This window comes from Tasmannia lanceolata, unplaced genomic scaffold (assembly GCF_043159265.1).
Source record: "Tasmannia lanceolata isolate RefF3 unplaced genomic scaffold, GAP_Taslan_0.1 ptg000003l, whole genome shotgun sequence".
NCBI classification, from domain to species: domain Eukaryota; kingdom Viridiplantae; phylum Streptophyta; class Magnoliopsida; order Canellales; family Winteraceae; genus Tasmannia; species Tasmannia lanceolata.
The window spans coordinates 7,634,068-7,754,729 of NW_027518680.1; the positions used below are offsets into that span (position 1 = coordinate 7,634,068).

The 120,662-nt window shown below is 37.7% G+C and overlaps 3 protein-coding genes, 1 long non-coding RNA gene and 2 pseudogenes across 5 annotated transcripts; 4 read left to right on the top strand and 2 right to left on the bottom strand.

The window, feature by feature from the left end:
• Positions 1-19,346: 19,346 nt before the first annotated feature.
• Positions 19,347-33,676, top strand: LOC143849896 (linoleate 13S-lipoxygenase 2-1, chloroplastic-like). The gene is made up of 10 exons (XM_077359191.1): positions 19,347-19,713; positions 22,102-22,376; positions 23,448-23,685; positions 28,183-28,500; positions 28,586-28,671; positions 29,801-29,911; positions 30,123-30,424; positions 31,367-31,633; positions 32,507-32,848; positions 33,152-33,676. Exons 1-10 carry the CDS (start codon positions 19,362-19,364, stop codon positions 33,567-33,569), a joined length of 2,709 nt encoding a protein of 902 aa, XP_077215306.1. The 5' UTR covers positions 19,347-19,361; the 3' UTR covers positions 33,570-33,676.
• An 8,951-nt stretch (positions 33,677-42,627) lies between these two features.
• On the top strand, positions 42,628-44,948 carry LOC143849911 (uncharacterized). The gene is made up of 3 exons (XR_013235905.1): positions 42,628-42,807; positions 44,556-44,691; positions 44,840-44,948. It is a non-coding gene; the product is annotated as an uncharacterized LOC143849911 (long non-coding RNA).
• A 266-nt stretch (positions 44,949-45,214) lies between these two features.
• Positions 45,215-49,030, top strand: LOC143849904 (phosphoinositide phospholipase C 2-like; annotated as a pseudogene). The gene is made up of 4 exons (XR_013235902.1): positions 45,215-45,250; positions 47,889-48,041; positions 48,135-48,221; positions 48,694-49,030. The product of XR_013235902.1 is annotated as a phosphoinositide phospholipase C 2-like (transcript).
• A 7,529-nt stretch (positions 49,031-56,559) lies between these two features.
• Positions 56,560-72,601, top strand: LOC143849917 (linoleate 13S-lipoxygenase 2-1, chloroplastic-like). The gene is made up of 10 exons (XM_077359218.1): positions 56,560-57,047; positions 63,041-63,315; positions 64,778-65,015; positions 66,096-66,413; positions 66,510-66,595; positions 68,714-68,824; positions 69,040-69,341; positions 70,256-70,522; positions 71,354-71,695; positions 72,008-72,601. Exons 1-10 carry the CDS (start codon positions 56,696-56,698, stop codon positions 72,423-72,425), a joined length of 2,709 nt encoding a protein of 902 aa, XP_077215333.1. The 5' UTR covers positions 56,560-56,695; the 3' UTR covers positions 72,426-72,601.
• A 5,862-nt stretch (positions 72,602-78,463) lies between these two features.
• LOC143849926 (O-fucosyltransferase 20-like) lies at positions 78,464-83,792 on the bottom strand. Its single transcript, XM_077359232.1, has 6 exons — positions 83,083-83,792; positions 81,373-81,541; positions 81,001-81,090; positions 79,920-80,203; positions 79,521-79,779; positions 78,464-79,121 (listed from the first exon to the last, which is right to left on the bottom strand). Exons 1-6 carry the CDS (start codon positions 83,670-83,672, stop codon positions 78,879-78,881), a joined length of 1,635 nt encoding a protein of 544 aa, XP_077215347.1. The 5' UTR covers positions 83,673-83,792; the 3' UTR covers positions 78,464-78,878.
• Positions 83,793-96,172: 12,380 nt separating this feature from the next.
• On the bottom strand, positions 96,173-107,237 carry LOC143864611 (beta-glucosidase 12-like; annotated as a pseudogene).
• Between the last annotated feature and the right edge of the window lie 13,425 nt (positions 107,238-120,662).

The window sequence follows — 120,662 nt, forward strand, 5'->3', positions numbered from 1 at the left end:
AGCCTCAGTAGTTGTACTAACATGAAAAGGTTAGCAATGTAAGGTATTCACTTTTTGAGTGTAGAATGAGACCTTTGAAGCAAAGAATGATCAATAGTATCAAGGTTTTTATTTAGTGCTAAATACCAAAGTTGGTTCTATTCGTATGACTTATTTTGGCTATTTGAACCCATATTGTACTGTGGATCCGGAGAGAATCTCTCTCTCAACTGTACATACGACTTTCATCTCCAGGCAAATGGTTGCAACTCCTCAGTTTAGATTGCAGGCTGGAACTTGTTATCATGGGGGTGACCACCTAATTGATACCAACGAGTACAATCTCCTTGTGCCTCAGGACCCATGATAGCAACAAAGAATGCGCTAAAGAAAAGAACAAATTGTGTCTAAATGCCTCAAAAGAAAATTCAAGACGGGACATCAATCTTCTAAAAATCAATCTTCAACAGTTCAAACCCAGTTGAACCATGGTTCCATTAAAACTAATTTTAAAATAAAAACGACAAGTTTAAGATAACTTTTTCCCACCTCAACCCTCTTTTAAGTATGGAGAAGATGGAAACAGAGTTAAAACGTTTGGTACTTCCCTTTTTTATTTCGAATATTCTACTTAGGGAATGCTTTGTTGACCTGGAAAACTATTCCATGGAATATTAGTGGAGCAAATAGTGAGAGATTGGTGGAGAGAGAAAGAAACTTGAGAGGATGTGGCTGAGGGGGACATGAAAAGCCCCTCAAAAACAGGGGAAAAACTCAAACTTGAAATACGGTGTTTGGGATTTTGAAGGTCATGTGAATTCTTGCTAACTCTCCTTAACGTACAGTGAGAGACTTTGACTTCGAATGTGGGGGACATCTAGTCTGTCTTCAACTTTCGTGAACTTTGATGAGAACTTTGAGTGAATTAAACTTTTAGGAACTTGCCAGTGCCACTAACCGTCCATTTTTGGAGTTCTCCAAAAAAGACGCACACGACTCATAATATGCCCAATTCCTCAAATCCGCTAAAAGTCGTGTAAATCCATTGCAACTAACCCCCCAAACTAGCCGTTTGAAGCAACTTTTGAGGGGGTATTTTCAGGTTTTTCAAAAATAAAAAATACATTTTATAAAGGGGGAACCGGACTAGCGGGCCGCCCAACCAAGCCCGGCACAGCCCGCTGCTTTGTGCCGTGCCGGCACTGTACGCGTCACTGTAGCTATCCGTGCTGTGCCGCCGGCCACCTTCATGTGCATCTTGCTAGCACTCTTTATTAATAATGACTAACCAAATAGAAGAGGGAGGATTCGGCTAAAGGTGGTTGAATGATATTATAGACGACTTTATGACTTAGCCCTTGACAACTATTTAAGTAAATAAATATCTAAAAATTGGTGATCCATCAATGCAAGGGCACTCGTTAAGGAGCATTTAAAGCACCTATTTTCATGCACTCCACGCATATATCCTCAAACACCCCACGCATATATCCTCAAACACATTTATTACTGGAGCAACGTTTGTAGTCGAGATTTTATTTCCACAATTACAATTTCAACAAAAGAGGCTTGGTTTTGGTTTTTACAAAAATACCTCCACCATGACAAAATAATAAGAATACCCTTATCTCATAAAAGATAACGAAAATATCCCTACTTAAATCTCATGAAAAATGACAAAAATACTTATATCTCATAGAAAGTGTTAAATACACCTATCTCTTCGAAAAAAAAAAAAACTCATATATCATGAAAAATAAAAAGACCCTATCTCATAGAAAATGATCAAAGTACCACTCACTCATGAAAAATGACCAATACACTTATATCTTATAGAAAATAATAAAAAAGACCTATCTAATGCAAGACAATTTACATGGTGGACGACTCTGCACTTACGTGCAACCCGAAAAAATACTGGTGGCCGCATTTTTTTGGTGATCCAACCATTCATTTTCTTGGGCCCGGATTTTATTCTCTAATTTAGATCTAATTTTATTCTCTAATAAAATCTTCTCCATAGAATGATCATAACCCTTTGATTTGAGAAGGTTTAAAATGGACACCGCAATATAAAAAAAAACTACATAGATCGAGGTTAGGATTGAAAAATATTTTCTGGGCACACCCCCAACAAATGAAAAAAATACGTGTGCCGACATTGTTTGGGTGGGTGATCCAACCATTCATTTGTTGGGCCCTAATGTAGATAATGTGGGCCCGTAAAATCTTCTCCATAGAATGATCTTAACCCTTTGATTTGAGGAAGTTTAAAATGGACACCACAATAAAAAAAAATGCATAGATTGGAAGGATAGGATCATCGATCCTATGAACAAAATACACTATCTCATAAAAATGACAAAATACACTATCTCATGAAAATGACAAAAATAAACTTATCTGATATAAAATAATAAAATATTTCAATCTCATGGAAAATGGGTTAAGGTACTTTGGCTATTATCTTTTATGACATAGGGGTATTCTTGTTGTTTTCTCGTAATAGAAATGAAATTGTGGGAAACGGTTCTCTAATAATAAATGTGTTTTGAGGATAAAAGTGTGGGTACATGAAAATAGGTGCTTTAAATGCTCCTTAACGAGTGCCCCTTTCTTTAGTTGCATTCAATTAATTTAAACTGAGGTGCTCAATTCATTCAGCATTTTAATTTCTCCACCTCGATCTCTCTCGCTCTCTCAATTTCGGGGAGAATGGGGGTGTAGCATTGGGGTTTGTTCTGTCTTATGGTTGTTCTAACTTCTATCCACTGATATATTAGAAAAATCTTTTGATACATTTTGCAAATATAATTTTTGGAAGTACCATGTCTATCTAGCGTCCATCGCAGATGGTCTGTTGCATGTCAGACCAGCCACACAGGCTCACTTTACAACAACTTTTGTCTTCATTCATGAGGTGGCTCATCTGACATGCAACAGACCATCTGCGATGGATGCTAGCGTCCGCATGTTAGACCAGCCACACGAGCTCACTTTACAATCCCACAAGCATACAAGGCTACAAAGTAATAACAGAAATAAACCTGGCATTCCATAACTAGAATATCAAAGTCTCAAGTAATGTGGACTCCACATAGTCAAATCAAATATCAATTCTTCCCTGAACCACAATAAATAAGTATAGACGTAGTCTTACACATTTGTTTACCAATACTCACTGTCTGAAACAAAAGCAAATAAGCAAAATAAAATCTCCAAGCTCCTACGCTTATGAAACTAAGCTTTTTCTTCCTCGTTCACCTCATGAGCATCAAACTCTGAAAATGTTAATATAACCACAGTCAGTTGAAAAGCTCAGTACATAATAACGCACTACAAAAGTTCGGTCAAAACATGCTATATAAAGAGAATCAATGGTAAACAAAGATGGCAAAAATTTCACTTGATATGACTAATACAAATACAATAACTGGGAGACAAAGCTTACAAAGTCATGTTTCAAAGTGTTACATCAAAGAGGGTCTCATTAAGAGAAGTCACAAAGTCTTAAGAGATCACTGAAAGCAATCAGAAAAGTACAAAACCACCCAAAGGTTATCGACTTAGCCCCAAAAGCATGTTATTTTACCCGACTGCCTGCCGTTCGAAACTAGTTTTTAAGTTCATATACATGTCGACAGGGTCAGTGAATAGTACCAACTGACGGGACCCAAAAGCAAACATATAACTCCCATTGGTGCAGGCCCTTATAGTTCACATATAAACCTAAGCCTCCACAAAAGGCGTCTGCTTATACAAAATGTCCAAAGATACATACAAAGTTCCAAAGATTGTAGTTCACAATGGTGCCATAAGATTTCCAGAATAGTTGGGTATACAATGATCAAAAGGTTCGTATATCAAAAGGGTCACATATTCATTGCAAAAGTCATAGGTTATCAATGAGTACAAAATCAATAGATTGTGTTTAATGAAGGATAAGCATGGAAACCCAAATCAAAGGCTAAGGTTATCATAGGTTTCACATATTTAAAGAGAATAGAGAGTTACAAATCAAAAAAGCATATCATTCAATGGCGAATCATATAACTAAAGAAGTACGAAATTACGTACCTTTATAATGAAAACTTTTCCTTTTCTTAATCACCTTAGCTACCTACAATCAAGAGTATAAATATTCTCCATGAGTTTCATCATTAATTTCGCTCATATCAGGCATATATATCCTTCCACTGACACAAGACACTCTTTGGTGCTTAATCGGAAAAGAATCAATAAACTGTCATATGGTTCTTTTTAGTATTTTGAAATTATCATCTTTATAAAGTTTTTAAAACCTTTTAAAACTATTTTTAACAGAAAGAACGTGTTTCCAGCATGTCCGTAGAGTACAAGAGCGTCGAAAATGGACAAGAACGAAGAAGTTATGAATTTCCGAAGTTTAAACTACAGGGGGAAAAACTGCTATGCCGGATGTCCTGAAACTTTGCCGGACGCCCGAAAAATTTTTGTTTGCCCAACTACATACAGTCGGACGACCGCCATTTTTGCCAGTCGACCGCCCCTGCTCGGACCCAGTTTTCCTCGAAACGCGATTTTCACCCTTTTTTATACTAAAACGGCCATAACTCATTCATTTGAACTCTAAATGACGCGTGGTACAATCCGTTAGACTCATATCGACGAGAGGAATCCATAAAACCCAATTTCACTCTCTGAAATCCTTAAATCTAATTACTACATTTAATCTAAGCTTTTAGGGCATAACCCAAACCTATATTCTTAGAGTTCCAAAACTCAACTCTTAGTTTCTTAGGGATCCATAGATTCATTTCTAAATTCTTATACAATTCATTACACCAAACCTAATAACCTAAATCATAATAATAAGTCTCATTAGATCCTAGTTTTAGGATTCTTAACATGCCAAATCTTATGTAGAACATAGATCTTACCTTGATTCGCATTTTCTCCTTTCAAATCGTGCTCTTCCTCTCTTTCTCTACGTAAATATTTTCTTAGGGTTGCAAAACGGTTTAGGGTTTCTTAATAGCTATACAATTCTCCTTAAAAGGTTATTTATAGGCTTTTCTAAAGAGCCCTAATTCTAATTTTACTCATCACCTAATTCTAATTTTACTCTTGATGATAAAAATACCCTTGGTTCACATGGGGGACGAATTTTAAAAGGGAAGGCAAATTCGGATATTTACACATGCTTGTCGAAAGTAACTTTCGTAGGTGCTTTCCTAAAAGTCAAGTCCTGTGTTGACCTGAAATCCCATTCATTTAATAAGTGGTTACAAAAATTAATGGCTATACTCTTCTTGAAAACCCTTAGAGAATGTCATTGGCTCAAATAGCTACAGTTATCAAGTTATGGTGGATGTGGCAAGAATGGAGTGGACTCCAAATCAACGATCCGGATATCACTCTTCACATGTGTACGCATGGTTCTGAGTCACTTGCCACATGTTTATGCTACTATACGTTTGTGTGGCATACAATTGGGATTGGGGCCAAGCTACCCTTTTTTGTGCTGGACTTCTAAGTTTGGCACCTAATTTTTGTTAATTGAACTAATCTTTTTCGTATAATAGAAGTTGATACCAGTATGTAAAACCATAAACATTAAAATATCCCAATTATTTCAAAGTTCTCGCATTTTTTCGACATAGATATGATTTTTTTAGAATTAAACCATATTTTTCTAAATTAAAACATGATTTTGACTAATAATTAATCAATTTCTCATTTTTTGGAGAAATTCATAGCTACAAAAAAAAAAAACACATTCCCTGTTAACATTTTTCCTGAATTCTTTTGATCAATTTTCAAATTGTGTCCAAACTTTTCCTTGCTGATTTATCCGGAATCCGAAGTTTGTAGTTATGCTAGTGACTTTTTGGAAAAACTGCTCAAAAACTAGTATCTTTTTCACTATTTCGTGATTGGTCATGGTTAGTTGGCAGAGAGGGCTGGATTCCCATACTTATGTTTAGGCGTGTCATTCAAAATAAAATGTTTAGGCGCTTCCACCCATGTTGATTTGTCTTATTTCATATATTTTTACTTTGAGGAATGCTAAACACGAGAGTCACCCTTGGATAAATAAGATGAAAGGGCGCCCCCATTGGTCCCCCATTGACTTTCAACCAATGGAGGCGCCCTTTCATCTTATGTTTATGCAAGATGATAGTCAGTGTGATATAGTTCCCAAATAATAGGTGTGGACGCTTAAAATATAGGCATTACTATTCAACGTTTCAGAAGTATCACATGCCTTAATGTACAGATTTTCTTAAAAACAAGGAGAGAGAGAGAGAGAGAGAGAGAGAGAGAGAGAGAGCGAGTAATCCAAGGTGTGGTTACCAATATCCAATTGTATTCCACCACAATTATACCACATGAAAGTCATGTACATATTTTTTTTGGACAGAGAGGAGAGAGAGAATTCTTCTATATAAGGTACAATTGGTTTACCCATTCCTCATATTTCCTAACCCTAACTACACCCAAAATGTTGAAGTCTCAGCTCCACCCATCTCCCCTTGCTCCCTCCCACATCCTCCTGCATAGCTCCTTCACTTCCCATTACTGGACCCCTGCATCTATTTCCCAAATCACCCCAGTCATTTTCCGTCACCGGAGACCAAAATCTGGTAGCATTCGCTGTGAAGCCACGACCAATGATCCCGTACATGGGACCACCACAGCACGGACGACTGTCAGTGTTAACGCCGTTGTCACCATTAAGAAAACCATCGGCGGCTTCCTTACAGACGTAGGGTGGGATCGTGGCCTCGATGATATAAGCGATTTGCTTGGTAAATCTCTTCTTCTCGAGCTTGTCAGCAGCGAGCTTGATCCAAGTAAGTGATTATCAGAACAAAATTTTGGCTCCTTTCCCCTCTTTCCTCAGTATAGTTTTTTTCAGAGATTTTTCATACTATTATTATCATTGAATTTTTGTCAAAATAATTAAAATCTCCTCGGAAAGCCGATCCGCCCGTTCGATTCGTTGATCTCCTAACATGGAGGAATTAAAATCTTACATATATTAGAGCTTGAATAGCCCATCCTGGACGAACACCATATCTGTTAGATCAACGCTTCGGAGAATCCCTTTCCATTCAAGGGCTAGGATAATCCAAATGAGATGGGACCAACCCCAGCAGTTCGGGCTCATGGTTGCCTATTGGGTCAATGGAAAGGATCACGTACAAGTGGAAAATGTTGGGTCCAGGGCCTGATCATTAGGAAAAAGAACTACCAGTGACCGTTGGATAAGAATTTTTGAACTGGTTGGGAAATAAATATGTAGGAAAAATCTAAGCAAGAAATGAAAGGTTATGGATAGGTTCTCTACCAAAATAAGGGAGAGTAAGGCCATGTTTGGATTGCTGGATTTCTTTGGAAAAGTTCGTAAAAGAAAAACTTTTCCAGAGTTTCTTGCTTTTTTATTGTTTGATTACCTATGAAAATTAAAGAAGTAACTTTAACCGCATCAGTTCAAGTTTTATTTTGAAGAGACCTTCAATTTATAATGATAACCCTCTAAATAAGTCATAACCATATCAGTTCCCTCTAAATTGTGGAAATGAAATAATTTATCCAGGAAGAAATTTTTCACAAGAAATATTTTTCTTGCAATTCAAAAAGATCCTACTCGAAAAATCACTGAATTACAAGGTGGTCTAAGCTATTTTTTAATTGAATACAGCAACGTTGCATAGAAATCAGCCGATAGCTTTACTACTTGTCATAAAAATATAGGCTACTGATATTGACACTAGCATGTTTTAATCACTGCACAAACTCAGCCTGTCTATTCTTTTTCAATTGGCTTATTAAAGCTTTTTAGAAAATTTAATAACCTTTTGACAGCTGTTCAAATAATAAAAGACAAGATGAGTTAATGCAATTATAAAAAAAAATAGAAATGAGAATATCAGCAGCCAAAATATAGTGTACCATGGGTTTTTCAGGGGCAAAATTATTGGGAGGGGCGCATGCATGGATGCGTCTTGCCTCATTAGTCAGACTATTCCAACCATTGATTTTTTTTATTTTTTATCTTTTAAATTTCTGATATAGAATAAGCTCATTACACAACGATTGACATTTAACGTACTAAAGCATCTCCATTTAACAAAAACGACAAAATCCAATCTAATCTAATCTAATCTAATCTAATCTAACTACTATATAAAGGCAAAACGATGGGTTAATGTCTTCCACCCTTTGCCGAAAATTCGATTTGTATCCCAGTTGTATTATGCATATTCTCTTCAATAACACCTTATGATATTACCTACTTTATTTAGCGTAAAATCATAATCTACATCTATCTACATATATAAAGGTAAAATCTTGGGTTATTTTCTTCCACCCTTTGCCAAAAATTCCATCTATATCCCAGTTGTATTATGCCTATTCTCTTCAATAAGACGTTATGATATTACCTACTTTCTTTAGGGTAAAATCGTAATCTACATACGAAAAGTACCGACACAGGGTACTTGTCTATGATAATTACGGAAAAAAAGTACCAAGAAGAGTTAAAGACATATGACAATGATGAAAGAATTACTTGATATTACGCATGCAGGACACTTGCAAAATATTGACGGATTCCGGACACTTTAAGAGGAACAACAATTATTGAAACCTCTATAGATTGGAGGGCTAGGATCAGCCTATGGAAATGATTTTATGGGCACAACCGATTGATGTTGTGTTCCATCACATAGATGGTTTGGATCAACCTATAACCCTCTATAGATCAGAGGGTTCGGATTAACCTATGAAAATTATTTTTGGGGCACCACCTATGTGGCCCATCTAATGGAAGGTTAGGATCATCCTATGGTATTGACCATACCGTACATTTTAATAAAGTGGGGAGTGCGATCATCAAAATACGGTGAGTAGTGCCATTACAAAATATGGTAGTGAGGACATTATCACTATATATAATTTGAAACCATCGTTGTTACTTGGATGTTCCGACGCGGGTCGGGTTCAACTCGAACCTGACGGGTTCAACCTGAATTTGGGTTGGGTCGGGTTAAGCTTTTTCGCAAATCGGGTTGGGTTGAGTTAGGAAAAATCAACCCGAATTGGAAATCGGGTCGGGTCGGGTTGGGCTGTCGATCAACCCGATCCGACCCGAAACCCGAATTTGGGTTCCATCTGAAGAAGTTCTGTATATGTGTTTTTCTTTTTCAACATTGAAATAATCTCCACAGTCCACAATAGATGGTTTGGATAATGCTATGGTTCGGGCCATACCGTACTTTAATAAAGTGAGGAGTGTGATCATCAAGATATAGTAGTGCAGATAACATTTCCCTTCGTTAATTGTTAGTCCCTGTTTGGTTTGGGTTTTAAGAACCGATTATGAGTTACAAACTGATTATTGGTGACTCACTATTGCTTCTCAAAATCCAAAACAACCCGGCTTGAGCTGAGGTGGTCAACAATTTGTACCATATCTCAGTGACATAGATGCAGTCCAATCTCTGCCAAAGGGGATAAAAAATCGGTCAATGCATTGGCAATGAATGATTGTGAAACTCTATTTTTTGGCAAAACTAAGAAGGTATATTTTATAGTTTATATTTACTTTCTTCTTAATTTGTCATCTTCATATTAACACATCATTTAGTTATTTAGTGACTTGCAAATTTATGTCTCTCATACTTCTTCTTTTTTTCTTCTGAAAATTTTACTTTTATTTATTTATACGCCAATACTTACATTTTCTCTTCGATTTATTTCTTTTTCTTTTATTTATATGCATTCATCTAAGAAATAAGCTCTCAACTTTATTGTAGGTTAATTAATATAAATTTCCTTTGTGAAGTCTTCTTAATCACATTGTCTTAGGGTTTACTTATGCTAAATGTTTGTACCAATTCACATGCCAAATGGTCTTTATCATTAAAAAAATTTCATTTCTGCTTATGGCTATCTCAATGCATAGAGTTCACTTCTGTAGGTTTTACAGCTATTTTTAGGCCATTACTTAATTTGTGGTTATTCTTACGCGAAATGTATTGGTCCAAAAGTCTAAATCCACAATAAAATAACAAACACTTCTAAACTAGAAATATTGAAAGAAAGCAAGAATTGTCTTAGGTTCCAATCCAAGTGCTTGAATTCCTCAGCAAGTCTACTGCCGCTCCTCTGTATCTGAAAATTGTTAAACCACATAATGAGCTAACAGCCCAGCCAGTCGGTTTTCCAAATCCAAGTCAGCTAATAGGAAAACGAAAACATGCTGGTGCGAAAAAGAAGTAACATGCCATAAAATTTAGCCAATGCAGAAATTGATAAGAAGCAAGAAAATCATTTCTACACAAGTTACATACGAAAAATACATTCTTTTACTAAAAACGGTTCCAACCACTCGGTTATGCAGTTTTCCACTTTGAAATCAATGACAAAGAATATATATTTTCAAACACTTGGTCTTGCAGTTTTCCATTTAGAAAACAAATACTTAACAGTCTTCTCTATGGCCAATTTCCAACCTTATTGGCAAGTAGCGTAATCCAAGGTGAACACTCGTTCACAGGACTCACAGGTCCTAAAGCGCAATATCACAATATCAATAGCCAGAGGACTACCTACTGGCCGTTCGAGATCAACCTTACGGGCAAATAAACTCGACCGGTCTACGTGATCACGTCCAGTGTACTCACCCACTGGCAGGTTGGGCACTAGATCCCCACCAGAGATCAACCTTACTAGCGGAATCCATTCCATACCAAGACTGCATAAAAATATAGAGAGAAGCAATTTAATGTTTGCAATACCGTGCCATAAATTTTGTAGACGATGCAAACCATGGGGGCTCCCCCGTTCCAAACCATCGAAACCATATCATATATAAAATGCTTTTCAATAGTGTTTCATGAACTTGAGTTTCCAAAAATCATGTTAGTCACAAAGCTCTTTTCTTTTTTTTGTATAGATAAGGAAGCATGTTAAGACTAAACCATTTCATGGATAATGACAATTCAATCATTTGGAATGACATGCTAAAAGAAAACAGTGAGAAACCTTTTCAAAACAAGTTCCATGTAATGAACTGTAATAAAAGCTTGCAACAAATCTAAGTATATGAAATATACATAATACACTGACATAGGGTAGGATCTCCTACTTTAAGCGTAATCTCCAGAAATTTCCTTTTGAAAGGTTGAGGCCAAGACCCAAGAGTAGATCCTTCTAAACAGCAGAGAGACGAGAAGTAGTGTAAATTCTACAATCCTTTGTCTGCAGACATAACTCTTAGCCCGAGAAATATGGACAAAAGATGGTTACAGATCCTTGAAAACAAATGGGGCAGCGGGTATCTTCAACGCTAGACTCTTGACGTGATCTACTTGGCAACAAAGGGCAACAAATAAAACAGTTGTTCTAGGCTTAACACATGAAGCAAGGGAAAGGATTTTAAGGGACAATTTGATCTTTCAGGGGAGGTTTAGGTAGCTAAGGCATTTGATGGCTCAAACTCTATGCTGGATTTTGCGGAAGAACATGCAATGAAGACCCATAGGACTTCAATCCGAGAAGCAACAACAAAATGAACCCACGACAGCCCATGCACTACCTTTTTTTTTGTGTGTGTTAAAAGAAGCCCAATAGTCAAAGCCAATTCCCACAAGAGAAATAATCTTCACATGATCAACGAACTGCCCTTGATCAAGGAGGCTCACGGTAGAGACTCGACTGAAAAATTAATTAATCATCAAGAATAGGTGATTCCATCAAGATATTCATCTCATATGATTAGGAAGAACTCCCTTCTACATCTAAATTCGAAACTAAAAGAAACAGTACCTCAAGCAATTCTTGGATGAGTTTTATGATCTTCAAAGGAAGTAATCCATTAGCCCTCTAATGAGATGACCACCCCACAACTTCAATCGTTCACGAGCATTTGATGTCTTCAAGAGATCTAGTGTAAACAATGTGAAAATGGATGAATGAATTCTCTCAATGTGTTTCCAAAAGAAAACTCTACCTTCCTAATCTCTCAATACATATATAGAGGAATAGATTTATGTTACAATTGTTAGCCGAATGAGAAAGAATCTTGGCACTCCAAATTGGTAGGTTGTAATTGTATTGCCATGGGTAAATGGGTCAATGAAGGAAACTTGCCTATGACCGACCATTCCAACTTTAATTTCTAGTTATATCAGCCCAAAAATCCTAAATGGAAGTTACTTCCAATAAGGGATAGAGAGGTGAAAGATTACTAAAAAAAATGGAATCTCATCCCACATGAAAATAGTAACATGCCACTCCAATTAGCCTAGAATCTTCTCCTTTCTAATTTGCCCAAATGCCCAATTGATTCTTACTGGAATTAGTCCAATTTGTGGTTCACATGCCCTTTTTATAAGGAAAACATCCAAAAGAAAGTTGACCGACCCACATATAAATAGTAACTTTGCTTTCCCAAACATAGTCTTACTATGTAAATCATGTTCCACTTCTTATATTGGATACAAGTCCAAAGAAAACTAGGCTTCTTATAATAGACCCAGTCTCATTCGATCCCTCCGCAACTATCTGCAATCCAAATTAGAAATCGCCCCTTGATAAAATATAAAATAAAATACCATAGCAATAATTTAGAAATAGGATGTGCTATTTGACTCTAATCTCAACCATCCAAACATCCATATTACTCATCCATTTAACTGATAAAAACACCCCATTTCAAAGATCATAAGCTCAATTGCGATAACAACACTCATTCCAAGCAATTAATCCTAATCTCGATATTGGTAACAACACCCATTAGAGAAATAGAAAAAAAAGGCTATAGTTCAATTTGATATTAACACCCATTTCAAGTAGTTAAAACATATTCAAGCATTGGGGCTGGGTGTTACAGAGGCCATTTTTATTTATTTATTATTATTATATATATATATATATATATATATATATATATATATATATATATATCGGTTATTACATTTTATACCCCGGAACCACTAGAGAACACATTTTATACCTCGGAACCACTAGGGAACCACATTTTATACCCTGGAACCACTAGGGAACCACATCTTATACCCCTAAACCACTAGGGAACCACATGTTATACCCCAGAATCAATAGGGAACCACATGTTATACCTCGGAACCAAAAGGGAACCACATTTTCTACCTCGGAACCACTAGGAAACTACATCTTATACCCCAGAACCACTAGGGGACCACATCTTATACCCCGGAACCACTAGGGAACCACGTTTTATATCCCGGAACCACTAGGGAACCACATTTTCTACCCCGGAACCACTAGGGAATCACATTTTATACCTCGGAACCGCTAGGGAACCACATTTTATACTCCTGAACCACTAGGGAACCACATTTTTTACCTCGGAACCACTAGGGAACCATATCTTATACCCCGGAACCACTAGGGAACCACATTTTATACCCCGAAACTACTAGGGAACCGCATCTTAACCCTGAAACCAATAGGGAACCAAATCTACTGCCTTCTGTCGGAAGTTCGAACGTTTGTTCGGAAGTCCGACTCGGAAGTTCGAACAAACCTTCAGACTTCTGAATGGAACCAGTAATTTGGTTACGTATATTGGCTTCCATTCGGAAGTCTGAAGTTTTGTTCGGACTTCTGACGGAAGCCAGTAGAATAGGGATAATTTCAAGGTTTTTATCTTCAAATTGAGTAATAATTCCAAGGATAATAGGGATATACGTTGTGATCTTAGTGTCGTGCAGGCAACCATAAATTGAAGCTTGGTTTTGATGTTTTAGAATCCAAAAATGCAAAGAAAATGGATTTATCTTGAAAATGGGAAAAGCAACAAAATTCAGTTTTAAGCTCAAAATTTAATTTCTGTGCATTTTGTAATACTGCTTCGATAAGTTTATCATAAATAAACCCTCGTGAATACGAAACCCTGTTGTAAATGGCAACCTTCAAAACCTTTCTATGGAGTTTTTCACAGTAGAAAAGCATCGAGGAAGAAGAAGGTGGTAGATGAGAAGGTAATAAGTGCTAGGGATAGGTGCAAAAAGGTGGAGGGAAAAAAGAGGTAGGAGGGGTATATCTGTCCTAAAAGCCATCTTCTCTAACCTGACGGCATATTTTTTTATAAATTTCAAATCACTACCCTTTATTCACAATTTAGACAAAACTTTGCATTTTTTTAATAATTTTTCCATTTATTTATGTTTAGACTCCCACGTGAACATGTTGGAGAGACTAAGATACTTCTCCAAAAGTCGTGGTATTTAGATGCCATAACTAATCCACATGACGTTTGTGGGGACTACTAGTTCCTCACCATGATGGCCGGATTCCCACGTGTACGTGGAGGAGAAAGTCAGATACGTGACACTTGAGGATAATTTTTGGGGAGTGATCAAGCGACCCCTCTATATCTTAAATCGACCCCTTTTAATGGGAAGCGTTAGGGCGTGTGAGTTGTATTCGGGGTCTTCGGTCTTTCATTAGGAAAATAATTTCGCTCCCTTGTTGTGATAATAACACCCTCATTTTTAAAGATAATAAATGGAGCAAGTCTTTACCTCGGTCTTTAATCTCTCCTTCTCTCTGAACTCCCTCGTTTTGATAATGGCAGTCCCTTGTTTTTAAAGATAATAAATGGAGAAAGTCTACCACAGTCAATAGTCTCTCGCTTTGTACTCTCCCATTTTGATCATGACACTCCCTTGTTTTGATAGTAAAACTCACTCATTTTTAAAGATAATAAATAAAGAAATTCTTTACCACAATCAAACTGTCTCTACCACTTTGCAAGCCCTAGTTTTGATATTGGCACTCGTTTTGATTATGACAACTCATTTTTTTGAAATAATCGATGTAAAGGCCTCTACCATGATCAGTAGTCTCTCTCTTTGCACGCTTTCTTGTTTTGTTAGTGGGCTGTAGTACACTAGTACCGCCCCCTGCCCTTTAGTGAGCTAACCTATTTTGACCCACGTATGCGTCTCCTACATTAGTCTGTTTGGGTGAAGAATCACTATCAGAACATAAGATTTTTTGCTCAACAATATATAAATCAAATATCAAGGGCCTAAGGATGGATAATGTCCGCTCGTTTATCATATAATTTCTCCTTAAAAGTATTTAGAGGGGAGATTTTCCATCACAAAAAATATTTTGCAGATGGTCTGTCGCATGTCAGACCTGCCACCTTGTGAATGGAGACAGGTGCGAATGGTCAATTCGCGAAATGCCCTTAGCCATGGAGGCTGGCAAATCCCTTTATAGGGATATGTCTTTGCCTGTGTAGGGCAAGCGTCGGTCATCAATAGTTTAAAAAGTGAGATATTATTTTTGGTGATGAGACAACCTAGGACACAATCATATTTATTCCTACATAAATTAATACATGAAACACATGGGCAGCTTATCGGGACCACTACAGCTTTTCACGATCACTATTATTTTAATTAGAAAAACTTGTTCACAATATAAGCTGTCCACGTGTCTCGTTAGCAACAAAATCTACTGTGGATAGGATAACGATTCCAACTTGTTTGGATTCTTTTTCATTTTTCTTAGGCATGCAAAATCACTTCTCTTTCTTTCATTTTCTTCCTTTCTTGTCCATAGAGTGAAAGTCAGTCTATGTATTGTACACCCCCATGCCTCGTGGTCCCCACACCATGTGAATTGAACGTACGGTTTTAATTTAAACGTCACATAAACTTGTTGCCGATGGAGGGGAGAAAGAGTAGAATGCACTGTGAATTCGTGATCCCTTATTACTCTACTCACCTACTCCCACTATTCTAAGGCAGGTAAGATATTTTTTACAAGGATTTTTTTCCTCTTATGACTTTTTTGCAGTGGAAAAACTCGTGCTTTATTCTAGGGTTCTGTACAGCCACCATGATCAGGACATATTGGAACCTTTCAGGAAAGGGGGGCCCACATGAGAAACCCAAACAAAGTCTAAATGTGGGCCCTCCTTTTGTTCAATATTGTTCCAAATCATTTAAGCCTTGCTATGGATATACATGCATAAAAATGTAGTCGTGGACGAATACGAATATAAGCTAGCTAGGGGTGCATCTTGAGTTTGGATCAATCCGACCCTGAAGGGCTCGGATAGGTTGGCATTACCTCAGATTGGGTTGGGAAAAGCAACCCGATTTAATTTCTGGTTGGGTTAGGTTTGAGGCCTTGGGAAACCTACCACCCGAACCGGACCCAAGAGTTCTGAATTTTTGGTACTTGTTTTTTGTTCCTCCAACCAAAGTATACCTGGCAGAAAGTGACCAGGACCTGTGGGTCGACTCGGCACGTCAAAACTGGTCCGGGCCGGGTGGACCAGCAGGTGCCCGTCTTAAATTCCTGACGAGAAAGTGGAAAACTGTGCAATAAAAAATTGTTTTTAAACCCAGCCATTAGTCCATGAGGCAATGGCTGGGTTTAAAAACTATTTGTATCTCATGCCACTTGTGCAATGAGGCACATGCTTTGATGATTAAAGATACTAGCTTCTAGAAATTATTTTTATTTTAAATTATTGAAATTCTTACTGTAGGGGGAGTGAAAATATCATTTCCCACCCCCTGCAGTACTTGCACACCCCCTTATAACGTGATTTGACATAAAGTTGGTTGCCCACTTTTCACATCATAAGGGGGTGTGCACGTACTGCAGGGGGTGAAAATATCATCTCCCCTTTTTAGGTTTAAAGATAATGTTATATTCGACCGAGAAGATGACCAGCTCAGGTCAGACAGATCAGTTTGTTATGATTTTTAAATCACCCAGATTATCTGAAAATATAATGGTTAATGTCACGCCCCGAACCCAGAATTCGAGGTAAGGCGCACGTGACAGCTGCCGCATGCCCATAGGGTTGCCCCTACAAGCATGCAAGGCTCCTTTCTATAGATACGATAACCCAAAATGTCCCCCATAGGAACTGTCCAAAACGATGAGGCTCACATGCCTTTTCTTTTGTTATGCAAGCAATATTTCTAACAAGGAATTATTGACCTGTCATTTTCCTTTTGAATAAATAGAAGCTACCTTATTTTCTACTAGTTGAAAAACTATAGGAGGAAACCTACGGAGCTTGAATCTTGAAATGATAGAGCTTCCGAAAAAATCCTACCGATATTCTATTCAAAGCCAATTTTAACTTCAGTGGAGATGTTATTTTCGGTCAATCTTATGGTGCTTTCCAAAATGAGCAGCCTTTTAAAAAGAAGGTTTAAATGGACTTTACTCCATTGATGATAATAGCACCCTTTACCATTTTCAATGTCTCTTGTCTAAACATTATGCTTCAAATTGAAAAAGACACCCACTTCCAAGTAATTATTCTTATACTCGATTTGGTAACGACACTCATTTCTAAGCAAATAAATCCCGAGCTTGATTTTTGGTAATGACACCCATTTCAAGAAGTTAAAACGAGTTCAAGCATTGGGGCTGGGTGTTACAGTTAAAATAGTCTTAAAAATTATATCTATATAGTCAATGGCTCATAATGCCTTCTAGTTTTAATGTCCCATCTGCAAATAAAATAAAGGGTTTTTCCAAAATGAAGTATTTTACTATAGTTCATTTGCAAAAAAATCTCTTATAGTTTGATAATTTACAAATAGAGACATCACATTTGAGTGAATTTTCCAAATCAAGTCATGCCATCAATTTGTGACCAAAATAGCCGAGATTCTTTTTGACTCGTAAAAAGATCACAGTATCCTTATATGTGAAAAGACATAAATATGACCCTCAATGATACGTTTTGAATAAAGGGTGGTGTGGGAAAGATCATTTCTTTATGTGCTAGCATTTTTTGCTTGTGCTAAGCTCCCACCCCATCAAAAGTTGAGGTGTAAAATGGTGGGCCCTACCCAATGCATGGGTTTTAGTTGATTTTGGTGGGACCAACCCTATCAAAACATATACTTGAGCATCTCAGGTATTTTGGTCATTTTACAAGGTAATGCTCGCCCTTTTCAGGTATAAAAGGACATTTTGGTCTTTTTACGAGTAACAAAAATCTAACATGCATGTTTTGGTCACAAATTGATGGCATGAACTGATTTGCAAAATTCACTCAAATGTGATGACTCTATTTGTGAATAGTCAAACTAGAAGCCTGTTTTTGCAAATAAACCAAAGTAGGATCTTAGTCCTCCTATCCTATAGAATTGATTTTTTGGGCACAATCTATTTTCGTTGTGGTCCATCACATGGACACTTTGGACCATCCAATTGTGTGGTTCTAAAAAATAAGGGACCTCAAGGGCTGACACCATATAAAAACACCATCTTATATTTATATTTATGCAAGATGATAATGATTGACTGATTGTGATATAGTTACCAAACAAGAGAAATAGGCGTGGACGCTTAAAGTAATTTAGCAACTTTTTAAAATATAGCCATTACTATTGAACGTTTCAGAAGTATCACATGCCTTGATGTACTGTTCTTCATAAAAAAAAAGAAAAGAGGAGGCTGTGTACTTGTGTGTGTCAGTGTGTGTGAGTGAGAGAGAGAGAGGTTTCAGAAGTAGGGCTGCAACTCGGGTCGGGCGGGTCGGGTTTTGGAAAACCCAACCCTACCCGAGAAATATCTCCGGTCGGGTTTTTTTTCCGGAAAACCCATGATTCCCAAACCCGGCCCTACCCATGATAAATCTCGGGTCGGGTTGGGTTTTTTCACGTTGACCCAATTTTTTAAGGAAAACTCTTGTTTGGCAAGGCAACTCAACTCATAGAAGCAGAAATTACACTCACATTACACTTGAATCAAACAATGTTGTAATCAAACAATGCTATAATTACAATCAATCAATGCTGAATCAAACACTTGAATCAACTCAACTCAACTCATAGAAGCAGAAATTACACTCACATACTATAACAGTGCGTGCGTGGGTTTTCACTTTTAACTTTTAACTAACAAATGAAAAAAAAAAACACACTATAACTTATGTGACTAGGGTCGGGTCGGGCCCCTTCAAACCCGGCTCGACTTGAGATTCATGCGGACTTTTGGATGCCCAACCCGGCTCGACCCGAAACCCGAGAAACCTGAACCCAACCCAGGCTATTTTCGGGTCGGGTCGATGCGGGTCGGGTAAAACCCGGCTCGAGTTGCAGCCCAATTCAGAAGAATCACATGCTTTAATGTACTGATTTTCATTAAAAAAGGTGGGTGAGAGAGAGAGAGAGAGTTGCTTAAAGTAATCCGAGGTGAGGTTAGCAATATCCAATTGTATTCCACCACAATTATACCTCATGAAACTCATGTACATATTTTTTTTTGTAGAAAGAGGAGAGAGAGAATTCTTTTATATAAGGTGAAATTGCACAACCCATTCCTCATATTTCCTAACCCTTACTACACCCAAAATGTTGAAGTCTCAGCTCCACCCATCTCCCCTTGCTCCCTCCCCCATCCTCCTCCATAGCTCCGTCACTTCCCATTACTGGACGCCTGCATCTATTTTCCAAATCACCCCAGTCATTTTCCGTCACCGGAGACCAAAATCTGGTAGCATTCGCTGTGAAGCCACGACCAATGATCCCGTACATGGGACCACCACAGCACGGACGACTGTCAGTGTTAACGCCGTTGTCACCATTAAGAAAACCATCGGCGGCTTCCTTACAGACGTAGGGTGGGATCGTGGCCTCGATGATATAAGCGATTTGCTTGGTAAATCTCTTCTTCTCGAGCTTGTCAGCAGCGAGCTTGATCCAAGTAAGTGATTATCAGAACAAAATTTTGGCTCCTTTCCCCTCTTTCCTCAGTATAGTTTTTTTCAGAGATTTTTCATACTATTATTATCATTGAATTTTTGTCAAAATAATTAAAATCTCCTGGGAAAGCCGATCCGCCCGTTCGATTCGTTGATCTCCTAACATGGAGGAATTAAAATCTTACATATATTAGAGCTTGAATAGCCCATCCTGGACGAACACCATATCTGTTAGATCAACGCTTAGGAGAATCCCTTTCCATTCAAGGGCTAGGATAATCCAAATGAGATGGGACCAACCCCAGCAGTTCGGGCTCATGGTTGCCTATTGGGTCAATGGAAAGGATCACGTACAAGTGGAAAATGTTGGGTCCAGGGCCTGATCATTAGGAAAAAGAACTACCAGTGACCGTTGGATAAGAATTTTTGAACTGGTTGGGAAATAAATATGTAGGAAAAATCTAAGCAAGAAATGAAAGGTTATGGATAGGTTCTCTACCAAAATAAGGGAGAGTAAGGCCATGTTTGGATTGCTGGATTTCTTTGGAAAAGTTCGTAAAAGAAAAACTTTTCCAGAGTTTCTTGCTTTTTTATGAAAATTAAAGAAGTAACTTTAACCGCATCAGTTCAAGTTTTATTTTGAAGAGACCTTCAATTTATAATGATAACCCTCTAAATAAGTCATAACCATATCAGTTCCCTCTAAATTGTGGAAATGAAATAATTTATCCAGGAAGAAATTTTTCACAAGAAATATTTTTCTTGCAATTCAAAAAGATCCTACTCGAAAAATCACTGAATTACAAGGTGGTCTTGCTGATTTCTATGCAACGTTGCATAGAAATCAGCCAAAAACTTATTTAATTTTTCGCTTAGAAACTTTGTTTGGATGGATCTTAGTTCACGGCAAAGCTACAGGAAATGTTACTTTACTACTTGTCATAAAAATATAGGCTACTGATATTGACACTAGCATGTTTTAATCACTGTTCAAACTCAGCTTGTCTATTCTTTTTTAATTGCCTTATTAAAGCTTTTTAGTGAATTTAATAACCTTTTGACAGCTGTTTAAATAATAAAAGACAAGATGAGAATGTGTGAATATCAGCAGCCAAAATATATTGTACCATGATGGGAAGTGATACTTACGCCCCTTTTCATTTCCAGGGACACCTGGCGCCAGTGTATCAATGACTAAAAGGGGGCTCATGTACTTGACGTAAAAAAAAATCCAATGGCCTTGATTGCCACGTACACTGGCGTTGTGTGTCCCTGGTGATCAAAAGGGCGTAAATATCACTTCCCTTTTTTGAGGGGCAAAATTATTGGGAGCGGCGCTCACATGGCTGCGTCGTGCCTCATTAGTCCGACTATTCTAACCTATGATTGTTTTTTTTTTTTTTTAATTTCTGCTGACTTTCTCATGAAAAATCTTCTTAATCTTTGGTAAAACATCTTTCTCATTCAAAAAATAGGGTAAAAGAACAGATGAAGTGTGTGAGGTAGATTATGACAACGTTGTCGTTACCTGTAGTACAGATAGATCTTGAATATGGGTGTACAAATGAAGACAAATAATGGTTTCGTAAATGATGAGATGCAACACATTTTAATGGGAGCGAATGATGCGCTTTTGGTGTCTTCCCAACCACAAACTCCATTCATTCTGGACCATTTGGAGTAGCAAATGTGGGTACCGAGGCTGAATCTTGTACAACCATAACAGTGATGGTTGGATAGCAATTTGTACCAGACTAGCCACCACCCACATAGTTCAAATGAAAACTCAACTCGAAAAGTGAGTCAAATACGAGTCAACTCAGACGAGTGACCATGGGAGGGAATAAAAAAGTAGAAGAGGGGGACATATATACCTAGAATGCCCAAAGAGCCGCATCTTAAGGTGGTCCTTTTGGCCTCAACTCTATAACCAAAGATTTAAGTTCCTGTCAATAATATTTAATGGACCATGGGGATTCCTTCTTGTCAACAACCTTATCAATCGAGGTTTAATTGTCTGCTTCCAGCCAAATGTTAGATAGGCCGATACTTTAGAGTACCTCAGCTCATCCAACATACTTCTAGTCTCTGCCTACAAGTTAGTGCCATTATCATAAAAGTGAGAAAAAGCAAATAAAATCTCACATTTATGGTTTCTTATAAATCCTCCACCACAAAACCAGGATTGCCTTTGGAAGCACCATCCCTGTTCAATTTGAACTCATTCTTCTCAGGCCAAATTATTATTATGGTATTTATGCTTCTAATCATTAAATTGTGCACCCTCTTGCACTATACATAACTATTTGAAAAACATAACTGTTGAACTCCTAATCTGCAATTTGATTTCATGGTCTAGACAAAATTTGTTTTATTTATTTATTTTGAAGGAACTGGATTGGAGAAGAATACAATTAAGGCAGAGGCACATAGGTCAAAGTTGAGTCATTCGAATGATGAGGTGAAATATGAGGCTGATTTCGAGGTTGAGAAGAATTTTGGTGAAATTGGAGGTATTTTTGTAACAAATGAGCACCACAAGGAGATGTACTTTAAAGACATTGTTCTCTCCGGATTTCCCAACGGACCTCTTCATTTTACATGCAATTCATGGGTTCATTCCAAGACCGCTAGTCCAGAGAAGAGGGTCTTCTTTGGTAGCAAGGTCTGCTCTTTCTCTCTCTCTCTCTCTCTCATCACTTAGCATATTTGCAGGAAGAAGCTCTATTTTATTCGAGTTGCAAGTTATTGAAGTATAAATGATAAAAGTTTAACATGGTATCATGGTATCAGAGCAATTGCCTCAGGGCAGGTCTTGGGCTCCAAACCCAACAACTTATAGAGTTGTAAAAAATCCATGAGTACGATGAACCCAAAAAAAAGGGGCTACGCTTGAGGGGGAGTGTTGAAGTATATATAAATGATTGAAGAACACTAACTCTGACAGGTTAAGCTTTAAGAGTAATTGGTTGTTTAACACAGCTGTTCAATAGCACCTACTAAGAAATAAACACCTAAACCTAATTAAAGAAAAAGATTAATAAGAAATTGGTTTTTAATAGCAACCACCAACAAACTTGTAAAGCAATTATTAAAATTGACTAATATCACTACCATGTTTTGAAAATGGGATGAACTCACCCTGTTTTTTAAAAAACAACTGGCTAGTGAGAGTTTTTGGGAATTGTATTAGCATTTGATTACTGGTTAAGTAAAAAAGACAAGGTGAGTTTGGTTATATCAAAACATGGTAGTGGGAATATCAGTAGCCTTAAAATAAAGAGAGCTTAGAGATAAAGGATTTTCTCTATGATCCCAAATGAATTTCCACTGGCAAAAAATGCATTAACTGGCAATATTTTTGGATAAAAATACCACTATCTTTTTAATAGCAACCACCCACGAACTTGTAAAATAATTATTAAATTAATTCAACCGACAAACAATGCACTAATTGGCAATGTTTTCTGGACAAAAATACCCCCATCTTTTTACAAATTAACCAACATATCTCTACTTCAGTGGACATGGCCATTTTATGAACCTGACACAAGGTGTCAAGAACACAAGCTCATGTCTTAGTATCTTTTTCCAAACTTTTCAAGATCTTTTGATGAAATGTTTTACCTGGAAAAACCTTTTACCTAAAGATATGGGTTGAATTTTGAAATACAATTTTTCAACCATTTCAGCAACAGTATTTTTACGTACTTACGTGTATTTGTGTGTGGAACAGTCTTACTTGCCATCACAGACACCAAGTGGTCTGAAGCGGCTGAGGGAGAAGGAATTGGAAACTCTACGAGGCAATGGAGAAGGAGAACGCAAGACCTTTGAGAGGATTTACGATTATGACAGATACAATGATCTAGGAAACCCTGACAAGAGCGATGACCTTTCGAGACCTGTTCTTGGTGGCAAAGACCACCCTTATCCAAGGCGTTGTAGGACAGGGCGGGGAAGATCGAAGAAAGGTTCGATGCCATAAACTTTCCTCTTCCATGCATGCAAACTCAAAAGGATATATGTTCTAAAGAGGAATAATGATCATGTCTTCATTAGAGAAAACCCTTTTTTCCGAATTTTCTCCCATTTTGTTAAGGGTGTCAATTGGTCAGGGTCGGGTTGGGTTGAAGCCAGCCCAGCCCTATAACCCAATCCATGGTACCTCAACACTAACCCAGCCCAACCTGAAGATCAGGTTGATGAGTGTCAACCCTAACCTAACTCTCCTTTAAATCACTCAAACCTGACGCCACCCTTCTGTCCTTGGGTCAGCTCGGTTTAGGTTGGCCAAGGGCAAAATTAGAAAAAAAAAAAAAAAAAACTATATATATATATATATATATATATATATATATATATATATATATATATATATATATATATGAGGAAAATGATTGTGAGCTTGAAGCTCATATAGCTTATATGAGCTTGAGGGCCCAAACACATGTGGGCCCACATTATTAGGATGATCCAAAGCATTCATTTGAAAGGCCCTTACTTAGATAGGGTGTGTACAAAAAATCAGCTCCATAGGATCATCCTAACCCATCCAAAAGTGGAGGGCAAAATGGACAGATACCATTTGCCACAAATCTGCCCATTTTTGCCCTCTGCTTTTGGAGGGGTTAGGATGATCCAATGGAGCTGATTTTTGGTACACACCCTATCTATGATGGGGCCTTGCAAATGAATGGTTTGGATCACCACAAAAAGTGTGGGACCCATGTGTTTGGGCCCTCAAGCTCATATAAGCTATAGGACCTTCAAGCTCACAATCATTTTCCTATATATATATATATATATATATATAGAGAGAGAGAGAGAGAGAGAGAGAGAGAGAGAGAGAAAACAGTTCCTACACATATGTGTAGAGAGTTCTCTACACACTAGCTTAAAATACAGTGCGGGCCCACATTGTTTGGGTGATCCAAGCCATCCATTTTAAAGGCCCTCACATAGATATGGTGTCTACAAAAAATCAGATCCATAGGATCATCCCAACCCTACGATTTGTGGAGGTAAAATGGATGTCTTTAAACCTTCACAAATTAGTCCTTTTTTTCCCTCCACAGTTCGAATGGTTAGGATGATCCTATGGATCTGATTTTTTGTGGACACCCTATCTATGTGAGGACCTTAAAAATGAATGGTTTGGATCACCCAAATAATGTGGCCCCCACTGTATTTTAAGCTAGTGTGTAGATAACTTATCTACACATGTGTGTAGGAACCGTTTTCTCATATATATATATATATATATATATATATATATATATATGAGAAAAGTGTTGGTGTGCTTAAGTGGTTATAACGCCTCTCATTCATTTAAATGTTTGGGTTCCACATACAGGAACCAATGGGAGGCGTTATAACAACTTAAGGGCACAAAAAATGGTGCGCCAACAGTTCTCTCTCTCTCTCTCTCTCTCTCTCTCTATATATATATATATATATATATATATATATATATATATATATATGTTATAACACTTCCCATTCGTTTAAATGTTTGGGTCCCGTTGGGCCCCGCTTAAGCACACCAATGTGGGCCTTATAACAACTTAAGCGCACCAAAAAAGTGGTGCGCCTCACCAACAGTTTTCTCATACATATATATATATATATATATATATATATATATATATATATATATATATATATATATATATGTATGTATATATACTAGTAAAAAAACCCTCTGCAATGCACGGGCCGACAAAGAACTGTACGGACCACATCATAAGTTGATCCAAACCATCCATGTGATGGAACACAACGTAAATAGGCTGGATCCGTAAAATCATTTCCATAGGCTGATCTTAGCCCTCCAATCTATAGAGGTTTCTATAATTGTTGTTCATCTGAAGGTGTCTGGAATTCGTCAATATTTTTAAAGGTGTCTTGAATTCGTAATATCATGTAATTACTACAAACTTTCCATAATTTTGCATATAGAAACGCTGTCAATGTTGACTTTCGTGACACATTTATATTAAAAAAAGTAGGGGGAAAATACTAAAATGACTTGTTGACCCTCACATAGTTAGTTTGGACATACATATGACAAGGGCATTAACTGTAAAAAACCACCATGTTGATGTGTTAAATTAGATGAATTTTGAAATAAATCAAAAAATTATTCTCTTTTCTCTTCTGCTATATATATATATATATATATATATATATATATATACTAGTAAAAAATCTCGTGCGATGCACGGGCCGACAAAGAACTGTACGAACTACATCATAGGTTGATCTAAACCGTCCATGTGATGGAACACAACATAAATAGGTTGTGCTCGTAAAATCATTTCTATAGGCTGATCCTAGCCCTCCAATCTATAGAGGCTTCCATAATTGTTGTTCCTCTAAAGGTGCCTAGAATTCGTCAATATTTTTAAAGGTGTCCAGAATTCGTAATAACATGTAATTACTACGAACTTTCTGTAATTTTGCATATAGAAAGGCTGCCAATGTTGCCTTTCGTGACACATTCATATTAAAAAAAGTAGGGGGAAAACAATAAAATGACTTGTTTACCCTCATATAGTTAGTTTGGACATACATATGGCAAGGGCATTAAACAGTAAAAAACCACCATGTTGATGTGTTAAATTGACAGAATTTTGAAATAAATCAAAAAATTATTCTCTTCTCTTCTATCTATATATATATATATATATATATATATATATATATATATATATATATATATACACACACACACACACACACACACCCACTAGTAAAAGACCCCGTGCGATGCACGGGCCGACAAAGAACTGTACAGACCACATCATAGGTTGATCCAAACCGTCCATGTGATGGAACACAACATAAATAGGTTGTGCCTGTAAAATCATTTCCATAGGATGATCCTAGCCCTCCAATCTATAAAGGTTTCCATAATTGTTGTGCCTCTTAAGGTGCACGGAATTCGTCAATATTTTTTAAGGTGACCGGAATTCGTAATATCATGTAATTACTACAAACTTTTCATAATTTTGCATATAGAAAGGTTGCCAATGTTGACTTTTGTGACACATTCATATTAAAAAAGTAGGGGGCAAATAATAAAATGACTTTTTTACCCTCACATAGTTAGTTTAGACATACATATGGCAAGGGCATTAAACAGTAAAAAACCAACATGTTGATGTGTTAAATTGACAGAATTTTAAAATAAATCAAAAAATTATTCCCTTTTCTCTTCTGCTATATAGATATAGTGGGATCCAGAATATTTTGACAGGTGGCCGAAATCCGTAGTATTATGTACCAAACGCACGCGTTCTGTGTTAAAAAATAATCGGGTTCGTCAATATTTTGAAAGATGTCATGAATCCGTAGTATTATGTAATATGTTCACAAAAATACGTAATATTATGTAACATATGCACCAAATCCGTAATCTTGCAAAGAAAAAAGGCCACCATGTTGACTTTGTGGACAAAATATATAATAAAAAATTGAAAAAGCAGGGTAAAATAGGTATTGTGAAGGGGTATGATTGGAAATATGGAGCTTTAATGGGGGCTTTTGTTAACAAAAGCAAAAAAAAGTGATGTATAATTCTATTAGAATTTTGGAAGAAATTCAAATAAATGTTTCCTTTTATACTCCTTTGTTAACAAAAGCAAAAAAAAGTGATGTGTAATTCTATTAGAATTTTGGAAGAAAATTCAAATAAATGTTTCCTTTTCTACTCCTTTGTCCATTTAAAGCTGATTTTTGGTACACACTCCATCTATGATGCGGCCTTTCAAATGAATGCTTAGGATCAGCCCAACAATGTGGCCCACCCTTGTTTTACACTAACGTTAGCAGCTAAGCTAGCTGCTAACGTTAGCAGGAACCCTTTCCTCTCTCTCTCTCTCTCTCTCTCTCTCTCTCTCTCTATATATATATATATATATATATATATATATATATATATATATATATATATATATATATTTTGGGTTCGAAGTTGCGGTCGGGTCTCAATAAAATTTTGAATTTTGAATTTTACATGTTCTTTTGCATCTCCTAAAGAGATAACCTCTGCCTTCTCTCTCTCTCTTGTAATCTCTTATAACAAGAAATTGTTGTAATATTTTATAAATAGAAAGCATCCCCTCATACCAAGCTCGTGTATCTATCCTTCTTATGATGATGTGCCTCAACACTAACCCAATCCATAATTAAATCGGATTGGCTTTTCCCAACCCAACTCAACAGAAGGCCAACCTAACCCCGGTAGAAATCGGGTTAAACCCATTGTTCGGGTTGGACCCGACCCAAGTTGCGCTCCCACCTTTTGTTTGTCATTTCACAAACATCACTTTACTTTCAGTAAAAGACAAACAAAACGGGTGGAATTTTGGGAGAAGGGGTGGAAATATCATTTCCCAGACGCAAATAGAATGTCCTAAATCTATCTTTGAGAAATTAATGTTGTTTATAGTGTGTGCATGACTCAGATCCTTTATCGGAAAAAAGTGGGTCGACCTATGTGCCAAGAGATGAAGCATTCTCGGAGGTGAAGGATGTGACCTTCTCAGCAAAGACATTGAAATCAGTATTGCATGCTTTAGTTCCTTCCATTGAGACAGCTTTAGTGGATACGAAGCTCGGATTCCCTCTTTTCAAGAACATAGACGACCTCTTTAATGCAGGTCTGACCTTACCACCCCCTAAAAAGGCTGGGTTCTTTCAGCTCCTCCTCCCAAGGCTTGTTAAGGCTATTAAAGATGGTGAAGATGACCTCTTACTCTTTGAGACCCCCAAAATGATTAAAAGTAAGAATAAGATCAATATCTCTCTCAATCGTTTTTTGAATGATACCTCTCTCTTATCCATTTTTTCCTTACTTTTTCTCCATAGGAGACATATTCTCTTGGATTAGAGACGAGGAGTTCGCTCGTCAGACTCTTGCAGGCATCAACCCTATGGCCATTCAATTGGTTACGGTAAGAACATATATTGAAACCTAGAAGCTTACATGCAGAAAAAACCTTTCTAAAATCATGCCAAAAGACCAAGATTTGATGCTTTAAAAATATGCAACAAATAAAATGACGAAAATATAGAAAATAAAAAATAAAATACTTGTTAAGATGACGAAAATATAGAAAATAAAAAATAAAATACTTGTTCAACACCAGGGGCGGAGCTACATGTCGCATAAGGCCCAACTTAATTAGGCCAAAGTCCTTAATAGGCCCAACCCAATTGAGCCTAGCCCCCTTTAAAATTTGAGCTGCCCCCTATGTATAAGCTTGCCCCCCTTATGTGTAAATCCTGGCTTCCCCACTGTTCAACGCCATGCGTTCTCTATCAAATTGGTTACTGTAAGAACATATTACATAGAAGCATGCATGCATGCATGGGATCCTATGTGTGAGGTGTTTAATACAAGGAATTCCTAACTCAGGGGGCACCCTTGCAACAATCAGCTGAAAGGGTACCCCGATTGGCGGCACGTCACCAAAGTGCATTTAATCTTAAACTCAGGGGCATCCTTTCATATAATGCACTTTGGTGACATGCAGCCAATGGGAGCACCCTTTGATCAGCTGATTTTTGCAAGGGTGCCCTTGAGTTTAGCATACCTCGTTTAATATACATAAGTATATTAACGTCGAGGATATTGAAGTATAACTGCTAGCAAAATGGGATTTCGTTTGGGAAATACAGAAAAAATCCGATACATGCGCTGATGTGCGCTGATGTGCAAGACGACAAAGTGAGCTCCCCTCTAATGCAAATTGTTTGACTTTCATCTTTATTTTCAAAACAAAATCCTGTTTTGGAATTGTTTTCCAATGATTAAATAACATCAACACTAACAGCTTAAGCTTTTGGAGTACTTGGTTGCAGCAATTGCCTCATACATATGGCAGGTCCTGAGTTTAAAACCCAACAACTCCATGATATTAAAAATTACCAGCTCAAAAAGCAAAAAGAGAGGCAGTTATGCTGGGATTGAACCTAAGACCTCTAGATTGAGATACAAAGACTAACCATTTGAGCTAAAGGCTCAATTCCCATGTTAATTAAATTGCTTCAATTATGCAATTTAAATTGAAATTTGTGCAGGAATTCCCATTGTCGAGCAAACTCGATCCTGAGATCTATGGCCCACCGGAGTCTGCAATCACGAAAGAAATTATCGAACGAGAAATAAAATCGGTTATGACAGTGGAAGAGGTAAGGAAGAAAACAACATGCTCTTATATAATTATTTTTTTTATCAAAGTTCAGAACACAGAGGGTTCTCTCAGGGGAAGTGGTATGACCACCCACGTTTTTCATCTCATTAGTTCATATACAAATAATAGGGTGATGCTGAGATGGTATTAGATATGTCGAAGAGCTACAGAGAAGGAATCATCTCTCTAACCCCACTTATTTTTTGCAGGCCATAAAGCAGAAAAAGCTGTTCATTCTAGATTATCATGATTTGTTTTTACCACATGTGAACAAAGTAAGAGAGCTAGAAGACACCACACTGTATGGGTCACGCACGCTCTTTTTTCTTTCCCATGAGGACACTCTGATGCCCATTGCGATTGAGCTTACTCGCCCCCCTTCGCCAACCAAACCCCAATGGAAGAGAGTCTTCACTCCTGGCTGGGATGCCACCAACGCCTGGCTCTGGAAGCTCGCTAAGGTTCATGTCTGTGCTCATTGCTCTGGCTATCACCAGCTTATCAGCCACTGGTAAGAATTCACCCTCCTTTCATTTCATTAGCCCTTTTTTTGTTGCCCCCAAGTTAGTAAGAATTCGAAAGATCAGACATTAAATAAGCTTGTATTTCTTTAAGCATTTTGTTGGGTTCGTCGTGAGAAAACATTATATTTCTATTAAAATAATATTGAGATTGTCTATGGCTCTATGCCACCAAAGGATTGATCTCAAAGTTAAATGGTGAAACATCGAAGTTCTTATAAGAATCCACCTACCTTTCGTTTCATTGTTGGAAATCTAAGCTTGACAATTTGACTATCTTGAAACTTGCTACATGCATGGAGCTAGCCATGCACCCATTGAATGTTGATGCATTGGAACTTTGATACTTTAGGACCAACTAAATTGAGACTTGTCACATTGACTTGACTGCATGGGAAATTTACTCTCTTGTGGGTTTATGTTCGTGGGCCTTAGGTTTTGTTTTGGAATTGTGCTAGTCATCTACTTTACTTATGTTTTACATTTGTTAGTGTTTTCGTGGCAGCTTAGGGAAGCTAAATATAGTTAAGAAATGTTAATCTCCATTTTCCCATGTAAGCCTGTTGACTAGTGTAACATCTTAGGCTTCATTCTTTGTGCTTTTGGTCTTAAGAGAACAATTTTATTCTCTTGAGTCACATGCATCTTCTCCTTCCATCTAGTTGGTCTCATTCCAACATTCATTAAGCCTATTTCCCCCCCAAAGTTAGCCGGGATTCAAAAGATCTAAAGTTGAGAAAAATTATGTTTCTCTAGGCATTTTGTTTGATTCGTCATGTTAAAACACTACATTTCTATTAAAAACACTATTGAGATTGACTTTGCCAAAAAAGATTAATCTTTTATAATCAAACTTAACTGGTGAAACATCGAAGTTCTCTCATCACTATGTTTCAAATCTAGCTATAAGAATGTGATCTATGCTTTTGCAGGCTAAGAACACATTGCTGCACAGAGCCTTACGTAATTGCAACAAATCGGCAATTAAGTGTGATGCACCCAATTTATAGACTTTTACACCCCCATCTCCGGTACACAATGGAGATCAATGCACTCGCACGGGATTTTCTCATCAACGCGAATGGAATCATAGAGAGCAGCTTCTCTCCAAGGAAGTACTCCATCGAAATAAGCTCTGACGCCTATGACCAGTTGTGGAGATTCGACACTGAGGCACTACCAGCTGACCTGATTAAAAGGTAATCCCATGTATAATCTTGAGTTGTTGATTGTTCAGTTACATTAGCAGAACTAGTAATTTAACATTAGAGGGGAAATTTTCCTTTATATAATCTCAAAATATGGTATTGCTAAAAGTACAAGATATTTAAAGATTGAAATAAATCAATAATCTTATATAAATAGGACAAACACTAATCCTAATCAAATTATGATGAAAATACCTTAGTATTTTCTTCATTTTCTCCAAACAATTTTTTCTAAACATACAATTTTCATCATACTATTGCTGTGAATATTGCAGACTGATCCATCCACAATTTTCTCCAGCACCTTCCATTTTTTTTTCTAGCGTATTCCATTTTTTCCTGCTTTCATTTTTCTTTTTCCTTCTCCTTCCGTCTTTTCTTCTTCATCTTCCTCTTCATCTTCCTCTTCTTCTTCCTTTTTTTATTCCTTCCTCTTCCTCTATTTTCTAATGGCTCCTCTTCCTTTTCCTCTTCCTTTTTTTGATTCTTCCTCTTCTTCTTCCTCTTCCTCTTCTTCATCTTCTAAGTTGCAGCGCGGTGACGGAGATGGAAAAGAAGAAAAATTTTGAAAAGAAGAAAAAAAGTGAAAAGAAGAAGAGGGCAAAACTTTCTTTTAGGGGCACGTATATTAAATCAAATAATAGTGTCATTCACCTATCATTTCAGATATTCAAAGCAATTCTTTTGTAAATTTACCTAAAATAAATTAATCAAAAAGAAAACTCATTCAAATAGCATACTACTTCAATGAAAAACACCCAAAGCTCGAGGTGGGAATGTATAAAATAAACCACAATCTTTGGAAGTGTTTTCCTTTTCAATATCTTAGCTAACTAAAGCTACTTTCATGTTCCAAAATAATAGGGGCATGGCGGTTGAGGATCCAACGGCCGCCGAAGGCCTAAAATTGACGATTGAGGACTACCCTTATGCCAAGGATGGCCTCCTCATCTGGTCAGCCCTCAAGCAATGGATCACCGACTATGTAACTCACTACTATCCTGATCCAAACGGCGTTTCATCAGACTCTGAACTCCAATCATGGTGGACTGAAATCCGAACTAAAGGCCATGAGGACAAGAAAGACGAACCATGGTGGCCGGTCTTGAAAACCACTGACGATCTAATCCAAATCCTTACAACTATCATTTGGGTTGCTTCCGGCCACCACGCCGCCGTCAACTTCGGCCAATATCAATTTGCAGCGTAATGTGAATCAACCAATTACTCCAAAAGCTTAAGATATTAAAGTTGTTACTTAATCATGGATTTTGGTAGGGCAATGATTAATTAAGGTGCATTGGAAACATAATTTTACACGTTTTGAGAATGTTTTGAAATTTTTACATGTGTTTTAAGACTTTTTCAATGGAAACTTGTGGAAAATTATGTTTCCGATGTAATCATTTATACTTAACACCCGTGTGTAAATGCCATGTGAATCGACCAATTACTCAAAAAGCTTAAGCTGTTAGAGTTGGTGTTATTTAATCATTTATACTTGAACAGGTACTTCCCCAACCGGCCCACGATTGCTCGAAAGAACATGCCAATAGAAGATGAGTCAAGCCAAGAATTCTCACGCTTTCTGGATTGGCCAGAATCTACACTACTAGAGCTTTTGCCTAGCCAAATTCAGGCCACCACAGTGATGGCAATCTTGGACGTGTTATCGAACCATAACCCCGACGAGGAGTATTTAGGAGATGTGCCAGAGCGGGCTTGGGTGGAGGAACCAATTATAAACGCGGCATTCAAACAGTTTAGTGGGAGATTAAAGGAGATTGAAGGGATCATAGATTGGAGGAATGCGGATCCAACTCTGAAAAATAGAAGTGGTGCTGGTGTTGTCCCGTACGAGCTTCTTAAACCCTTCTCTGTACCTGGGGTCACAGGAATGGGTGTTCCTAACAGCATCTCCATTTGAAAGTAGTTCTTATTGCCCCTTGTTTGGTAATCTTTTTCATGTTAAGTCTAGCATGTCCTTTTTTTTTGAAAAGGGCAACAGAATATATATATATATATATATATATATATATATATATGTAAAAACAGAACCGAGGTGGTCCTGAAGGAACAAAGATAATACAAAGATAGCAGTACAATAATTTAAGGAGGTAGATAGTCAAAGCACTCAAACGCGGCCCGAAAGACTCCTTTCTTGGCAAGGGTGTCTGCTTCCGCATTGGCTGATCTCCTGACATGGCGAAAAACTATTGAGGAGCCCTTAGCTCTGTCCTCTATTTCCTCTAAGAGAGGCAAAAATCGCCAAGGGGGAGAAGCGTTACCCGAAAGCCAGCGAATAACATTTAAGGAATCCCCTTTGACGATAATTTTGTCGCACTCTAGACGAGGCATCGAGAGAAGCCCGCTATGAACGGCTCGGACCTCTGCCTCGTTTGAGTCTGCCACTCCGATAGGCCCCGAGTAGGCCTAGAGGACTTCCCCTTTGTGGTTTCTACATAACCCCCCTACTCCTGCCATTTCTAGCATGTCCTTTTTAATAAGATATTAAATGCCAAATAAGACGACTCATGGTAGGAATTAATGTTGCTCTGTTAATTTTGCCTCTGGTTAAGGCTTTCATTAAAATAAACATCGAAAGGTACACAACCGTAGTAGACAGATATTGTAGCCACTTTGGTTAGTTACATCAACTAACTAATAGTGGGCACAACTATGTTTTGATAATTGCACTAATATCTTGTCTTTTAAAAAGGTTATGACAGTTTCTAAAGTGCTCTATGAAGCCAATTAAAAAATAAAAGACAAGCTGAGTTTCTGCGATTATTAAAATATGGTAGTGCCAACATCAATAGCCTTTCAATTATTAGATTGAAGATGACTAAGTCAAATCACAACATTTGGGGTAAATGTCGTGGGAGAAGGGAAGCTACTTACCCCCACGAGAACGGAAAATTGAGGGGAATAACCCCACTGGAACAATCATAACGTTAGGATAGAGGATAGCCAATTATTTAACGCAACTAGAACTATAGAAGACACCCACACCTCTTCATGTCCGCTTACTCATGGGGAAGCTTGGATTTGAAATACACAGGGAGGTAGCGAGCGCAATAAAAAAACAACGGAAATATATATTTCTTATTTTTTTTTATGGCCAGAGGATTATGGCCTAAAATAGGGACAGGTTTTCAGAGGAATTTAGGCTTGAATGTAGGTGGTTGATTGAAATATGTGGGTAGATGGGTTGTCACTTGTCAGTTGAAGGATGGAATTGATGGTCGGTGGTTCCATTGGCTGCAAGGCTAAAGGTTCTATGGTCTGTCAAAACAAGACAACGACTAGGGGTAGTGGCAGCCAAAGGGAAAGTGTAAAACATACCTTGTAAATCGATAGAGGCAAGCAAAATATGGCTGCCTCTTCTCTAAACAAGGAACGGATTGCTTGTTCTTCTACGGTGAGCGGCAACAATGATAAGCAAGCAGCAGATGGCTTGCGAAAGGCGACAACAAGTAGCAGTGGACTTGTTTTCAATGATAACAGCGGGTGGCTATCACGTTGGGACGCAAATAAAGGCAACTAAAATTTTATTCACAATAAGATATCTAAAAACAATTACAATGGATGGCCTTTTATAGATTTTCTATGGCCAACATAAAGAAGAATCCTAAATAAACTCTAACTTCACTATAATTAAGAAATAAAACAAATCCCTAGGATATCTCCTTATTTGGACGATCAACAGTGAAAGCCAAATTTAGTGATAAATCGACTCCCCAAATGGATGAATCGACTCCCCATGTGTCAATTTGGGGAGTCGATTTATCACTCCCCATTTTAGAATCCTAAAGTTTCTCTACTACTTCCTAATTTTACTCAAAGAAAATCCTACCAAAAGTAAAACTCCTAAATTCTCTCACCTCAATCCTCGTAAAAGTAAACCTCTCTAAATACATTCTCACCTTGGACGTCCCAATTAAAGAAAATATCTAAAAATAATTAAAACAAGTCCAAACTAAAATAGGACTCTAGAAGAGTAGTAATCAACGTGGACCATTGATCTAGATGCCATCTTATATCTTCTGATCTGACCTTTGATCAAGGTTCTGACGATCTTGACCGTTGATCTTTGTCATCGGGCGAGATGCACCTGCATCATCCCCCCCACCAGTCAACCACAACAAGGTAGGACAAACCCAAAAATATGCAGATCGTACATTACCTCTGTCCCTGAGAACCCAAGGCCTACTACCTATTCCATCTGCACCTTCAATCCGTTTATTCTAGCCCCTACGTCCAGTGAACTCTGGATACAACCCGAGACAGCAATCATTCTTGGAAGTACTATTGTCCAATTTCCAACCAAAAATTCTCGACTTTTTTGGGATCTTGTGAGTTTTTTCTTGAGCTCCTGGATAGCTGATTATTAGCATCGTGGCCCAACAAGGGTTTGATTTTATGGAAGCTAGTATTGTTGACCTGATAGTCCTTTGGAATTAGAGGAATGCTAGCACTTTCAAGTAAGAATTGTGATGAGATCGTCGCCTCACATGGAACCCCCCCAACACCCACGCGCCCTCTCAAACCTCATCCATAAATCTAGGTTGGTTGAAGTTAAACTTTGATGGTTCTACCGTGGGTAATGTTGCCGGTGGATATCGGAGATGTTCTTAGAGACGAGAAGGGCTCTATCAAGTGGGCCTTCTCTAGGTCGATAAGACAGAAGTGAGGGTGATCCTTCAACGCATTAGATTGATGGTGGATAGTGAGATGGATAATCTTAGACTGATCAAAAATTAAATTGCCCTCTGCCCCCACTTTATTTCTCAAATTAACAAAATGCCTAATGTACCCTCTGCCCTCCTTTATTTCTCAAAGGGAAATGATATTTATAGGGAATTGTTATAAGCAATACCATATTTTGATGATCGCACTCCTCACTTTATTAAAAAGTAAGGTATGGCCCGCACCATAGGATGATCCAAACCTTCCATTAGATGAGCCACAGCCTAAATAGTTTGTGCCCTAAAAATCATTTCCATAGGTTGATCCTAACCCTCCGATCTATAGAAGGTTAGGATCAACTCTCTAATATTCAGTCCCTCTATAGATCAGAGGGTTAGGATCAACCTATGGAAATGAATTTTGTGGCACAACCTATTTAGGCTGTGGCCCATCTAATGGACGGTTTGGATCATCCTATGGTGCGGGCCATACCGTACTTTTTTAGTAATGTGTGGAGTACGATCATCAAAATAGGGTAGGGGTGATATCATTTCCCTTTCTCAAATTAACGATAAACCTAATGTACCCTCTGCCCTCCTTAATTTCTCAAACCCTTTGCCCCATTTTAATTCTCAAAATGGGATCCCGTGCTTGGGAAAAGCACGAGATCTTCTACCGTGACACCGGCGCATAAAACAAAAAAAAAAGAAAAGAAAAGTGGGCGCCTATCTCGACTACACATCAAGATTGCCAAATCGATCGGCCCTTTTCAGATTTTCGCAAAACTCATCAATTTACAAAAACACACCTTGAAAATTCGTTATTTTATGGAAAATTGAAATGACAAGTTTTGTTCTAGTGTTTCTCGTTCTCCACGATGGCACAACTCCACGGACCCCAGTGATTTTGATTCATGTATGCTCATTCCTTAATGTCTCTCTCTCAATCTCTCCCTCTCTTTTTTCAATCTCTATTCGTCTCTCCCTCTCTCTGGGTCTCTCAATCTCATGGTTTCTCTCGACTTAGGGTTTAGGTTTCAATGATTTGCGGCTTGAGATATAAGGTTCTGTTCAATCACTATGCCAAATACGTTAATTTATGAGGAATGGGCTGAGATCGGCTAACCATATTATGGGAAAGACCCTGCAACTCCCAGAGCCATTCTAGCAATCCATGGAGCAGGCGACTACTTTTGTAAAATAGTAATACAAAATGAACAAAGCAAAGCAAAGTACACGTAATTGAAGAAGTGGGCCCCAAATGAGCAAACCAAAATCATCTGTTAGTTAACTTTGGACCCTGAACTGTCCAAGGAAGCCAGGTAGGGTCCAGTCTGGGACAGTTCAGATTGATGAAGTGGGCCCAAAATGTGTGTAACGATTTATGCTCCACCCACTAGAGCATCCCCTTTGGTTCTTTATATTGTTTCGTTGTCTTCTCATGGTGTCTTTGAATGAAGTCTGGGTTTTCTAGTAGACACTTTGGAAACTCTTCCCTTAATTAAGTTGGCAAGTCAATTCATTATTTTAAAGTTTGCGTTATTTAAGCATAGTATAGTGTTTACCTTTTCTTTAGAGGTTTTGCTCGTAAATGAGCATTTAAAGCACCTATTTTCATGTACCCCATGCATATATCCTCAAACACCCCATGCATATATATATATATATATATATATATATATATATATATATATATATATATATATATATATATATATAGAGGAAACTGTTGAGCTCACCAAACTTACGGTGAGCTAGCTTGCCCAATCACATGAGGGCCCACTTTGTTAGGATGATCCAAACCATTCATTTGAAAGTCCCTTACATAGATGGGGGGTGTACCGAAAATCAGCTCCATAGGATCATCCTAACCCCTCCATTTGTGGAGGACAAAAATGGACAGACTCACCCTATCTATGATAAGGCCTTGCAAATGAATGGTTTGGATCACTCCCCAAAATGTGGGACCCATGTGATTGGGCAAGCTAGCTCACCAACAGTTTCCTCATATATATATATATAAGAGAACATTTCCTACACACTTGTGTAGGTAAGTTACCTACACACTACCTTAAAATACATTGGGGGCCCACATTGTTTGGGTGATCCAAACAATTCATTTGAATGGTCCTCACATAGATAGGGTGTTCACAAAAAATCAGATCCATAGGATCATCCTAACCATTCAAACTATGGAGGCTAAAAATGGACTAATTTGTAAAGGTTTATACACGTGCATTTTACCTCCACAAATCGTAGGGTTGGGATGATCCTATGGATCTGATTTTTTGTGGACACTCTATCTATGTGAGGACCATTCAAATGAATTGTTTGGATCACCCAAACAATGTGGGCCCCCACTGTATTTTAAGGTAGTGTGTAGGTAACTTACCTACACAAGTGTGTGGGAAATGTTCTTTGTCTCTGTCTCTCTGTCTCTCTGTCTCTCTCTCTCTCTCTCTCTCTCTCTCTATATATATATATATATATATATATATATATAGAGAGAGAGAGGAAAGTGTCTCTAGTCTCTCCCCTAGATAAGCTTATCTACTCCTCCCTTTAAAAAAACACAGTGGGCCCACGCTGTTTGGATGATCCAAAGCATTCATTTGATAGGTCCTAACATAGATAGGGTGTGCCCAAAAAATCAGCACCAAAGGGTCATCCTAGAACTTCGTTTTGTGGTGCATTGTGGTACCCAGAATGGACGCATATAAACGTCCACATTTATATGCGTCCATTTTGGACACGGTGTGCCCCACAAAATGAAGTTCTAGGATGACCCTTTGGTGCTGATTTTTTGGGCACACCCTATCTATGTTAGGACCTATCAAATGAATGGTTTGGATCATCCAAACAGCGTGGGCCCACTGTGTTTTTTTAAAGGGAGGAGTAGATAAGCTTATCTAGGGGAGAGACTAGAGACACTTTCCTCATATATATATATATATATATATATATATATATATAGAGAGAGAGAGAGAGAGAGAGAGAGAGAGAATGGTTTCTGTACACATGTGTAGATAAGTTATCTACACACTAGCTTAAAATTAGGGCTGCAACTCGAGCCGGGTTTTACCCGACCCGCATCGACCCGACCCGAAAATAGCCTGGGTTGGGTTCAGGTTTCATGGGTTTCGGGTCGAGCCGGGTTGAGCATTCAAAAGCCCGCATGAATCTCGGGTCGAGCCGGGTTTGAAGGGGCCCGACCCGACCCGAGTTACATAAGTACATTTTTTTCTACTTCTATGAGTTGAGTTGATTCAAGTGTGTACATTTTTTTCTATTGTTAGTTAAAAGTTAAAAGTGAAAACCCACGCACCCACTGTTATTGTATGTGATTGTAATTTCTACTTCTATGAGTTGAGTTGATTCAAGTGTTTGATTCAGCATTGTTTGATTGTAATTACAACATTGTTTGATTACAGCATTGTTTGATTCAAGTGTAATGTGAGTGTCATTTCTGCTTCTATGAGTTGAGTTGCCTTGCCAAACAAGAATTTTCCTTAAAAATTTGCGTCAACGTGAAAAAACCCGACCCGACCCGACCCGAGATTTATCATGGGAATCGTGAGTTTTCTGAAAAAAAAACTCGACCCGAGATATTTCTCAGGTAGGGTTGGGTTCTCCAAAACCCGACCCGAGTTGCAGCCCTACTTAAAATACAGTGGAGGCCCACATTGTTTGGGAGATCCAAACCATTCATTTGATTGGCCCTCACATAGATAGGGTGTGCCCAAAAAGTCAGCTCCATAGGATCATCCTAACCCTTCGAACCGTGGAGGCAAAAATGGACAGATTTGTAAAGGTTTATACACGTCCATTTTACCTCCACAAATCGTAGGGTTGGGATGATCCTATGGAGCTGATTTTTTGTGGACACCCTATCTATGTGAGAGCCAATCAAATGAACAGTTTGGATCACCCAAACAATATGCCCTCCACTGTATTTTAAGCTAGTGTGTAGGTAACTTATCTACACTTGTGTGTAGAAACCGTTCTCTCTCTCTCTCTCTCTCTCTCTCTCTATATATATATATATATATATATATATATATATATATATATATATATATATATATATATATATATATATATATATAGAGAGAGAGAGAGAGAGAGAGAGAGAGAGAGAGAGAGATTTGCTAGCGTCCATCACAAAAGGCATTTTGTGGATGGTCTGTTGCACGTAAGAGCAGCCACACAACCCTGAAAATGAGCCGGGAGTGATCAAAGGTGATAAACGCTTGATTGTATTCTTGAATGATTCAATTGATAAGGAGAGATAATGGTACCCCAACTATCCCCAAGGGCTGTCGTGTTTACCATTTTCACCAGTGTTTAAAAACACGGATGTGACGCGGAACGCGGCTAAGAAAAATCCTCGTCGACTAAGCGCAGATACAGCCAAGAATGTGGTTATAACTCGGGAGAGTCAAAGGAGTTTTTAGAGATTGTAGGGCAAAACACGGAATGCGGTGGTGCAATGCAGAATGCAACCAAGAAAAATCCTTGCCGACTCGGGCGAGTTCCTTGGCTTGTCAACGAGTTTTTAAACACTGGTTTTCACCAAGCGAGCTTTTCAGAGAGGCTTTGGGGGGGGGGGGGGATACTTGTGTGAGATGGGATTTATGCTCCGCTCGCCCTCTAATCGGCAGTTTATCCTCTATACACCTACCCCTTCGCCGAAGCTTCTGGCTTTTGATCAAGGCCCGTAGACTCCTTATGTTCACGAGAATGGACAGCTATGAGCTCCTATCTGTCAGATTCGTTAGATCATGATAGAGTCTTCGCGCTCTACTCTGGCGAATAATCCAGTGAGTGTGTTCAGGTAACACTCTTAAAACATAATAGAACCAATCAGTGTCTCATAGCACGGGTGAATAAAAGCACTTACTACAAAAATATGCCTTACTCGAAACTTCAAGTTGTAGTGGAGAAACACCAGATGAATCAATCTTTGATGCTCCAATTTGTTTATCTTCTTGAAGTGTATGTCTTTGAAAGTACTCTAGTTCCTTTTGCATGCTATCGAACTATCCTCCTCTCTTTGAAACAAGAGGCGGTTCCGGTTCTGCCCGTGCTTCAAACAATTTTGTCTTTGTTTGACATTAGCATTTGAATTGCAAATCTTTGCAATTTGGGACATCATTTGCCAATTTGTGTATACATGCAAAGTGCAATAATAGAGTTGACTCACTCAACAATGCCTTATTAAAATTTCAAATCTAATTAAAACATAATATAAACACATAATAATTAACAATATTAATTAATTTACCTAGACTTAGCTTCTTTCAGTTGTGGATTGCCATAGCCAATGACATCAATGTTAGTGATTGCGCCTATAATTTATGCGGTCTATATAAGCCAAAGGATAGAAGTACTTTTATGCCCTCTTGTAATAGTCTACAGTCCATGGCCATATATGGAATTATCCATTTATTTAATATATAATGGAGAAGGAGACGAGTTGTAGGGTTTGTCTTGGAACTCTTTGCCCAGAGACAGTTAGTGTGATGTGGTTTGCTCTCCCTCTCTCCCTTGCGCAACCCAACCCCCCCCCCCCCCCCCCCCCCCCCCCCCACACACACACACACTCTCTCTCTCTCTCTCTCTCTCTCTCTCTCTCTCTCTCTCTTTCTCTCTCTCCAAGCTACTAGTTTGTCAAACGAGTAAACTTCAAGAAATCTTTTCATGTGAAGGAAGGGATACACCCATCCAGTCGATTTTTTATTTATGTTTATATATATAGTCCTTCATATCTCCTATGTGGAGTTTAGGATTTGTTTAAGTTTTTTTTTTCTTTCTGTTTTGGCAAATTACAAATCATCTATGAGTTGTTCATGATCTGATTTGCATTGGATTTCCATGCTTCTAATTTGATTCTTTTACGATTTATAGTTCTTTAGCTCTTGTGATTTAAAATAGTTAGTTTGATTCATGACCTGTTGAGCACTTTATGAGGTGATTTTGAGGTTCTTGTACAGAACATTGTGAAGGTATTCAGTTCCTCCCTTTGGACTTGTTATCATTTTTTACATAATAGTGGTTGTTTCAATTATACTTTAGTGATCTATCAGTGTTGGCCCAAGTGATAGATCTAATTCCATCTGTCAATTTTTATGAAATAAGTGTTCCCTTCACTCTTAGAATTCCATTTCCGCATCTTTGTTGAAGGTAATGGAATGATGGAGAGGTTATACAGGTCTGATATAGAACCCTCTTATGGCAAGGAGATGACTCACTATTCCCAATATCAAATGGGAGTTGGATAACTACCGACCTATTGCTCTCAACGTTAAATATACCAGAAATTAGACATAACAGATGAGGATCTTTGATTCTTAACAGGATTGAACACTTAAGGTATAGAGGGTTCCTGTACAGATTCTCTTCCTCTAGTTGTGGTTGTCTACAACTATATTAGAGGTATGCTGAGCAAGAGAGAAAGTGCAAAGCTTCTCAAAGGAGGTAGTGATGTAAACTCTTGTCTACTTGTTGTATATAGTAGTAACTAGAATTTAATTAGGTTGCACCTAACATTTGTCAACTGCCAGTGACACTATCTACCAGTAATCAATGTCATTGATAAGGTTTAAATTGTTCACATGTGTGTCAATTTCGACGGACCTGTGTCGACATCCATTGGCACCAAAGTCGAAGTCCAGTTCTAAGTTTGATTCCTTGAGGTGCACCCGCATAATAAAAATGCCTCGTATATCACAAAAGTATTAGTACCATTCCATTAATAAGATGAGTTAGTTGAGCAGTAAAAGAAATGGCACACTCATCAATTTTCAAAAAATATTTATTCTTAAAATGATCATTATTGTTTTATGCGTGTCACTAGGTGTTTGATCTTGATAAACCATTATGGATGGTTGTCTTGCTTATGTGATTGTTTCTAAGTGTATGTTTGTACTTATTTTAGTATTTTTTGAGGTTTTATCTTAAATTTCAATAATTTCCATGGACTTCCCTAAGCTTCTATGATTTTTACAAGATTTCCATGGACTTCTATAGGCTTCCACAGAATACTTCCACTTTCGTGGGGACTGAAGTGCATACAAAATCCGAAATTTGGAACTTAGTCATGTATCCATGGATCTGGTTCCACATCCGAGTGTATGATTTTCCTTTTGAAAAATGAAAAGTACTAAAAAGTAGGAAAATTAAATAAAAACAGTACAAATAATGAAATGTTACTATTCTGCAACTACTCAACAGTCAACATCACTTATCCATGTATATAGTGCCAAATCAATGCATTTATGATGTTGCATTAGAAACATAAAAACATAGAAAAAGGAAAAAATGTTAAAGCATTAAAATATACTAGTCTACCATAGTTACATCATTGATGCATGGATTACAATATTATTACAGGTCTACCTCTAAATCTAGAACACATAAAATGCTATATCTCAAAAAGAAAAGAAAAAAGGAAAGGGATGCTTTGTCTGATTTGCCAATTTCTGCTCCAATCAATGTTTTACGGTAGCTTAATCACCTTCAATTGTATTTCTTTGTTTGATTTTGAGAATCAAAGCAAATAAAATTGGGGAAGAATGGCGGGGAAATGAGTTTTTCTTATCTTTGAATCATTAGTTTAATGAAAAATTTAAAGGAAACATGCCATCTTTTCTAATACCTTCAGAAGTTTTAGTTTGTCTTTAGAAGTTGCAGTTCGTCTTTTTTGTAAAATTTGGACAGAAAAATGTATTCTTCTTGCCAATTCGATGTTCGTTGTCTCATAATAAAAATTAGTTTTGCGTAGTGATTATCTAAGGGTTGCAGCGAACTTAATTGGGGTAGACTGGACTGATTTGTGGGTTTAGGATTTTTGGTACTGTTTATGTATTCATAATTGCAGCAAATTCAATGGAAAGTACTTACATGTTTCACTTTTATGGTGCTCATGAGCATATGTTTGAATTTCGACGTTTACTTATTTATTTCTCGAATTAGCTTCGTTGAATTCTCTCTACCTGTATTGTGAAAATTCAATTTGTATTTTGTGAGATCTTATTTATTTCTCAAAGTAGCTTTGTTGAATTCTCTCTCTACCTGTATTGTGAAAATTCAATTTGTATTTTGTGAGATTGTTGATTTTCCAAAGCAATTCCCCTTCTTTTGTTCGATTCCTAGTGATTTGCTTGTATTATATATGCATCACCTTTTTTCTGTTTAAAATCATTTCGATTAATGGATTACTCTAGGACTTTGACTGCTCCGGTGGAACTAATCAAATGTTTGAGGTCCATAAAAGAGGATGCCTTCTCTGCATCTCCGTACCCTGTCGTTATAACTCTGGAAGACCACGTTACTCCAGATCTTCAGGCTAAAGTCGCTGAGGTGAGGATTCATTTTCCTCTTTCTCGACTCTTACCACCCAGTTTCTTTTCAGTTCACCATTTTTATGATTGAACGCTTTTTTTTTGTCTACATGGTCCAAGAAACATTTGGAGATATACTGTTTTACCCGGAGTCAGATTGCTTACAGGAATTTCCTTCTCCAGAACAATTGAAGCATCGGATAATTATTTCAACCAAACCACCGAAAGAGTTCCTTGAGTAAAAAAGTTTTAAGGAAGATGGACCCAAAGTTGGAACTGATCTTGTCAGGTATTTAATATACTTATCCGAAAGGTTCAGTCATGGAGATTTGTTTGTGTGCATATGTGGGTACAAATGTACAATTATAGATTATGATTCCACTTGGCATTTTGGGGTTCATAGTTCAAGCATTTGCTTAAATTTCTGAAGTTCTTGGTGATGATTGCCATTTCTTTTCAGGTTCACCCAAAGGAATTTGCTTAGAGTATACCCAAAGGGTACACGTGTTGACTCCTCGAATTACAACCCACTAATTGGGTGGATGCATGGTGCTCAGATGGTTGCATTTAATATGCAGGTTAGTCTCTCTCCCTGTGTTGCAATTCAAATTTCAACTTCTTTTGGACATATTATGGTAAACCTTTTGCGTAGTCTCCTTGTGTTGCAATTCAAAGTTGAACTTCTTTTGAATATATTATGGTAAACCTTTTGCTTTTACCCCTCTTCAGTTTCATCTGTCACTTCTTGCTGAAATTTTGCTTCACGGCAGCTAAGAGAACTGAAAATACAGTTCAGGTTATATTTCATCTCATTAAGTACTTGTTAGAATATTTTAGCCTCTAGTAGATATTCCATGAGAATGCATTTCTTCTCAAAAAAGATTGGAATGAGTATACAATATGTTAATTCATATTAGCTTCCTTAGTTGCACAAAGTCAGATGGTGCAACTGTTCTAAAAAAGTCAAGAAATCGGATCAGCTAGAAACTGTCTGAATGAATGAAAAAAACTAAACTTTTTGACAGATAGGACGTTTGCATTGCTTGTCATTGCTTTTACATGCATAGTTTTAAATTTTGTACGATTTCGGATGGGACCGAAACCGAAATTTGCTTGAAATCCGAAATTTTGGATTTCCCAAGTTTCGGCCGAAATGTCAGAAATTCAATTTTTTTTTAAAAAAACTAATATTTTTATGAAAATTCTGCCGAAACTTCCGAAATTTTGTAAATGATTAATTAATTATTATTATTATTTACCGAATTTCGGCCTAAATTTCGGTTTCAGTCAAGTCCGAAATTGGGACCGAAACCGAAATTTAAATCCATATTTACATGTATGTTTTGAAGGTTATTAATGACCAGTTAGAACGGCGGCCATCAACTTGCAGCTATTTTAATCATCTTTACATTGATTAATATGTATGTATCATGGGCTACTGTAGTGTATTTAGATTGAAAGTATTCATAATGGGAATTGATTGGAGTGAGCAATATGTTGAAATCCATGTACACAGGAGGGGAACATTTAAACCTGCTTCCAACACGTACCACCACCTCAAGGAATTGGAAGGATATTCTAAAGGTGTGGCTGGATCCAAAATAGTAGATGGTTGGGTAAGTTCTTACTACAAGTACTCCAAAGCTTAGAAGTACAAAGCGGGTGTGGATGTGGGGGCGGAGGTGGGAGCGGGGCTGAGGAAGCGTGGGGGTCTAGAAGAGTCCAAGTTTGGGAGCGCCATGAGAGCGTCTATGTAATATTTTCTTTATATATCTTTCAAAATTCAAGTACATCAAAAAATAATAGTTTCTAACCATTTTCATATATATTTTTCAAATTTTAAGTACATAAAAAAGCAGTAATTTCTAACCATCTTCATTTCCGTGTACTCATTCCTCGTGCCTTCTGAAGATGCACAAACCTTTGTGCTTGCTCCAATGAAGTGCTTTGAAGAGTTGAAGGAGTTTGATGCAAGAAAGTAGGTGATGGTGGGACTTATGGAGTAATAGAAGCAGGCTTGGAGCGTCATGGGAGGTTCATGTCCCTTTGGGGTCGCGCTCCCTGGAAGCTCCTTCCTAAGGAGTGCCGAATCGAGGTTCCGAGGTGGGAGCAGCACCCCGAGGAAAGATTCCTGCTTCTAAGCTCCAAGGTTACGAAGTGTTCTTTCATGTCAACTAGCCTAGCTTAGAGGGTAGCTCTTCTTAATTCCATGAGTGTGCAACTTGAAGGTTTTGACACCATTAGAGACATGTATGCCAATGATGAAGACTTCTGTGAAATTTGGAAGCTTTGTAGACAAGGGAAGCATGATGATTATCTTCTCCTAGATGATTTTCTCTTTTAGGGGATTCGCCTTTGCATTCCAAAATGCACCCTTAGAGAGAATGTTATTAAAGATCTACATTCTGGAGGTTTAGGAGGACATTTTGGAAGAGACAAAACTATTTTTCTAGTGAAAGAGAAATATTTTTGGCCTACCATTTACCGAGATGTGACTCATTATGGGAGGAGGTGCCGAATATGCCAAACATGCAAGGGACCATAGATGGTTTCAACACTTCCCCATGTCATCCTGATTGGCCTGAGTCAACTCTCTTTTACCTTAGCCGCATTCTTGTCCGAGTCCGCATTTTACCCTAGTCAATCAAAACTGCTTGGTCTCTCCTAAGTTACGCCCACATCAACCGTGTACTCGGCCGCATCATGCCGAGTTGAGTAGGATTTGCTTTCGCCGCGTTTTGACCCACATCCGCTTTCTGAAACAATGAATTAGACATCCACGATTCCTTCCTTTCCTTTTTTTTTCAAAAAAGTTAAATAAAAATGATGATTAATAAGAAAAAGATTGTGCCACTTCAAGTTATTTAAACAATTGTTAAAATCGAAAAACAATTTTTGATGATACTTGATGCATTTGGAGTTGTTTCCTGGGTTTTTTTTTTCCTGTGATGAGGTCGGTCATCTCATCTTTTCTTTTTCAATACATTACCTTAACCTTTCATAAAGAAAAAGTCTATAGAAAAAGATTCCATTTGCGTAATATTTGACTGCTTAGATCAAACCCGTGTTGTTTGCATTAGTATCACCATCATAGGTTTAAGCAAAAGTATTTACATTAAAGCTTAGTAATTACAGAACCAAATCATTTACTTCATACATGATTTCTCATAATTTTGCTGGCATCATTAAAGAATCAAGTGGGTCTTTCTGTGACAGGGATTTGGAAGATCACTCTAGTTGATGCATGGAATGTTCAGAGCCAATGGAGGGTGTGGTTATGTAAAAAAACCTGATTTTCTGTTGAAGACTGATTCAAATACTGAGGTCTTTGATCCTCAGAAACATTTTCCTGTGAAGAAAACATTGAGGGTGAATATTTTCCCGCAGAACTGACTTTTTTGAGTCCTGAGTATTTTCTTTTGCATATCCAACTCTGATTTGAGCTCCATTATTACTAAACAGGTGAGAGTATATATGGGAGATGGATGGCATTTGGATTTCCGTCGAACACACTTTGATGCATACTCGCCACCAGACTTCTATGCAAGGGTAAAATGATGAATCTCTAATCTTTTGCTCACACATCGCGCCATGGTTGCTCTTAAGGTTATCTACTGCCATGAGCTGCGCTCGGTTAGTCAAGTACTATTTACTTCAGGAGGACAATGTAGACCACCGATCTCTCACTGAAATTGTAGTCGACTTTTAAACAAAACTGGTTAAGACAAATTAATATGTGCCCATTCTTTACTGATTTATTCTGTCCATTTATTTCTGCGTGTATTGATGTTTCTAACAATCTATAAGCCAAAAGAGTCCTTTTTTTCATTGAAAGAGCGAAAGATTGTCAGTCTCTCATGTACTATACTCATAAGAGCGGCATAGGGCCACCATTAATGTATAGTACTTTTGAAAAACAGAAAGTGTGGGAGAAATATCAATGAACCACACCACAAAAGTTGTGAAAACATGGATAGTGCAAAAATGTAAAGCCTGTATCCACTAATCAATCTGTCTACAGGTCAGGATAGCAGGAGTACCAGATGATACCATAATGAAGAAAACAAGAACTATCGAGGATAACTGGACACCTGTTTGGGATGAGGAGTTTACGTTCCCATTGACTGTTCCAGAACTCGCTTTGCTTCGGATTGAAGTGCATGAGTATGATATGTCTGAGAAGGATGACTTTGCTGGCCAGACTTGTTTGCCTATAACAGAGTTGAGGTCAGGGATCCGAGCTGTGCCTCTTTGTGATCGCAAGGGAGAAAAGCTCAAGTCTGTAAAGCTACTTATGAGGTTTGAATTTGTTTGAGATTGCTCCATACTTGAATTGATGTTCAGATTTTCCTGCAATTATTCATTGTGTTTATTATATTGGCCATATATACCTGGCTTTAGAGCTCTAAATGTTGGATATTTCTACATGAATCTTTTGAATGCATTCTGTATATTATAGTACTCGTTTCTACTAAAGCTTCAGTGATATAAATGTTTTATGTTGCAATCTAAATGTTGTTGTAACGTCTTGTTGCTTTATTTTATGATTAGCACATCATGAAATGGGTCGGACAATCGACAATAAATGGGAAGGGTGTTTGATTGTTGATTTTTAGTCGAGTTTATCTTAAGTGCGGTTGTTTTGTTCATTAACTTTTACAGGCCTTGATCTGAGTAACAAATTTCTCCCATATACAGAAAAATTCTTGAAATAATCTCAGAATCTTTTATGCCAGGTTATTATTTTTTTTTTTTAAATAATTTATGCCTGGTTTCAAACTTTAAAAAAATTCATGAATAATTCAAAATTTCTAGCGTCTTTGAATTACACACACATAAAAATGGTGGTCCTCGCCCCATAAAAATGAGGTGTAAAATGGTGGACCCCATCATATACACGGGTTTAGGTGGAGATGGTACACTCCACTATATCAAAACATGAGGTGTTATATAATTCCATAGAAAATAATATTCAATGAAAAAAAAATCCAAGGTCTAGTAGGTTTATAATTTTTCTTGAAAAGGTAAATATTTATTTTTCAAAATAATTTCCATGAAAAATGAGTTACAAAATGCTGAAAATTTTATATTTGATGGAAACAATTTCAAAAAAAATAATATATATATATATATATATATATATAAGGAAACTGTTAGTGCGCTTAAGCTCACCAAACTTATGGTGAGCTTAAGCGCCCAGTCACATGGGGCCCACTTTGTTAGGATGATCCAAAGCATTCATTTGAAAGTCCCTTACATAGATGGGGGGTGTACCAAAAATCAGCTCCATAGGATCATCATAACCCCTCCATTTGTGAAGGACAAAAATGGACAGACACAAATCTGCCCATTTTTTGTCCTCCACAAATGGAGGGGTTAGGATGATCCTATGGAGCTGATTTTTGGTACACCTCCTATCTATCATAAGGCCTTGCAAATGAATGGTTTGGATCACCACAGAAAAGTGGGCCCCCATGTGATTGGGGAGCTTAAGTGCACCATAAGTTTGGTGCGCTTAAGCTCACCAACAGTTTCCTCTATATATATATATATATATATATATATATATATATATATATATATATATATATATATATATATAATTTTTATTTTTTTTTTCAACAAGGAAATCTCTTTCTAAATAGCCAAGCCTCAGTAGTTGTACTAACATGAAAAGGTTAGCAATGTAAGGTATTCACTTTTTGAGTGTAGAATGAGACCTTTGAAGCAAAGAATGATCAATAGTATCAAGGTTTTTATTTAGTGCTAAATACCAAAGTTGGTTCTATTCGTATGACTTATTTTGGCTATTTGAACCCATATTGTACTGTGGATCCGGAGAGAATCTCTCTCTCAACTGTACATACGACTTTCATCTCCAGGCAAATGGTTGCAACTCCTCAGTTTAGATTGCAGGCTGGAACTTGTTATCATGGGGGTGACCACCTAATTGATACCAACGAGTACAATCTCCTTGTGCCTCAGGACCCATGATAGCAACAAAGAATGCGCTAAAGAAAAGAACAAATTGTGTCTAAATGCCTCAAAAGAAAATTCAAGACGGGACATCAATCTTCTAAAAATCAATCTTCAACAGTTCAAACCCAGTTGAACCATGGTTCCATTAAAACTAATTTTAAAATAAAAACGACAAGTTTAAGATAACTTTTTCCCACCTCAACCCTCTTTTAAGTATGGAGAAGATGGAAACAGAGTTAAAACGTTTGGTACTTCCCTTTTTTATTTCGAATATTCTACTTAGGGAATGCTTTGTTGACCTGGAAAACTATTCCATGGAATATTAGTGGAGCCAATAGTGAGAGATTGGTGGAGAGAGAAAGAAACTTGAGAGGATGTGGCTGAGGGGGACATGAAAAGCCCCTCAAAAACAGGGGAAAAACTCAAACTTGAAATACGGTGTTTGGGATTTTGAAGGTCATGTGAATTCTTGCTAACTCTCCTTAACGTACAGTGAGAGACTTTGACTTCGAATGTGGGGGACATCTAGTCTGTCTTCAACTTTCGTGAACTTTGATGAGAACTTTGAGTGAATTAAACTTTTAGGAACTTGCCAGTGCCACTAACCGTCCATTTTTGGAGTTCTCCAAAAAAGACGCACACGACTCATAATATGCCCAATTCCTCAAATCCGCTAAAAGTCGTGTAAATCCATTGCAACTAACCCCCCAAACTAGCCGTTTGAAGCAACTTTTGAGGGGGTATTTTCAGGTTTTTCAAAAATAAAAAATACATTTTATAAAGGGGGAACCGGACTAGCGGGCCGCCCAACCAAGCCCGGCACAGCCCGCTGCTTTGTGCCGTGCCGGCACTGTACGCGTCACTGTAGCTATCCGTGCTGTGCCGTGCTTGCCGGCCACCTTCATGTGCATCTTGCTAGCACTCTTTATTAATAATGACTAACCAAATAGAAGAGGGAGGATTCGGCTAAAGGTGGTTGAATGATATTATAGACGACTTTATGACTTAGCCCTTGACAACTATTTAAGTAAATAAATATCTAAAAATTGGTGATCCATCAATGCAAGGGCACTCGTTAAGGAGCATTTAAAGCACCTATTTTCATGCACTCCACGCATATATCCTCAAACACCCCACGCATATATCCTCAAACACATTTATTACTGGAGCAACGTTTGTAGTCGAGATTTTATTTCCACAATTACAATTTCAACAAAAGAGGCTTGGTTTTGGTTTTTACAAAAATACCTCCACCATGACAAAATAATAAGAATACCCTTATCTCATAAAAGATAACGAAAATATCCCTACTTAAATCTCATGAAAAATGACAAAAATACTTATATCTCATAGAAAGTGTTAAATACACCTATCTCTTCGAAAAAAAAAAAAACTCATATATCATGAAAAATAAAAAGACCCTATCTCATAGAAAATGATCAAAGTACCACTCACTCATGAAAAATGACCAATACACTTATATCTTATAGAAAATAATAAAAAAGACCTATCTAATGCAAGACAATTTACATGGTGGACGACTCTGCACTTACGTGCAACCCGAAAAAATACTGGTGGCCGCATTTTTTTGGTGATCCAACCATTCATTTTCTTGGGCCCGGATTTTATTCTCTAATTTAGATCTAATTTTATTCTCTAATAAAATCTTCTCCATAGAATGATCATAACCCTTTGATTTGAGAAGGTTTAAAATGGACACCGCAATATAAAAAAAAACTACATAGATCGAGGTTAGGATTGAAAAATATTTTCTGGGCACACCCCCAACAAATGAAAAAAATACGTGTGCCGACATTGTTTGGGTGGGTGATCCAACCATTCATTTGTTGGGCCCTAATGTAGATAATGTGGGCCCGTAAAATCTTCTCCATAGAATGATCTTAACCCTTTGATTTGAGGAAGTTTAAAATGGACACCACAATAAAAAAAAATGCATAGATTGGAAGGATAGGATCATCGATCCTATGAACAAAATACACTATCTCATAAAAATGACAAAATACACTATCTCATGAAAATGACAAAAATAAACTTATCTGATATAAAATAATAAAATATTTCAATCTCATGGAAAATGGGTTAAGGTACTTTGGCTATTATCTTTTATGACATAGGGGTATTCTTGTTGTTTTCTCGTAATAGAAATGAAATTGTGGGAAACGGTTCTCTAATAATAAATGTGTTTTGAGGATAAAAGTGTGGGTACATGAAAATAGGTGCTTTAAATGCTCCTTAACGAGTGCCCCTTTCTTTAGTTGCATTCAATTAATTTAAACTGAGGTGCTCAATTCATTCAGCATTTTAATTTCTCCACCTCGATCTCTCTCGCTCTCTCAATTTCGGGGAGAATGGGGGTGTAGCATTGGGGTTTGTTCTGTCTTATGGTTGTTCTAACTTCTATCCACTGATATATTAGAAAAATCTTTTGATACATTTTGCAAATATAATTTTTGGAAGTACCATGTCTATCTAGCGTCCATCGCAGATGGTCTGTTGCATGTCAGACCAGCCACACAGGCTCACTTTACAACAACTTTTGTCTTCATTCATGAGGTGGCTCATCTGACATGCAACAGACCATCTGCGATGGATGCTAGCGTCCGCATGTTAGACCAGCCACACGAGCTCACTTTACAATCCCACAAGCATACAAGGCTACAAAGTAATAACAGAAATAAACCTGGCATTCCATAACTAGAATATCAAAGTCTCAAGTAATGTGGACTCCACATAGTCAAATCAAATATCAATTCTTCCCTGAACCACAATAAATAAGTATAGACGTAGTCTTACACATTTGTTTACCAATACTCACTGTCTGAAACAAAAGCAAATAAGCAAAATAAAATCTCCAAGCTCCTACGCTTATGAAACTAAGCTTTTTCTTCCTCGTTCACCTCATGAGCATCAAACTCTGAAAATGTTAATATAACCACAGTCAGTTGAAAAGCTCAGTACATAATAACGCACTACAAAAGTTCGGTCAAAACATGCTATATAAAGAGAATCAATGGTAAACAAAGATGGCAAAAATTTCACTTGATATGACTAATACAAATACAATAACTGGGAGACAAAGCTTACAAAGTCATGTTTCAAAGTGTTACATCAAAGAGGGTCTCATTAAGAGAAGTCACAAAGTCTTAAGAGATCACTGAAAGCAATCAGAAAAGTACAAAACCACCCAAAGGTTATCGACTTAGCCCCAAAAGCATGTTATTTTACCCGACTGCCTGCCGTTCGAAACTAGTTTTTAAGTTCATATACATGTCGACAGGGTCAGTGAATAGTACCAACTGACGGGACCCAAAAGCAAACATATAACTCCCATTGGTGCAGGCCCTTATAGTTCACATATAAACCTAAGCCTCCACAAAAGGCGTCTGCTTATACAAAATGTCCAAAGATACATACAAAGTTCCAAAGATTGTAGTTCACAATGGTGCCATAAGATTTCCAGAATAGTTGGGTATACAATGATCAAAAGGTTCGTATATCAAAAGGGTCACATATTCATTGCAAAAGTCATAGGTTATCAATGAGTACAAAATCAATAGATTGTGTTTAATGAAGGATAAGCATGGAAACCCAAATCAAAGGCTAAGGTTATCATAGGTTTCACATATTTAAAGAGAATAGAGAGTTACAAATCAAAAAAGCATATCATTCAATGGCGAATCATATAACTAAAGAAGTACGAAATTACGTACCTTTATAATGAAAACTTTTCCTTTTCTTAATCACCTTAGCTACCTACAATCAAGAGTATAAATATTCTCCATGAGTTTCATCATTAATTTCGCTCATATCAGGCATATATATCCTTCCACTGACACAAGACACTCTTTGGTGCTTAATCGGAAAAGAATCAATAAACTGTCATATGGTTCTTTTTAGTATTTTGAAATTATCATCTTTATAAAGTTTTTAAAACCTTTTAAAACTATTTTTAACAGAAAGAACGTGTTTCCAGCATGTCCGTAGAGTATAAGAGCGTCGAAAATGGACAAGAACGAAGAAGTTATGAATTTCCGAAGTTTAAACTACAGGGGGAAAAACTGCTATGCCGGATGTCCTGAAACTTTGCCGGACGACCGCCATTTTTGCCAGTCGACCGCCCCTGCTCGGACCCAGTTTTCCTCGAAACGCGATTTTCACCCTTTTTTATACTAAAACGGCCATAACTCATTCATTTGAACTCTAAATGACGCGTGGTACAATCCGTTAGACTCATATCGACGAGAGGAATCCATAAAACCCAATTTCACTCTCTGAAATCCTTAAATCTAATTACTACATTTAATCTAAGCTTTTAGGGCATAACCCAAACCTATATTCTTAGAGTTCCAAAACTCAACTCTTAGTTTCTTAGGGATCCATAGATTCATTTCTAAATTCTTATACAATTCATTATACCAAACCTAATAACCTAAATCATAATAATAAGTCTCATTAGATCCTAGTTTTAGGATTCTTAACATGCCAAATCTTATGTAGAACATAGATCTTACCTTGATTCGCATTTTCTCCTTTCAAATCGTGCTCTTCCTCTCTTTCTCTACGTAAATATTTTCTTAGGGTTGCAAAACGGTTTAGGGTTTCTTAATAGCTATACAATTCTCCTTAAAAGGTTATTTATAGGCTTTTCTAAAGAGCCCTAATTCTAATTTTACTCATCACCTAATTCTAATTTTACTCTTGATGATAAAAATACCCTTGGTTCACATGGGGGACGAATTTTAAAAGGGAAGGCAAATTCGGATATTTACACATGCTTGTCGAAAGTAACTTTCGTAGGTGCTTTCCTAAAAGTCAAGTCCTGTGTTGACCTGAAATCCCATTCATTTAATAAGTGGTTACAAAAATTAATGGCTATACTCTTCTTGAAAACCCTTAGAGAATGTCATTGGCTCAAATAGCTACAGTTATCAAGTTATGGTGGATGTGGCAAGAATGGAGTGGACTCCAAATCAACGATCCGGATATCACTCTTCACATGTGTACGCATGGTTCTGAGTCACTTGCCACATGTTTATGCTACTATACGTTTGTGTGGCATACAATTGGGATTGGGGCCAAGCTACCCTTTTTTGTGCTGGACTTCTAAGTTTGGCACCTAATTTTTGTTAATTGAACTAATCTTTTTCGCATAATAGAAGTTGATACCAGTATGTAAAACCATAAACATTAAAATATCCCAATTATTTCAAAGTTCTCGCATTTTTTCGACATAGATATGATTTTTTTAGAATTAAACCATATTTTTCTAAATTAAAACATGATTTTGACTAATAATTAATCAATTTCTCATTTTTTGGAGAAATTCATAGCTACAAAAAAAAAAAACACATTCCCTGTTAATTGGCAGAGAGGGCTGGATTTTTGGAAAAACTGCTCAAAAACTAGTTTCTTTTTCACTATTTCGTGATTGGTCATGGTTAGTTGGCAGAGAGGGCTGGATTCCCATACTTATGTTTAGGCGTGTCATTCAAAATAAAATGTTTAGGCGCTTCCACCCATGTTGATTTGTCTTATTTCATATATTTTTACTTTGAGGAATGCTAAACACGAGAGTCACCCTTGGATAAATAAGATGAAAGGGCGCCCCCATTGGTCCCCCATTGACTTTCAACCAATGGAGGCGCCCTTTCATCTTATGTTTATTCAAGATGATAGTCAGTGTGATATAGTTCCCAAATAATAGGTGTGGACGCTTAAAATATAGGCATTACTATTCAACGTTTCAGAAGTATCACATGCCTTAACGTACAGATTTTCTTAAAAACAAGGAGAGAGAGAGAGAGAGAGAGAGAGAGAGAGAGAGAGAGAGAGAGAGAGAGAGAGAGAGAGAGCGAGCAATCCAAGGTGTGGTTACCAATATCCAATTGTATTCCACCACAATTATACCACATGAAAGTCATGTACATATTTTTTTTGGACAGAGAGGAGAGAGAGAATTCTTCTATATAAGGTACAATTGGTTTACCCATTCCTCATATTTCCTAACCCTAACTACACCCAAAATGTTGAAGTCTCAGCTCCACCCATCTCCCCTTGCTCCCTCCCACATCCTCCTGTATAGCTCCGTCACTTCCCATTACTGGACGCCTGCATCTATTTCCCAACTCTCCCCACTCATTTTCCGTAACCGGAGACCAAAATCCGGTAGCATTCGCTGTGAAGCCGTGAGCAATGCTCCCCTAGATGGGACCACCACAGCACGGACGACTGTCAGTGTTAACGCCGTTGTCACCATTAAGAAAACCATCGGCGGCTCCCTTACAGACGTAGGGTGGGATCGTGGCCTCGATGATATAAGCGATTTGCTTGGTAAATCTCTTCTTCTCGAGCTTGTCAGCAGCGAGCTTGATCCAAGTAAGTGATTATCAGAACAAAATTTTGGCTCCTTTCCCCTCTTTCCTCAGTATAGTTTTTTTCAGAGATTTTTCATACTATTATTATCATTGAATTTTTGTCAAAATAATTAAAATCTCCTGGGAAAGCCGATCCGCCCGTTCGATTCGTTGATCTCCTAACATGGAGGAATTAAAATCTTACATATATTAGAGCTTGAATAGCCCATCCTGGACGAACACCATATCTGTTAGATCAACGCTTAGGAGAATCCCTTTCCATTCAAGGGCTAGGATAATCCAAATGAGATGGGACCAACCCCAGCAGTTCGGGCTCATGGTTGCCTATTGGGTCAATGGAAAGGATCACGTACAAGTGGAAAATGTTGGGTCCAGGGCCTGATCATTAGGAAAAGGAACTACCAGTGACCGTTGGATAAGAATTTTTGAACTGGTTGGGAAATAAATATGTAGGAAAAATCTAAGCAAGAAATGAAAGGTTATGGATAGGTTCTCTACCAAAATAAGGGAGAGTAAGGCCATGTTTGGATTGCTGGATTTCTTTGGAAAAGTTCGTAAAAGAAAAACTTTTCCAGAGTTTCTTGCTTTTTTATGAAAATTAAAGAAGTAACTTTAACCGCATCAGTTCAAGTTTTATTTTGAAGAGACCTTCAATTTATAATGATAACCCTCTAAATAAGTCATAACCATATCAGTTCCCTCTAAATTGTGGAAATGAAATAATTTATCCAGGAAGAAATTTTTCACAAGAAATATTTTTCTTGCAATTCAAAAAGATCCTACTCGAAAAATCACTGAATTACAAGGTGGTCTAAGCGATTTTTTAATTGAATACAGCAACGTTGCATAGAAATCAGCCGATAGCTTTGCTACTTGTCATAAAAATATAGGCTACTGATATTGACACTAGCATGTTTTAATCACTGCACAAACTCAGCCTGTCTATTCTTTTTCAATTGGCTTATTAAAGCTTTTTAGAAAATTTAATAACCTTTTGACAGCTGTTCAAATAATAAAAGACAAGATGAGTTAATGCAATTATAAAAAAAAATAGAAATGAGAATATCAGCAGCCAAAATATAGTGTACCATGGGTTTTTCAGGGGCAAAATTATTGGGAGGGGCGCATGCAAGGATGCGTCTTGCCTCATTAGTCAGACTATTCTAACCATTGATTTTTTTTATTTTTTATTTTTTAAATGATATAGAATAAGCTCATTACACAACGATTGACATTTAACGTACTAAAGCATCTCCATTTAACAAAAACGACAAAATCTAATCTAATCTAATCTAATCTAACTACTATATAAAGGCAAAATGATGGGTTAATGTCTTCCACCCTTTGCCGAAAATTCGATTTGTATCCCAGTTGTATTATGCATATTCTCTTCAATAACACCTTATGATATTACCTACTTTATTTAGCGTAAAATCATAATCTACATCTATCTACATATATAAAGGTAAAATCTTGGGTTATTTTCTTCCACCCTTTGCCAAAAATTCCATCTATATCCCAGTTGTATTATGCCTATTCTCTTCAATAAGACGTTATGATATTACCTACTTTCTTTAGGGTAAAATCGTAATCTACATACGAAAAGTACTGACACAGGGTACTTGTCTATGATAATTACGAAAAAAAAGTACCAAGAAGAGGTAAAGACATATGACAATGATGAAAGAATTACTTGATATTACGCATGCAGGACACTTGCAAAATATTGACGGATTCAGGACATTTTAAGAGGAACAACAATTATTGAAACCTCTATAGATTGGAGGGCTAGGATCAGCCTATGGAAATGATTTTATGGGCACAACCGATTGATGTTGTGTTCCATCACATGGATGGTTTGGATCAACCTATAACCCTCTATAGATCAGAGGGTTCGGATCAACCTATGAAAATTATTTTTGGGGCACCACCTATGTGGCCCATCTAATGGAAGGTTAGGATCATCCTATGGTATTGACCATACCATACATTTTAATAAAGTGGGGAGTGCGATCATCAAAATACGGTGAGTAGTGCCATTACAAAATATGGTAGTGAGGACATTAGCACTATATATAATTTGAAACCATCGTTGTTACTTGGATGTTCCCACGCGGGTCGGGTTCAACCCGAACCTGACGGGTTCAACCTGAATTTGGGTTGGGTCGGGTTAAGCTTTTTTGCAAATCGGGTTGGGTTGAGTTAGGAAAAATCAACCCGAATTGGAAATCGGGTCGGGTCGGGTTGGGCTGTCGATCAACCCGATCCGACCCGAAACCCGAATTTCGGTTCCATCTGAAGAAGTTCTGTATATGTGTTTTTCTTTTTCAACATTGAAATAGTCTCCACAGTCCACAATAGATGGTTTGGATAATGCTATGGTTCGGGCCATACCGTACTTTAATAAAGTGAGGAGTGTGATCATCAAGATATAGTAGTGCAGATAACATTTCCCTTCGTTAATTGTTAGTCCCTGTTTGGTTTGGGTTTTAAGAACCGATTATGAGTTACAAACTGATTATTGGTGACTCACTATTGCTTCTCAAAATCCAAAATAACCCGGCTTGAGTTGAGGTGGTCAACAATTTGTACCATATCTCAGTGACATAGATGCAGTCCAATCTCTGCCAAAGGGGATAAAAAATCGGTCAATGCATTGGCAATGAATGATTGTGAAACTCTATTTTTTGGCAAAACTAAGAAGGTATATTTTATAGTTTATATTTACTTTCTTCTTAATTTGTCATCTTCATATTAACACATCATTTAGTTATTTAGTGACTTGCAAATTTATGTCTCTCATACTTCTTCTTTTTTTCTTCTGAAAATTTTACTTTTATTTATTTATACGCCAATACTTACATTTTCTCTTCGATTTATTTCTTTTTCTTTTATTTATTTGCATTCATCTAAGAAATAAGCTCTCAACTTTATTGTAGGTTAATTAATATAAATTTCCTTTGTGAAGTCTTCTTAATCACATTGTCTTAGGGTTTACTTGTGCTAAATGTTTGTACCAATTCACATGCCAAATGGTCTTTATCATTAAAAAAATTTCATTTCTGCTTATGGCTATCTCAATGCATAGAGTTCACTTCTGTAGGTTTTACAGCTATTTTTAGGCCATTACTTAATTTGTGGTTATTCTTACGCGAAATGTATTGCACGTGCATTTTTACTAGTAACCACTAAAACCAAAGTGAATGCAAACATCTAAACACTGAAAATTTCCAAAAAAACAAACCACATATGCACTCACATCCAAAATCCCCCAAAAACGTGAAAAATACCCTACATAAGCTTTTCTCCAAGCATTTCCATGAAACCTAGCTGAGGTCTGCATTAGGATATATATATATATATATATATATATATATATATATATATATATATATATATATGATGCCTGACCGTCAAAATAAAGGGCGGAGAGAGACAAACCCCCTCTTCCTTGATTTTTCATCCAAGGGAAAGCACCGTTTTTTTTACTTTTCCTTGGTTCAAAAACCGGCAGCAGGTTTTGTCTCCTTCCGCCCTTTACATTTTGACGGTTGGGCATCATATAATTTCGAGAGAGAGAGAGAGAGAGACACACAGAGAGAAAGAGAGAGAGAGAGAGAGAGAGAGAGGCAAATTGAGGTTTCGAGATAGAGAGATAAAGACAAACGTTGATTTAGATCAATCAAAAGATTAATTGAATATTTTGCAGCCAGCAAATTGCTGTTATTATTATTATTATTATTATTTACAAAAGTGGCATACGGGAGCATCATTTTAAATTTCGAACCGAAATCCAACCGAAACTGAAATTTCACAAAATAAGAAATTTAAGGTTTGCCAAATTTGGGCCAAAATTTCTTAAATATCGAGAAATTGAATATATTCCAAATTTCATCCGAAATTTCGGATATATTAAAATATTACTTTCTTTTTTCTATTACTGGATTTTGGTTGAAATTTCGGCTAGAACCAAAATTTAAAACCATGTACTGGCGTAGCCAGAAGCGCAAAGAACAAGTCAAGATTGTTCACAATCATCCGCCGATTAGGTAAACCATTGAAGGGACGTTCACCAAATCCTCGAAGAACAAAGTAAAACCAAGAAAAAACATTTTAATCCTTTGATTTTCAGCAAAAATAAAGTCAATCCTACAAACAACCCTTCCACATAGGTTCTATAAAATTACTAACTTCCTATTCCAAATAAAACTCTACCTAAGTCATTGATCTAATCTAATGACGGTAATTAAACCCCTAAAACTCAGACTCCTAAATCTACTATGACTCTCATTCTAAGACGGCTGTTGTCTCCCACAAAAGTGAGTCGCGAAATGGCTTTCCGCAAATGTACCCAGCAAATCCCATACTATATTGATTGGTCTAGAAGAGTGTGAGGTAGATTATGACAACGTTCTCGTTACCTGTAGTATAGAGATATGTTGAATATGGGTGTACAAAGGAAGACAAATAATGGTCCCGTAAATGGATAAGATGCGACAAATTTTAATGGGAACGAATGAAACGCACGAATGAAACGCTTTTGGTGTCTTCCCCACCAAAAACTCCATTCATTGGCTATTATAGTGATATCTATTCCAACTCTTTGTTTATGCGCGTGGTCTGCGCAGCCTTAGCCATTGGCTGGACCATTTGGAGTAGCAGCCGTGGGGACCGAGGCTGAATCTTGTACAACCATGACAGTGATCGTTGGATAGCAATTTGTACCTTTAGACTAAAGCCACCACCCATAGTTCAAATGGAGAGCCACCACCCACGTATATAGTTCAAATGAAAACTCAACTCGAAAAGTGAGTCAGGTACGAGTCAACTCAAACGAGTGACCATGGGAAGGCATCTTCCTATTAATGAATGGATATTTAATAGATATACTAATCTATATTATATTAATTCAACAAGACCCGCGGATCCTAGAGATTAGTGTTATTTTGCTCCTTGGTTCCAATCTTCTAGTAGCATTTTGTACTTTTTTTTATGTCTCACGAGTTCAAAGGAACTCAATTCGTTTTAAAGGCGAGTTCAGTCCTCTCTCTCTCTCTCTCTCTCTCTCTCTCTCTATATATATATATATATATGGACCCACGCATGGAGGTCTGGACAAGTCTACGAATCCGTTTCAGATCTCTCGTTGGCCACAATCTAAATACAATATTTTGCATGAAAAAAATAAAAAAATATTATGTGAAGGAATTTATTATTATGGTATTTTTTCCCCTGGAATTTATCAAAGGTACTCGCGCGAACCTCAAAATTTTATTGATAGATTAAAAAGGTACAAGAGGGGGACATACCACCTTACCTCAAAACCAAAATAAAAAGGAAATTACTTATATCGAATTTCTGGGATGCCCAAAGAGTCACATCTTAAGGTGCTCCTAGCCCTTCTAGGAAGGTCCTTCCACTGCCAGCATGTATGATTCTCTTTAATTTTGTAGACAAAATTAGCTAAAGTGTCAGCAACCTAGTTAGCTTCTCTAAATTAACGTGACACTTTTGGCCTCAACTCTATAACCAAAGATTGAAGTTTCTGCCAATAATATTTAATGGACCATGGGGGATCCTTCTTCTCAACGACCATATTAATCAAGGTTTTAGTTTCTGCTTCCAGCCAAATGTTAGGTTGGCCGAATGCTTTACAATACCTCAGCCCATCCAACATACTTCTAGTCTCTGCCTACAAGTTAGTTTGCCATTCTCATAAAAGTGAGAAAAAGCAAATAAAATCTCACCTTTATGGTTTCTTATAATTCCTTCTCAACCTGATAAATCAGGATTGCCTTTGGAAGCACCATCCGTGTTCAATTTGAATTCATTCTTCTAAGGCCAAATTATTATTATGGTATTTATGCTTCTAATCATTAAATTGTGCTCCCTCTTACACTATGCATATTTGAAAAACAATATACCGTTGCACTCCTTATCTGCAATTTGATATCATGGTCTAGACACAATTCATTTTATTTATTTATTTTGAAGAAACTGGGTTGGAGAAGAATACAATTAAGGCAGAGGCGCATAGGTCAAAGTTGAGTCATTCGAATGACGAGGTGAAATATGAGGCTGATTTCGAGGTTGAGAAGAATTTTGGTGAAGTTGGAGGTATTTTTGTAACAAATGAGCACCACAAGGAGATGTACTTTAAAGACATTGTTCTCTCCGGATTTCCCAACGGACCTCTTCATTTTACATGCAATTCATGGGTTCATTCCAAGACCGCTAGTCCAGAGAAGAGGGTCTTCTTTGGTAACAAGGTCTGCTCTCTCTCTCTCTCATCACTTAGCATATTTGCAGGAAGAAGCTCTATTTTATTCTAGTTGCAGCTTATTGAAGTATAAATGATAAAAGTTTAACATGGTATCCGAGCGATTGCCTCTGGGCAGGTCTCGGGCTCCAAACCCAACAACTTATGGATTTATAAAAAAATCCATGTGCATGATGAACCCAAAGAAGAGGGGCCATGCTTGAGGGGGAGTGTTGAAGTATATCTAAATGATTAAAGAGCACTAACTCTGACAGGTTAAGCTTTAAGAGTAATTGGTTGTTTAACACAGCTGTTCATTCGGGCACCTATCTTTCTCCTTTGAATTGATTGTCGACCCTAAGAATAGAAAAAGGGAAATAAAACCCTTGCACCTACTAAGAAATTATTTACGTAGACAAATAAAAAACCGAAACTAATTAACTAAAAAGATTAATAAGAAATTGGTTTTTAATAGCAACCAGCAACTATTAAAATTGACTAATATCACTACCATGTTTTGAAAATGGGATGAACTCACCTTGTTTTTTTAAAAAAAATTGGCTAGTGAGAGTTTTTGGGGATTGTATTAGCATTTGACTGCTGGTTAAGTAAAAAAGACAAGGTGAGTTTGCTTATATCAAAACATGGTAGTGGAAATATCAGTAGCCTTAAAATAAAGAGAGCTTAGAGATAAATTAAGGATTTTCTCTATGATCCCCAATGAATTTCAATTGGCAAAAAATGCATTAACTTGCAATATTTTTGCATAAAAATACCACTATCTTTATGAGAAAAGTGTTTATGTGCACGTGCGCAGGAACACTCCCTGCGCACAAGGATTGGTTCGTATGGCGGGTCCACCTCTGCGGGGTCTACAAAAAGTGACCATCGGTGGCTTTTTAAGCCACTTGTGCGCAAGCCTGCGCACGCGCAGAAAAACTTTTCTCTTTTTTAGAATTTGAACAATATATCATTATAGCGACCACCGACGAACTTGTAAAATAATTATTAAATTAATGAGAGTTGCGATTCCAATTGTTTTATGGGGTACTATAGATGAAGACTACATATCAATAACTCCCAATGAATTTCAACCGACAAACAATGCACTAATTGGCAATATTTTCTGGACAAAATACCCCCATCTTTTTAGAAATTGACCAACATATCTCTACTTTAGCGAACAGGGCCATTTTATGAACCTGACACAAGGACACAAGGTCATGTCCTAGTATCTTTTTACAAATGAACTACATTATGCCTCTCCCTTTGTCCTCTTCTCTAGCCCCTTAATTTGTAAGGTAAACTGGTAAAGCCGGGTTTTTCTTTTCAAGATATGTTGAATTGTTTATCAAATGTTTTAATTGGGAAAACCTTTTACCCAAAAATATGGGTTGAATTTTGAATACATTTTTTCAACCATCTCAGCAACAGTATTTTTACGTACTTACGTGTATTTGTGTGTGGAACAGTCTTACTTGCCATCACAGACACCAAGTGGTCTGAAGCGGCTAAGGGAGAAGGAATTGGAAACTCTACGAGGTAATGGACAAGGAGAACGCAAGACCTTTGAGAGGATTTATGATTATGACAAATACAATGATCTAGGGAACCCAGACAAGAACGATGACCTTTTGAGACCTGTTCTTGGTGGCAAATACCACCCTTATCCAAGGCGTTGTAGGACAGGGCGACCCAGATCGGAGAAAGGTTTGATGACATAAACCTTCCTCTCTTCCATGCATGCAAACTCACTAGGATTTTCTAAAGAGGAATAATCATGTCTTCAGTAGAGAAAACCAAGGTTTTAAATTTCGGTTCCGGAGGTAATTTCGATCCTCACGGAAACTAAACTTTTAGCCGAAATCCTGAAATCTCAGCCGAAATTCATTAAAGGCGCTCAAAATGTCATTTTTTGAGGCCGAAATTTCGGATTTCAGTAATTTTGGCTGAAATTCTTTAAAGGAATAAAAATTTAATATTTTATCAAAAAATTTGCCAAAATTTCCAAACTTTCCGAAATTTCGACTGAAATTTTGGTAAATTTTGGTTTTATAACGTTTCAGTTTCAGTCCTCACCGAAATTTCGGATTGCCGAAATTTAAAACCTTGGAGAAAACTACCTTTTTTTTTTTCAAGATTTGCACCACCATTTGTTAGGGGTGCAACACAGCCGACGTTGGGTTGGGTTGAGGCCAACCCTATCCCAACCCAAGGTTGCATTGCCTCAACCCTAACCCTGCCCAACCCGAACATCAGGTTGATGAGTGTCAACCCTAACCCAACCCGACTTTAACTCAAACCTAACCTAACCTGTCTAACCTCGGGTCGGGTTCAGGTTTGCCCCGAACAAAATAAGAAAAAAATATACAAAAAATGCAATATTGGGTTCGGAGTTGGTTGGGTTTGGGTCTAAATAAAATCATGATAAAATTATGGGGACAATGTCAGTTCGGGTCAGGTGGTGTTGCCTAGGGCCTCAACCCTAATCCAACCCATAATCAAATCGGGTTAGCTTTTCCCAACCCTAACCAACCCAACTCGACGGAAGGCCAACCCAACTGGAGCAAAAACCGGCTTAAACTTTCGCTCGGGTTGGGGTTGGGGTTGGGCCCTACCTTTTGTTTGTCATTTCGCAAACATGACTTTATTTTAAGGAAATTAAAGACAAAAAAATGGATGGAAATTTTGGTAGGGAGTGGAAATATCATTTTCCTGATGCAAATTAAATCAGATTGTCATACCATGACCTTTGAGAAATTAATGTTGTTTAGTGTGTGCATGACTCAGATCCTTCATCGGAAAAAACTGGTTCGATCTATGTGCCAAGAGATGAAGCATTCTCGGAGGTGAAGAATGTGACCTTCTCAGCAAAGACACTGAAATCCGTGTTGCATGCTTTGGTCCCTTCCATTGGGACAGCTTTAGTGGATACGAAGCTCGGATTCCCTTTTTTCAAGAACATAGACGACCTCTTTAATGTAGGTGTGACCCTCCCACGCCCTAAACAGGCTGGATTCTTTCAGCTCCTCCTCCCAAGGCTTGTTAAGGCTATAATAGATGGTGGGGATGACCTCTTACTCTTTGAGACCCCCAAAATGATTAAAAGTAAGAATAAGATCAATATCTCTCTCTCTCTCTCTCTCAATCTTTTTCTGAATGATACCTCTCTCTTATCCTATTTTCCTTACTTTTTCTCCACAGGAGACATATTCTCTTGGATTAGAGACGAGGAGTTCGCCCGTGAGACTCTTGCAGGGATCAACCCTATGGCCATTCAATTGGTTACGGTAAGAACATATATTGATATGTAGAAGCATACATGCAGAAAAACCTTTCTAAAATCATGCCAAAAGACCAAGATTTGATGCCTAAAAAACATGCAACAAATAAAATGACTAAAATATAGAAAATAAAAATAAAATACTTGTTCAACGCCAGGGACGGAGCTACATGTAACATAAGGGGGGCAGCTGCCCCTGTTGAGTTGGGCCAGAGTTCTTAATAGGCCCAACTCAATTGGGCCCAGCCCCCTTTAAAATTTGAAGCCTGCCCACCTTATGTGTAAATCCTGGCTCCGCCACTGTTCAACGCCATGCGTTCTGTATCAAATTGGTTACGGTAAGAACATTATTAAGCAGAAGCATGCATGCATGCATGGGATCCTATTAGCGAGGTGTTTAATACAAGGAATGCTAAACTCAGTTGGCACCCTTGCAACAATCAGCTGAAATTGTACCCCCATTGGCAGCATGTCACCAAAGTATATTTAATATTAAACTCATGGGCATCCTTTCATATAATGCACTTTGGTGACATGCAGCCAATGGGAGCACCCTTTGATCAGCTGATTTTTTCAAAGGGTGCCTTGAGTTTAGTATACCTTGTTTAATATACAGCATAATTATATTAACGTGGAGGATGTTGAAGTATAAATGATTAAGACGGCTGCTAGCAAAATGGGATTTCGTTTGAAAATAATGACAAAATCCAATGTTATGATCTTAATCTCCTCATCCGGACGCCTTCTAATTCCATTACTAGAAGGAATGATACTCTCTTGACTTTCCATTTCTGAAAACCCTAAATCTTCAAGAGAACAAAGTGAATCCTTAGTAGGATTGAATTGATGTGTTACGATGAAGAAAGTGTTACGATGAAGAAAGGGCCTGTGCTGTGGATCTTATACCACTAGAAACTGCTGACAATTTTTTGTGTAAGCAATGGGAAAGTTTCAGACAAGAAGCCCAGAATTGCCCGTTCACCTTCTTCAAGCTCTCTGGTTCACTTGAGGTAAGTGATTCTCATTCTCCGCTATTTAACCACCCGTTCTTCAAACTTCTATTGGAAGAAGAGAGGTTGCGAGGAGGCTTAACTGGGAGGCTAATCAGGTGGCTGGAATTCGACGAGTGAAAGAAAGGATCGCTGAAAGAATATGCCCTAGTCGATTGGAACGGATTCCAGTGGAGCTCCTCTTCGAGATGCCGGATTTCCTTACCAAGCACATTTTAGAGGAATTGGAGAAGGGTGCGGCTAAATTTAGGCTTAATCTAGTGGGGTTTTCTTATATTCTAATTTGAGGTTTGGTTTTGAGTGGATAATGGATTATGGTCAGTCCTCTTTTTGGGGCTTTTGGTTTGATAGCAAGGTTTGGAAATACTGTTCGTTTTATTTTGGGGTTACATTTTGCTTTGGTTCGCGGTATGGGGTTTTTTTGTTATTGGATTTCTTTTCTTGGGATTCCTTTTGAGGTCAGTTCTAACAAGAGGTAGGGGATTTAGTATGTTCAGAAGTTTGGGTTGTGGATCTTGTCAATAGGCCGGGATTAGATTCGTAGATTATTTCTCTGATTACTTCTATACTTGCTGGTTCTGGGTATCCCCGATCCAGTTTTTGATATTTGTATTGTGGGACTTCTGGTCCCCATTGCTCTTATATCAATGAAACATGTCGCTTTTCAAAAGAAAAAAATCCCATGGTATGATACATGCGCTGATGCGCAAGAAGACAAAGTGACTCCCCACTAAATGCAAATTGTTGGTCAGTTTCACTTTCGTCTTTATTTTCAGGACAAAATCCTGTTTTCAACGTGTTTTTCAAATGATTAAATAACATCAACTAGCCTACCAAGGAAAAACTAACATCAACTCTAGTAGCTTAAGCTTTTGGGGTACTTAGTTGTTTTGCATGGTACTAGAGCTATTGCCTCATATATGGCAGTCCTGAGTTTAAAACCCAACAACTCCTTAATATTAAAAATTACCAGCCCAAAAGGCGAGGTAGTTATGTTGGGATTGAACCTAAGACCTCTAGATTGAGATACACAGACTAACCATTTGAGCTAAAGGCTCAATCCCCATGTTAATTAAATTGCTTCTATTATGCAATATAAATTGAAATTTGTGCAGGAATTCCCATTGTCGAGCAAACTCGATCCTGAGATCTATGGCCCACCGGAGTCTGCAATCACGAAAGAAATTATTGAACGAGAAATAAAATCAGTTATGACAGTGGAAGAGGTAAGGAAGAAAACAACATGCTCTTATATAATTATTATTATTTTATCAAAAATTAAGAACACTCTTGGGTTCTCTCAAGAGAAATGGTATGACCACGCACGTTTTTCATCTCATTAGTTCATATACAAATAATAGGGTGATGCTGAGATGGTATTAGATATGTTGAAAAGCTACAGAGAAGGAATCATCTCTCTAACCCCACTTATTTTTTGCAGGCCATCAAGCAGAAAAAGCTGTTCATTCTAGATTATCATGATTTGTTTTTACCATATGTGAACAAAGTAAGAAAGCTAGAAGACACCACACTGTATGGGTCACGCACACTCTTCTTTCTTTCCCATGAGGACACTCTGATGCCCATTGTGATTGAGCTTACTCGCCCCCCGTCGCCAACACAACCTCAATGGAAGAGAGTCTTTACTCCTGGCTGGGATGCCACCAACTCCTGGCTCTGGAAGCTCGCTAAAGCTCACGTCTCTGCTCATTGCTCTGGCCATCACCAGCTTATCAGCCACTGGTAAGACTTCGCCCTCCTTTCATTTCATTAGGCCTTTTTTTCTTGCCCCCAAGTCAGTAAGAATTCAAAAGATCGAACATTAAATACTTTTGTATTTCTTTAAGCATTTGGTTGGGTTCATCGTGAGAAAACACTATTTCTATTAAAAATATATAGTGAGAGTGAACCAAAGGATTTATCTCAAAGTTAAACGGTGAAACATCGAAGTTCTTGTAAGAATCCACCTACCTTTCATTTCATTGTTTGAAATCTAAGCTTTACCAATTGACTATCTTGAAACTTGCTAAATGCATGTGCGTAGCTGGCCATGCACCCACTGAATGTTGATGCATTGGAACTTCGATACTTTAGGACCGACTAAATTGAGACTTGTCACATTGACTTGACTACATTGGAAATTTACTCTCTTGGGGGTTTATGCTCGTGGGACTAAGGTTTTGTTTTGGAATTGTACAAGTCATCCACTTTATTTATGGTTTATATTTGTTAGTGTGTTAGTGATAGCCTAGGGAAGCTAAATATAGTTAGGAAATGTTAATCCCCATTTTGACATGTAAGCCTGTTGACTAGTGTAACATCTTAGGATTCAATCTTTGTGCTTTTGGTATTAAGAGAACAATTTTACTCTTTGAATCGCATCTTCTCCTTCCATATAGTTGGGTCTCATTATTATGCCTATTTCCCCCCCAAAGTCAGCAAGGATTCAAAAGATCAAAAGTTGAGTAAAATTTTATTTCTCTAAGCATTTTGTTTGATTCGTCATGTTAAAACACTACATTTCTATTAAAAACACTATTGAGATTGACTTTGCCAAAAAAAATTAATCTCTTATAATCAAACTTAACTGGTGAAACATTGAAGTTCTCTCATCACTATGTTTCAAATCTATAAGGATGTGATCTATGTTTTTGCAGGCTAAGAACTCATTGCTGCACAGAGCCTTACGTAATTGCAACAAATCGGCAATTAAGTGTGATGCACCCAATTTATAGACTTTTACACCCCCATCTCCGGTACACAATGGAGATCAATGCACTCGCACGGGGTTATCTCATCAATGCGAACGGAATCATAGAGATCAGCTTCTCTCCAAGTAAGTACTCCATGGAAATATGCTCTGACGGCTATGACCAGTTGTGGAGATTTGACACGGAGGCACTACCAGCAGACCTGATTAAAAGGTAATCCGATCTATAATCTTGAGTTGTTGATTGTTCAGTTACATTAGCAGAACTAATACTGTAATATTAGAAGGGAATTGTTCCTTTATATATTCTCAAAATATGGTATAGATAAAAGTACAAGATATTTAAAGATTGAAATAAATCAATGATCTTATATAAATAGGACAAACTCTAATCCTAATCAAACTATTATGAAAGTATCTTGGTATTTTCTTAATTTTCTCCAAACATACAATTTTCATCATACTATTGGTGTGAATATTGCTTACTAATCCATCCACGTACAATTTTCTCCGGCACCTTCCATTTTTTCTAGTGTATTCCATTTTTTCCTGCTTTCATGTTTTTCTTTTTCTTTCTTCTTCCGTCTTTTCTTCTTCTTCCTCTTCTTCTTCCTTTTTTTATTCCTTCCTCTTCCTCTATTTTTTATTGGCTTCTCTTCCTTTTCCTCTTCTTTTTTTTGATTCCTCCTCTTCTTCTTCCTCTTTCTCTTCTTCATTTTCTATGTTGCAGCGCGGTGATGGAGATGGAAAAGAAGAAAAAAATTGAAAAGAAGAAGAGGGCAAAACTTTCTTTTAGGGGCACGTATATTAAATCAAATAATAGTGTCATTCACCTATCATTTCAGATATTCAAAGAAATTCTTTCATAAATTTCCCTAAAATAAATTAATCAAAAAGAAAACTCATTCAAATAGCATACTACTTCAATGAAAAACACCCAAAGCTCGAGGTGGGAAAGCGTATAAAATAAACCACAATCTTTGGAAGTGTTTTCCTTTTCGATATCTTAGGTAACTAAAGCTACTTTCATGTTCCAAAATAATAGGGGCATGGCGGTTGAGGATCCAACGGCCGCCGAAGGCCTAAAATTGGCGATTGAGGACTACCCTTATGCCAAGGATGGCCTCCTCATCTGGTCAGCCCTCAAGCAATGGATCACCGACTATGTCACTCACTACTATCCTGATCCTAAAGGCGTTTCATCAGATTCTGAACTCCAATCATGGTGGACTGAAATCCGAACAAAAGGCCACGAGGACAAGAAAGACGAACCATGGTGGCCGGTCTTGAAAACCACCGATGATCTAATCCAAATCCTTACAACTATCATTTGGGTTGCTTCCGGCCACCACGCTGCCGTCAACTTTGGCCAATATCAATTTGCAGGGTAATGTGAATCAACCAATTACTCCAAAAGCTTAAGTTATTAAAGTTGTTATTTAATCATGGGTTTTGTTAGAGCAATGGTTAATTAAGATGCATTGGAAACCTAATTTTACATACGTTTTGAGAATGTTTTGAAATTTCATTGGAAACTTGTGTAAAATTATGTTTCAAATGCACCTTAACGAATTGGCAAAACCCTTTAATCATTTATACTTAACGCCTCCGGTGTGCAAATGCCATGTGAATCGACCAATTACTCGAAAAATCTTAAGCTGTCAGAGTTGGTGTTATTTAATCATTTATACTTCAACAGGTACTTCCCCAACCGGCCCACGATTGCTCGAAAGAACATACCAATAGAAGATCAGTCCAGCCAAGAATACGCACGCTTTCTGGACAGGCCAGAATCTACACTACTAGAGCTTTTGCCTAGCCAAATTCAGGCCACCACAGTGATGGCAGTCTTGGACGTGTTATCGAACCATAACCCCGACGAGGAGTATTTAGGAGATGTGCCAGAGCGGGCTTGGGTGGAGGAACCAATTATAAACGCGGCATTCGAACAGTTTAGTGGGAGATTAAAGGAGATTGAAGGGATCATAGATGGGAGGAATGCGGATCCAACTCTGAAAAATAGAAGTGGTGCTGGTATTGTCCCGTACGAGCTTCTTAAACCCTTCTCTGTACCTGGGGTCACAGGAATGGGTGTTCCTAACAGCATCTCCATTTGAAAGTAGTTTTTATTGCCCCTTTTTTGGTAATCTTTTTCATGTTGAGTATAGCATGTCCTTTTTAATAAGATATTAAATGCCAAGTAAGACGACTCATGATAGGATTTAATATTGCTCTGTTAATTTTGCCTCTGGTTAAGGCTTTCATTAAAATAAACATAGAAAGTTCCACTCAATTGCACAACCGTAATAGACAGAGATGGTAGCCACTTTGGTTAGTAACACCAACTAACTAATTGTGGGCACAACTATGTTTTGATAATTGCACTAACTCATCTTGTCTTTTATTATTTAAACAGCTGTAAAAAGGTTATGACAGTTTCTAAAGAGCTCTATGAAGCCAATATAAAAAAAAGACAAGCTAGCTTGTGCAATTATTAAAATATGGTAGTGCCAATATAAATAGCCTTTCAATTATTAGGTTGAAGATGACGAGTCAAATCACAACATTTGGGGTAAATGTCGGGGGAGAGGGGAGGCTACTAACGCCCACGAGAACGGTAGATAGAGGGGAATAACCCAACTGGAACAATCATAATGTTAGGATAAGGGATAACCAAATATTTTACTCCCGATTTAATGCAACTAGAAGAGACCCATACCTCTTCATGGCCCCCCACCAGTCAACCACAACGAGGTAGGACAAACCCAAAAATATGTAGATCCTATCACCCACATTACCTCTGTCCCCGAGAACCTTAGGCCTACTACCTATTCCATCTGCACCTTCAATCCATTTATTCTAGTCCCTACGTCCAGTGAACTCTGGATACAGCCCGAGACACCAATCATTCTTTGAATTACTATTGTCCAATTTCCAACCAGCTATCCTCGCACCCCTATCACAGTCCAATTTCCAACCAAACATTCTAAACTTTTTTGAGATCTTGTTGTGAGTTTTTTCTGTTTGTATTTTCGTGCTCCTAGATAGCTGGTTATTAGCGTCGTGGCCCAATAAGGGTATGATTTTATGGAAGCTAGCATTGTTGGCCTTTATCTGAGTCCTTTAGAATTAGAGGTATGCTAGCACTTCCAAGAATGTAGTTAAAACTTAAAAGTGCATCTTCTTCTTTTTCGAGGGTCATATCTCTAGTCATTTACTGCGCTAAAAGTCCTTCATCACTTCAACTTCTATTCGTCCACTTACATCAGGAAGGAAATTTTCCACAGTAAGAATTGTGATGAGATCGTCAACCTATGGAAATGAATTTTGTGGCACAACCTATTTAGGTCGTGGCCCATCTAATGTACGGTTTGGATCATCCTATGGTGCAGGTATGGTGCGGGCCATACCGTACTTTTTAATAATGTGAGGAGTGCGATCATCAAAATATGGTAATGGTGATATCATTTCCCTCTCTCAAATTAACGATACACCTAATGTACCCTTTGCCCCACTTTATTTCTCAAGTGAACGACATACCAATGTACCCTTTGCCCCACTTTATTTCTCAAAACGGGATCCCGTGCTTGAGAAAAGCACGAGATCTTCTATCGCGACACCTGCGCATAAAAATAAAAAAAAAATCCTTGAAAATTCGTTATTTAATGAAAAATTGAAAACACGAGTTTTGTTCTAGTGTTTCTCGTTCTCCACGATGGCACAACTCCACGGACCCCAGCGATTTTCATTCATGTATGCTCATTCCTTAATGTCTCTGGGTCTCTCAATCTCTCCCTCTCTTTTTCAATCTCTATTCCTCTCTCCCTTTCTCTGGGTCTCTCAATCTCATGCTTTCTCTCAACTTAGGGTTTAGGTTTCTGTGATTTGTGGCTTGGGATATAGGGTTTCGTTCAATCACTGCCAAATACTTTAATTTATGAGGAGTGGGCTGAGATCAGCTAACCATAAAAGACCCTGTAGTGTACAAAATGAACAAACCAAATCATCTGTTAGTTGACTTTGGACCATGAACTGTCCAAGGAAGCCAGGTAGGGTCCAGTCTGGGACAGTTCTGATTGATGAAATGGGCCAAATGTGTGTAATGATTTATGCTCCACTAGAGCATTCCCTTTGCTTCTTTATATTAGTTTGTTGTCTTCTCATGGTGTCTTTGGATGAAGTCTGGGTTTTCTAGTAGACACTTTGGAAACGCTTCCCTTAATTAAGTTGGCAAATCAATTCATTATTTTAAGGATCAATTACCAATGGGGGACAAAAATTAGGTGGAATTATCAACAGGACCCATGCTTTCAGAAATTATCAACGAGTGACAAAAGAGGTCTTGTCATTAAAAGCTGGACAAAAATACCCTTTTCTTAAGCAACAAGTTTTGCTTTTCCACTTTTCCCTCTTCTCTCTTATTTCCCTCTTTTTTTTTACTTTTTCATTTTCAACTTTGGTTTTTTTTACCTTACCAATCATCTTCTTCATCATTTAGCCACCATTGGAGGCGGGAAAACTCGAAAATTTGAAACGTGAGTTCATTCCCATCGCTCTCTCAATATCTAGGTTTTGTTTTTCATTTGATTTAGGGTTTTGCATTTCTCCTTCTCCCTTTCAATGGAGGATGAGGAAGATGAATCGTACGGTAAAAAGATAAAAACATAAAAATGAACGAGTGAAAAAAAAAACAGGAAGTAAAAACGTGTTCATAAGGGACTTGATAAGCCCATTCGGAATTTGGTAACCCCATTTTGATACTGGATAACCCCAACCCCAGAGACTTGAAAACCCCCTTTCCAAAACTCCAGTACCCTTGGGCAATTTTAAGGGTCTTGATAAGCCCATTCGTAAATTTGTAATCCCATTTTGATACTAGATTACCCCAATCCCAAATACTTGAAAACCCCCTTCCAAAACTCTAGTACCCTCGGCCAATTTTCAGGGACTTGATAAGCCCATTCGGAAATTGGTAACCCCATTTTAATACTTGATAACCCCAATCCTAGAGACTTGAAAACTCCCTTCCAAAACTCTAGTACCCTCGGCCAATTTTCAAGGACTTGATAAGCCCATTCAGAAATTGGTAACCCCATTTTTTATACTAGATAACCCCAATCCCAGAGACTTGAAAACCCCCTTCCAAAACTCTAGTACCCTTGGCTAATTTTTAAGGACTTGATCACCCCATTTGAAAATTGGTGACCCCATTTTTTATACTAGATAACCCCAATCCTAGAGACTTGAAAACCCTCTTCCAAAACTCTAGTACCCTCGGCCAATTTTCAAGCACTTGATAAGCCCATTCGAAAATTAGTAACCCTACTTTTGAGAGTTACTAACCCCCTTCCAGAGAGTTGATAAACCCCTTCTGCTACAAAACCCCCTGCCTATAGCAACTCTTCTAATGGCATTATAATTCTGCTCATGATAGAAATAACAAAAGAAATGGATGTTGTTTTCATTAAATGTGCTTCATGTATTACATCCCAATTTGTGTATTACAAAAAAAAAATTTACGTAAATCAAAAAATGTGTAGCCCATTCATGTATTACATCAACTTTTTCTTATACAACCACTTGTCTTCCAAAATAGTGAGTGAAGCCATCCATGCATTATCTCCAGAACTCACCCTAAAAAACAAATTGCTTAAACCCTAAACAAGATAAATCAGAAACAAATGAATGAAAAATAGTGCAAAATCCTAAAAAAAGAAAAACAAAACCTAAATACAAAGAGATAAATGGTAAGAACTCAACATTCAAGTTTTCAAGATTTGCCAGCAACAATGGTGGCTGAACAAGGAGGAAGATGACTAGTAGGATAAAAAATCAAAAATGTGATAATAGAAAAGTAAAAGAAGAGGAAAGAATGAGAAAACAAGGTCAAAACGTGTTGTAAATGCCAAAGGGTATTTTCGTCCAGCTTTTACTGACATGACCTCTTTTGTCCCCCGTTGATAATTTTTGAAAAGCATGGGTCATGTTGATAATTTTGCCTAATGTTTGTCCCCCATTGGTAATTGGTCCTTATTTTAAAGTTTGCGTTATTTAAGAATAGTAAACTAGTATAGAGTTTACTTTTTCTTTAGTTGCATTCCATTAATTTTAACTGAGGTGCTCAATTCATTCAGCATTTTAATTTCTCCTCCTCGATCTCGATCTCTCTCAATTTCGGGGAGAATTGAGGGTTGGGGGGGGGGGGGGGGGGGGGGGGGGGGGGGGGGGGAGGGGTGGGGTAGCATTGGGGTTTGTTCTGTCTTATGGTTGTTCTATCCGGGGGGGTAGCATTGGGGTTTGTTCTGTCTTATGGTTGTTCTATCCACTGATATATTAGAAACTCTTTTGATACATTTTGCAAATATAAATTTTGGAAGCACCATGTCTATCTAGCGTCCATCGCAGATGGTCTGTTGCATGTCAGACCAGCCACTAAGGCTCACTTTACAGCAGCTTTTGTCTTCATTCATGAGGTGGCTCATCTGACATGCAACAGACCATCTGCGATGGACGCTAGCAAATCCCATTTCCTACATATTTAACAAGCACTTCAAGAGTGACTTTCTAAACCCTCAATTCAAGGGCTTGTTTTTCATCTAGACTATACTTATGGCTAGATTGGTTCTTGGCTAATCATGAAATCAGCCTCTTAAGGAGTATGGATTTTGTTTTTTGATTTTCTTAGTTCATATTTCAATCCGATGCTGATGTTTTTCACGTTCTGTAACTTCTGATTTTCTATCAGTAATAACATACTACAACATTCTGTTTCTTGAGTTTTCTTTTGATACCACTTATCCATGTGGGGTCACTGACATGCGCTTGACTTGAAACCTGTTACAAATATGCTGCATTAAGTTAATTTGGATATTTAAATATAACTAGTCAGACAGTGGGATTTGTTATATTTTGGTAAGTTTTTTCCTTCTCGGTGATGAGCCCTAGCAGGCCTTAATGGCTCGACTTGCTTAAACATTTTCCATTACCCAGTCAATAGTAAACAACTAATCCACATTGGCATTTTTTCTTTTTTTTCAGCTTTTATGTTCCTTATTCTTATTCATGATTCTGTCTCAGGGCTTATGATCTTCAAGGTTTTGTGAGACCAAATTGTTCCATCTTCCTTCGACAGTTTGTATCATTTTTTACTTGGGAATTGCTAGTTTATAAAGTTTTATTGACCATTATATAGCAACCTTTGTTTGCAACACATTTTTGAAAAAAACCTTTGTTTATAACAAGTTTTTATATGGTGGCCGACCGACCACCAACAAGGGCAGAGAGAGAGAAAAAAAAACTCCTCCTTGATATTTAATCGAGGTCAAACCCTCTTTTTTTACTTTTACCCTGATAAAAAATCAATGTGGTTGATATTTTCTCTCTCCGCCCTTTACATAAAAATGCCCGCCACCATATATAATTTCTCGTTTATAACAACCTTTGTTTGCCCCCCCCCCCCCCCCCCCCCCCGGACAAATTCCTACCCAGAACCTCGTAGCCACTGGCAAAGCAGGGGCTCTGGCTATCCTAGTGCCACAAGAAATTGACAAAGAGGACCCTATCATCAGGAACCCCAGTGAGAAACAGGCCCACATTACCGTCAGGGTGTGCTTATTGTGCCCACGCAACTGTACTACAGTAATTAGCCATGATCCAGATATCAATGTAAATAGATCCTGCATAGATAGCTGAGCTCAGGATAAGGAATTGGTCCTGTAGCTTAATGGTGGAGGCTTTGTTTATCACCCAGGTTCGATCCCAGCTTACAGCTTACCTACCAAAATAGAGGTACAGCTACAACAACTGATGAACTAACGCAAGTCCTGACCACCATCATTTGGGGGCATGTTAATAGAGAAGTTCATAGACTAAGTTAATCAATTCGCCATTTTTTGTTCTAATTTTGCTACAGACAAGGTTCAACAATTGAACATTTTTGTGCTATAATTTTGCAATGTCAAAAACTATCTAATAGACAACAATTCCAACTTAAGCTAAAATGGTTGGCTTTTATGGAGTTGGTTGAAGGTGATTTTTCTATCTCTACCATCCACACTTAAAAAACCAATATACCCTTTGGGTGTTTTTTCTTCTCAAAAGTCACTACACTAACTTGCAAGTAACCTTCAAGTGCTAGCTAACGTGAACACAAACATCATCAAAATAATCTTTTATTTATACAAGTACACATATTTAAATCGTTCATGGTACATACAAGCAATAGAAAGAATCAAAAAAAAAATATTTGATCTAAAATAATTTTGCATAAAAGAATAATAATAATAATAAAATAAATTTTTTAAAATGGCTAAATAGGCAAAGCGAATTCTGGGTGTTGTGCTCCTACCCACCAAAGCCCAACAAACACTCATACATACACACAAGTACCCACGGATATGTATCTATGTATGTGTGTGTGTACGTACGTACGTGTGTATTTACAAGCAGAGCTGATGCTGAAAATGGCTTTGATGGAGCCTATGTGAGCTTTGCAAGTCTTTTTTCCGGCCAAAATCTCACCGTCCGGCGACCCTAGTAAATCCAATCCGCTGGGGAGGACTTCTGGTTGATTACAAAAAGGGTTTAGTTCTTGTGCTTGAGCCATTGCACATGCATTCTGGGACAGGATAAGCTATGATGTCCCTCCCCGCCTTGCTGGTTCTGATCTCTGGCTGCCCCAATGAGCCTTGGTGAAGCTCTTTTATGATCATGTTGAATTCGGATTCCGGTAGAGAACTGTTTAGAAAGTAAGGGAGCATCTCTCTTTTGTTGGGGGTTATGTGCTTCCTGTGTCCTGCATAAGCTCTGTGGCCCTGTATCAACAATAGCTTTCACTGATCAGAATAAGCTCAAGAGGCATGTCTTTTTATTAAATTTATAGGAAAAGTTGGCAATTTGAGAGAAAAGAAATAAGTAAACAAGATATAGAAGCTCAAACTGAACTGAATGTTGGAGTTAATCAGCTCAGAATTGCGTAGAGTACTTGACCAAGATTTTGAGTTGAAAAAACCAATGTGGCACTCAGATTTTTCAAAATTTTGATCTACTCCAGAACTCCCAATGAGGTTTCCAAGGCACCAAGTTCAAAAGGAAGCCCAGGTTACAATGCAAATTTTTTGAGATCTTGATTGAATGGAATCAAGGATTAAAAGTAGTGAAACCCAAGCAATAAAGATTGTAATGATAATGATCAAGATGAATGATAGCAATACCTGAATGGCATGGCCCATATTGCCCCCATGGGAGGGCATGAAAACATCACTATTTTCCGAAACTATGTAATCAATGGCTGCAAGAAGGGACGCTTTGTTGAAGAATGGCTCCAATTCACCCGGTAATGTCAGGTTCTCCTTGTTGTATAAATAGGGAAATTCTCTGGTAAGAGGTAGTAAGGCTTCCTGTCCGCCAAATGGTTGTCCTCCTGCCCAGTATATCCTTGCATTTTTCGGAGCTCCAAGTGCTTTAAGAAGCCTAAAACAACATTAGATAGATAAGATTGAATTACTTTGCAGGTATGAAGTTCCCTGAAAGAGTTAGGAAACAATATACAATAATTTCCTTTTAAGCAGACAACTATAACTAGCAGATGTAATAACAATTTCGAGACACACCTTGTAACCTCTAATGCATTTAAGGGGCATAAGCCAGCAAGTTTGCGATCGTGGTAAGTCATGTTAGATCTTGCAGTTAGGAGCTCTGGTCGTAACTTCCTATCTTTGTTGATGATCTCATCAAACTCATGGCTCAGCCCAGGTAGACAACCAGTTCTAACCCAAACATCCTTTTCCATTCGTAAATGAATAGCAATGTATGGTCCCTTGCTCTGCATCCTATTTGCGAGCTTGTTCCCAAGCTCCAGAATGGGGGCTGAGAATCTCAAGGCGTGAAATGCCACCTACAACATTCAAAAGATGAAATTAGAACAAGTCTTTGGCTGCACCAAAAAATTTGAGCTCTGTTAAAATATAAAAGATTAAATAATGCATTCTCCAAAAGCTTAAGCTTTTGGAATAACTGGTTGTTTAACATGGTATCAGAGCCGAAGGTCCCAAGTTCAAACCTCTTTGATAGTAAAAAAACCACATGCAATGGCGAAACCCAAAAGAGGGGGCCACATGTGCCACATGTAGGCCAACCCTAGAAAGAGGGGCCACGCGTGAGGGGGAGTGTTAAAATATAAAAGATTAAATAACGCCTTCTCCAACAGCTTAAGATTTTGGAGTAACTGGTTGTTTAACAAGCTCAACAAGCCCAAGTTAGAGCTGACTGAAAACTACTGGATTGAAATTTTCAAGTTTAAAAAGTTATGTAATCTGAATGCTTACATTTTAAGGAAACTCGAATTGACATTTTGACTACTTGATCAGGTTTTCATAAAGCTCAAATTTTGATGTTTAAAAACAGAGTTACTTGGCTGAAATGTTTAAGAGGTGAGTCCACTTTATGAGTGTTTCAAGTAGTTGATAGGTTTCAGAAAGCTGATTTTTGCAAAAACTTTTTCCATTGCATCCTAGGATAATATCCTTCTACTTAACTTTCTAAGCAATTATTCTCAGCAATTACCTATTCCTGAATGGAAAAACGATAATTGAGGTCTTAGGTTCTGAGACTTTAACAAAGCAATAGTCTCGGTGCTACCATTTGAAATAATTGTTTATTACAAAGGACAAAGCAAGCAGGACCAACAATTACCTTGCACCGAAGCTTCTGAAGATCAGAAGAGAGATCCTTTGAAAGCCTGGAATCTAATCCCCGCAAAAGCAATACCCCTTCCTTGTTAAGCTGCAAAAGAGAGTTGGACTACCTCAATGAAACAGTTTTTGGCCAACTGGCATTCTATAGAAAGCATTTCTTCATAGGGGACTACCTCAAGCACCATGTAGAAATGAGTGGAGTATACTAATATTTTTTAAAATATGCATGCATTCAAGAGATGAAGGGATACCACTATCATTTCCCATGGAAACTCGATTAGATGGCTTAGAAACAAGGAACTAGAAACAAGGCAACTACATGACGAGACTCATTAAGATACCAGCTAAAGGAGGATTTCTAGAAGCTTACCCGCCTCAGGTACCTCGCACGTATCCATCGAGCATTCACATGAAGAGGAGTCTGCTTCTCCTCCACTGGTCTTGACATCAGATGTGTAGAAGGAAGAGAGGAAACTACGCGGACGTCGTTTGCTAGAGTTTTCTTGAAATGCTCCAAGTCGAAAATATCCGAGAACTCGCTGTTGAAGAAAAGAACATTAAACATTAATCCCATCGTTAGAAAGTTAGATTCCAGCGTTCTAATTCAATGAGGAATGATATGATTCAACTTTGCAAAACTATTAAAATGAAGAATTGGCCAGTGCATAGAGTAAACGTCAAAAATCAGTGTATAAACGAGCTCTACTGTCCAATCAATCATTGCACATGGACATCAATCTGAACCATCTAGCTGATATGCCAACTTTTGAATTGACTATGTGCCTAAATTGAACCAATCAAATATGATCCGGGCAATCTGATCAATGGATTCATCTATATCAATGGAACTGTGCACTAATTGGAGAATGAAAGTGGTAAAAGATGAAGCCTGAGCACAGATTATGCATAGGATCATGTGATAATAATAATGGGAGACCCATTATTCAACAACTCAGCTCCAAAACATCCTATTCCAGGATTTTCTACTGAAAATGATTATAATGCCCTCATTAAATTGCTTTGTGTCTACCTAATAAATGATGAATTAAGGGCAGTTTTAGGGCTTCCTTGGATCCTACCAAAATGGGTCTTTATTTGCAAAAAAAAAATTATCTTATCGGTAAACGGGACATTAAGGTATCTTTGAAAGCCATTAACTGCATCATTTGTAAAACATTTATAACCATCATTTGCAAATGATCATATTTAACTTCAAAATCAAGTGCATATAAGATTATATGCAAATAATTTGTATAGCCATCCAAAGCGGCACTCAGTCATAGACATGTTGAATTTAATCAAGAGGAAGCTTAAGCTCTGTTCCATTGAAGCTCTGTTGAACAAGCACTAACTTGTTGCAACTGAGGCTAGATGACCACTTTAATCATCATTCTTCAAATATAGAAACTATAATCAATGATGATTTAAAGAAAAACTACAAACAGGTTACAGAAATAAGAACAAATACCAAATAGAATCCAGAGGCTACACATCTTTTTTTACTCATCTATTTATGTTTTTTTTGAAATTTATCCACAGACAAATTTTAAGATGCAGAAATCTTTTTCCTGAAATCTATAAAAGACCTCTCAACAACCCTTAAAAAAACATAATATTTCCGGGGGAAAAAAAGATGAGGAAAAGTTCCATTTCTATGTAAACATCATGATTACTGAATATTCAAAAAGCAGAAAAATCCTTACTGAAGATTCAAAAAGCAAAAGAAATCCTATCTCAAAATTTGTTTTTGTTTTTCCATTTTTACTAACTGTGAGATCCCACATTGGAAAGGGAGGAAAAGTTACTGGGCTATATATGTGGATTCCCTCTCTCCCTGCGGGGAGGGCTACGGCCCAGAACCGGACAGCCGGGGCGTGACACTAACAATGAAATTTATCTTCACGTCTTCAACACGACTACTACATAAAAGAGATAAATCAAAAACAATTTCCTCATGATTTTTATGCAATCCGATGCAGAAATTTCAAAAAAAAAAAAAAAAACAACAACAAAAAGAAAAGACGCTGACGGAAAAAAAATGCATAAATTTGTAGAGAAATTTCCACATTTTTTTAATTACCTCTCATCTCCCCAAATAACATTCACTTGCAAGATCGGAACAACCAAAGCAGCTCCAAGAATTCTCGCAATGACAACAGCATCAACGATCTGATTTCTCTGCTGACTCAGCCCTCCTGAAACCACAACCATCAGAAATTTCTTCTTCTCTCTCGCGACAACCCCGCTCCATCTCTTATACTCTCTGCTAAAACCCAAACACGGCCGATAAGCTAATCCGTCCGGCTTATTCCAAAACTCCGACACCTCGTCGCGGCCGGAAAACTTTTTCCGGCCAGAATCTGCCAGAGAAAGAGCAAGAACAGAATCTCCGATCAATGATGACTGATCTTCGTTAGTTGTGCACGGATATGGAGAGATCGGGAGGATCCGATCGATATTGAAGAGAAATCTTGACATTCCTATGAAGAAGATGATGAAGAGAAAGAAGAAGAAGAACTTAGGGTTTTTAGTGCGGGGGAAGAATTTGTGGCTGTGTTTGGAGGATTTTTTTGGAGAGAGGAGGAGGTTTTGAAGAGAGGAAGAGGAGAGAGAGTGGATTATTTGGGAAGGGACTGAGATGTATGAAAGCTTGTTCTTTTGTTTCGCCATTAGAGGGATTTTTGAAGCTTTTTTTTTTTTTTCTGGTTTTTGTTTTTGGTGCTCTTCTTGTATAGAGAGAGAGAGAGAGAGAGAGAGAGGCGGGGAAAGGGGGGTGTTTATAGTTTATACGGAAATGGTTTGGTGACGCCGGCAACTTAGAAATATGTGTCCGCGTTTTCGAGAGAGGTATTTTGGACGGAATAGAGATAGCAGAGCAGGTAAATGGTATTGGCACCCCTTTTTTTTGGTTGACTATGGGCGCTATGAATTTAATTTTTAAATTTCTGCTTTTGTCAGGTGGAAGTTACCAAAACCGGGACCATTTCTACATTATGAGTTTGAAATGTTTTTCCCTGAGTCGACCTGGCAAAACGTGACCCGGATCGAACCCAAAAACGATTGAGATCAATAACTAAAGCGCTTGTTCCTTGGCGGACTGCCTGTAATTTACAGGTCCGGGTTATGAAATTTGACACGGCTCGTATGGGTCCGGTCAAAACTGATCAGGGCAGGTGGGCCCGCGGGTGTCGGTGGAAACCCAAATGGTTGAGAATTTATATTGTGCAAGCCCTTATGGTCAAGATTTTATATTGTGCATAAAAAATTATTTCCATAGGTTGATCCTAATCTTCTGATCTATAGAGGGTTAGGATCATTCGGTCGCTCTACAGATCGGAGGGTTAGGATCAACTTAGGGAAATAATCTTTGGGGCACAACCTATTTAGGGTGTGGCCCATCTAATGGACGGTTTGGATCATCCTATGGTGCAGTCATCCTGTCGGGCATACCGTACTTTTAATAAAGTGAAGAGTGCGATCATCAAAATAGAGTAGTGCTGAAAACATTTCCCTTTTTAATTTCTGCTTTGGTCAGTGGAAGTGACCAAAACCGTGCCCATTTCTAAATTCTGAGTTTGAACAGTTTTTATGCCGACTTTGAAAAGAGAAGGGGTTAATCTATCTGATGTTGTGTGGTGATTTATATACTGGATTTTGGTGTATTTATATAGAGAAGTTGTTATGTAAAATACTACACTTTAGAGATTATATAAGGGAGAAATTATATGGTGTGTGGTTGAAGGTCCACTATTTTATAAAAATACAATGGGGCCTACTTCATAGGATAATCCAAACTGTTCATTCATTGGGCCACAGCGTAGGTAGGAAGTAGGCCATAAATCTTCTCCATAGGCTAATCCTAAGCCTCTGATGGATAGAGGTTTCTATAATGTACAGTCCCTCTATAGATCAGAGGATTAAGACAACTTATTTATGTTGTGGCCCAACAGATGAACGGTTCCTATAATCCAAAGAAGTGTGGGCCACACTATAATTTTTAGGGAAAATGACCAAATGAAAGGACTTTCTACTGACTATGACATATGAAGAGGGGAGACATGGAAATAACCAATCTATAGTGATGGTGACTGGTTTGCAAGGGTTTAGGACAAAAATACCCTCATTTTTAAAATACCGTCACCTCTCTCTCTCTCTCTCTCTCTCTCTCTCTCTCTCTCTCTCTCATGGGATGATCCCAACCATCAATTAGAGGGTCACAATTCCTCTCTCTTTCTCTCTCATGGGATGATCCCAACAGTCCATTAGAGGGCTCTCTCTCTCTCTCTCTCTCTCTCTCTCTCTCTCTCTCTCTCTCGTGGGATGATCCCAACCGTCCATTAGAGGGCCCCAATGCCCCCCTCTCTCTCATGGGATGATCCCAACCGTCCATTAAAGGGCCACAATGCCCCCCTCTCTCTCATGGGATGATCCCAACCGTCTATTAGAGGGCCACAATTCCTCTCTCTTTCTCTCTCATGGGATGATCCCAACAGTCCATTAGAGGGCCACAATGCCCCTCTCTCTCTCTCTCTCTCTCTCTCTCTCTCTCTCTCTCTCTCTCTCTCTCTCTCTCTCTCTCTCTCTCTCTCTCTCTCTCTCTCTCGTGGGATGATCCCAACCGTCCATTAGAGGGCCCCAATGCCCCCCTCTGTCTCATGGGATGATCCCAACCGTCCATTAAAGGGCCACAATGCCCCCCTCTCTCTCATGGGATGATCCCAACCGTCTATTAGAGGGTCACAATGCCCCTCTCTCTCTCATGGGATGATCCCAACCGTCCATTAGAGGGCCACAATGCCCTCTTTCTCTCATGGGATGATCCCAACCGTCCATTAGAGGGTCACAATGCCCCTCAGGTTCGTGCACCTCTCTCCAGTATCCTCTTATTCTGAGTGAACCTCCTCTCACAGGTTGGTAGTCTCTCCCTTTCAGTTGTTTAAACCCCTATTTTTTTTAGAAATCTATGGTTTAAAGCCTTAAAGTTTGGTTTAAACCCCTAATTTTTCCCAAATTTTTCACAGATTATTGGTTTAAACCTCCAAGTTTGGTTTAGAAATTTAGTTTAGAAAACCCTATATTTTCCCAAATTAGTTGAGAAAACCGTATATTTTGGAAAATCAGTTTAGAAAACTCTATAATTTTCCCAAATCAGTTTAGACTCAAACCAATAAGTTAGGGTTGGTACTCTCTCTCTTTTCAGTTTGGAAAATCAGCAACTAAAACCCTAATTTTTTTATAGAAATCTATGGTTTAAAGCCCTAAAGTTTGGTTATGTTTTTTAGAAATATATGGTTTAAAGTCGTTAAGTTTTGTTTGAACCCCTAATTTCTTAGAATTGTATGGTTTAGAGCCCTAAAGTTTGGTTTAAACCCCTAATTGCTTCCAATTTTTTCACAATTTTTTTTCGACCCACAATTACGGGCAACTTCTTCCCGCCGATGTATTCAAATGATACCGCATCCTTTACAAAGCCGTTGACGTGTAAGATAAAAGAAGCTCTTCGTTCTACCGTTCTTCTGTTTACACAAAATTAAACCATTGTCAAAATAACCAATTGAAAAAAAAATCATTCCAATTAACAAGTAAAGCAGCCATTTTAGAATTATGCACAACTTCAACCACTACTAAATCTCCATAAAACAACATAAACCACTACTAAGACAATTCGGGCCACTTTTAAACACTCTAGACCACTACTAAGTCATGACAAGGAAATATGAACCACTGCTTACCCTATATAAACCACTTATAAATTCTATAAACCACTGTTAAGCCAATATAAACCACTTATAAACACTCTAAACTATTGGTAATCTTAAATAAACAACTTATAAACACTCTAAAACCACTGGTAAGTCTATATAAACCACTTATAAAGACTCTAAACCACTGATAGGGTTATATAAACCACTTATAAACACTATAAACCACTGATAAGCCACTCTAAAACCACTGGTAAGTCTATATAAACCACTTCTTACCCTGTATAAACCATGTATAAACACTCTAAACCACTGATAAGCCTACATAAACCACTTATAAACAGTCTAAACCACTGATAGGCTTATATAAACCACTGTTTACCCTATATAAACCAGTTGTAAAAACTCTAAACCACTGATAAACCTATATAAACCACTTACAAACACTATAAACTACTTCTTACCCTGTATAAACCATGTATAAACACTCTAAACCACTGATAAGCCTACATAAACCACTTATAAACAGTCTAAACCACTGAGAGGCTTATATAAGCCACTGTTTACCCTATATAAACCAGTTGTAAATACTTTAAACCACTGATAAGCTTATATAAACCACTTATAAACACTATAAACTACTTCTTACCCTGTATAAACCAATGATAAACACTCTAAACCACTGATAAGCCTACATAAATCACTTATAAACACTCTAAATCACTGATAGGGTTATATAAACCACTGTTTACCCTATATAAACCAGTTGTAAACACTCTAAACCACTTATAAGCCTATATAAACCACTTATAAACACTATAAACTACTGCTCATCCTGTATAAATCATTTATAAATCCTTATAAACTAATTATAAACACTCTAAACCACTGATAAGCCTTAATAAACCACTAATTACGATTATAAACCACTACGGAGGATTCTTAACCAAATAAGCTATATAAACCACTTATAAACACCCACTTCAGTACCGGTTTATGGTAGTGAAATACTGGTTAAACTTAATAAATTAGTGGTTTACAGAAAAATAACAATGATTATAAAGTGTTTAAAGTAATTTAAATAAGATTAAATAGTGATTGAAGGCTTTCTGCAATGGAAGACAGTAGTTTAACATGGAAAACTTTCATTCAAGTTTATAAACATGCCTTATAATGGAAAGAGAGGGGAGAGGGGTAAAAATACACACCTTTCCATTAAATGGAAGCTTTCTGCAATGGAATGGTGGTTTCTAGTGAAGATTTTTAAGATTTCCAAATCCAATAACGTTTTTTTCCAATATTTGTTGAAAATGGAGGCGTTGTGCAATGCAATGAAGGGTTAGGAAGGCTTTCACATCTAAAAATGAGGTTTTCAGCAATAGAATGGAGCTTTTGGCATCTAACAATGGAGGTTTTTGGGTTTCAAAAATGGAGGTTTTTGGGTTTTTCATACGTACGTTTTTTTGGTAGGTGGGAGGAAGAAGAAGAAGAGGAAAAAATGTGGGTTTTGGGATTTGTTTTTCTCTAAATGTAATCATTTCAAAAAGGTGATTTGATAGGGGGAGAGAGAGAGAGAGAGAGACTCAAGGGCATTTTAGTCATATGCACTCTTGATTGGTGATTTAGAAAACACCCCTCTTGAAATGTCATAGTCAGTAGAAACCCCTTCTATTTGGTCATTTTCCCATTATTATAAAATAATGGACTTCACACGCACACTCCATATAAGGGGGGCGAATGCGCACGGAAGAGGAGGTGAAAATACCATGTCCCTTTCTTTTCTTTATTAGAAAATGAAAATTCTTCCAAAAAGTCTTAGCTTTCCATTGTCCTACAGGAACACGTCAAGAATGATTTTCTCTAGAAAGAAAAGTCTAAAGTCGGATGACAACAACAGATTGATTTACTAAGCTAAAGTCGTGATTTACGTATGACTTAATCTATCTGTCCATTCACTTTGCTATTCATAAAGATTAATTTTTGCATGAAACTAAAACATACGTTTATCAACCCTACAGCATACTTATTACTTATTACCAAGAGTACAAAAGAGTGGTGTATTTATCAAGGGAAATTTATCATAAATAAAAGAGAGAATGACAGCTCTCCGTCGCAGGTTTTCCATGTGAACGGAAACCCCTCCACTACTCTTTTCCGACAGCCTGGTCGAGACCCGCCTCCCAATAATTTCAAACACCCTTTTCTTTTTAATCGCCAGCTGGCGATCCCACTTCCAACGTGGCAGATTCCTCACTCAAACGTGAACCAATGGATGTATAAAGATTTTATATGGTGCGCGCGCGTGAAGTCCAGTATTTTTCAAACAAACAGTAAGTGGGGTCCATCTCATAGGATGGTCCAATAAGGATGATCTATCTATGTTGTGGCCCAACAAATGGCCTATTCTGATTCCGCTGGCTCAGAATTTTCTTTTTTTTCTTCTTTCTGGAATGATAGTAAACCATCTAGACCCTTCATTTGGTAGGCCCATCGTTGAGATGACTAGATATCATAGGAAGATAAATTGTACTTATTGGATGATGAAGGCACATTGCCAGCTTCCAAATGGACAATTAGAAAAAACAAGAAACAAGATGAGATTTGGGTGAGCATGATTCATGCATAATTGAAAGTATTTAATTACGAGAAATAGGGACACTCAGTTTAACATGATTCATGCAAAATGTATCTTGTTTAATAATTTAAATCGAGTGGCCAATAAGAATAGGGAGATAAGTTGTAAAGAAACCCAACGAGGCATTGGCTCTTCGGCATAAAGTCACGGGTTTGCTCCCTGTTAACGAGGGTTCGAATCCCACCCCCGACTTACCTGATACACGTGGTGAGTGGGTCGTTGCGTGTATCCGTAGGGACTAGTCCTACTTCCAAAGGGGGTGGGTACATCCTACGTCATCAGAAAAAAAAAAATTGTAAAGAAACTTACACTTTAATGTATATATGAAAGCTTTCGATAAATTAATATTTTGAAACTTACACTTTAATGTATATATGAAAGCTTTCGATAAATTAATATTTTTCTCAAATAAGATATTTATGATAGCTGTAAATCGTGTTAGAATCCTTGGATTGGCCCCACCATATATTCCACACCGCCTATGGCTTCTAAATAGTACTTCATTCACGCCAGTCTCATCGTCTTCAAAGAAAGGTAGCAGTTGGATGGTTGGACTGATATTCATCGGTCGATAAACTGCGGCCGCTGGGCCCACAAATTTGAATTCATCCACACGCTAACACAAACCCACATTTTGGATGATCAGTATCAGTTAAAATACTATTAACATGGAGACACATGGAGCATGGGATAATCAGGGGAATATTTTATTAACTAATCCACACCCTTTTAAAAGCCGGGCGCGAAATGGGCTTTCCGCGAAAGTGTGGCTAGCAATTCCCCGGTAGAATTAAGACTGCAACTTGGGTAGGTTTTAACCCGCATCGACCTGACCTGAAAATAACATGGGTCTTTGGTAGGGTCGGGTTTTAAATTGGAAAACTTCGCTCAATCTTGGTTAGGGCTGGGTTTAAAGAAAAAACAACACCCGAAACACAACCTGACTCATATGGGTGTATGTGACTTTCTTAAATATCTCTTGCATGATATAGCAAATTATTTTCCAATATATTGATACAATTGTTTTCAGAAAAATAACATTGAGACCGAGAGTATCAGGCGACCTGTAATGAGAATATGCCATGTGTTAAAAAAAATTACTTTTTGATGATTTCCCTTATATTAAAGGCTAGCTCACATCACTTGTGATGTGGCGTGAAATTATTAGTTCGGTCCTTGCTCTCGGTTTCCCTAGCACAACTCTTGTTTTCATTGAGATGATTATGTCTCTTATGTTAAAAATATAGTGTCATTCTCAAATATGTACTTGATGATATAGATTTTAGAGATTTTTGGTGTGAAGATTTGTTTTCTTTTTTCTACAATCTTTAAAATTAGTCACTATTCTACGCTGAAAAAAATGAAAACCCAACCCGACCCGACCTAAGAAACTATCTTGGGTAGGGTCGGGTTTTCGAATCTCGGACTTTCTTGTAAAATATTAGGCTAGACCCAACCTGACCCGACCCAAGATAATTCTCGGGTAGATGGGCTTTACACCCAAAAACTTCTCCATAGGTTGATAGTACATACGTAGATCCTAACCGTTGATTTGTGGAGGTTTCCTTTTTTGAACTTCCTAAGGTTTTTAAATCACACCAAATATATCTGAGGGTTTGGATTATGGAATGAAGACGGTTTTGATCAACAAATGAATAGTTTGGATCATGTTCCAAGTCCAACAAGCTCTTGATCGTCAATCAAGGGAGTCAATAATAAAGAAGGGTGGCCAATATCATAACTAGGGAGTGGAGTATCATTTCCCGGGCTTTAATTGAGCTGTTAGTATCAGATCTTGATTGACGATGATAAATTGGCCCCATTTCATTTCAATACTTGCCAAAAAAAGTCACTCGTTGTTAGGTAATTAAATTGACATTGATGATACTCTCTTACCCTGGAATTTTTTCTTTTGATATTTCACCCGGGAACACGGGAACACTAGAATAGAATCTCCAGCTAGTTGTTTTAGTACCTCTTCACCCCCTCCGTATATCTTTTCCCACTCGTTATATTCTATTTAATGATCCATAAACCGTGATAAAATGAGTTTTTTACTCAAAATGGGCACGTTTGGCAGCGATGACAAAAAAATCATGGAATAATTGTTTACCTAACGTAAGAGAGAAGCAAAGAGGGGTGGGTGCATCTCTCTCTCTCTCTCTCATCCTATTTTAAATCGGTCGGGATTTTTTTCTTTGTTTATAACCCCAGGCTCTCCTCACCACTTTTGACCTTTTTTTCTTTGTTTAGAACCCCCAGGTTCTTCTCAGTACTAGGGGTGCAACTTGGCCACTTGGGTTGGGTTCAACCTGTAAAAAAAAAAAAAAAAAAAAATCAGGTCGGTTTGGGTATCGTTTAGGTTGGGTTCGAGTTGAGTTATCCCATCCCGGGTGGACTTCAGGTCGAGGGCTTGGGCAACCCGACCCGGGTTAAACCTCACATTTTATATCATTTATCTTTTAGTAAAGCTTAAAAACTCGGGTTGGGTCGTTTCATGTTGAGTAAACGGTTCCTCGGGGTCGGGTTAGGGTTGGCCTTAACCCGAACTCGACTCGAGTTGCACCCTTACGAGTCCTTGCCACTCAAGTCCCTCTCAAATCTCTCTCTCTCTCTCTCACACCTTGGATAAACAAATATTCCTTGAATTTTTTTTTCATGTTGCCAAACATGCCCAAAATGAATTAAAAATACGGATGGAAAGAGAAATGATTGAGTAGGATCTTCTTTCTCGTAAAATACAACTCAGTTAAAGCTGGCCATCTGTGTCACGAGAAATTTAAGCAAACCCAAGTCCGATTAATCCACTCATGTTACCATCATTATTTTGTGTTACACCAAATTATTAGGATATATGTCTTGTCTATTCTAGACAAAGCCATGAGAGAATATTAAGATTAGCTAATGAATAATGAGGTTGTGGTTACTTGTGGTGCAGGCCGTGGGTTGAGATGTAACTATCGTAACATTGAAGTGATTAGTTCAATCCTAGCTAAGACCTAACCCACTTACAGAGAAATTATTTTAAAAATGATGCAAAATTGAGGTTTTAGGCTTTTAGCACTTAATTAACTTAGTTTTCAAATTTAAATAGGGCCTCATACAACTACTTCTTTTTATTTGGTACACAAACAATGAATTGAGGTTACAAGTGGCATTTCAAAAAATCCCCAGTCAAAGGAAATAATTAGTGCTCACATCATTTGCTTGGTGCTTACGTATGAAGGTGAAAGTGATGCAAAACCCATTGTTGATTTTCAGGGATATCTATCCATCTTAGGATAGCTATTCCCATGCCGAATAGCCTCAACCCACAAAATGTGAATCACTTGTAACTTCTTTCTCAAATGATCTAATTAGTGGCCCACCAATCAATGGAACCATCACCCTAGAAGTGTGACACTAACTGGTAGGAAGGATGGGATATAATTTCTCGAGTTTTAACAAACAACTTATCATTAGCTTATTAGCAATTATCAATCTTTACTTCTTTTCCAATTTTCCCCAAAATGCCTTCATCAACACCGTACATGTGACACCCCAATCCTATCCATCCATGCAATGAGCCAGACCTCAAAATTTTAAACATCCTAATGTGAAAGAACAATTAGGCCATGTTTGGCTGCCATGAAAAGTTTTCCTTGTGGAATTTTAGTATGTCAAGTGGCAACTGGAAAAAGCCTGAAAAACAAGGAAATGAAAATCTCTAATCAAGAAACCAATTATTTTCCCTGTTTTTTAGCCATTTCTTACCATCTTCTCAATCGTAGGATCTCAAGTCTCTTCATCTCCCATTCTCCCTACCCCTCTCTCAGCACTTGATAAACTAATTTCCATGGGAAAAAAAATTCATGGTTGCCAAATATGGCCTCAGAATCATCTGATTTTTAATCTCTTTTATGTGTGGCCCATCTAGAATGGGGCCCACTAGATGAACAGTCTAAAATGGTGATCTAGTGCTCTGTCCCTCCAACCTGTACAATAAACTCTATAAGTTTGGAGAAGACATGGTTACAACACCAGCAAAGGTGCTGTGAATTGATTTGATAGAAAAGAACCAAAAATGAGAACTTAGGAATGGAATGAGAAGTTGAGATACAAAACAGGAGGGGCCAAGCTAGGGGACAAGAATTCAGGTATGGATATGAAGGCCAAAGGGAAGCATATGCAAAGGTAAGTTGGGAGCTTTGAAATGGAGAAACATAACATGCTACCTTGTCTGTAGCACGTGATCTATGTCTTCCTCTTCCATGTGCATCCTCTTTGACTGCAGCTTTTCCATTAAATCCTCTATCTTTCATGCTCCCAATATCATTTGGGTAGCCCCCATTAATTCAGACCACGACAAACTGAAATGTTGAGGACAACTCCTTGTGCTCAATATCATCCATCCGTTCACACAATATTAAATGGCTGGCATAGCTCCCATTGGATGAACTAATTGGACCCACTACTGAAAGTAGTGGGTCCCATCATTTTTGAACCTTTGGCTCATTGACTGTATCTAGGGGTGCAAATTTGGGTCGGGTCCGGTTGTGATTTTGCTAAATAAATGAATTGAAATTGACCCGAACCCTGGTAAAAGCTCAACCTGAATTCCCAAAAATCGACCCTACTTGCACCCTGTTAGTATCCATGGATCACCACCCTTGTTACGTTTTCTTAGTGAGGTTTCCCAAGGCAAAACTAGCAAAGGTATGATAATGTTATTCGTTCATGAGACCAATTAGACAACACTTTGGGATCCTAAGGCAGCCTCGGCCCTATGCTCTTTACCCCATCCCCATAGGACATCGTATGCATTGTTAAATTTTAAAGTGTATTTTTGGGTAGCTTTTATTTTATTTTTATTTTCAGAAATGTAGTGAGGACAAATATGTATTTTTTGTCCATGGGCATTTTGGTCTTTTGTTGGGCTTTCATAAGATAATGAACTACAAAAATCAACAATTTACGGACAAAATCCCACGGTCTTGTTTTGTTTTGGATTTTAAGAATTGATTTTTGAGTCGAAAACTGATCATTGAACTTAAAATTAAGTGCAATTTTGAATCCAATAATTAATTTGGGCTTAAAATTAATTAATTCTCAAAAACCAAAACAAACATGCCTACGTGTTGTTTCAGTTTGGTATCAAAGCAAGTCACATGTGAAAAATAAATTGAAATTTCCCGATGACAAAGAAGGATAAACTGACCCCCTTTACCGGGTTGTGAAGCCTCTCTCTCTCTCTCTCTCTCTCTCTCTCTCTCTCTCTCTCTCTCTCTCTCTCTCTCTCTCTCTCTCCATGAACCCTTAGTGAGACCCAACAACTGAATAGTTTAGATCTTTGAACAAGGTAGTTAGGCCCCACCTATACTTATTCTCATAACCAGTATTCTCTCTATTTTTTCTTTGGGTGGCTGACAATGAATGGTTTAGATCATTAGAGTAGGTGGACACCATAAAAGGTGTATTGTTTTCTTTTTACAAAAAAAAACAAACAAACAAACTAACTAACTTGAGTCGCTTTGTTGCAACGACCCAGCGTACATAGGCCTGGCCTGAAAAATCATCTCCCTATGATGATCCTAACTCTTTGAGCCATTGGGATTTTTATATAGGGGTGTCGTTGTATTAGATTGAGGGTTAGGGTCATCATATGGAGATGATTTTGGGGGCACAACCTATTTATGTTGAGGCTCAATAAATTAACGGTTTGGATATTCCAACATAGTGACTGCGGTGGATTTTCTAAAGAATGTGTTATATGATGTATGTAGTGTCATATAATAAGGGGGTCTCAGTGTGTATTATGTCCGTTTGTAGGAAACTACAATGAAACTCACCTTGTTTGAAAATCCAAACCATTTGGTTGTGGGGCCCTCATGTTTCTAGACCATGCCCCACAAATCATCTCCATTGGATGATCCTAACCCTCTAATTTGTAGATAAACTATACCATATAGAAATCTCTACAGATCGGAGTGTTAGGATCATCATATGGAGATGGTTTTTGGAGAAAGGCCTATTGACATTGGGGCCTATCATATGAACAGTTTGGATATTAGAATAACTTGTACCACGATGAAATTTCTAATAAATATGCGCTATATGGTGTCTATACATATGTGCGCATATTTTTTAAAAGCGTGGGGTGAACAAAGATCTAAATCATTAGTTGTTAGGCCCAAATGTAAATGCATCGTCCTACTATTGTGACTGAGCATGTGGAGAGTGTGACTGAGCAAACACAGGATCAGACTGATTTCCTTGATGAGATAGATGACCAGCAACTAGCTGGGCTTGTATAGAGACAGAGCAGATCGACAGATTTTACTCTTGAGGCATTGGAGGGTCAGGATGATTCTAGTGAGCAGATGATGGAGATTTGCACAGTGATAGCTTGTAGACAGGAGCTAGAGCATAGTTGTGAGCATGCTCTACTATTTCGGTTTCGGTACCAGTTTCGGACCCTGCCGAAATTGAAATTTCGACCGAAATCCGGTGAAACCAGATAAACATTATTTTGTTCGATATAAAATTTCAGACGAAATTGGTTGAAATTTTGGTAAAATATTAAAATAATTAAAAAAAAACAGGTTTTTTGGGTGAAATTTCGACCGAAATTCTGAAATTTCGGACGAAATAAAATACGTATGAGTGATTTCGGTGGAGATTGGTGTCGATCTCCACGGAAATCCGAAATTTCGATTTCTGTTGAAATTTCATGGTTGTGAGCATGAGAGTACAGCATATGCAAGGAGAAAACATAGTGGGCCAGTTGATTGGATAGAGGATGATTTTGCTCTTGAGATTATAGAGGAACATACTGTTATAGTGGTGATTATCTATCATGACCCATTTCTATAGCTGACAATATCAAGACAAAGAATTGCGATTTGCATGGAGAGCTACAGAACAAATATGAGTAGAGCATATATGGATAGGGACATGCATGATACACCACCACCTATGCTTAGTTGGTGGTGGGCATTACAGGGAAAATGTGAGAAAGGTGATGCCGCAGATAGACCCCAGGCGGAGAGTTTTGCTATGTATTTGATCCCGACACTAACATCACATATTTTCTTTGGCCAAGTATAGAGGGATGACATCCCAATTTGCCCATTGACCTTGGTCTATACTCCTTCATCTGGATATGGCTGAGCGTGTGGTCAAGCTCTTTTCTAAGGCGGGAGGATGACGAAGACCGGGTCTCGGCCAAAGTGTTGAAAGGGCCTAAGCAGGTAGGATTATTGTAGGGAAACAATTGTAATAAGGTTTAAGTGTAATTACCCGTAGTTTCGTCTTTTAGTAGGTGTATTTGTATGCAGGGTACCCTTGTAATATTTGAGAGTTTGCGGGGCATTGTAGTAAGGATTTAATGTAAGAGATGGAATTTTCTGTGAATAGGGAAGTGGTCATTTTTTAGGACTTTTTGCTGAGATTTGAATTGGAGAACTTGAAACCCTAGCTTGAGAGAGGAAAACTACACTTGTAAGAGGAAATTTGATAGATGTTAGAAGAGAATTCCTGTTCAAGAATGTCTTCCACTTCTTCTTCTCAGATTGAAGTTTCAATTGAGCTAACTTCTCTTTTAAATGTTATCTTCATTAAAGTTTAATAAAATTTTACTTCATCTCTGTTCTTTGCTCAACTTCTTGTGTTTTCGTTTTATTTTCAGCACAATTTATGTAATTTTTGCTCATTTTCTGCAATTTCCAGCAATATGTATACTAGTTGTAGGACTGTTATGGTCATTTTTTGCGTTCATTTTCTACCCATTCTTCAAAATACTGTCTCTGATTAGATTTTATAAAATTTAGAAGTGGATCCCTAAGTGATCTAACAGTTAGATTGTAGGCTGGTAGAACAATTAGTTTTTAGTTATTTTTTGTGGGTATTTTGAATTTTAAATATAGGTGGTCTAGACACTTAAGCAGATGTTTTTCAAGTATTTCATGTAAACTACTTGTAATGGCATCTATAAATCTATTCCAAAGACACCCAAGATTGTATAGGATTTTGTCCATATTTTTCGTATAATCTTTCAGATGCTAGGATGCAAATGCACCTCAAATTAACTTGCAAACATTTGGAAGTTGTTGATTTTTTTTAGGGTTTTGAATCTGACATTACAAAAATTATGAAAACATCCATGCAAGTTCAAGATACATGTGGAGACCTAGTATTAAAAAAAATACCGCCTCGATCACCAAAACAACACAAAGAGAAGAACAAATTTATTGAAGCTCATTTAGTACAAGAAAAAGAACACCAAAACAGCTGCAGGCAAATAGCAAACTTATAGAAGCTTATCTCTATACAAGTAGAGAGGGATTATATATGCGTCTAGAAATCTGATGGAACATGACACATGTAGCATGCATTGTTTATTTAGAACATAGGTCGAAGCGACTATAGGCAAACCCTATAACAGGTGCAACTTACACACTTTTATATAGTAGAAAGGGGATTGGTGAATAGAGTAGAAGAGTTAAGTGAGTTCGAAAGGAAAGGTGGTCTCCATTTCTCTTCTCTCTCTCAGTGAAGACCGGGCATGGCAGTGTTGGTTGCTCTATGAGCAATAATTTCGAAAACCAGGTGGCAGATTGCTTTGGAATTCTCCTCAGACTGTTATTGACATAGTCAATATACGTGATACCAAATCGAACAGTATAACCATTGGACCATTCAAAGTTATCTAAGAGTGACCACGCGAAAAATCCCTTCACGTCTACACCATCACTGCAATAATCAATTATAAAAAACGAGTAAGCTTATAAAACCAATATAAATAAATCAACCAACATCTAAAAATCATCTATTCTTATTAAAAGTTGAGAAAATCAAAAGGATTATAATAGGATTTCCCTAATCCGGCCTCCCTTCCCAAAAGGAAGAACGTGAAATTCTTTTTCATTTCTCCAGGGACCAGGAGATTGTTAGAATGAATTAGATCAGATCTAGAAAGATTGTTGGATCATTATAGTGGTAGATTACTTAGGAAGTTATTTTAGTTATGTATTTTGAATTTCAAGCACAAGTAGTTATAGGCAGTGAGCACTTATTTTTCGTGTATTTCATGGGAACCACGTGTAAAATGTCCCTATATATATAGTGCAAAGGCGCCTCAGAATGTATTGGATTTTCTTCACATTTCCCTATATTTTCAAACACTTTCAATAATAGTTTCTTAAGATTTTATTAGGATTAGAATAGTTATTATAGTTATATCCGCATCTAATTAACCTTTTTTATTTGAACCCCTTTAGTCTCTTAGTAAGCAATGCCTCTAATCGATAAGATAGTCCCGCTTCTTAGTGTTTGGTTGCAGAAAAACTACGTTCTTTCAGCCTAATTAAGGTCGGGGTTCGAACCCAGCTTACCTATCTATCTATATCTATAAATCTGAATGTGGTAAGCAGGGGTGTCGCCACGTGGCACCCCCACGTGGCACCCCGAAATTTAAAAACGCTTGCATTCCCTTATTTTAAAAGCAATTTTTTAAGGATAATACCGCAAGGAATTACAAAAGTTACTCTTTCCAAATTACATGGCACGTTTCCTAATGCCTTAATCAATAAGCTGAATGTGGTAAGTTGGGGTGTCGCCATGTGGCATCCCAAAATTATAAAACGCTTGCATTCCCTTATTTAAAAAATGTCTTTTTTAAAGGATAATATGGCAAGGAATTCTAAAAGTTACTCTTTTCAAATTACATGGCATGTTTCATAATGCCTTAATCAATAAATTATCGATATTTATATTGTTGATAATTTATCTTTGACTGATTTGGTTAGACGGCCTATCTTATTTTTCTCCGTTCCCATCTCAAACACGTTTCATATTCCTAAGCAAGAGTCAAAACCCAAACGGCACTTCTCTTTCTCTCTATCTCAACAGATACGCCCTTGCATCGGGACTGCAACTAGTCTAGCTCAAAATAAAAAAGAATATTGCATGCATTGCATTGCTCTCTTTTTTCTTTGCAGGGCTTCAACTGTATTTAAGTACTTGAGGAAGTAATGTAATTTACTTTAATTAGATCACAAGTGTACTGCTTGAATAATACATGTATTTTCGAAATGGTTTTACCCTTAGTTGCAAACTTTTGGCATCGTATTTATTAATCATGTTTACCATTTATTCCCCCCAGTGCCCTTGTCCATTGCAAAATTAGACATACTAGATGGCTAGGCGAACGTAGTTAAGATGCTGACAGTAGTAGTCGATTCTCATGGTGTCATTTAGGGCTTCAGGGAGTGGTATGCTGTCATTTCTAGCTTCATCAACTCCTGCAGAATACAAAAGAGCGAACAAAAAGAACCCTTACTATTCTCTTGTTTGTGTTTAATAGATAAAAATTTCATATGATGTGGGGCAGTATAACCCATATTTTCAAAAAGTACGGTACGGTCCACTCCATAGGATGATCCAAACCCTCCGGTCCAAAAGATGATCCATTTGTTGGGTCACAAGACTCATGACGCAAATAGGTTGTGCCCCAAAAATCATTTCCATAGGATGATCCTAACCCACCAATCCATAGGTCAGGGACAGCACATTATGGAAACTTCTATAGATCAGAGGGTTGGGAACATCCAGTGGAAATGATTTTAGGGCACAATCTATTTATGTGAGGCCCGACAAATGGACGGTTTGGACCATCCTATGCAGTGGGCCCTACCATACTTTTTGAAAAATATGGGCTTAGACAGCAACACATCATATAAAATCTCAGGTAGACAATCTTATTGAGGTTTAATTAAACAAGAAAGAGATTAACCCTAACTAACCGTATTGGTAAATGGATTTATAATCTAGGATTGTAAAACCCTGGATTTCATAAGCTAAAACCTGGATTTTAGAAGCTAAAATCAGGATTTATAAACTTACCATTCTCTGTAACATAGATGACAGGGTTTTTGTAATGTGCCTTGGTATAGTTCAAGAGTTGATATATTCCAAGTGGGTAGATGTAGAGCCAAGAGGAAGCGGCCTACAAAATTCAACTTCTATTGAATGAAGATGCAAGGACACTCATTACAAGAAATACACTAATGGGGGACGGAAAAAATCCGTTGCCAAAAGCATAGAATATAGAGGATATACATAAATATGTATGATATACATAAAATCCAAAAGCATAGAATATAGAGGATGCCCCCATTGGATCCACTTCATCGAAGTATATTTATAATGGCAGTGAAAAAAAATGTAAATTTAATCGAATAATCTATGTACTTTGATGATGTGGATCTCAAGGGAGTGACCTTGTGGCTAGTTTTTTGTAAGTGGCCCTTCAATTTAGCATTCCTATAATATATACTAAACAATTTTTTTCCTTTGTTATTCTGTTTCTTTCCTTGGAAAATTTTCATTAGAAAACCTTTTTCATGGAATATTTTTACTGGAATCTTTTTCTATGGTGGATTATTTTTCTACCTCATGTATATGAATCGGTGGGGCCCACCATTTTACACCTCACATTTTGGTATAGTAGGGCCACCATCTCGATTCAAACCCATGCATATGGTGGGCCCCAACATTTATACCATGGAGTGGACCTACAATCTCCACCCAAATCCATGCATAGGGTGGTGCCCACCATTTTATATCCCATGTTTTGATGAGGCGTGGCCCATTATTTTAGCCGTCCGATCTATAGAGGAACTGCGTGCATGGAAACCTCTATAGATTAGAGGGTTAGGATCATCCTATGGATAAGAATTTGGGGGCACAACCAATTTATGTTCTGGTCCTCCATCAAACGGACGGTCTCGATCATCCTATGGTGCATTTGTGCGGGCCGTACAGTACTTTTTGAACAGTACTAGACTATACGGGCTTACACCATATAAAAACTTTATATATATATATATATATATATATATATATATATATATATATATATATATATATATATATATATATGAGAAAACGGTTCCTACACACATGTGTAGATAAGTTATCTACACACTAACTTAAAATACAGTGGGGGCCACATTATTTGGGTGATCCAAACCATTCATTTTTAAAGCCCTCACATAGATAGGGTGTCCACAAAAAATCAGATCCATAGGATCATCATAACCATTCGAACTGTGGAGGCAAAAAATGGACTAATTTGTGTAGGTTTAAAGACATCCATTTTACCTCCACAAATCGTAGGGTTGGGATGATCCTATGGATCTGGTTTTTTGTAGACACCCTATCTATGTGAGGGCCTTTAAAATGGATGGCTTGGATCACCCAAACAATGTGGGCCCCCACTGTATTTTAAGCTAGTGTGTAGAGAACTCTCTACACATATGTGTATGAACCGTTTTCTATATATATATATATATATATATATATATATATATATATATATATTGTGCATGCATGTTTCCGTTTGTAAATGCACCTGAGGCCCAATGGGAATGTTGTCACGCTCTCCTGTTACAGCAAAATATATATACTCAATTACAGTCATAGAATTTACATATAAATTTGTATTTAAAGCATTGATACCATATTTTTCTTATTGCCGTGAAAATTTATTCAGGGCAAACTGAGATGGGGACGCCCTTTCACTCCATTTCTGCAAGGGCGCCCCTCAGTTTAAAATTCCTCACATGAGTTAGGCCAGAAAATTAATAAAGCACTTGAGCTAATACTAGAATTTGGGATTTGCCTGTGTTAATAACATGCGAATCAGTAGTGTAGCTTTTGTTTCAGCCGCTAGAGCTGTTCGAAGCATCAATTGCATAAAACGTAGTGTAGTAATTTATTCTGACGAAATCGTAAGACCCTTTGAGTAATTCAGACTGATTTTTATGGAAAGTAGGCAACCGTTTGTGAACTAAATCCCTCATTGTGGCCGGATATGTACCAAAGGTCATTGGGTGCATAAACCTGAGAACCACAGATAAGCAACTTAAGTAATCAAAATGCTAAACTTGCATTTATTTTGTTAGTAATCATCTAAAAAGGAGATAATAATACTCTGTTTCTCACGATTAATGAAACACAAATTCTGATTTTTTTTTTCATTGTTTGTATGAAAAATCAGAGTTCTGTTTCTCACAATTCGCGGATCCCCTTTGCACACTACTAGTGGGGGAGAATCTTGTCTTAAGGAAAGTGATATCACGCCTTGAAGCAACAAGTTTCTGTTTTCTATCATCAACAGTACCCTCAATAAATTTTCCAACAATCTTAAGACAAGATTATTCTACTGTTGTTTCAATGGCACTTTATTCAGTTCGTCAAATGACCCAAGACTTTGTCAAACTCGAACGTTTCGACAAAGGAAATTTCAAGCGCTGGCAGAAGAAGTTGCACTTCATTTTGACATCACTCAAAGTGGTCCATGTTCTCACTACTCTAAAGCCGTCAGCAAATGAAAATGAAACTTTGGCGGAGGCTCGTGCAAGGATGAAGTGGGAACAGGATGACTACATTTGCAAAGGGCACATCCTAAATGCTATGTCAGATACACTATTTGACATATATCAAGGCATGGGATCAGCAAGGACGTGCCTTAGTGAAGTTTTTATATCAACACTGATAGATACATGGAATGTGAGACTGTTAATAGATTTAGAGTTTCCAATGCCTTACCATCCAAACATGAAGTCAATGCCTCGGTTAGAAGCTTCAACGTCGGCCGTGGAGTTGGAGTAGGGTTCCATCCAGAAACAATTTAGCGTAATTCCAATCACGCCCTTTTGACATTCCTGCAGCCACAGGTGATCCTAGTTGTTAAACAATTTAGGGTCATTCCAATGGAAAATTTTTGCTCGAATTCTTTTCAATCTCGATCATAGCATGGGTGGGGCTATGATTTTACGACATAGGGTTAGATAAACTGAGGCCCAAATTTTCACGCATAACTCATGCATACGATGGGGTTGTGCGACGCACCATTTTACCTCACATTTTGATATGTAGATTCCAATATCTCTATGCCCAAGACTATGTATTGGCATTTGTGTCGCATTTCTTAAAAAGGCTATTAATATATATTTTTTGAAATGGCAAATATTATAAAAGAATAAGAAGGGACACCCGAAAGGGAAATCCCGAAGTTACAGAACACAAAAATAAAAAAACTAATTACACAATGAATATGACATCAAATAGGAAATTGATCAGACCAATTCATCGAGTTGCATACCACCCCTTTTCTAGCCCAAATTCTCTAAAAAAAAGGCCACTAATTTTGTCCTACGATATATTAATAATTCCACAAAGTCAATTTGTCTGTTATTATTTAAACAACTGTCAAACGTTATTGCAGTCGTGCAAATATCAAACAGTTACTGATACATATTTGCACTACCATGTTTTGTTAATTGCACTAACCGCCTCATCTTTTATTATTTAACCAACAGCTGAAGGTTATTGCAATTTCCATAAGGCCACGTTTGGATACCCACGAGATTTAAATTTGGATTTCTCACATTTGCAGTTAAGATTTGGAACTGAATCAGATCCTTAGATTTCCAAATTAGCTGCAACAGTGAAAAAAATCGGTTATGCAAGACATTATTTGTGTCAATTACCTTCACCATTGTTGTTCCTCAGCAACAGACAGAAGCCCCCCCACCCCTCAACATGAGCATGAGGATGATTGATGTATTTTGTATCCCAAACTCAAATCCAAATCCAAATCTAAAGCTCTCAGAAGTCAATTAAAAATAAAAGACAAGGTGAGTTAGTGCAATTCTAACCTTGTATCTCTTCCTATATAGTTGAACGGTGGCTGCATGAGCAAGAAGAATGTGATGTGTGACAATATAAGGCTCCGTGGCAGAATCCCCATCAGTGCAATTTCCAATGTAGTTAGAACAACGGCCAGGGGCAAAACTGCCCGTTGCATATCCATTATTACTGAAAGTCCACGGCTCATTGAAGGTGATCCAATGCTTCACCCGGTCTCCATATTCATCAAAACAAATATTGACATAGTCGTAAAAATCATCCCTGTAAAGACAACACATGAAATTATGAATACGTCCCCTTTTGTGAAGATAGGAGAGCTTTGGGGGGCTTATACTGACACAATGCTTTCGTTCAAGAAACCGCCGTATTCAACTTCGAGGGCTTGGGGACTATCCCAGTGAAAGAGAGTTACAAAGGGTTTCATACCTGTGGATTATAGTATTAGAGAGAGAGAGAGAGAGAGAGAGAGAGAGAGAGAGAGAGAGAGAGAGAGAGAGAGAGAGAGAGAGAGAGAGATTTTGAATACTGACCACTGTTAATGACATCGTCGATGAGGTCGTTGTAGTATTTGATTCCAGTCTTGTTCACTCCCCCACGTAGATTTCCGTCTGAAGTTCAAGAATTTGAGAAAACAAAATCTGATTAATATCTATGCACTTGTTTTAGTTTGACTCGAATTATATACATCTAGTAAATGATATTTCCATGATTCCATTCTTCTCTCCATGTTTTTCATAAAATTGATTACATTTCCACTGCTTTCTTTTTTGAATGGTGAGATTAGATTCATTGAAAAAATGGAGACCGAGGAGGTCCCGGAGATTACAAAGAGAAAGAGGAAAAAGAACTAAAGAGAAATAATAGCAAAAGCAACAACAGTTAGGGAGGGAGGGAGTCGTAGAGCTCCACTCTCTCCCAAGATACACCCTCGCTAGCAAGCTTGTCAGCTTCTCCGTTTGCTAGTCACCGTATGTGAGTAAATGATATCAAGGAGGATCCAATCCTATTCTGTATCTCATAAAATAAAGTGGCAAACCTCCAACGAACAAAGTTAGAGTCTTTTAGCCACCTAATGATATTGATAGAGTCCCCTTCTACCACCACCCTATTTAAGTCATCATTTCAAAGATACTTAATTCCTTGATGAATGTCTCAGACTTCCGCCTCATTAGAGTCTGCCATCCCTATTGGGCCACTGAATGCCCAAATCACCTCCCCATTCTCATTCCTTAACAGCCCGCCAATGCCTGAGGGCCCCGGAGTCCTTTGAGTGACCTTTAAAAATTCTAGGATTGTGTTCCTTCCATAGGATTGGCACTAGATGTGTTACACATCTCTCTCCAACCATGCCACAAGTCATATGCCGAGACAAATCTGAAAAGTTCTAACGTTTTCGCCCATGAAATAGTTAATGCAATCGCCTTACTGAACATGAACTGAGCTCCCTTTGGGCAACCTTTAAAGATTCTAACATTTCCACTCCCTTTTGTTTGAACTTTTAGAAAAATATAAAACAAAATGGGGTAAAAATGCTGGACAAGGGGTAGAATATAATTTGCACACACATTGTCACGCCCCGACCCCATTGTATAAATCTTGTCCCGTTCTGGTTTTCCTACCCTCTGCAATTTTGTTTTCCAGCAGCATTAACATGTTTATTCAATATATAACATGTTAATTTACTGCATGCAGTGGCTGTGGGGTATTGATTTGGTCCATAACACTTGATTTACTGGGCAACCAGCAAAAATGTAAATAAACGATTATTCAAATATTGAGGGACTGTTTCCTTTCTCTTACATGGTAATGTTAAGAGATGGAGAACCTGTAAGCATCCATGCCCGTCTTATTCATAATAGCGATACTCTCCTACAATTTTTCATGATCAACAAGCTAGGGAACAAGAGAAAAAAGCCGGAATATTAAATTAAACTTTTAAATAAGTAGAAAAAGCAATAACTAACATTATAACGATGGTAAGAATCATCAGCTATGTCACCATTGCTGCAGTCTGCTATCTTTTCTGCAACGCAACTTATATGTCAGTGACCAAATATTAAATTAAATTAAGCAGTAAATGCATGTATTATAGTAAATGTTTGGTGTTTATGATATTCACCTCCTTACATACATAACCTGTAATGTTAAGATGCCCAAATTGCTATATGACTGTAGACCCAAACTTACCCAGAGAGAGATAAAGAGAGGTGTTTCACCAAGTGTTGTATACTGCTTTACGTACATGGACACACATCCAATGTACTTCGAGTGTTCTTATTAGTAATATTTTAAGAAGTCATGTCCGTCAGGAATGTTCCTAAGAGCCCTCTTTATTGTATCACTAATTGAAATACAAAATTGAAGCTTTAACAATATTATTATTGCTGTTAGCCGTTTTTTATATAATGTATTAGAGAGTGTTAATAGGTGCTGTCCATCACTCCAATCCCATAGTTTTAACCGTGTAGCATTTCTTTCATCTAACTCTTTGTCCCGGTAATGCTCGATTTTGGTGCACCCAATATTATACCTATTTGTAAGAAAACCCAACAATCTCCTACTGTCAGTGCTAGGCATTGGTTTCCTTAGATGCATCTGTCATTGGTGCCTCTGTTGCTACTGTTGTGAAACAACTAATTGCTCCAATAGCTTAAGCTTCTGGTGTTTTTTTATCATTTAAATGGGAAAATGGACGCAAAATTTGTTTTACTGAAAGAACAAGAAATGAAAAATATACATACCCTTACTTTGATACACACGAGCGTCATGGTTTTCCTATATTTTTTATATAAAATAGAAGGTGAAAAAAAAATGCCATTGCTCTCTAGCGTGCCTTGTAAATATTTACGAATACACGCCTATGAGTCTATAGATGAAAATTCTAGAGACCTGGGTATTGGTGCGTGAAATTATCCCATATACTTTGGCCTTTATACGCGATTCCTCCTTCAACCTATAAAGACATTATTAACCATACAAGCTAAGATGTTATTGTGGATAAAAGCCTCTTGAAGTAGAAAGAGATATAGACAATATAGAGGGATGAACCTGATAAGCAGAATCGGCAGCCCCGAAAATGAAACCCTTAGGGAATAACCCTCTGCTAAGTGGAGGAGTGTTATTACAATGGGCAGCCCCTCTGGCACTGGCCATGGAGGCCACCATAAGGACAAGGCCGAGCAGGAATGACCCTCTAAGCCCCATTGCAAGATAATTAATAAGTTGTTGATGCTTTTGGAAGAGCTCTCAAGCTCTCTATTTATAGAGAGACCTATGGGAGTGACAAGAAAGGAAGATAAACTTTTATTTCCCACTAATGTCTTTTATTTAAGTTTCAAAGTCACTTTACGGTGTGTGTGTCCCACTAGTGTCTTTTGTTTAAGTTTCAAAGTCACTTTTACGGTATGTGTGTGTGTGTGAGAGAGAGAGAGAGAGAGAGGATTTAATCGCCCCCAAGCACTTATCTTCTGAAACATTAATTGGTCCTCCTCTTACAAGTGAAAACCAAATTCCCTCAAAGGTAGGTGGTTTTGTTTGATTAAATTAGTTAAGAACTCAAGAATACTTAGACAGGGCAACTCTAAAGAGTTAGTGGTGACTCATAAGAACTCGGAACTTATTTACTGATTAATTTTCTATATAAATTATATTTACATAGGTGTTTAACAGTGTTTTAAAACGCGGATGTGGGCCAAAATGCACCTTAAGTAAATCATAGTCAACTCAGCGTAGCACGGCTGAGTATTCATTTGATACGTCAATCTGAGTCAACTTCCAAAGTTGACGTGGCAACGTATTCGGTTGACGGATCTAAGTCCTCAGAAGGCATGGCCATAACTTGGGAGAGTCAAAGGGGTTTTAATCGATTGACTTTGTATGACAAAACGCAGAGTTGGGCTAGAACGCCGTCAATTTAAAAGAGAGTTGACTCAGGTGAGTCGAGGATGATGCAAGGGAGTTTTGAAACAATTTTTTTTAAAATGGAGAGAAGGTGTATGGATCATTTAATTTTCTATGTATATTTAAAGTTTTCCTAGGTTTGAAACTTATAAGAGGAAAGATGTAGGGGTAGTACATGTAGGCGTAGTACAAATCTTTAAATTGCAAAATTAGGATGTGTGACGAGTCAGCTTGTTTTACTAGGGCAACGAGTTCACTTGGATGAGTTTGTAATTGCAATGCTTCTAAGCTAATGCATGACCTAAAAATTTTGTAAAATTTAATTAAATGATTGATCTGGTAGTGGTCCCCACTGTGTCATGTCATAAAGCAAACATTAGTATCTATATTAATGTTTTAAAATTAATGCATTAGTTATAAAGAAATTTATAATTAACCAAGATAGCTGATAACAATTATGAAGCATACTTGGAATTTGTGCTTACTGACCTTCATTTCTTTCTTGACAACCATTCTTTCGCATACGCACCATGTTTAGACATCATGGCTCCACACTACATGCACCTTTAATCTATAAGATCAATGGTGAAAAAAATTAATGGTTAAATTTTTTCGAGCAGGCTCTTAAAGATGCCTTGTTTGGTCAGGGTTCAAGGATCATATAATTTTTTAGGACCCCTTGTGCTGGGCTAGGCTTGTGGTTGTGTAGTACTGGTTCAACAAATTCAATTATATGCACATGACATTACCATCCTTCTTTGTTTCATTTTTTTTTGTGAAAAAAAAAATCCTTGGATTCAAACTATGGGATTTTTTTGTTTAACAAAGGATATCTTAGATTTGAACTATGAGATGGTTAGCTTTTTTATTTTTATATAACTATCTTCTTGGGAATTGCTAGCGTCCATCGCAAAAGGCATTTCGCGGCTGGTCTGTCGCACGTCAGACCAGCCACCTCCTGCATGGAGACAAAAGCTATTGTCTTCATTCACGAGGTGGCTGGTCTAACATGTAACAGACCCTAGCAAATCCGTTTCTTCTTTTAGAAAATTTTGTTGTCATTGGGAGTCTATTTGCGTACGTCTCATATTAGAATATAGTATATATAATATGAGAATAAGGTTAATTAGTGCACACTTATTGAACTACATTCATAATGTGGAGCCAACATATGACCATTTGTACACCTAGTATGGGTCCACATATGGTACACCAGGCAAATCCCAAAATTAGTGGGGCCTAACAATACCCCAATATTGAAGTGGCCCTTATATACGGTATTACCCTACACATCATGTGGCATCACACATTGCCAACATTAGGAGCCTACATTTATCGCGGATAGAAAGTCAACATTTCGACACCCCATTTCAAGAGTTATTAAAATAACAATAAAAAGAAAAATTCTATCTTAACCGTACTGTTAAGCTGTTTACCTTGATCAGTAAGTTGTTAATTCTTGTCTCAATAAGAGAAGCTAAGCCATTGATTTCTGTAAGCAGGCATTGATTTTACAGATGGGTCTGATGGATAGAGGTTTCTATAATGTACAGTCCCTCTATAGATAAGAGGATTAAGATCACTCTATGGGATACAACTTATTTATGTTGTGGCCCAACAAATGAAACGGTTCCTATAATCCAAAGAAGTGTGGGCCACACTATAATTTTTATAAAATAATGGACTTCACACGCACACTCCATATATGGGGAGCGAATGCGTACTGAAGAGGAGATGAAAATATCATGTCCCTTTCTTTTCTTTATTAGAAAATGAAAATTATTCAAAAAGTCTTAGGAAGTGGATGCCAAACCCATTTCTAATTTATTTGTTCATTTGGTGTAAGTTTTCCAGAGCAGATGTTACTCTTCTTTGGAACAGTACGTTGATTTGTTGGTTGCTGTTAGTTAACGAACTTCAAATTTGTTTTCTCATGATCTATTTATGCTGCCTTAAAAAAGGATAGCCTGATGAAGCACACACCTTATATGACTTAGAGACTATAAACGTTCCACATGTGTTGCTTCTGTCAATTTTGTAAATGTAAGTGTTTCTTATTTTTCTTTATTCATGCAGAAGTTCTACTACCTCTTTATGTTATGTTGTCACGGAAATTGCTATTTGTACACAAAATGAAGTCCAAATGGACGTTGAAGAGATCTCAATAGATGTTTTTGCTAGGGGTGGCCAGAACCGAACCAGAACCGAAGAACCGAACCGGAACCAAAGAACCGAACCAGAACCGAACTGTAAAAAAATATTTTTGGTCCGGTTCGGTTCCACTAATGAAGAACCGAACTTATTCGGTTCGGTTCCGGGTCTAATGTTCTCGGTTCGGTTCCGGAACCGAAGAACCGAACTTTGAATATATATATATATATATATATATATATATATATATATATATATATATATAATATTTTTATATTTCTATTATACATATACTTAATAATATAAATTACTTATAATATTAATAAGTAATAGTTAATACTATTCTTATAATAAGAAAGTAACTTATATTATAACTTTAATTAAAAGTTTTTATAAATTATAATTAATAATTAATAATTAGCCATTAGAACCGAAGAACCGGACCGGACCGAACCGATTATGTTCAGTCCGGTTCGGTTCGGTCCTACTGTGTACTACGGTTCGGTTCGGTTTTTACGGTTCATGGAACCGAAAACCGAGAACCGAAAAAAAAGAAACCGAGAACCGAACCGGTTGGCCACCCCTAGTTTTTGCGGAGCATCTTATTCATTTAATTCATCTGAGCTGGCTGCTCCCTCATGCAAAAGACTCTCCACGAAATGCCGTCTGCGATGGACACCAGCAAATCCCTATTTTGAAATTGTGATACCATTGACAGCTAGTAAAATAGTACATGACAATGTGATTTAGTGAAATTGTCAGAACATGGTGTGCAAATTTCAGGAGCCTATCAAAATTATTGAATGTGCTACAACAAAGTCTGTGTATCATATCACATACTTAAGAGACGTTATTTGGATTGCGTATGACGGTAAACTTTTAATACAATTTGGTCGAATTTAATTTTAAACTTTTGGGTCTTGCACACATAGCATGAGGGGTGCCATGGCCCCCACTGACTGGCAAAATCTCTTTCATGATGCATGGCTTTACATGCATGGTTAGCTAGTTTAGTGGTCATGTCCCCCAACGACCGATGCAGCCAAGTGTAAATTAGTCCGGACCCCAAGTGTAAATTCCTGTCCAAATCGTTGTATCTTATATATTAATGGATGTTAGTATTTTTAAATCAAAATTAGAGTTGAAAAGTCAAAGATACTTTTCCTTTGTATTTAAAATTTAGAGGGAAGATTCAAATTAAGTTTCCCTCTTATTTGTAAAGCAAAAGTCCTTTGCTTGAATGAGGACTTGAACCCAAGACCTCGATGTGTGTGTGAACCTTGTGCTCTCTAAACCAAGGCAAAATAAATAGTCTCACATGGGAGCTTGAGAGAATTTTTCTCATCCATATAAGATGGAGAGTTGGAGAAAGGCTTGAGCCTTCAAGAGGCTTTAGAATTTGTTGGGTCTTGGGCTTTTAGAAGAGCACAAGCCCATGTGTAAAAAACACAAGCGCGCGCGCGCCTTGCCGGGCCGTGGCCCGAGGTCCGGGTTTGGGTTTAAATGAAAATGTTATTTTTATTGCAAAAAACCGTTTTGATTTTTACCCTTTGATTTTGATATGGACACACCACCTTAATTGCAAAGAACCGTTTAGAATCTCAACGGTCACAAAAATGACTGTTGGGAGAAAAAACTTTACTGGCCTTTAAGGGTGTGTCTTAATGGTGGCTCTCCCCAACAGACACTTTCAGGTCTATAAAAGGGGACGAGACAGAAAAATACACAGACGTTTTTTGTACTCAAGGCTTTTTTGTTCTTCTTCCTCCTTCGTTCCGTTCTTTCTGAGCACAGTTCTATTGGTGATTCTGGATTGACCAGTCAGCGAGTGCACGTGGACTGGGGCCAATTTCAGCTGTTTTATCTTGGAGCGTCGGTTCGCAGATCCCGGTTGCACCGGTATGGGGCGGATACGATTCTTAAGGAGAGTGACCAGTGGCACGACTCAGCCTTATTCTTTTCAATCCGATTTCCAAAGGGTTTTCAACCAAACAGATAAGTTCTATTTTACTTCTGATTTCCAAACAGAAAGAATTTTTCATTTCAAGTTGCAGATTTTTTGGGTTTGAATAAACCATAGATTAGATCCATACTCTAAAGTTCCAACAGTCTTAAGAATCGTATTAAAACAGATCTGATCTTATGGCTTCTGATAATCCAAACCTAATCTCTGTTCTTCCCATCTCTGGTGAGAATTCCAATCCAAATTCTGTCGTTCGAACACCTGTTGGGAACAGAATTCTCAATACTGTTCCTGATTTTTCCAAAATCGAACGACTAACTGGTTTGAATTACAAAAGGTGGAAACAACAGATCATATTTGCTTTGCAACAAATTGGTGTTGCTTTTGTCCTTACCCAACCAAAACCAAATGAAGAAACTACTGATTGGGATAATGCAGATTATATCTGCAAAAATCATTTGTTGAATGGTTTGTCAAATGAACTTTATAATATATATTATTCCTATGAGCATGCTGCTGATCTTTGGAATGCCATAGTAACTAAATATGAATTAGAGGATGCTGGAAATAGAAAATATGTGATAGGAAATTTTTTAGACTTTACTATGGAAGATGGGAAACCTATTTCTGCTCAAATAGATGAGTATCAGTTTATTATTGGTGAATTAGCTAAGGTATGAAATTACCTGATACATTCATGACTGGTTCTCTCATTGAGAAACTGCCTTTCTCTTGGAAAGATTTTAAAATCGGAATGAAACACAAGACAAAGGAATGAACCTTAGACCAAGTGGTTGTTCGGGTTAAAATTGAAGCGAAAAACAGACTTAAGGATAAAAAACTAAAGGCCAAAGAGTAGACCTCTAAGGCAAACATTGTTGAAACCAAGAATGATGGATCTAAGAATCTGAAACCGAAGAAGGATAAAAACTTCAAGAAATCTGGACCTAAAAAGAAAGGAGTCTGTTTTGAATGTGGGAAACCCGGACACTACAAGAAGGATTGTCGACACCGAAAGACTGGTTCATCCAGTGCTAAGGTTAATCTAACCGAGGCAGATATGATTGCAGCAGTTGTGACTGAGGTGAACTTGGTGGAAAATCCAAAAGAGTGGGTGCTGGATACAAGTGCTACCAAGCACATATGTGGAGACCGAAGTTCCTTCTACAACTTCACTACAGTTGATGGAGGAGATCAGGTCTATATGGGCAACTCACAGACCTCGAAAGTCATGGGCAAAGGCAAGGTCCTTCTGAAGTTAACTTCAGGAAAGATACTTGCATTGCAAGAAGTGCTGTATGTGCCGGATATACGGCGGAACCTGGTGTCTGGCGCGCTCCTAAACAAAAATGGACTGAAACTCACTTTTGAAGCAGACAAGGCAATCCTTAGTAAAAGTAATGTATTTGTAGGAAAGGGCTATAATGCCAATGGTTTATTTGTACTGAATGTACTTGAAATTATGAATGAAAAACCATCTTCTTCTGCTTACATAGTTGAATCTTTTGATATATGGCATGGTAGACTAGGTCATAGAAGTGAACCTTATATTAAAAGACTTTGCAACTTAGGTTTAATAAATGAAAAGATTGAACCTAGTAAAGAAAAATGTGAAATTTGTGTTGAAGCAAAATTCACTAAGAAACCTCACTTTAGTGTTGAAAGAAAAACTGAATTATTAGAGCTAATTCATAGTGATCTAGCTGATTTTAGATATCTTGAATCTAGAGGAGGTAAAAGGTACTATGTAACCTTTATAGATGACTACTCTAGGTACACTAAAGTATACCTTCTTAGATCTAAAAATGAGGCTGAAGAAGCATTTATCAAATATAAAAATGAAGTGAAAAATCAGTTAGATAAAAGAATTAAAAGACTTAGAACAGATAGAGGAACAGAATACTTTATAACTAAGTTATGTGATGATAATGGTATTATCCATGAAACCACAGCCCCATACCAACCTGAATCAAATGGTATAGCAGAACGGATGAACAGAACCTTAAAGGATATGTTCAATGCTATGATAATAAGTTCTGGTTTACCCTTAAACTTGTGGGGGGAAGCACTTCTGTCGGCATATTATATATATAACAGGATACCTCCAAAGAAGAAGGGTCAAATACCATATGATTTATGGCATAACAAGATGCCTAGTTTATCTCACTTAAGAGTTTGGGGTTGCTTGGCTAAGGTTGGAATACCTGAACTTAAGAAAAGAAAACTAGGACCTAAAACTTGTGACTGTGTATTCATAGGATATGCTCAAAATAGTACTGCCTATAGGTTTCTGGTTTTGAAATCAGTTGAAAATATCCTATAATATAACACTATTATTGAATCTAGGGATGTTGAGTTCTTTGAACATCAATCCCTATGAAGAAAGAAATTCCTAAAGAACCTAGTAATGTTTCAAGAAATCAAACTGAAACTGAAAAGGAATTGGAACCTGAGTTTCAAGAACTCAGAAGAAGTAAAAGACAAAGGAAAGAAATAAATCTAGGAGATGGGATGTTCACCTATCTAATAGATAAAGATCCTGTAACTTATTCTGAAGCTGTAACTTCTCCAGATGCTGTATTCTGGAAAGAAGCTATAAAAAGTGAACTAGACTCCATAATAGAAAATCACACTTGGGAACTAGTGGACCTTCCTCCTGGAACTAAAACACTAGATAGCAAGTGGATATTTAAAAAGAAACTAAGACCTGATGGGACAATTGATAAGTTTAAAGCAAGGCTAGTAGCTAAAGGCTTTAGACAGAAGAAGGAGATAGACTACTTTGATACTTATTCTCCTGTTGCTAGGTTGTCCACCATTAGGATATTATTAGCTATAGTTTCTATTCATAAATTGATAATACATCAAATGGATGCAAAAACAGCTTTCTTAAATGGAGATTTAGATTAAAGAAATCTACATTAAACAACCTGAAGAATTCATTGTAACTGGACATGAAAATAAAGTTTGTAAATTAATTAAGTCACTGTATGGCTTGAAACAAGCACCTAAACAGTGGAATGACAAATTTGAAACTGTCTTAATTACAAATGGCTATAAGATAAATGAATCTGATAAATGTGTTTATAGTAAGTTTAATGGTGATGAAGGTGTAATTTTGTGTGTATATGTAGATGATATACTGATTATGGGTACTAGTTTGGACATAGTTAAATCTACTAAGAGATTTTTAATGTCAAACTTTGAAACCAAAGATATGGGAGAAGCTGATGTGATTCTAGGAATGAAAGTCATTAGAAAAGAAAATGAAATAATATTGTCTCAGTCTCACTATGTGGAGAACATTCTTAGGAAGTTTGGACAATATGATAGTTCACCTGCAAAGACACCTTTAGATTGTCAGGTTCACCTAAAGAAAAACAAAGGTTCAGTGTCATATTTAATGAACTGTACTAGACCTGACATTGCACTAGCAGTTGGAAAACTCAGTCAACACACACATAGACCAGGACATGAACACTAGCGGGCTTTGACTAGGTTGTTGAGGTACTTAAAAGGTACAATGAACTTTGGACTGCTTTTTAGGGGGTTTCCTGCTGTCTTAGAAGGCTATAGTGATGCGAATTGGATATCTGATTCAAGAGATTCAGTGTCTACCAGTGGATATGTATTCACCCTTGGTGGTGGTGCGATTTTTTGAAAATCGATTAAACAAACATGTAGTACAAGTTCCACTGTACTATAAACATGTAGTACATAATTTGGTAAAGCAATACTTGAGTGAGGGAACAATAGCACTCGACTTTGTAAGGTCGGAGAGGAATCTGGCAGATCCTCTGACAAAGCCACAGATAAACAAGGTGGTTTATGAGGCATCGCAAGGAATGGGGTTAAAGCTTGTGGCGTGAACTATTAGTGATGGACACCCAACCAATGTGAAAGGAGATCCCTGAAATTTGGTTCAATGGATACTAACAAGTCACTGGATGGTTTGTTAACACTATCACCCCCTACTCGTAGGTGCAAAATGTTGAAAGATAGTGTTCACTGCAAATGAGAAAGGATGAGTTATAGGCTCTTAATCAGTTCATAACCTATATTGGGTGGTATGTTACTTGCAGTGCATACTTGATGACTGACCTAAGTGAATGTAGAAGTAAGGCCGCCTCCTATGAGAATTTAACGAGTAATTCTCTAGAACATTCATGAGAACCAAGTGGGGAACAAGGCCAAAATGTTCCAAAACTGTGATTGAATCACCAAGGAATCGATGGTAGGGTGTGGGTGACAAGTTAGTCGGTTACACCTACGAGGAAAGGTTGAAGGAGTCTAAATCTACCCGTACTCGGTAGCGTAATCTGTTTATCCTAAATATCGGTTGAAGTCCAAAAGACACCGGTACGAATCTGCTCTATTATTCTAATGTGCTCAGATACTTCCGTTTTCAAAACTGTAACTGTATTTTGAATCTTGTGGGGGATTGTTAGTATTTTTAAATCAAAATTAAAGTTGAAAAATCAAAGATACTTTTCCTTTGTATTTAAAATTTAGAGGGAAGATTCAAATTAAGTTTTTCTCTCTTATTTGTAAAGCAAAAGTCCTTTGCTTGAATGGGGACTTGAACCCAAGACCTCGATGTGTGTGTGAACATTGCGCTCTAAACCAAGGCAAAATAAATAGTCCCACATGGGAGCTTGAGAGAATTTTTCTCATCCATATAAGATGGAGAGTTGGAGAAAGGCTTGGGCCTTCAAGGGGCTTTAGAATTTGTTGGGTCTTGGGCTTTTAGAAGAGCACAAGCCCATGTGTAAAAAACACACACACGCGCGCGCGCGCGCCTCCCCGGGCCGGGCCGTGGCCGTGGCCCGAGGTCCGGGTTTGGGTCTGGGTTTAAAGGAAAATGTTATTTTTATTGCAAAAAACCGTTTTGATTTTTACCCTTTGATTTTGATATGGACACACCACCTTAATTGCAAAGAACCGTTTAGACTCTCAACGGTCACAAAAATGACTGTTGGGAGAAAAAACGTTACTGGCCTTTAACGGTGTGTCTTAATGGTGGCTCTCCCCAACAGACACTTTCAGGTCTATAAAAGGGGACGAGACAGATTTTTTTAGAGACAGAAAAATACACAGACGTTTTTGCACTCAAGGCTTTTCTGTTCTTCTTCCTCCTTCGTTCCGTTCTTTCTGAGCATAGTTCTATTGGTGATTCTGGGTGGACCAGTCAGCGAGTGCACGTGGACTGGGGCCAATTTCAGCTGTTTTATCTTGGACCGTCGGTTCGCAGATCCCAGTTGCACCGGTAGGGGGCGGATACGATTCGTAAGGAGAGTGACCAGTGGCACGACTCAGCCTTATTCTTTTCAATCCGATTTCCAAAGGGTTTTCAACCAAACAGATAAGTTCTATTTTACTTATGATTTCCAAACAGAAAGAGTTTTTCATTTCAAGTTGCAGATTTTTTGGGTTCGAATAAACCATAGATCAGATCCATACTCTAAAGTTCCAACAATGGATATGGAAATTAATGTTTTAATTTTTCTCCACCCAACTCTGAACAAGGATACAAGGATCACCAAGCCAATTTGAGACGAAAAGATGGGGCCGACCCTAATGGATGGTCTAGATTAATCAAAGGTGAAACTCACCACGGTGCACGTCTCCCAACGGATAATCCATCGGTAGGTTTGACGGGATTAGTATCATGGACATCTCTGTAGTTTTTTGACGGTCTAGATTGACCAAAAGTGTCTTTGATCTAATTCTCATTTTGTAATATATAAACCTGCATCTTCTTTTAATAAATAGAAAATAAATAAATAAAGGTTACACAAAATGATAATGAGTGTTAGACCTACCATCCTTTAATTATTGATGACTGATTTAGAGTTTGAGGCACGCGGTACAAGTATTCTCTTGACTCTCATGTTACACGGATAGAAAGCCATTAAATAAAGAGACGACCTGTCACACTTGTGGGTCTCACTCTTCATGAGATGTCACTAATAGTACGGCGTTTTTCCTTTCATTTTCAGTTGGGTCTCATATACTTTTACTGGCCATAATCCATCAACGAGGGAATACTTGGGTAAATACTTTTCTCTAGAAAGAAAAGTCTAAAGTCGTATGACAACAACGGATTGATTTACTAAGCTAAAGTCTGTGATTTACGTATGACTTAATTTATATGTCCATTCACTTTGCTGTTCATAAAGATTAATTTTTGCATGAAACTAAAACACACGTTTATCAACCCTACAGTATACTTATTACTTATTACCGAGAGTACAAAAGAGTGGTGTATTTATCAAGGGAAATTTATCATAAATAAAAGAGAGAATGACAGCTCTCCGTCGCAGGTTTTCCATGTGAACGGAAACCCCTCCACTTCTCTTTTCCGACAGCCTGGTCGAGACCCGCCTCCCAATAATTTCAAACCCCCTTTTCTTTTTTAATCGCCAGCTGCCAAGATAAATTGTACCTATTGGATGATGGAGGCACATTGGCAGCTTCCAAATGGACAATTAGAAAAAACAAGAAACAAGATGAGATAAGGGTGAGCATGATTCATGCATAAATAGGGACACTCAGTTTAACATGATTCACGCAAAATGTATCTTGTTTAATAATTAAATCGAGTGGCCCATAAGAGTAGGGAGATAAGTTGTAAAGAAACCCACCGAGGTGTTGGCTCTTCAGCATAAAGTCACGGGTTTGCTCCCTGTTAACGAGGGTTCGAATCCCGCCCCCGACTTACTTGATACACGTGGTGAGTGGGTCGTTGCGTGTATATGTAGGGACTAGTCCTACTCCGAAAGGGGGTGGGGACATCCTACATCATCAGAAAAAAAAAAATTTGTAAAGAAACTTACACTTTAACGTATATATGAAAGCTTTCGATAAATTAACACGTGATCTATGTCTCCCTCTTCCATGTGCATCCTCTTTGACTGCAGCTTTTCCATTAAATCCTCTATCTTTCATGCTCCCAATATCATTTGGGTAGCCCCCATTAATTCAGACCACGACAAACTGAAATGTTGAGGACAACTCCTTTTGCTCAATATCCATCCATCCGTTCACACAATATTAAATGGCTGGCATAGCTCCCAATGGATGAACTAATTGGACCCACTACTGAAAGTAGTGGGTCTCATCATTTTTGAACCTTTGGCTCATTGACTGTATCTAGGTGTGCAAATTTGGGTCGGGTCCGGTTGTGATTTTGCTAAATAAATGAATTGGAATTGACCCGAACCCTGGTAAAAGCTCAACCTGAATTCCCAAAAATCAACCCTACTTGCACCCTGTTAGTATCCATGGATCACCACCCTTGTTACGTTTTCTTAGTGAGGTTTCCCAAGGCAAAACTAGCAAAGGTATGATAATGTTATTCGTTCATGAGACCAATTAGACAATCACTTTGGGATCCTAAGGCAGCCCCGTCCCTATGCTCTTTACCCCATCCCCATAGGACATCGCATGCATTGTTAAATTTTAAAGTGTATTTTTGGGTAGCTTTTATTTTATTTTTATTTTCAGAAATGTAGTGAGGACAAAAAATGTATTTTTTGTCCATGGGCATTTTGGTCTTTTGTTGGGCTTTCCTAAGCATTAAAGACTCCACTTTCCCACACCAACGGCCACTTACCTAAGCCATTCACTCTCTATTTTCCTTAGACTAAGCCTATTCTCATTTTACTTCATTTTGGTAGAGATTCTCCACTGGCAAGACCTCCATTGAAGCTTTCACAACACCGGAAAATCCGTTTTTCAAATAGGGAAACCGAAGTTTACACTAGCCCAAGATCCAACTCCAAAAGAGAAGAAGAACAATCACCACAAGTTGTGAAACCTTCAATGGATTTTCTCTATATGCATAAGATAATGAACTACAAAAATCAACAATTTACGGACAAAATCCCACGGTCTTGTTTTGTTTTGGATTTTAAGAATTGATTTTTGAGTCGAAAACTTATCATTGAACTTCAAATTAAGTGCAATTTTGAATCCAATAATTAATTTGGGCTTAAAATTAATTAATTCTCAAAAACCAAAACAAACATGCCTACGTGTTGTTTCAGTTTGGTATCAAAGCAAGTCACACGTGAAATAAATTGAAGATTCCCGATGACAAAGAAGGATAAACTGACCCCTTTACCGGGTTGTGAAGCCTCTCTCTCTCTCTCTCTCTCTCTCTCTCTCTCTCTCTCTCTCTCTCCATGAACCCTTGGTGAGACCCAACAACTGAATTGTTTAGATCTTTGAACAAGTTAGTTAGGCCCCACCTATACTTATTCTCACAACCAGTATTCTCTCTATTTTTTCTTTGGGTGCCTGACAATGAATGGTTTAGATCATTGGAGTAGGTGGACACCATAAAAGGTGTATTGTTTACTTTTTACAAAAAAAAAAGAAAAAAAAAAAACAAACAAACTAACTAACTAACTTGAGTCGCTTTGTTGCAACGACCCAACGTACATAGGCCTGGCCTGAAAAATCATCTCCCTATGATGATCCTAACTCTTTGAGCCATTGGGATTTTTATATAGGGGTGTCGTTGTATTAGATTGAGGGTTAGGGTCATCATATAGAGATGATTTTGGGGGCACAACCTATTTATGTTGAGGCTCAATAAATTAACGGTTTGG

Excerpts from the sequence above, each read along its gene's own strand:
- LOC143849896 (XM_077359191.1), top strand. The coding sequence starts at position 19,362 with ATGTTGAAGTCTCAGCTCCACCCATCTCCCCTTGCTCCCTCCCCCATC. Across the intron at positions 29,912-30,122 it reads CGGTTATGACAGTGGAAGAG|GCCATAAAGCAGAAAAAGCT; the intron begins GTAAGGAAGAAA and ends TATTTTTTGCAG. Across the intron at positions 30,425-31,366 it reads CACCAGCTTATCAGCCACTG|GCTAAGAACACATTGCTGCA; the intron begins GTAAGAATTCAC and ends ATGCTTTTGCAG.
- LOC143849926 (XM_077359232.1), bottom strand. The coding sequence starts at position 83,672 with ATGGCGAAACAAAAGAACAAGCTTTCATACATCTCAGTCCCTTCCCAA. Across the intron at positions 81,542-83,082 it reads GTTATTTGGGGAGATGAGAG|CGAGTTCTCGGATATTTTCG; the intron begins GTAATTAAAAAA and ends TTTCTTCAACAG. Across the intron at positions 79,122-79,520 it reads ATATGGGCCATGCCATTCAG|GGCCACAGAGCTTATGCAGG; the intron begins GTATTGCTATCA and ends TTGTTGATACAG.
- LOC143849917 (XM_077359218.1), top strand. The coding sequence starts at position 56,696 with ATGTTGAAGTCTCAGCTCCACCCATCTCCCCTTGCTCCCTCCCACATC. Across the intron at positions 57,048-63,040 it reads CAGCAGCGAGCTTGATCCAA|AAACTGGGTTGGAGAAGAAT; the intron begins GTAAGTGATTAT and ends TTTATTTTGAAG. Across the intron at positions 70,523-71,353 it reads CCAGCAGACCTGATTAAAAG|GGGCATGGCGGTTGAGGATC; the intron begins GTAATCCGATCT and ends CCAAAATAATAG.